General features: G+C 40.5%; 6 protein-coding genes and 1 long non-coding RNA gene across 10 annotated transcripts; 4 read left to right on the top strand and 3 right to left on the bottom strand.

Annotated features, from left to right (window-relative positions):
- Window positions 1-6,585: 6,585 nt before the first annotated feature.
- LOC135476202 (corrinoid adenosyltransferase MMAB-like) lies at window positions 6,586-33,764 on the bottom strand. The gene is made up of 9 exons (XM_064756148.1): window positions 33,613-33,764; window positions 32,339-32,394; window positions 31,780-31,873; window positions 30,447-30,504; window positions 29,649-29,721; window positions 29,013-29,110; window positions 23,360-23,424; window positions 22,906-22,965; window positions 6,586-8,405 (listed from the first exon to the last, which is right to left on the bottom strand). Exons 1-9 carry the CDS (start codon window positions 33,690-33,692, stop codon window positions 8,285-8,287), a joined length of 705 nt encoding a protein of 234 aa, XP_064612218.1. The 5' UTR covers window positions 33,693-33,764; the 3' UTR covers window positions 6,586-8,284.
- A 148-nt stretch (window positions 33,765-33,912) lies between these two features.
- On the top strand, window positions 33,913-43,219 carry LOC135476203 (mevalonate kinase-like). Its single transcript, XM_064756149.1, has 8 exons — window positions 33,913-34,053; window positions 35,438-35,585; window positions 37,232-37,379; window positions 38,332-38,597; window positions 39,507-39,643; window positions 40,387-40,503; window positions 41,327-41,480; window positions 42,114-43,219. The coding sequence occupies exons 1-8, from the start codon at window positions 33,982-33,984 to the stop codon at window positions 42,266-42,268; spliced, it is 1,197 nt and encodes a 398-aa protein (XP_064612219.1). The 5' UTR covers window positions 33,913-33,981; the 3' UTR covers window positions 42,269-43,219.
- Window positions 43,220-49,022: 5,803 nt separating this feature from the next.
- LOC135476160 (ribosome maturation protein SBDS-like) lies at window positions 49,023-56,543 on the bottom strand. Its single transcript, XM_064756085.1, has 6 exons — window positions 56,276-56,543; window positions 55,347-55,476; window positions 54,722-54,922; window positions 53,539-53,623; window positions 52,597-52,682; window positions 49,023-51,123 (listed from the first exon to the last, which is right to left on the bottom strand). Exons 1-6 carry the CDS (start codon window positions 56,404-56,406, stop codon window positions 50,995-50,997), a joined length of 762 nt encoding a protein of 253 aa, XP_064612155.1. The 5' UTR covers window positions 56,407-56,543; the 3' UTR covers window positions 49,023-50,994.
- A 94-nt stretch (window positions 56,544-56,637) lies between these two features.
- Window positions 56,638-82,594, top strand: LOC135476490 (clathrin heavy chain 2-like). The gene is made up of 9 exons (XM_064756522.1): window positions 56,638-56,887; window positions 71,188-71,310; window positions 71,830-71,932; window positions 72,485-72,637; window positions 73,095-73,213; window positions 75,071-75,235; window positions 77,129-77,245; window positions 78,159-78,332; window positions 79,709-82,594. The coding sequence occupies exons 1-9, from the start codon at window positions 56,762-56,764 to the stop codon at window positions 79,838-79,840; spliced, it is 1,212 nt and encodes a 403-aa protein (XP_064612592.1). The 5' UTR covers window positions 56,638-56,761; the 3' UTR covers window positions 79,841-82,594.
- A 5,111-nt stretch (window positions 82,595-87,705) lies between these two features.
- Window positions 87,706-96,482, bottom strand: LOC135476293 (mediator of RNA polymerase II transcription subunit 21-like). Its single transcript, XM_064756279.1, has 4 exons — window positions 96,409-96,482; window positions 93,263-93,374; window positions 89,909-90,009; window positions 87,706-89,009 (listed from the first exon to the last, which is right to left on the bottom strand). Exons 1-4 carry the CDS (start codon window positions 96,478-96,480, stop codon window positions 88,848-88,850), a joined length of 447 nt encoding a protein of 148 aa, XP_064612349.1. The 5' UTR covers window positions 96,481-96,482; the 3' UTR covers window positions 87,706-88,847.
- A 59-nt stretch (window positions 96,483-96,541) lies between these two features.
- On the top strand, window positions 96,542-100,750 carry LOC135476294 (large ribosomal subunit protein P2-like). The gene is made up of 4 exons (XM_064756280.1): window positions 96,542-96,637; window positions 99,273-99,445; window positions 100,033-100,128; window positions 100,610-100,750. Exons 2-4 carry the CDS (start codon window positions 99,274-99,276, stop codon window positions 100,681-100,683), a joined length of 342 nt encoding a protein of 113 aa, XP_064612350.1. The 5' UTR covers window positions 96,542-96,637; window position 99,273; the 3' UTR covers window positions 100,684-100,750.
- Window positions 100,751-102,378: 1,628 nt separating this feature from the next.
- Window positions 102,379-114,154, top strand: LOC135476769 (uncharacterized). 4 transcript variants are annotated; one of them, XR_010445131.1, is made up of 4 exons: window positions 102,379-102,669; window positions 109,476-109,647; window positions 112,373-112,465; window positions 113,236-114,154. It is a non-coding gene; the product is annotated as an uncharacterized LOC135476769 (long non-coding RNA). The 4 variants fall into 4 exon arrangements; XR_010445132.1 differs by lacking the exon at window positions 102,379-102,669 and adding an exon at window positions 102,699-102,938; XR_010445134.1 differs by lacking the exon at window positions 102,379-102,669 and adding an exon at window positions 106,590-106,717.
- Window positions 114,155-144,179: the final 30,025 nt, after the last annotated feature.

Consider the following 144,179-nt stretch of genomic DNA (forward strand, 5'->3'; position numbering starts at 1 on the left):
ATGCACCATATGTTTTATTATACCGAAAAAACAGTGTACCTTTTCAAGTTGTGTACTTTAAATCGCCGAAGTCGTACGTCGATAACGGAGCTATAATCACCGTCCGGACGTTTAGGAACAAACAGACGTCAGAGAGCTCCGAAAGGGAGAAACTGCTGTGGAATAAACTCACGTGATCGTTGGATATTAGCACGAGATCGTTGGAAATTGCCTTGTGAAGGTGGGATAATACTTCGTGAGCGTAACGTTGTAGGTCACGTCTTGCGGAATATCATGTGACCGTCTCTGGACCAGTGGAAACGGAGAATAACCCTGTGACGTATAATAAAGTGAGATGTTTTGCGAAAAGGGATTCACTGAGCCTCCAGCGGGGAGAATAGTTGAAAGCAGGAGTGCCAAGATCCACGCACGTCTTGTCATGATGGTACATTGTAACCATTTCAATTAACCTCCGTTGGTCCCTCGCTGGTTTGCTGCAATAATCAGGCTCTTGTGCCAATGAGGCCGCGTGTTCGAATCCAGCTCTCGCTGCTTTCAGTTTCTTCTGCGGCTTTAGGCCAGGAGGTTTATCAAGTACATAACAAAGGAGAGCGGCTTACTCGTTTTACAAAGGCTTAACCTAGCCTTTGTCGAATTTGAAACTTTGTGTTAACCGACATGAAATGTGTTGTTTAACATGGACATTGCCATTATACTAGTAGTACTTAAATTAACAACTGTTTCACAATCTTTGTGTATAGATTAAGATTTGTAACGCCAATTAAACCACGCGGAATGCGAGTGTCAACAGTCGGCTTCCATATTACATGCATATACTAGAAGCACCAAGATTGGCAATTAGAAAGTTTACATGCAGGTAATACAAATTCAAGTAAACGGAAAGTAGTGAGTTGTCTGCTTGACTGATATCAGGAAGAACTTGCCGCCAATCCCGGCGAAGAATGCAACTCATATATCACACACGTGGCCCCAAAATACAAATACAGGTCAAATAAAAACAGATATATGCAGGCCTATACCGGTATGTACAGTGTGTATCGCTGTGATATCAACTGTACGTGCAAATAAACACAGTGTAGGCGTGCATTACGCTGTGATGTTTCTCTACATTTCGTGCCATGACACGATTATGCTGACAAATACACATGTATATCTATACTCTAAAAAAGATATTCCGTTATAATTAACAGAAAGTCTGTTGTTTGAGTGATGCTAGAATGTTTGTGTTAATGTGGCAGATTATTCTGTTAAATGTATAACACACACATTCTAATAAATCAGCCCAAAGACTGTATTCGACTAACAGGATAATATGATTCCAGAGCGTATTCTGTTATGACATAATCCAGTAATACATCAATAAAAATGCAATTTTTATGTTGAAATAATAATAATAATAATAATAATATGTATATATGTACCTGTATCTCTCAGAATAATCTACAGCAATGACACAATACATTGTAGCATCACTTAAACGACAGGTTTTCTGTTAAATTTAACTCATTTTTTACTTCATTTATTTTTTTTTAAATTCATAATGACTGTTTTAAAGACCCACACAATCTGTAATTCTTACATCTCTGCATAAGGCCATTACAGAGTATAAGTGTTTAGCATTTACAGTCAGCGAAGGATTGATGGAGACTAGGGGTAGCCATGAAGCAAAGTCTATGTGATAATCAAGAAGTTATTTACGCCCTTTTTTTTTTTTTTTTTTTTTGATTGGTGTTTTACGCCGTGCTCAAGAATATTTCACTTATACGACGGCGACCAGCATTATGGTGGGTGGAAACCGGGCACAGCCCGGGGGAAACCCACGACCATCCGCAGGTTTCTGCAAGACCTTCCCACTTACGGCCGAGGAGGAAGCCAGCATGAGCTGGACTTGAACTCACAGCGACCGCATTGGTGAGAGGCTCCTGGGCCATTACGCTGCGCTAGCGGGCTAACCGACTGAGCCACGGAGGCCCCACGCCCTTTTTTGGAACTCTCCTAACTTACGTCTAACTTAAGAAAATTTAACTCATACGACGGCGGCTAGTATTATGGTGGGAGGAAACAGGGTAGAGCCCGGGGAAACCCATAGCCATCCAAAGGCCACTGGCAGACCTTCCCAACTGAAGAGGAAGCCAACACGAGCTAGACTTGAACTCACAGCGATCGCACTGGCGGGAGATTCCTGGGTCTTTCTGCGCCGCTAGCACAAAGGCCCCCTGTACGTCCTGTATCTATAAGGGTGATAATACTGAAAGCATGTAGCGCAGCATGTGTTAGTGCTTGGCCCAAAATTCACGGTAGTTAAGCCACAGTGTGATCCCTGAAGTATTGCAAATCCCCAGGATTTCGCTGTAAATTGTCATGGGAGAGAGGCATAGGCTTGACAGTATTGTATATGTAAACTGTTCGCTGCGAGTTAGATACGAAAGGATGCGCAAAGCATTTCATTTTCAACAGTTGCATATATTTAAGCCATTAACATTCGTGATTGCTATTCCAGTTACCACAACAACAAGACTTCAAGAAAATTAGAGATCAGTATTTAATGGGACCCGGTTCTCTGCAATTTGTTAGTCGGCATTTGTGGAATTATTTTCTTTGGGCAACTCGTAGATGGTTTAGACATTTCCCTCCAACCGTGAAGTAGTGATGACCCACTGTTAAGTCTCTGGAGTATACGGCGATAGCTTTAACAGCTGTTTGTACGAGTTGGCGCCTGAAACAGACAAACCCTGAATGTCAATCAAGTGACGTCTTCCAACAGCTGGGGTTGACAAGGTCACGTGATTCCACTAGTTAGTCGTCTGCTTTTAGCATGGTTCGGTAAGGTTCTTCGTCACGTTCTCACTCGGATAGGAAACATTTGGAGCCGTAAAGAAAACAACTTACTTCATTAAATACGCCGCGAAAGAACACTAACTGTTCAATTCTGTCTATGATAAAGAGCTCAACGAGGGAAAAGTTTCACAAAACGATTTCGGTCCATATTAAACCAAGTTTCGGCAACAAGCTTTTGTAAAGAAGCCCAAAATGAAACAGGCCCCCAAAGCATGAGTGCCATGTGTTGTAATCAAACTACCAGTTATCAGAAATCTTATTTAGGCATACTGTGACAATAACACGGAAAGTGGCATTTGTTGGTCTCTCATTTCGACCCGCCAAAACATTGCCCTAAATAAGAAATATACTGAATCGCCCGTTTTTCTCCGCTGTTTTACCAGGCAGTAGAAATTTGGTTAGCCTAAACTTGATATATTTCCTTGTACCATTTTGTCTTCTATAGTATCGTGATTAGGTTTTTACTTTTGTACTTACTTTTTTTCCTTAGTTTTTTTTTCGAAACTTTGAACAGTTACAGAGTAAAATAAACGCTACATAATCCATGACAAATCTGCTTTGCTTGTATCAAACTCAAATACTATGACTGACCGATTGATATATTGTAGGATTGACTGGCGTTAATGTGGCAATATTTCACTTATGAAAGGGAGGGTGTAGGAAACTGGAAGAAATGAGAGAGCATAGAGAGGACTGGAGCGCCTGGAGGGAACTGTAGAGGATTGAGAATACTGGAGGACACTGGGGACACTGGGGAGCCTGGAGGAAACCGGTGGACATTGGAGAACCTGGAGGAAACTGGCACAGAGGAGCCTGGAGGAAACTGGAAAGCCAGGAGAGCCTGGAGGAAACTGGTGAGACTGGGGAAAACTGGTGGACACTGGAGAGCCTAGAGGAAACTGGTGGACACTGGAGAGCCTAAAAGAAACTGGTGGACACTAGGGAGTCCGGAGGAAACTGGTGAGCCTGGGGGAAACTGGAGAGTCTGGAGGAAACTGATGGACACTGGAGAGCCTGGAGGAAACTGGTGAGCGTGGCGGGAACTGGAAAGCTTGAAGGACACTGGTGGACACTGGAGAGGCTGGAGGAAAATGGTGGACACTGGAGAGTCTGGAGGAAACTGGTGAGCCTGGGGGGAACTGGAGAGTCTGGAGGAAACTGATGAACATTGGAGAGCCTGAAGGAAACTGGTGGACATTGGAGAACCTGGAGGAAACTGGCAGACACAGAGGAGCCTGGAGGAAACTGGAAAGCCTGGAGGAAACTGGAAAGCCAGGAGAGCCTGGAGGAAACTGGTGAGCCAGGGGGAAACTGGTGGACACTGGAGAGCCTGGAGGAAACTGGTGGACACTGGAGAGCTTTTCAAAAGTTTTTCAAAAGTATGAACATTCCCACCTGCGACACAGATTTTCATCTGCTGAGGGAGCTCACTATGCATTCCAAGCTGCTGGAAGACTGAAAGACAAGCGATCTCTAATGAACTCCATGTAAGATGATACCAGGGCCCATTTGTTCAAAACTGTTTCAAGACCTAATACCAGATTTAAGTCTTCAATTTTGTACATAACCCAAAAATCATTGTGTAACAGTATATTAAATATGAACTGCTGCTGCTGATGTTATACTTTGACTTTGGACAACTGTATTACCTGCAGAATTGGGCTAAAATGTTAAATATAAAATATGATTTAGTACCAGCATTTGCTAATACACTTTCGAAAAATGGGACCCTGAGCCGTGCTGGTAAGAACCACTCTAATGACATGAATGAAGAGATATGGGTGGAAACTGGTAAATACCATGAGGTCAATGGGTTTTCCAAGTAATTACATGAATTTTAGGTTACAATTATATATATATATATACATGCTTATATATGCATATATACATATATATATTTATGCTTGGAAGAGATGGGGCAAACACACCGCTCTGTAGATCAAGCATTCAACCTCAACCTGGATGGTGCAGGATTCTGGGACACCCTGTATATTAAGAGGTTGTAATGCTGATTTTATTAATGTAACGTTATGAGCTCGCAACTACCATGGTGATGTTATGCCTACAGTACTGGTTTCCATAACTTTAGGAGTGCTTTGTGAAACCTGGCCTTGGTCTTTAGAAATTTGACTTTGAAATTTTTGTTTACAAGTTCATGGCCTGAACTGAATACTTCACTTAGTATTACATAAATTTAACTAATGCTGTGACTAGGAATGAGTGAATAATTGAAGACAGTCCTCATTATATACTACCAATGAGTTAATAATTGAAGACACAGTCCTCATTATATACTACCAGTGAGTGAATAATTGAAGACAGTCCTCATTATATACTACCAATGATTGAATAACTGAAGACACAGTCCTCATTATATACTACCGATGAGTGAATAACTGAAGACACAGTCCTCATTATATACTACCAATGAGAGAATAATTGAAGACAGTCCTCATTATATACTACCAATGAGTGAATAATTGAAGACACAGTCCTCATTATATACTACCAATGAGTGAATAACTGAAGACACAGTCCTCATTATATACTACCAGTGAGTGAATAATTGAAGACAGTCCTCATTATATACTACCAATGAGTGAATACTTGAAGACACAGTCCTCATTATATACTACCAATGAGAGAATACTTGAAGACACAGTCCTCATTATATACTACCAATGAGTGAATACTTGAAGACACAGTCCTCATTATATACTACCAATGAGTGAATACTTGAAGACACAGTCCTCATTATATACTACCAATGAGTGAATACTTGAAGACAGTCATCATTATATACTACCAATGAGTGAATAATTGAAGACACAGTCCTCATTATATACTACCAGTGAGTGAATAATTGAAGACAGTCCTCATTATATACTACCAATGATTGAATAACTGAAGACACAGTCCTCATTATATACTACCAATGAGAGAATAATTGAAGACAGTCCTCATTATATACTACCAATGAGTGAATAATTGAAGACACAGTCCTCATTATATACCACCGATGAGTGAATAACTGAAGACACAGTCCTCATTATATACTACCAATGAGAGAATAATTGAAGACAGTCCTCATTATATACTACCAATGAGTTAATAATTGAAGACAGTCCTCATTATATACTACCAGTGAGTGAATAACTGAAGACACAGTCCTCATTATATACTACCAATGATTGAATAACTGAAGACACAGTCCTCATTATATACTACCAATGAGTGAATAACTGAAGACAGAGTCCTCATTATATACTACCAATGAGAGAATAATTGAAGACAGTCCTCATTATATACTACCAATGAGTGAATAACTGAAGACACAGTCCTCATTATATACTACCAATGAGAGAATACTTGAAGACACAGTCCTCATTATATACTACCAATGAGTGAATACTTGAAGACACAGTCCTCATTATATACTACCTATGAGTGAATACTTGAAGACACAGTCCTCATTATATACTACCAATGAGTGAATAATTGAAGACAGTCCTCATTATATACTACCAATGAGTTAATAATTGAAGGCAGTCCTCATTATATACTACCGATGAGTTAATAATTGAAGACAGTCCTCATTATATACTACCAATGAGTGAATACTTGAAGACACAGTCCTCATTATATACTACCAATGAGTGAATAATTGAAAACACAGTCCTCATTATATTTTATTTAGTCTTTAATCTCGTATTGCATTTACCTGTATAGGTACATGCCCAATGCTGATGTTCTGAACTACACCAAGGATTGATTGACTCTAACTGCTGACTGAGAGAAACACTTTCTTACATTTCCGTTTCTATGAATCTGAACCTTAAAAGCTACGAACACTATTTATTAACACTAACTACAAGATCGCTATATTCCACCGTGATCTGTGATCTGTTAGAAGTTACATCACAAAATGCTTCTGGGAGTTGTGCTTTTGCAATACATGTACATCTCCGCCCCCAATCAGTTGGAGACATGAGGTTAATAGCAATGTCAAAAGTCTGCTACACAACAAAATGGCTAATAATTTTGCTACCATCAGTTCAAAGTTGAACTTGGTGTTTACGCTGTCTTTTGTGAACCTATGTGCAGAGTCTCATTTCTGAATATCTTTTTTTTTTAAAAAGTAAAAGTTTAAAATAAGTTTTTGTAAAAAAAAAATATAATAAAGGAAAAACAGGAAAATACAGGAATTTAACAGGAAAAAATTTAACAAAATGCTGCAAATCTTCAACTTGAACTGTAACTTGGAAGCTATGTCGTTTCTTTCAAAATTGATACTTGCAAATCTAAGTTAATTTTTGCTGTTATTTTAGAATTACATTTCACGAAATATCCGACAAATCTATATGGCCCAAATAATTACATTTTACAACATATCAGCCTTGTCTGGACATGTGTTACCATTCAAAATTGATAACAAAGTTTTTAAAGTTTTTAACTTTTCTAAATTTCTAAATTTTAAGACCATAAATAGTTTAAGTATGAATATGATATTTACCAAAACTTAATTATATGAGCTATTCTTCGTGAATAAACATACAGAAAATTTGATACCATTAGGAAATATGTATATTTTACCAAAAATCTTCAGTATAAACTCTTCATCTAATACATGTGGGTTTCAAATTTTGCAAACACCTATACCCGATTGCACATGGCTCAAAAAAAAAGTCAATATTTAAGCAATGCTTTCTGTTACAAGTACAAATTGTATAATACTTGTGTGTTGAAGACTTAGAACACCACCAACACCTCAGCTAAACTGATCAGCTGTATCAACACCGAGGGTCATTCCAGGATAACTTTATATCAAAATCTCCAGAATATAAGACCTATATACACAACTGAATAATATACACACACATTAAATGAAAACACTACAAGACTTAACGCATGTAAAACCTATCATGGCGATTTTTGGTAAACAATAATAGAATGCATGAGCCAATATAATGTTACAGCTCCATGACTCTTGAATTTCTACAACTTTTCACCTCCTACAGCTAAATCCACTATTATAATAAACAAAATGATCCTTTATTTCTCTCCAGAACTTTCAAGTAAATCACAGACCAAATTTAGGGGTTTTACCGTAGTTCTTCTCATTTTTAGGACATATTAGTAACGTTGAACGTTCTCCCACTTTCTTGTAAAGTGAAGATATGTATATGTTATTCATTAGATGGACTAACCACCTGAAAAAATAAAGAAACTATTCCTTCTACAATTACACGTATACTGATTAAAAAGGGCAGTGTTCCCAAAACTAGAAGGATTAGGTAATTGTCATGTTTACATTTTCATATACACCCCAGACAATGCAATCTGATCTCTGTACAACGTTTCTTTTTCCATCTCCAAAATCCATTTTTTACTTGTAGATTTGGTGTTTTTATCTCTTCAAAATTAAACTGAGGTAAAGCCTGTGATGTCATGTGTCCTCATCGCTGTCAGGATGGAGATCTTCCCGTGAGATCCGTTTGTAGATCTTCTCCTGTCTGCCTTCCATCATGGCCGCATACCTCGCTACTGTGAATAGGTAGTCGCTCAGCCTGCAACAAGCAAACACAAGACTGACTGATTATTGGGGAACTTGTTCAACTTCTTCCTGCCTGTATCAAGATGATCAAAAGCTGTAAGCCCATTTGTTGTTTCCTTTTTTACGTCGCAATTATCCATGTGCACGTAAATGTGTTCATAAAACATATATGAAGTACACAAGCACTGCAACGTCTGAAAAGAAAATGATGCAAATCAGCTATCACTTGGACAGTCTTTGTAGCTCGTACTTGAGTCTCTCATTGGTCTTTAATGCTGTGCTTAACAAGTTTTCACTGAGATGATGGCTGTCAGGTTTGTGGGTGGAGTACCCAGCGTAAAGTACTGACAGTCGCAATGAGCCACTGAGGCAGTGAGACCTTAGCAAGAGATTAAGGAACAAGTATGAAGTAATACATTACGGACGGCATCACATACAGACGGCATCACACACAGACCGCAGTCTGGACATAATGGCCTATCAAACAGTTCAAGTTTATATGTACCCTATTACAATGTATAGTACATGTACACTATAACAATGTAAATGTACACTATTACAACATATATGTACACTATTACAATGTATATGTACACTATTACAATGTATATGTACACTATTACAATGTAAATGTACACGATTAAAATGTATATGTACACTATTACAATGTAAATGTACACAATCAAAATGTATATGTACACTATTACAATGTAAATGTACATGATCAAAATGTAAATGTACACTATTACAATGTGTATTCAACAAAAATATAAATGCATGCACCAATTTTATATTGTTTTCTCTCTGTCCTCAATTTTCATAAGATTTTCACATTTTAGGGCAATAATCCAAGCATTAATTCAAGTGTAATTCAGTAATCACAGTTACTTGTAATCACAATACTTTGTTTTCATAATAGTGTCACTCGTATATTAAAAAGAATGCAGTTCTAAAATAGAATACCTATATCAAATACACTGAAGGTGAGGGGTCAAGTGTGGTGAAAGAAGGTGGGGTTAAGTGTGGTTGAAGAAGGTGGGGTCAAGTGTGATGGAAGAAGGTAAGGGGTCAAGTGTGATGGAAGAAGGTAAGGGGTCAAGTGGGGTGGAAAAAGGTGAAGGTCCAATGTTGTGGTTCAAGGTGTGGGAAGAAGGAGGGTGGTCAAAGTGAGGTGGAAGAAGGCGGGTGGTCAAGTATGGAGGAAAAAGGTGGGTGGTCAAGTGTAGTGGACGAAGGTGGGTAGTCAAGTGTGGTGGAAGAAGGTGGGTAGTCAAGTATGGTGGAAGAAGATGGGTAGTCAAGTGAGGTGGAAGAAGGTGGAGGTCCAATGTTGTGGAACAAGGTGGGGACCAAGCGTTATGGAGAGTGACAAGTTCGGTGCGAAAAGGTGGAGGCTAAATGTTTTAGACGTAGGAGGCCAAATGTTGTGAAGAAGTTAGGGGTCATGTGAGGCAGAAGGTGGGGGTCAAGCTATGTTGAAGAAGGTGGGGTCAATTGTTGTCAAAGAAGAAGTGAATCGACTGGTGTAGAAGGTGGTGGTCAAGTGTAGTGGAAGAAGATGGTGGTCAAGTGTAGTGGAAGAAGGTGGTGGTCAAGTATGTTGGAAGGTGGGTGGTCAAGTGTAGTGGAAGAAGGTGAGTGGTCAAGTGTAGTGGAAGAAGGTGAGTAGTTAAGTGTAGTGGAAGAAGGTGAGTGGTCAAGTGTAGTGGAAGAAGGTGAGTGGTCAAGTGTAGTGGAAGAAGGTTGGTGGTTAAGTGTGGTGGAAGAAGGTGAGTGGTCAAGTGTGGTGGAAGAAGGTGAGTGGTCAAGCGTAGTGGAAGAAGGTGAGTGGTCAAGTGTAGTGGAAGAAGGTTGGTGGTTAAGTGTGGTGGAAGAAGGTGAGTGGTCAAGTGTAGTGGAAGAAGGTGGTGGTTAAGTGTCGTGGAAGAAGGCAGGTTGTAAAGTGTAGTGGAAGAAGGTGGGTGGTCAAGCATGGACGAAAACAGTGGGGGGTAAAGTATGTCAGAAGAGGGTTGGAGGTTGTGCAGTTTAAAAAGGTGGGTGGTCAAGTGTGGTGGAAGAAGGTGAGTGGTCAAGTGTGGTGGAAGAAGGTGAGTGGTCAAGTGTGGTGGAAGAAGGTGGGTGGTCACGTATGGAGAAAAAAGGTGGGGGGTAAAGTGTGGCAGAAGACGGTGGGGGTCAAGTGGGGTGGAAGATGGTGGGTAGTCAAGTGTGGTGGAAGAACGTGAGATTGGTGAAAAAATGTGCGTGGTCAAGTGTGGCAGTAGATGGTGGTTGGTTAAGTGTGGAGGAAAAAGGTAAAGCGTGGCAGAAGATGGGAGTCAAGTGAAAAAGGTAAAAAGGTAAAAGAAGATGTGGAAGACTTGTATCAGTGAATCACACAACCTGTTCAACCTTACAGATATCGACTTTGTATTTATTTCACTCTACTGAAACTGGTTAGAGCCCAGTGTAAAATCATCACCCCTGTTACACAGCTCATCAACTCTGGTGAGAACATCAACTTTTGTAATTGCACATTAAATCAGCCTCGTGGGCCAATGTGGTTCAGTAATAAAATCTGCTCGTCTGTTTACATGGCATTTGGTGAAGCATTACAACAGTTGTGAATCACTCTAAAAAGGTTTTCTAGACAAGGCAGGCTGGAGAAATGTTTTAGGGCTAGAGGCAGAGGAAATGCCACACATCATCTGTCTGCCACCCTTCTCCTGGCACCCACCCTCCATGAGGGGTAAGGCATTTCCTGTTGGTTTCCCCTGTCTCTCTGATGTGGGTTGTTAACTATTAAGCATTAATGAAACTTTCACGGTTGAATTTCTGATTATTTGAAAAAAGCAGCTTTGAATATAAGTTTGCAATGCTATAATTCAAAATCAGGGAGAAAACTACATCGTTATGGTTGGCATGATGCCTCTAGTCTGTTTCAAGTGTGAAGTGTTATCCTCCTAGAAAATGGGGAAACAAAAACTCCGCAACAGTTACACAAATGCACGAAATGGCAGCAGTAAAATAATCCATGTTTGAGACCAAAGTTATATGTACCTAGAACCATGTATCAGCCTTATCACACGGACAATTCCTGGGGAGATGAGATATCAACACTGCCTTATTATCTTGGGTGTTTGATAGCTTTGATATACACCTATTTCTGTACATTAAAATCAAACACACTGACAGTCTTAGTGTATTTTTTTCACAAAAACAAACAACGTAGTATTCAAGAATATCTTCTACAGCGGAAATTGCTCACTCAATCATTCACCAATAATGAATCTGAGAGGAAATTCTGACAGGATTATCTGGACATTCCTTTACCTGTGGACATTCCTTACGGATTTCTTTACCTGTGGACATTCCTTACAAATTTCTTAGGTCCTTGAGGACTGAAATTTCTTCATTTTAACGAATAAACCCAATAAGCTGTGCACACTGTTTTCACACCTGCCCAGCTAAGAACTATAGACCTCCAAATATGTTTATCACCACACAGACTAATCCCCTTGGGAATTTTTGATACCCCGAAGAACTATAATTAAAACTCTTGTGGAGATAGCCACATACATTTATGGCCACTTGGAATAATGCAAATATTTATATGAAGAGGAAGATTCTGTTTACACCTGAAGAAGCTCAAAATCTACACCTGAAAAGCCACGGGTTCAGTAAGACACTTGATTAAATATTTCTCTCACCTGCATGGCATTTCCCCTGACCATACAGGTGCACTATAATAGTTTCAGGTAAACACTCACATTAAAAGGCGCTCTGCTGAGCAGGGGTGTAGCTCTTGGGGTGAGATAGGGCAATGTTTATTGTTTCTGGCACAAAGGCTACATCCTGTAGATACATGTACTGACTATAGACTGACCAGTAAGCAGTATGGTCACCATTAAACATACATGTACCTGAGCTTTAAGTCAACAACAAGCTCACATACTGGACATTGGTCAAGGTTATACAGTATCAGTGATTGACCGCTCTAAGAATTGGGCGTATCAGGTGAGGGGGGTGTATTCTTGGTAGACATTTACCTGTACTGGTCAGGTCACACTATAAACAATGTTACACAAGGCCATATTACCTGTACTGGTCAGGTCACACTATAAACAATGTTAAACAAGGCCATATTACCTGTACTGGTCAGGTCACACTATAAACAATGTTACACAAGGCCACATTACCTGTACTGGTCAGGTCACACTATAAACAATGTTAAACAAGGCCATATTACCTGTTCTGGTCAGGTCATACTATAAACAATGTTAAACAAGGCCATATTACCTGTACTGGTCAGGTCACACTATGAACAATGTTACACAAGGCCATATTACCTGTACTGGTCAGGTCACACTATAAACAATGTTAAACAAGGCCATATTACCTGTACTGGTCAGGTCACACTATAAACAATGTTAAACAAGGCCATATTACCTGTACTGGTCAGGTCACACTATAAACAATGTTACACAAGGCCATATTACCTGTACTGGTCAGTTCACACTATAAACAATGTTAAACAAGGCCATATTACCTGTACTGGTCAGGTCACACTATAAACAATGTTAAACAAGGCCATATTACCTGTACTGGTCAGGTCACACTATGAACAATGTTACACAAGGCCATATTACCTGTACTGGTCAGGTCACACTATAAACAATGTTACACAAGGCCACATTACCTGTACTGGTCAGGTCACACTATGAACAATGTTACACAAGGCCATATTACCTGTACTGGTCAGGTCACACTATGAACAATGTTACACAAGGCCATATTACCTGTACTGGTCAGGTCACACTATGAACAATGTTACACAAGGCCATATTACCTGTACTGGTCAGGTCACACTATAAACAATGTTACACAAGGCCATATTACCTGTACTGGTCAGGTCACACTATGAACAATGTTACACAAGGCCATATTACCTGTACTGGTCAGGTCACACTATGAACAATGTTACACAAGGCCATATTACCTGTACTGGTCAGGTCACACTATAAACAATGTTACACAAGGCCATATTACCTGTCCTGTCATGTCACATTATAAACAATGTTACACAAGGCCATATTACCTGTACTGGTCAGGTCACACTATAAACAATGTTAAACAAGGCCATACCAATTCAATTTCTTGTTTTCTGGGTAGAATGAATCCTTTTTTCAATGTCGTCAGAGGGTATAAAAATAAAATTGAAAAATCATCTTATTTGTGGCAAAGGATTGACTTGCGTCAGCAGTTAATCCTGATAAAAACACATTAATGAGATTGGAAAGAATTAAAAAATAGAAAAAGCTTTAAAAATATTAAGATATGAGATGATATAAAGGCGGATTTTCAACTTTATTTTTATTCCATTTTTGAATTTTTAGTAGTAACAAAATAAAACTGGTTTTACCTAAGCCTATAGCAGGTGAGCAGGAGACTAACTGAGTTGAAGCAGCAGTTGTGAGGGAATTCTAGCTAATGAAATCCACCTTTTATTCACATGTCTTTTCAAAAAGCAGCAAATAGGCGAAGCTATCGGTGTAATTATGCAAATGTATAGCACAGAGGGTACACATTTCTTGTATTAAAACAGTCAACAAAACGTCACAGCGGTCCTTAAATAATCTCATCCAACCAATGTAGTTTTGTCTCCAAAATCAACATAAACATGTCCATAAATTGCGCTGAAAGTTGTTTTTCATAAGGTTGCAAAACGGTTGAGAAATTAGGGTATATACTTTCCTTCACAAGTTTCACTAAAGAAAACATACTTATAATTATGCAAATAAGTAGTATTGAGGGTACACATCTCCCTCACGAAAACAGTCAAAAATGTCATACAAATTTTTGTCACACAATTGTTGTTGTGAACACATGTACATTCTTTCAGAAGTTTCATTGAAGGACAGATAAGATATATATGGGTCACAACTTCTGTTTATTTACACAGGATGCGATTCATATATATCTTATGTTACCCGAACGAGCTTCAAAATGCCGTTAGATGAAGTCAGTGAAGAAAACATTCCAATTTTCTGTTCACTCGCACATGTAGGTGCTTGGTTATAAGTAAAACAAAAGCCATCAATGCTGGATTAAATTACTTTAACATCCAGCAGAACAATGTGTCCTATCCCATGCATATATAGACTGCTGCGGTGCGTCTAATGGTTAGAGTGTCCGCGTTGATGCCGGCAGACTTGGGATCAAACCGGGTCAGGTCATACCAAAGATTTAAAAACGGTACCCATTGCTGCCTCACTTGGCACTCAGCACTGTTTCCTTGCTGAGAGGGTATAGCAAGGAAATAAGCTTGGTTGGCCTGTGTCAGTATAATGTGTCTGGGTGGGGTGTCATCTAATCTGGTGTCTTCGGCATGATACTTCAGTGGAGGTAGCACATTGGCGGCATGGACTTGCCCTGCCACAAGAAGACACAGTATATGTATACACACACACACTGACTTCTCGTCCTCACGTCTGAAAATTATTAAGTACGACATTAAACCCTGAGCATGCATTCATTCATTCATTCACTCATTTGCATGTTCATACAAGTCACACGCTATCATTGGCTAACAAACGTCATACAAACATACATGTACCAATATGCATATTTTGTAGGCACATTCCACTTCTCCCCCAACATCAGCATTTTACTGAGGTGAGGTGTTCTGAACTAAATGAAATGAAGTTAATATAGGCCCACTGGTACTTCAGGTTGATACAAGGAAACCCTTGATAATTATGTCAAACAATTCAGATGGTTAGCGTTGAAGTCTTGCCAAATACATTTAGCATGGCTAGAATTTGGAAAATCTGTAGATGTAGACCTGAACTACGCAGGCAGAAAACTTCTCATCTTCAGTCAGAACTAGAGAGTTATCTAAACACATGGCCCCCTTACAGTTTCTCAGGTGAGGCTGGTTACATAATGTTTACAAACGCATGCACACCTGGATTTGATCAGCCTGCAACCGAAGTGCTGTAGGAACTCAGTGCTTGATCCTCATGATCGTTTTGTGCTAGGATAGAGGAGGGTGCTGCAGACAGTCTGACATGTCCATCAGCTGAGCGGTAATCAATGTTACTGTGGCATTCAGGACGGCGGGAAACCAAACAACTGTCACTACATTCTCCTCACATTTTATAGGTTAAATGGAGCATTTTGATAGAAAGTTTGGCAAAAGGCCGGCGGGCAGGAGGGCAGGCGAGCTGCGCAATTTCTCTGCCCATGCATCCAGGCGGAATTCTGCATGTTGTACTAAGACAATAACCACCAAGAAGGAGGCTGGGATGCAGGTCTTGCAACGTCGAATTTTACTTGATTCCTCTGAATCAACAGTTTTAATCATCTAACGTCTCAATGATTCATGGTTTCTGTCTCCACTCAAATTGATCACAATGCCTCAAAACAGAAAACAAAGCATACAGTGATCACTGCATACTTGGTCAAGGCATACTAGATAAGAGAATACTTAATCAGTAAATACATGCACCTACATGTCCATAGCAAGGTACATGCCTGATCAAAGCTTACCTGATCAAAGCATACATGCACTTACCAGAATACATACTTGATCAAAGCATACTTGATTACTGCATACTTGTCCATATCAGTGTACACACCTGCTCAAAGAATACCAGTTCAGTGCTTACTTGATCAATGCATACCTGAATAGTCCATACATGTACTGAACAGATTACATATCTGATCAAAGCATACCAGATACATGAATACTTGATCAAAGCATACCAGTTAGGTGCACACTTGATCAAACCATACAAGATAAGTGCACAATTGATCAAAGCATACGAGATAAGTGTATACAAAATGTACTCAATAAAGGCATACTGGTACATGTATGTATGGTTGAACGTAGCTTAATTTCTGCAAAACACTAACCTGTCCCAGAAATATCCACACTAGAACACTAAAACACATAAATCTGTGTTTGTTTAATAAAATGCCTTGTTTCAGATAATGTTCAGCATTATGTGAAGTCAAAATATTTCTTATATGTACAAATGTATGTAGCTTAAGTATATATATATAGTAGGCCTATACAGTGTACATAGACAGCGTCCAGTGTATGTATTTTTAGTTGTTTTACGGTACCCAGTTTTAAGTTCCATGCCAACAGGCAGCCAGGTCAATGTCAGTGTCCAGTAGAAGATTTGACCATGGTGCCACAGACTTGACCGTAAGTGGACACTTGATGTGGAAACATGTCCATAGGACTTGACCACTGTGTATACCATCTCTCTGGGCAGGATAAACACAGCTTTTGGCCTAATCCACTCAAGGCAGGGGATTACAGGGGGCAGATTTTGGACTGACAAACAAGGATCCTGTCAGACTGGAGAGTGGGGGGTGAGGGTAGGGGTGGGGAGATGTGAAGATGGTAATAATCAGGGCTTATCTGTCCAGCATAGCTCTGACCACTTCCAGCTGACCAGTCATTATCAAACAGGTGTTTGGAGGAAATGAAGGGTAAACAAGGCCCTTGGTGGACTGCTGGGGGAAGAAGTGCAGAAGTTGTAAACATAACACTTGTGTTGGTTAAATACCTGAGGGAATATAAGTCGGGCATTTAAACAAGGTCTGACCCATCAACTGAGTTATCCAACATGTAGTAGACAACTATAGCCTTTCCTCAATGAAGCCATGAGTTCAAATCCAGATCCTAGGTTTGGCTGTGGCTTTATGTCAGGATGTTTGCCAGGCACTTGTAAAGGGGTGGTGGTTTCTTCCAAACATTTCCAGCTTTCTTCAATCCTTATGTTACGGGGCAATAAGTGATATACATGTATTTTTCAAAACAGCAAATACTAACTGTGTGAATTACTACTTTCCAACATGTGATATACAGCACCATACTACACTGGAAGATATTAAAGTGGTCAGTGCAAATGGCCATGTACATCGGTGCCTTTGACCGTTTATTGTCACCAAGGCCCCCAAAACAGTCCAAGGACATAAATCACAAAATCAAATAGTTACTCAATGTACATGCATGTTGTGGAAAACACAAACAAGAACCAATTTTTGAGAAGAATTTCAGAACTTGATATATTTTACATCAGCTGTATATCATTATGCTAGTGACCAATGCTACACAACTGTAAGTTTTAGTAGTTTGCTTCTGAGAAAGTGTGTATTCGAAATTTACTGTAATAAAAAAGGTTTAAGCATGTAAGCATTGACACACGGGCTGTGTTCAAGACGTTTTTCCTTGTCCCACATTTAAATATGAACATTATTGCAGTTGACCTTTAATGTTTCAAATTTGACACTGGTATTAAGAATTAAACAATGTAATATGTTAGCAGAGGAACAGAGAAAATGAGGGTTTCGTTTGTCCATCATCGTTTTAAGTCCACTGATGATCCAAACTGATTTGTATGAAATCAATTACTTGACAGACAGACAGACCAAATATGACCATAGGAGCCAGGTAACTGGTCCATGGGATGTTACTGTACATACATGCCCCATAAACCCCTTCTCTCACAGCACTCCCCACTTCTCCCCCTCTCTCAACCAAACATGACCTGCACTAAGGCCTGTCACTTATGCACACTAATTGGAGTTAACAGCTGCCAGGACGGAGAGGTGTGTCTCGATACCTGGTGGTGGCCAGTCATATGGCAGGTCCCTGACGTAGGTGAAATTTCGGGTGGAAATAATCTCCTTAGTTGGGCAGGGATCAGATAACTTTACCTGGGGGACACAGGTGAGGGATACAGGGGCTGGGGTAGACTCCTCCTATAATGTCAACATGCTATCAGCACACGTATTAGCACACATCCTGAAGGATAATGATACAGTGGACACCTTGCCATATGTCCAGGCTGATGAAACTTGAACTGATGAAACAGGGATCAGATAACTTTACCTGGGGACACAGGTGAGGGATACAGGGGCTAGGGTAGACTCCTCCTATAATGTCAACATGCTATCAGCACACGTATTAGCACACATCCTGAAGGATAATGATACAGTGGACACCTTGCCATATGTCCAGGCTGATGAAACTTGAACTGATGAAACAGGGATCAGATAACTTTACCTGGGGACACAGGTGAGGGATACAGGGGCTAGGGTAGACTCCTCCTATAATGTCAACATGCTATCAGCACACGTATCAGCACACATCCTGAAGGATAATGATACAGTGGACACCTTGCCATATGTCCAGACTGATGAAACTTGAACTGATGAAACAGGGATCAGATAACTTTACCTGGGGACACAGGTGAGGGATACAGGGGCTAGGGTAGACTCCTCCTATAATGTCAACACGCTAACAGCACAAGTATCAGCACACATCCTGAAGGATAATGATACAGTGGACACCTTGCCATATGTCCAGGCTGATGAAACTTGAACTGATGAAACAGGGATCAGATAACTTTACCTGGGGACACAGGTGAGGGATACAGGGGCTAGGGTAGACTCCTCCTATAATGTCAACATGCTATCAGCACACGTATCAGCACACATCCTGAAGGATAATGATACAGTGGACACCTTGCCATATGTCCAGGCTGATGAAACTTGAACTGTACTAAATTCATCAACAAGTGGTAGTACTGTATTTTACCTAAAGTTTTGCAGTTTTCAGTTCATAAATTTTGCTTGATTCCGACTGATTCTTCCACTTTTTGGGGCTACTTAAGGATTTGTTCGTGAAGTTTGATATATTTATTATCAAAAAAACTTGAGTGTTGGCATAACTGGTATGATTTTAAGGTCTTTCTGCGATTCTGAAAGTGCATTTCTACATACCAAACTTTACGTGAAATACAGTGTCTCTATAATTATAGATGTTAAGAGCTTACACATATAGCTGAAGTGTATGACAAAGTGTAGGACAATGTGTAGGACAATGTGCATGACAAATCGTAGGACAAAGGATAGGACAAACTGTAAGACAAACTGTACAACAGAGTACAACAAATGTACAACAAAGGGTACAACAAAGTGTATGACAAAGTGTATGACAAAGTGTATGACAAAGTGTAGGACAAAGTGTAGGACAATGTGCATGACAAAGGGTAGGACAAACTGTAAGACAAACTGTACAACAGTGTACGACAAAGTGTAGGACAAAGCAACATTACATTTCACAGTTTTGACTGCATAATAAAAAAAACTGTTTAAACACAATATTGTAACACAGTGTGGCTTACAAAGATAAACCACACTGTGTTACAATATTGTGTTTAAAGATAAACTAAAGATAAACCACAGTTATCATTAGTGACTGCTGAACAGCCAGATTTACATCAATATGTATGTAAGTATGTATGCTTTGGATTTCATGTCATACATTATAACAACTGTTCAATCATATGATGAGGAGTCATTAGGCATGGGTACATACATGTATACTGTGTCTTCTTGTAGTATTGCGAGTCCATGCCACCAAAGTGCTGCCTCCACTGAAGGATCATGCTAATGACACCAGACATTACACCCTCACCGTTTCACATTAAACTGACACTGGGCAAACCAGCCCTGTTTCCTTGTTCTAACCTCCCTGAGTGATGAGTGAAACAAATTATTACTGTAATTCTTCAACCATTTCATATGTTCGCAAGGTGTTCATTCAAGCATACTTTGCAAGAATTATTCTGTGTTGACTGATAAAATTATACTTTTTGTGAAGCCCTGAAACAGGCTAATCCAAACAATGTAGTTTTGTTTCCAAACATGAACCAAAAATGTCCATAAATTGCATTGAAAAGTGCACTTTCAAACATGAATCGGCTGAGGAATAAGGGTGCCATTTAATTTTGAAGTCTTTAGTATGACCCGACCTGGGTTTGATCCTAAATGGGAAATGTGGACATTTTGTGAAGTTTGGAGCTTGGAATTTTGTCTGCCTGCATGTGAATGAAGACTTCAACCTAAGTTACAAACTAAACAACACTTGAGTGCAAACCCACAACGCAGACAAAGTTAACCTGGTGAAGTATTCAGTAATTGGATTTTAATGGTAATTTACAGCAGGTTACCTTTGAAGTGGCTCAAGTTGGGAAGGCTCCAGTAAACACAGACAGACAAATGAGACAATGCTAGACTATAGCAGTTGGCATCAGATTATCAGTGGACTTTAAACTACAATGGACAAATTAAACACTGCCAGCTCCTCTGTTGCTAAGCTCTCACTTATACTCTGAAAGTTTGGTGTACAGTTGTATGTTTAACTGTTAACACTGTAGAATTTGAGAAATTAAAGGTGAACTGCAATAATGTTTATACTGCAAGGGGGGGGGGGGGGGGGGGGAGAATGTCTTGAATATACATGTTCTTCAATGCTTATATGTATACTAATTTATTTACTTATTTTTAATATTTAACCTATTTTATTATGGCAAATTTTGAATAATGTACACAGTAGTGAACAAAAACTCTCTAATTATCTGTTTTGATGGTAATTTGTAGAGTCACTGAGCTCTATTTACCCTAATGTACTTGTGTCTTCCCTAACTTCCACAATCTATTTACTCCCTTACCATAATGACTCCAAGTGAAATTTGAAAAAATATACTTGAAGCTTTCAAAACAATTTATGTTACCACAAAGTTTGTTATCAGAGCAGCAACGGAAAAATATGAGAGAAAAAAGTTGAAAGCAGTTAGACCCAGTTATCAAAGAAAAAAGTTGCAGGAGGGTATATTGAAGTAATTAACGAAAAAAGTTATTTGAGAAGGTATGTATGTAGATTATGATTCGCAATGTTGAAGGAGGGTAAATAACTGAAATAGACAGGCCTAAAGCCAGAGCTTCTATAAGAGAATGAGTGTGTTTCTGTAGGAAAATGCCAAACTGCACTCTATGTTTATAAAATGCTAAGCATTCAATGTCACTGATTTCTGTAGCTGATTAAAGAAAAATAACAAAGAAAGAGGTGGCAAAGAGAATACAAAACTAAAACAAGCAAACATTTCTTCTATACAACACAGATGTTCACTGGGTTTTTTTCCTAAGTGGACAATCTTCGCTTCCAGTGAACGTATCAGAACCATCTGCATCTAGCTCAACCTTAAAACAATATCAATTACGTAAAGGAATAGGCAGAATTCGCACCACAACAACGGTGTGTTTGGTCTGCTTTGTAAGAAAAACACGCTCCTTGCCACACAGCTGTACCTGTGACACACACACGTGCACATGTGCATTAAAAATCCATCACAGAGACACTACAATCCAACTGAGTTTTTCAGTTTGCAGGCATTTCTGTCTGTGAAAGAATTCAAGATTTAAAGGTCTGACATCTGGATTCTTTTTTTTCCCCATCAAGATGTTGCACCTATGTTTTGTAATGTATAGCAAAACTTGTAATTTAATTTAAACAAAAACAAAAAAAAAATGCGCAAAATGAACTTGTGAAAGCATGGAAGCACACAGAAAGATCACCATTTCATTTGGCCCAAGTTCTTTCCAATCACATAAAGATCACCATTTCATCTGGCCCAAGTTATTTCCCACCACAGAAAGATCACTATTTCATCTGGCCCAAGTTCTTTCCCACCACATAAAAATCACAATTTCATCTGGCCCAAGTTCTTTCCCACCACATAAAGACCACCATTTCATTTGGCCCAAGTTCTTTCCCACCACATAAAGACCACCATTTTATCTGGCCCAAGTTATTTCCCACTGATAAAGATCACCATTTCATCTGGCAGAATTCTTTCCCACCACATAAAGATCACCATTTCATCTGGCCCAAATTCTTTCCAACCACATACAGATCACCATTTCATTTGGTCCAAGTTCTTTCCCACTGCATAAAGATCACTATTTCATCTGGCCCAAGTTCTTTCCCACCGCATAAAGAGCACCATTTCATCTGGCCCAAGTTCTTTCCCACCACATAAAGATCACCATTTCAACTGGCTCAAGTTTTTTCCCACCACATAAAGATCACCATTTCATCTGGCTCAAATTCTTTCCAACCACATACAGATCACCATTTCATTTGGTCCAAGTTCTTTCCCACTGCATAAAGATCACCATTTCATCTGGCCCAAGTTCTTTCCCACCGCATAAAGATCACCATTTCATTTGGCCCAAGTTCTTTCCCACCACATAAAGATCACCATTTCAACTGGCTCAAGTTCTTTCCCACCACATAAAGATCACCATTTCATCTGGCTCAAGTTCTTTCCAACTACATAAAGATCACCATTTCATTTGGCCCAAGTTTGTTCCCACTGCATAAAGATCACCATTTCATCTGGCCCCAGTTCTTTCCCACTGCATAAAGATCACCATTCCATCTGGCCCAAGTTATTTCCCACTGATAAAGAGCACCATTCCATCTGGCCCAAGTTCTTTCCCACCACATAAAGATCACCATTTCATCTGGCCCAAATTCTTTCTTTCCCACTGCATAACTGAAGGCAAAATAACCATAGTTACTTCTGAATCCTGGGCCACAAAAAGTTTTGTTAAAATTAAATCCAATATATTTCTCTTTTAAAAATAAACAAATAATTGTTTACCTGTTTAAAAATTTGAGTACTTCTGCGTCTGTCTCTGCACCTCGGACCAATGGGGCCACACTGAAAGTAACAATGAAATAATATTAATAAAACGTCTTTTTTCTGCATGAAAACCCACACTGAAGAATATTCAGTGAAAGAAATAAAAAGGGTTGTAAAATATCAGATGCTAAATATCAGCTCAATTTTGTTTGATTCCTTCAGTTCTTTTAGACAAAATTTTCTAATTTTCTGCTTTAATTCTGATGGTGAAAGAATACAAAACGTTGTAATCAAATTTATCCAACGCAGATAAAATCTCCAGCCAGCTTACGCTTTGGATTGGCCTTGGTTCATGCATCTGACTGAGATGTGAGTGAGAAAATCCAGCAGTTCTATCATGTCACTACTAGAAAAAAAAACATGTTGTGCAAAGAAAAATAAAAAAATAGAAGTCTTATTTATATGTACTCACTTCCTCTCTGCTCTGCGACAGATGGATCTGGCTAAGTGCAGGGAGCAGGCAGCCTTTCCTCCTGACTGGTAAAATAAAAAATATAAAAAAAACTATCATTTTCAGATCACGATGACATTGGAGATTTCTTTTTCTTTTTTTTTTTTGTTTATTCTCTGTGTGAATTTGGGTTAGGAAGAAGGCAGAAATGTCACAGTAGCATGTAGACTTGGTGTACAGCTTGGTATGTAATATGGGACTGTGCTTCCATCAGTGTGTCAGTCCTGCTAGACTTGGTGTACAGATTGGTATGTAATATGGCACTGTGCTTCCATCAGTGTGTCAGTCCTGCTAGACTTGGTGTACAGCATGGTATGTAATATGGCACTGTGCTTCCATCAGTGTGTCTGTCCTGCTAGACTTGGTGTACAACATGGTATCTAATATGGCACTGTGCTTCCATCAGTGTGTCAGTCCTGCTGGACTTGGTGTACAGCATGGTATGTAATATGGGACTGTGCTTCCATCAGTGTGTCAGTCCTGCTAGACTTAGTGTACAGCATGGTATGTAATATGGCACTGTGCTTCCATCAGTGTGTCTGTCCTGCTAGACTTGGTGTACAGCATGGTGTACAGCATGGTATGTAATATGGGACTGTGCTTCCATCAATGTGTCAGTCCTGCTAGACTTGTTGTAAAGCATGGCATGTAATATGGGACTGTGCTTCCATCAGTGTGTCAGTCCTGCTAGACTTGGTGTACAGCATGGCATGTAATATGGGACTGTGCTTCCATCAGTGTGTCAGTCCTGCTAGACTTAGTGTATAGCATGGCATGTAATATGGGACTGTGCTTCCATCAGCGTGTCAGTCCCACTAGACTTGGTGTACAGCATGGCATGTAATATGGGACTGTGCTTCCATCAGTGTGTCAGTCCTGCTAGACTTGGTGTACAGCATGGCATGTAATATGGGACTGTGCTTCCATCAGTGTGTCAGTCCCGCTAGACTTGGTGTATAGCATGGCATGTAATATGGGACAGTGCTTCCATCAGTGTGTCAGTCCTGCTAAAATTGGTGTACAGCATGGTATGTAATATGGCACTGTGCTTCCATCAGTGCCTCAGTTCTGCTGGACTTGGTGTACTATCACCTAATCCAACTCTACAATGTGTATGTTTTATGTAAAATGTTAGCATGCGTTTTCCCAGCTTCAAACTTTTCAGCCATTCAGGTAATAAATCACAGGTTTGAAGCCAATTTAATAGACGTGCAGCTTCATTAGTTTGAGGACCCAAACAGTTTCAAGAAATAAAATTACTCAAGATATAGCACCATATAGCAAAGTTTAGCAGTGGCACACTCTGCTTGATTCTGATTGATTGATACACCTTATAGGGGCACTTATAAGTTAATATCAAGTTTGATTAATTTATGGTGAGAAAACCTGAAGTTTTGGAAACATAAGTACCTGTGTCATTTTAAGGACTCTATGTATGAGATGAACGTACCCTATGTATCGTTTTATGAAATGCCGACTTTCATTTTAAGTGTTTTTTTCAAGTGACACCCTTGTCTTGATTCCAACAGATTTAACTCTCACGTATCTTGTCACATACAAGCCAAATTTTTTTTCTAAATTTAAATTTTTTTATCAGAAAGACTTTAGTGTCATAATAAAGTATCAATTTCAGGCCTTTATGTGCTTGAATTATGTATTTAGGTGCATTTTAAAAGGCAAAACTTCAGGTGAAATACAATTACTGTCAATTTGTAAAAAGAGTTTTATGGTGAGAGGCTTGTGTTATAATTACAAGTAAGGCACATACATTTTTTCCAAAAAAAAAGTCTTGGTGAATATAATGTCAGATTTGACAACTTGTAATGTCAGATTAGACACCTTGTAATGTTACATAAGACACCTTGTATCATTAGACACCTTGTACTGTTTACATTACACACCTTGTAATGTCAGATTAGACACCTTGTAATGTCAGATTTGACACCTTGTAATGTCAGAATAGACACCGTGTAATGTCAGATTAGACACCTTGTATTGTTACATTAGACACCTTGTATCGTTAGATTAGACACCTTGTACTGTTTACATTACACACCTTGTAATGTCAGATTAGACACCATGTACTGTTAGATTAGACACCTTGTAATGTTAGATTAGACACCTTGTAATGTTACATCACACACCTTGTAATGTTAGATTAGACACCTTGTACTGTTTACATTACACACCTTGTACTGTTTACATTACACACCTTGTAACGTTAGATTACACACCTTGTAATGTTAGATTAGACACCTTGTACTGTTTACATTACACACCTTGTTATGTCAGATTAGACACCTTGTAATGTTAGATTAGACACCTTGTAATGTTACATTAGACACCGTGTACTGTTACATTAGACACCTTGTACTGTTACATTAGACACCTTGTAATGTTAGATTAGACAGCTTGTACTGTTTACATTACACACCTTGTACTGTTTACATTACACACCTTGTAATGTCAGATTAGACACCTTGTAATGTTAGATTAGACACCTTGTAATGTTAGATTAGACACCTTGTGATGTTTACATTACACACCTTGTAATGTCAGATTAGACCCCTTGTAATGTTAGATTAGGCACTTTGTACTGTTTACATTACACACCTTGTACTGTCAGATTAGACACCTTGTACTGTTAGATTAGACACCTTGTACTGTTACATTAGACACCTTGTACTGTTACATTAGACACCTTGTATTGTTACATTAGACACCTTGTATTGTTACATTAGGCACCTTGTCTTGTTAGATTAGACACCTTGTAATGTCAGATTAGACACCTTGTACTGTTACATTAGACACCTTGTAATGTCAGATTAGACACCTTGTAATGTTAGATTAGACACCTTGTACTGCTTACATTACACACCTTGTAATGTCAGATTAGACACCTTGAAATGTTACATTAGACACCTTGTAACGTTAGATTAGACACTTTGTAATGTTACATTAGACACCTTGTACTGTTACATTAGACACCTTGTATTGTTACATTAGACACCTTACAACGTAAAGTGTTGAAGTCAGATGTGGTACCTTAACATGTCAATGATCTCAAATATCGCATTTTACTTCACTTTTAGAGGCAGACAAATGTTATAAAGTGCTTATTTTGGTGCTGAAACTTACAATTTTCCTCTGGGACATCATTCTCAAATAAACTTAAAATCAAGTGTAAAATCAATAAAACTTTCAAAATCAGGCAAAATGAGCAGGTTTGTCTTGGCAGAATTTTATGTGATTTAGGGGATGTATAAATACTGTATGGTTTTAGCTGTCTTCATCTTTTTATCACATTTGCATCTTATGATGCTTTATAATTTACCTGTAAATCATACAAGTACATTCAAATGAAATTAGTTAAATAAGAAAATGAACTGTTTTTTTTTTATATTTCTAAAAGAAATATTTCCTTGTGTGAAGTGCATCTGATGTTAAATGAAATCATCCTACTGGTGTCTACATGTGCGTGTACCAATATAACTTTTCCACGCCGTGACGGCTATAATTGGAATGAAACGGGACTCTGACATTTACACTGCCTAGAATCAAGGATTGTTGATGACTGCTAACCTTCAGGAACAAAGTCCCAGACCGTTTGTAGAGTAAATACCGACCTCGTTAAGGAAGTTAATGAATCCCTACATTACAGACCTGCCCGAGTGTGGTATGTAGGACTTTCTGGGACATGGGCAGTGGCTGACAGGAAGTGATTTGTGACAACTACTGATTTGGAATACTGTACACTGCACAAATGTGCACATTTGCCAACTAAGTTCATGAAAATAAATGAAAACTGGAAAAATTCCCTTAAAACTTATAGTACTGTGTTTCACCTAAAGATTAGTGTGTAAAATGCACTTTCAGAAGTTTACAAAGGCCTTAAAATATGCCAACACTTGGGTTTTCTGATAAGAAATTGAACAAAAAAAATATACATAAAGTTGCCTTGTATGAAGGTGGACGAATAAAATAGAATAAATCAAAATGCGTTACTTTACAAATCCTAAACTTTAAGTAAAACACAGTAAATGCAACACTGAACAAAGATCATGACTAGAAAACAGATGGTGTAATAAGGTGAGAAAATGGTGTAGTCTGAAGATCTTGGGTTTGACAAAATGAGCAAGCAACGCCCTTAATTTTGAATCACCAAAACTGACATCTTCTCCATGAGCCCTATGTAAGCATGTACACTGTTTCAGAAATGTACACTGTTTCAGAAATCTACACTTACACATCTGAACTACCGAGCCCTACTATATTTAGATGTATTAACATTTCATTTATATAAAAAAAATCTTTCATAGCTATTTTCCTTGCTGTTATTTCATTCTGGTAAAATTCACAAAATTATGTATTTATTAATTGGACTGATATGTTTATTAAGCTGTGCTCAAGAATATTTTGCTTATACTCTAAATGACAGCTAGGGAGGAAACCCACGACCATCCGCATATCACCTTCGGCTCCTGAGCCACTAAACTGGGCATGCACTCTAATCACTTGGCCACTAAGGCTGCTGGGAGACTTAAGCCTAATGGATAATGAGCCTCTGTACGCAACAAACAAGACAGGGTTTTCACCATATGCTACACAGCAACTATCGGCTGATTACAAACAGAAAATTCTGACTGAAGTCAAAATTTAATAGCGTCACAATGCTTAGTATACGGTAATGGAAGTTGTGACACATGTCTTATGGCAATGCTGATGAGGTATTCAGAACTTTAAATTAAGCTCCAAAACCTTATTTCAGATTCTGGATTGAAGTCAAACTGACTGTGTGGAATTGACCCTTATTTACAGCCAGAGGATCACTTCCCTGTTTTCAGTCTGATGCTTCAGTGTATGGCCTGCCTGTTTTCTTCATCTAAAACTTGATATTAATGAAAATCTTGCGAGAGAAAAAGCGCGTCTTTTTAGTTGAATGACAAGACTCATCATGAATCCAATTAATGGCCCTGAATGAAATGACATCAAGACAAACATTGATCGATAAAATTACCACCGAAGAAGTCTGAATGCATTTCGTCCCTTGCGTCTACTGCCAGAAACCTTGGAGGTGCTTTCTAGAGCTTTTCTCCTTACTCTGCCGTTCAAATCTGTCATACTGCGATTCTATGTTAAGCACTAGACTTATATTCCAACCGCCTTTTTAATGCTTGCACATTTATTCAGAATTTATCAAGGATGTTGGATAAAAATGTGACATTATGATACATTATTTACCACAAATATCGTCAAAAACAAAACATGCCTCAAGGGAGATAGCCACACAAATTACTGGTACCTAAACATGCATGAAGAGTTATCTCCCATGAAACTACCTCATACTTTGTAATAACAGGAACTGGTCCTTGCATGTGACCCTTTTGTTATCTTGTCACTGTAACACACAATGTTAAGCTTTTATTCTTGAGCCTCTAAGTATTTTGTAACAATGTACCTTGACTAAAATTCAGTGACCGAGGTAACTCCGAGAAACAAATGCCTCAATTTTAGCTGATATCTGAGAACTCTATTTTGCTCTCGTCACGTGCCAGAACTACAGAGAAAATTTTGATTGACAGAATTTTAAGAAAAGAATTGAAAGATCACTCACGGGAAGAATAAACTCGGAAAGCTCAGGTAGTTCCTCTGTGTATTGGTCCACCCAGTTTTCTAGCTCTGACACATACATCTTGTCAAACACTGCACGGTCTGCAGAAAGAAATAAACAACACTTTTTGTAAACTTGTACATCACTTGGGTTACAGCCATGCTCAAACATAATCGTTAAGGTAGCTCAGCTTTGCCACAGTTACTCTAAACAGACGTGAGTGAATGTAGTTTCTGGTCTTTTCACTGCAGTTTTATGTTAGGATGTTTGACACCTATAGGTGTCTTCGGGGTCTCTGTGGCTCAGTTGGTGACGCAGGAGCCTCTCACCAATGCAGTCGCTGTGAGTTCAAGTCCAGCTCATGCTTGCTTCCTCTCCGGCCGTATGTGGGAAGGTCGGAGGGTTTCCCCCTGGCTCTGCCCGATTTCCACCCACCATAATGCTGGCCACCGTCGTATAAGTTAAATATTCTTGAGTACTGCGTAAAACACCAATCAAATAAATAAATAAATATATGTGTCTTCATCAGCTTAAGCAGGTTTGTGACATTCACTGTTGATTGCATGAAGTACTTCTCAGTGCTGCATACAGATATATAGACCCACATCACAAAAACTGAGTCAGAAATGTCTGGCTTACTGAGATGAGCTTCCCTGGCACTGCTGGCTGGAGTAGCTATACTGGAGCCTACGTCCTGTAAGATACACTGGATCTGAGAGAGAAAAAGATGACAAAGAGTTACAGTAAAGGGTAGCAAACATGTAGCAGAATACTGTATAAATCGCCAAACCTAGAGTTCTTGTAAAAAGGTCTGCCACCCCGCTCCCATGGGCCCTCTGTTTCCTCTCACTATAATGGGTGCTGCGGTTGTATAAATGAAATATTCTTGAGTACGGCGTAAACCACCAATCAAATAAATAAATTAACAAATGAAGTCCCTGTGACTTAATTCCACACATTTTTTCAAAGAGATATGAAAAGTTGCTATCCACCCCCCCCCACACCCCGACCCCCAAAGAAAACAAAATAAAACACCAAAAAACACCCCTACATTTATATTAACATTTGATATGTAAAAATGCTTTTTCAGACGTATGTTGGGAATCGTCATATGATTCTTTTTATCACAAAAACTTTGCCATATAAGGTGAACGGATAAATCAGAGTCAATCAATATGTGCGACTTGAAAAATGCTAAAGTAAATTTCAGGTGAAATATAGTGAAATTAACAAAAAAAGTAATAAAATAAAACTAAAACAATAACATTAACTACAAAAGAAGAATAGTTTTAGAGACTTTCTGCTGTCTTCAAAATGATAATGACTTCACTCACTTCTGTCATAAAGTTATATCTAGCTAAAAGATAATAATATTACAGTGGTTGAGCATTTCCATGAGAAGATTGAGATGAAAGTCTGCTGCGAGTCTGTACCTACTGTTTCCAGCTGATCCACAAACATGTGACCTGCCTCAGCCGAGAATTCCCGCGCCAAGCTGAAACAAACACAGGGCATTTAGAGGATACCGGCAGCACTTTGATACATGGAGAGAATCTGAATCAAATTTGGAATGTTAATTATACTGACAAACTTTTCCAAGTGTGGCATACATACTTGTATGCATAGGTTAAGCCAGGGGATTGTCTCAGTGTCTTTGGAAGAGAAAAAGGGAAAATTGGAATTAAGACGTCCTGGTTTCAAATTCTGGCTAAATCTATGTTTGCATATCATATTGTTGGAAGTCAATAAAACTGCCAGAATGACCTTAGGAGTGCTGTTGAGCCAGGCCCCACCTACAATAAGGCGGGAAGAATAAAACAAATTCCTGGCCCAAGGCTGGGGTTGAACCTGTACCTTGAGCACCTTGTTGTTCCTGAATCTTGAACTTTACCCCAGAACCATGTGTCACTCTCTCAACAAAGAAAACACAATGCTTGATGCCCTTTTTTGTGATGTTCTTTTTTTTTGTTTGTTTTGTTTTGTGATAAGACTTGTTTTGTGCATATCAAGAATAATAAGCACATCATCCCCATAAACAACAACAACAGCGCTGCCGTCCTCCAACACTGCTGCTAGACGCAGGAAACAAAGAAGATACCATGAATCCAGATAAGTCACAGATTCATGACTGATTAATAAAGTAATAAAAAAAAGACTTTCAAAATTGGCTGTCCTTCAAAACTTCAAAAATTGAGGGCAAAAAAAGATAAAACAAAGAAAAATAATCTATGAGCATTTTTTCATTTAAAGTCCACTAGACTGCATTTTAATAGAGATGCCTTAAAATGGTCAATTAGGTAACTCTTTTGAACAGAAACTACTGAAAATAAGTTTCAGCAAAGGTCGACAACATGTTGAAAGGAGCTAGAATTCATTTGGGTACATTCAGGGCAATGGTAAAATCAAGAATGCACCCAATCCGCATCTGCAGTAATGAATTGTCAAAAAGCACTCTTGGCTTTATTTACATAAATATATCTGCCAACTGTGACACAGTGAACTACCTTGAGTATGAAAAATAAAAGTATACAATCAAAATACTCTATTTCACCAAAGAATGGTATCCAGAAAACACTTTTTTAGAGCCACATAGAGGCCTTAAAATGACACCTTTGATGGCAACACTAAGTTTTTCTGTTAAGAAGTAAATCTAACTTCACTAGAAACCGTTAAGTGGCCATATAAAATGGATGGATCAGTCTAAATCAGGCAAATGTGTCACTTGAAACATGTTAAACTTTTGGTGAAATAAAGTCAGCAGCAATGTTACCTCAGAGCAGAAGTAAGCTCGTCTGTTGTACCAAGAGCCTCAAATACTTGGTCATCTTTGTGACGTCTCTCCCCAGTAAACAACGCCGATGTGCCTGTTTAATGAAAAACAACAACAACAAATCTTAATGCCACTAAAGATTTCAGGAGGTCAAAAAAAAAAGTAAATAACTAGAAGGCACGCTGACACTGCAAAACCATGGCCACACTAAAGGTACAAATTCCCACACTACAGCCAACTCACACTCTCTTTTTCTGTCCTAAAATATGTCAGTGGTGAAGGTAAAAATACAAAAGTGACCAGACATAAGCTAAGGGAAACATGCTAGCCAAAAGAATGAAATAATAACAATAGGTACATAAGCAAGATCATGGAATAAACTCCTTAAAATAAACATATGTACTGTACATTGTGAAATTCTATTTGTGAGACTCTACTCAAAGCCTTAAAAAAAAAAACTGAATCCAATTTTGAAGTCATTTTATTAGACTTGATTTAACTGCATGTTTTTATTATTATCCTTAAAATAAAGATGGCAAGATAAGAAATGTCCACTCACCTCTGTCACCTGTCTTTGTGTAGATTTTGGGTCCTGCTCTGACATTTGTCTTTTCCCTGGTATTTAGAATAAAGTGAGCATCACAAAAAAGTCATCAAAACAACAATATTTATGACTGACACCACAACACAGACCTGATGGACCCTCCAGTTGTTCCCTACTCTACTTTTTTTTATTTTGGGTTTTTGAACAGGAATTTTTAAAAAATATTTTTGGTACAGTATTAATTTATTTAAAATACTATGTTATCCAACAAGGAATTTTTCACAGAAGGCCTTACAGAATTCTTCTAAAATATCCCCTAAAGCAACTCTTGATACATACTCCTAGCTCTGTCATGCATCACTGAGCTATTTGCCACTGGCCATCATGCATGACTGAACTGTGACCTTTGTACATTTTATGTTTTACAGTAGTTCACAGGGACATGTTAACCTGAGATCAGCCAGCAAACTTTCAGCATGCAAGGTTTTCATTACAACTTATGCATAAAAAAAAATCGTCAGAAATGAAAAGTAGTTGATGGACTTGAATGCTATTTTATGTATATGGGTGGGAGGAAAGGCAAAGGGAGCGATCTCTTCAAAAAAATTCTCCCTGTTTTGACTATTAAATGTGCCAGTGACTCTGAACTGGCTCAATGTTCAATATTTCACATTCTGAGCTTTCACAATACCATGGTGACATTTGCCAATGCTGATACAACTTCCAGTTTCATTTATTTGATTAGAGTTTTACGCCATACTCAAGAATATTTCACTTAAATAGAGGTGGCCAGCATTATGGTGGGAGTAAACAGAACAGAGTCAGGAAGAACACCACGACCATCCCCAGGTTGCTGAAGGACCTTCCCATGTATGGCCAGGGAATTACAGCATTAGCAAAAGGAGATAAGACTTCCATTATAGTTCAATGCAATACTTCTTGGGGCCAAAAAGTAAAAACACAGAGGTAAGTAAATAAAACTATCTCATCTTTTAATTTACATTTAACTAGTTTCACTCGTGTATTCTTAACTGGTTCTAAACCATTACTGCCAGTAACAACCTTTCTGTTAAGAGCTGTCTGCCACGAACCAACTTAAAAATACACCATTGGCTTGTAAAGAACATCTTTCAACAAGTGATTGCAGTCAGACACAACCGCTGATCTTTCCTCAAAATCTGACAGATAAACTGATAAACCCCAGAGTATCGAAATCTGAGCCTAAAACAACTCCTCCGTCTGTGAAAATACTGGAATTAAATTATATATGCTTGCAAGTAAAAACTTACGCTTGACACCTTATGGCACTGCACGAATAGCATGCCGAAGTCTTTAAAAGTTGTGACCCTGTCCTACGTAGGACAAACATTTTTAACGGACAGGTTTGAGACGGCTATTTAGATGTCAATAAGTTTGTCCACAGAGCCAATCTATGGGCGCCGCCATGTTTAACCTCACACGCGCACTCCTTTACTTCCGAGAAGCTGTCAATGTTTTGATTGGCGCCCCGCCCACGTGCGAGGATCATGCGACAGATGCCGCGTGTTTTCACAAGCCGTACCCCCTTCGTTAGAAATGTTGAATTACATCGAGATAGATAGTTTTACCTGACGAGTGTGATGCGGTGAACGTGGTTGCTTTGGATCGTCACTTTTAAAATGAAGGAGATTATAGTTTCGGCGCCTGGCAAGGTCATACTTCACGGCGAACACTCTGTTGTGTATGGGAAAGTGAGTGACTATCAAAACAACTCCACGTGTGTGTTTGTGATGTTGAACTTAATAACAATAACAAAATATGACTATTTATCAATACATATTAGTCTCATCTCTGACAGAGTTATACTGTATGAAGAGGACCTGTTTTAGTCTCATTAGCTCAATTTCTTGACCACATACAAAATATGTACACGTGTCTTAATTTTCAACTTATACAAAGGCCGAGAGAGTTTCTGAAATTTTAATTGCAATAAAAACACATTTACTAATTGATATATGTGTATGGATGTATGTCCGTACATAGAAGACATGGGGCCAGACCTTGTCAAATGTTAATGTTAAGCCAGACCTAAATCTTAAGACTACTATAAATAATTCTTTAACCTTTTCGTATGTTTGCAAGGTGTTTATTCAAACATATTCTGAAGGCATTTTTCTGTGTTGACTGATAAAATTTTGGTGCTGCCCTGAAATTAGCCAGTCTAAGCCCTTGTTGTTTTGTCTCTAAGATTCAATTCAAAATGTGCATACATTGCACTGAAAGTTTCTCTGTCATATGTGAAAAGGTTGAGGAATTAGTTCAGTCTCATCTGATCTTATTTTAAATTTATAAATGGCACTTAATAGTCCAGGCCAAAGTTAATACGGAGATGAACTGCTTATACACTTCTGGACAACTGAAAGGGTCCGGGGCAGTTTCAGTGCTGTGAAACGTGTAGTATGTTAACATGGTATATACAACCCGAGACGAGTATTTTGTATCAGTGAGTTTACATCATGACATATACAACCTGGAGATGAGTCTAATACTTATAGGGTCACAAAAGTAATGAATTTTACCCAGTCTTATTGGAATGCTGTTGATATTAGTTTTCCAATATATTCAGTTCAATAAACCTAAGTCAGAGTCTATTATCGGGTACATGAATGAACTTTTAAGGTTTCATGTTAGTTTACTCCTTAATTCATGTTAATTTTGACCCCTGCTGTATATTCTACTGAGTGAGGAAAGGGAAGTAAAACAGTTGACCCTAGTTTCCTTAATAAGGGTGACACAGGCTCTGATCTGACTTATTGGACACATCCCAACCTCACAATCAAAAAAGAGAAAAGCCCCAAATACAGATGTGCAACCTGGGTGCAATTTTAGTAGATTTATTTGGGCTAAAATATTTCAGATATTATTAAGAAACCTGGGATTAATGCTGTATACAAAAATCTTAGTGTTAAACATATTAATTTTTTTAGATTTACAATTTTGACATTTTTTTTTTTATTTCTCCTTAAATTGCCTACAAAACTGTAAATTTTTCAAGTCCATAGCTCTGTGTAATCTTCCACACAAGATACATGTGCTTCTTCAGGATTGTATAAGATATGGTTGTTGATGTTTCAGTTGGCTGTGGCAGCAGGAGTTAACCTGAGAACTTTCCTGCGTCTCAGAGAAGACAGTTTAGGTGAAGTACGACTACACCTGCCTGATGTTGGTCTGGATCGCTCCTGGAAAACTGAAGATCTACAACATTTCTTCAGCGAAAGACTCTGTAAGCGTTTACGGTCTAGTAAACATGATTACTAGCCATGATAGCTGTAAAGATAACATTAAAGTAGAGAGAATGACTGGTATTTTATTTATTTACTTGTTTGATTGTTGTTTAATGCCATATTGAAGAATTTTTTTGTTTTATATAAGATGGGGCATTTTTTTACGGGTGGAGAAAACAGGAGTGCCTGGAGGTGAACCACCAGCCTTTGGCAAGTTAATAATAAACTTTCCCATGTGCGTACAGATATGAACACCACATTAGTGCACAACAGGTGGTCCTAAATGATGGGTGGACTGGGAAAAAGGGTCACACAAGCGTCGGCAGTAATAGCTTTGTTAGACTGGGAAAAGGGTCACACAAGCGTCGGCAGTAATAGCTTTGTTAGACTAGGAAAAGGGTCACACAAGCGTCAGCGGTAGTAGGTTTTTGACGCCAAGACCCCACAAGTAGTTCGATAAGGGGCGAGAACTAGTGGTAGCCATTGACCGTGGTTTATTGCAGTGAAGTGTCCAGATGGCATAACTAGCATCAACAGGTTTCATAAGATTTGCAGTGCTACAGGATTCTGTTGAGCATGTTTACATATCTGCTCTCTGCTTCAAATCCTTTGCTGTTTTACTTTTTGCTTTTTCTGTACACTTTGAGATGTGTTTTGCTTTAATATTTATTTTGAACTTAAAATATGCTTGGAAGTCAGCAGCGGAAGTAATATTTTATGACATTTGTTCGTGTCTGAAGATGCACCTTATAGGCCAAAATTTTAGGTAATCTACCATAGGGACAGTTTTACTCCAGACACTATTTATAAATTTAAGCTATCCTTCATAGAGATTCTATGTGGGACATGACTTTTCCCTCTTGGAAAAAAGGATAGGTCAGTAGACAGCTAGCCACAGGGTGTCAGCATGTTGTCTATAAAAAGATAGGTCAGTAGACAGCTAGCCACAGGGTGTCAACGTGTTTGCCTATAAAAGGATAGGTCAGTAGACAGCTAGCCACAGAGTGTCAACGTGTTGGCCTATAAAAGGATAGGTCAGTAGACAGCTAGCCACAGGGTGTCAACGTGTTGCCTATAAAAGGATAGGTCAGTAGACAGCTAGCCACAGGGTGTCAACGTGTTGCCTATAAAAGGATAGGTCAGTGGACAGCTAGCCACAGGGTGTCAGCATGTTGTCTATAAAAAGATAGGTCAGTAGACAGCTAGCCACAGGGTTGTCAACGTGTTGCCTATAAAAGGATAGGTCAGTAGACAGCTAGCCACAGCGTGTCAACGTGTTGTCTATAACAAGGTAGGTCAGTAGACAGCTAGCCACAGGGTGTCAACATGTTGTCTATGATGACCCTAGATAAGAAATCTAGTAGGTATCATTACTTTGTTTAAAAAATACATGTAATGATGTTAAACTGGCAGTTAGCATGCACAAAAGTATTAGCTTTCAATCCTCATATTGGGTATTTTGCTGAAATTTTTTGCACTCAAAGAAATATAAGTGCGATTTACAAAATAGTTTACGCTTATTTTTCCTACGCAGTAATCTACATAAGATGTCACAAACGATTATCAAATTTTGTTGAAATTCTAGTCAGTGATAACCTTGAACTTCAGTTAGGTCAAACACCACCATGTATCTTCCTGTCTTCAGGCAACCCTTTGAGTCCGAGCCAAATCAGCGATGACCTTATGGATCGTCTAAAGGAATTCTCAGGGATAAGTCTGGATTCCAGTAACACAGGACACTTGGCCATTATTGCTTTCCTGTACCTGTATGGTAGTCTGGCATGGAAAAATGGGTAAGATGATTGAACAACTGTGAGAAAGATTGATTTGGAAATTTTGGAGAAGTGCACTCAAGGGGAAGTAATTTATTAGACGTGAATGGGTCAAGGGAGATAATCCTGGCTTAGACAGTCGCTAGGGGTCGGAGAGTCCTTCAGTTGAGGAGTATATGTTCTGTTAATTAATTGTTGAAGTAAAACGAAACTTTTATTGTGATTCAGCATTCAGATGGTTACGAATAGCAGTTTTTACAATGACCAGGGCTATATTTTAATTTTACTGATTGCATTTCAAGAAACTCTGCACTCATGGCCCCCAGAACTTGGTGCTCCCAGCTGTCAAGGGAACACTCTGTGTTGAGTGCTTTGAGCTCAAACAGATTTGGATTTCTTTCTTTTCCTTTTTTTTTTTTTGTTTTTTTTTTAATAAGACCCCCATGGGCTGTCTTTCAGTCAGAATGTCAGAATGGGGTAGTTTAGGCTTCAAAGTCTTTTGTCACCAAAGGTAAAAAATAGTGCTTCTGTATTCTATGGCTTGTCAAAAGTGTTATTGAACTTTTTTGGCAACAATTTACCCATTACCTTCATTGCCATGTTCATCTACTCTAAAAAACACTTTCAGTAAATTTTTTTTCAGGTGCCAATGTTACATCATCGTAAATAGTTGCCTGAAAGGTCACATGGTACATGAGGATTTTTCTTTTTACCAGTGATGAAAGAGCTCTAGTTCAAAACTCACCTGTTAATGAGCAAGGAAAGAAATGTTATGTTTTTTGCACAGATGCGATTGGTTCTCAGGTTTGACTAGCTTTTGGCTTATGGCTCAAATTTGCTAGGACATTTAAGCTTTGCAGGTAGATGATACAATGTCAGAAGTTCTAATTCCTAGAAATTTGACAGGATTTTGCATCAGAATTGGTACTGGTCCAGTAGAGTCCAACAATTAATCGATTGTTATCTGTTGAAGGAAATGCATATCTATGGATGTCGCTGTCAGTTCCACTCAGCCGGTTGGAGCTGGTTTGGGGTCGTCTGCCAGCTTTTCTGTTTGTCTCGCAGCGGGTCTTCTCAGCTCAGTGGCACTGATCAGCCCAAAACAGCCTCTGAATGGAGAGAACACCATGGGGACGTGGTCTGAGAAAGACAAAGAGCTGATCAACTCATGGGCATTTGAAGGAGAGCGAGTCATCCATGGCAAACCATCTGGCATCGATAACTCCATGGCAACCTATGGTAGGGTAATTCAGGAAGAGTTATTGAAAACGAATTGGTGCAACTACAAGACTATAGCGTTGTGATATAACTATAATAATGATTGGAACATAACATTGAAATCTGAGAAGCAAACCAATGGTAATGATGTTGTCTTGTTTGTCAAAGGTTGCTGGTTTCCTCTATGCAATTGAGTTTCGCCCGCCCATACATGTAGATCTGACCAAAGTTGTTTCAGCCAAAAAATTGTTGAGTATTCACAATCAGGTAAAAATAAATAAATAAATCAGCCTTAATCGGTGAAGTTGAGCTTGATACCTATTGATTTTTATACGTAACATTGCTGTGTTTGAGATAAGTTTACCCAAGGCACCTGGGTTTCCTCTAACATGAAATTTACAACTATCGTAGAAGTGTGAAATTCTGGAATATATATTCATAATCAAATAAATAAATACCATATTTCACCTAAAGTTTAGCTTTTTTCAAGTGACGCATGTTGCTTAATTGTTATTGATTTATCTGCCTTATCAGGCCACTGAACATTTTTTGTGGAGTTTGATTAATTTCTTGTCATAAAAAGTATTGGCCTGAAACAGATCATTTTAAGCCCTATATTTGCTTCTAAAAGTGCATTTTTACAGCACAAACTTCAGGTGAAATACACTAAATATATTTCTCCTAGAAACAAGAAGTTTACTTTTGTGCTTTTTGCGTTTTTTCTACATACATGTCCGATCGTTGTGTTTCGGTTTGAAATGAATATACTGCAACTGTAACTTTGTTCACCAATTTGTAGCAAAGTGTGTTTTACCTGTCAGATGTTACTCTCTGCTTATATATGCAGATTTAACTGAGGCAACCAGTCAATCCTGTAATGTTAAACCCCTTCTTACCTGTCTAATATCATTTTATTTTTACCCCATACAGGTGGTGCTTTGACATTCCAAAGTGGTAAAATTGTTCAACTGAAGAAAATGCCACGACTGAAGATTTTATTGACCAACACCAAAGTCCCACGAAGCACAAAAGTCTTGGTGGCTGGAGTCCGAACTAACTATGAGAAAGTAAGCTGAGATTTTATAGTGGAAAACTTGTACATTAGCAGAGCTTAATGACTGGTTGTGTGAAGTTAGTGTTTCAGTAGTACTTTCAATAGAGATTTTAAGCCTGAGTTGACAGATTCATGAAACTTGTTCATCAAGCTGAGAGTACTTCTTGTCATAATAATAATTAGGCGAGCGTAATCCTTGACTTGATGTTAAATACATCGAGTCAAGGATTTGACTGCACATTTGATGGGGCACATTTGTCAGGTATCAGTATACTGCACTGTGTCATATGGTGTCCTCAGCATGGCATTTTACTGAGGCAGCACTAGATATATATGATACACAGCAGACACACTACCGTTTGAAAAGTGGCGAATATCCAGAAACACATCCATTGGATAGGTTAGACCTGACACTACCAGTGGTTTATATGATTATACTGTAATATTTGAGTGGTCTGGCCAGAATATTTTTCCTGTGGATAGCCCACACACTAGTTGGGTACAATGTACATGTAAAGCAAGTGTTATTTGTCTGAACTTCCCATAACACGGTGTGTTTCTTGATATATCCCATTTTCAAAGGTAAGTGCACTCAGGGGAGATAATCTCCTAGAGGTTAACGGCTTAAGGGAGATAATTCCATGTTAAATAACGCATTAATTGGACCAGTGAATATTATGATATCGTGATATGACTGAAATCTTGTTGAAAATAATGTTAAATGCCAAACAACCAAAATCTCTGGTCACATTTCAGTTCCCTGGAGTGTTTGGTCCGGTGTTTGAAGCCATGCACGGTTTATCTGTCAGGAGTGTAGAGACCTACAATCAAATGGCTGACAAAGCTGACCTGGAGCATTACTCTACATTACAGGTACAGATTACCTATCACCTACCTAAAACATTATCATACGTTACAGTTAAGCTAAGGCCTTCTCTGTCTGCCAGGTCCTTGACCAAGGAGGTTGCATGTTCAATTCCAGCTCTGGCTGCTTTGGCTGTGAAGAGCAGGGTTTTACTTTGGTTTTCTCTGGTAACCAACAAACCTGATCACCATCATAAAAGTTTGAAATTGTTCAGTATGACATAAAACACCAATTAATTAAACAAGTGAAATACAGGTAAAATACAGGTAAGGTACATCTTTTTTTACACCTGCTCCAGGGTTGTCATGCACTACAGGTAACTGTAAGCTCATGTTTAAAAATGCCATGTTTAAAAATGCCATTTTAAAAATATATTTAAAAATACTAGAAATTATGTTAGGCTTCTTGTAAAATAGCTAAGGTTTTGGAGCGGAAATTTGGTGCATGCGAATGTCGTATTTTGAAACATTGCCAAACTTACCTATTCATTTACCATTCATCTTAGTAGAAGTTGTAACTTCCTCTCTTGGCGTTTAGCATGAAGGGGATGGTGCAACGACTGGTTGACCCCTATCAGTATAATGGCTTGGGCGGGGCGGCTTACTTGGCTTCGGTAATTTGTCTCGGTAGAGCAGCACTAGATATAAGAGCAGTGGAAATCCGTCCTGCAACAAGGAGGCACATTAAACACACCCTAAGGATTCCTTCGTCATCTTATGACTGAAAAATTGTTGAGTACGACGTTAAACCCCAAGCACTCACTCACTCACTCACACAGCTTTACCCACCACCCCATCACTGAAAAACCGTTCATCTTTCTGACATTTTCAGGATCTGATTGACATCAATCATCAGCTATTAAGGCTGATTGGTGTGAGTCACCCAGTGCTGGAGACCCTTGTACAGGAGTCGTCTGCTCTTGGCGTACACACCAAGTTGACAGGTGCAGGAGGCGGGGGATGTGCCTTGTCACTTATATCACCAGGTAAGCATTACACAGTTAAGATTTAATACCGAAAAATTTTGCCGAAAAAATTGATCGGTGCAAATCCAACTGAATTGTTAACATTTTTATGAGAATGGCACAAGTGATTACTTTTCTCATCATGCCTAATATGAATGTGATATTCTGGTGCTGAGCTAACCAAGTTATAAGTCTGCAGGTGTGCAGTGTACATCTATCGAAGGGCAGTTGTGTGCTGTAGTTTCCTCTTTATACTGTGGTTTCCTCTTTACACTGTGGTTTCCTCTTTATACTGTGGTTTCCTTGTTGGGTATTCAGATCAATCCCGGCTTTTTATTGGGAATTTCTGGACTCCCCTTCTGTCAGTCTCCCTGGGGCCTTCATTACAAGCTTGTGTTTATTGGAAACCAAGGGTTTTACGCCAAATATAGTGCGCAGGTCTTTGCATTCTTGAGTATGGCGTACACATATACCGTAATTCTTCTAATTTGCGGGACACTTGATCTGCACTTTTTATAGCCAATGTGAATGTAACTGTAGCAGGAATATTTAGTTTCTTTTTTCTCGCATGGTTAGAACATCTCATGATACTTGTATCGTGTAAAACCTTGAAATGTTGCATTGATGTGTAATGAAATGTGTGTTATATTGCAGATGTTAAGGATGATGTGATAGAGAAGCTGAAGACTGTGTTCAGGGAGAAAGGTTTCGACTGCTGGGAGACATCAGTCGGTGGAGACGGAGTTCTGTTACATTCCAACTTCAACACTATATTTACAGTCCCTAAAACCTTCCGAGAATCTCTCTGATTATATAGAGTATCCCAAAAACCTTCAAATTTGAGAAAACAGACATTGGTGAGAATTTATCAAGAAGACTTTTTATGCTTGAAAAGACCCATTGTGGTTAGAGTGAAGAAATACCTCCCTATTTGAGAACTGGGATAATCTTCACATTTGAGAACATGACATTCATATTTCAGAATGCCAACATTTAGTGAGAATGTATGCTGAAGACATTTCACATGTGAAAACACTGACATGGGCTAAACTGCTCAAAGCCTTCTTTTATCCTGAGAACACCATCATTGGTCAAACGGTTCAAAATCTTCATTTTTGAGAAATCTGAAAACTTTCTTATTTGAAAACACTAGCATTGATAAAAAGCTCAAAACCTTCTTATTTGAGAACACTAGCATTGATTAAATGCTCAAAACCTTCACACTGTATTGTTGCATTGAAAACGATTTATATGCAGAGGGGAAAGAAACAAACTGATACAAGCCACTCTTGTCAGAAGAGTTACATACCAAGGGCCGATTTAGTGAAGGGATTTTTTGACTGAAGTCAAAATTTTGAACTTTTGATCACCCAGATTATAATGTTTTTGGGTCAGAGGCAGCTAAAATTACATGTACATGTACCTTACGTGTACCTCAGGTGTACTTTACATGTACCTTACATGTAGTTTGAGTCGAACTGCCAAGTTTTCAATGTTTAGAAAAATTATGGACAGCAGGCTCCTTCTGTTATTATGTAAGACTGAAGATTTCTTGAGAGAATAGTTTAGTAAGCATTTTTAATATAAATCTTTACAGGAGCCCAATGTAATGTTGTATGGAAAATACCCATCCCTTCTCTCCCTTTGTTGTAAGAATGTGGCCATATCATTGGTGGTGCCTATCATTCAATGTTTATGTGACGTTGTTGACAGCAATGTGAATGAACCAGGGTCATTTTGATGTCTCATTCATGTTTATGTGATGTTGTTGACAGCGATGTGAATGAACCAGGGCCATTTTGACGTCTCATTCATGTTTATGTGATGTTGTTGACAGCAATGTGAATGAACCAGGGCCACTATGATGTCTCATTCATGTTTATGTGACATTGTTGACAGCAATGTGAATGAACCAGGGCCACTTTGATGTCTCATTCATGTTTATGTGACGTTGTTGACAGCGATGTGAATGAACCAGGGTCATTTTGATGTCTCATTCATGTTTATGTGATGTTGTTGACAGCGATGTGAATGAACCAGGGCCATTTTGATGTCTCATTCGTGTTTATGTGATGTTGTTGACAGCGATGTGAATGAACCAGGGCCATTTTGAAGTCTCATTCATGTTTATGTGATGTTGTTGACAGCAATGTGAATGAACCAGGGCCACTATGATGTCTCATTCATGTTTATGTGACGTTGTTGACAGCGATGTGCATGAACCAGGGCCATTTTGATGTCTCATTCATGTTTATGTGACGTTGTTGACAGCGATGTGAATGAACCAGGGCCACTATGATGTCTCATTCATGTTTATGTGATGTTGTTGACAGCAATGTGAATGAACCAGGACCATTTTGATGTCTCATTCATGTTTAAGTGATGTTGACAGCGATGTGAATGAACCAGGGCCACTTTGATGTCTCATTCATGTTTATGTGATGTTGACAGCGATGTGAATGAACTAGGGCCACTTTGATGTCTCATTCATGTTTATGTGACATTGTTGACAGCAATGTGAATGAACCAGGGCCATTTTGATGTCTCATTCATGTTTATGTGACGTTGTTGACAGCAATGTGAATGAACCAGGGCCACTATGATGTCTCATTCATGTTTATGTGACGTTGTTGACAGCGATGTGAATGTACCAGAGCCACTATGATGTCTCATTCATGTTTATGTGACGTTGACAGCAATGTGAATGAACCAGGGCCATTTTGATGTCTCATTCATGTTTATGTGACGTTGTTGACAGCGATGTGAATGAACCAGGGCCATTTTGATGTCTCATTCATGTTTATGTGACGTTGTTGACAGCAATGTGAATGAACCAGGGCCATTTTGATGTCTCATTCATGTTTATGTGACGTTGTTGACAGCGATGTGAATGAACCAGGGCCACTATGATGTCTCATTCATGTTTATGTGATGTTGACAGTGATGTGAATGAACCAGGGCCACTATGATGTCTCATTCATGTTTATGTGACGTTGTTGACAGCGATGTGCATGAACCAGGGCCATTTTGATGTCTCATTCATGTTTATGTGACGTCGTTGACAGCGATGTGAATGAACCAGGGCCATTTTGATGTCTCATTCATGTTTATGTGATGTTGTTGACAGCAATGTGAATGAACCAGGACCATTTTGATGTCTCATTCATGTTTAAGTGATGTTGACAGCGATGTGAATGAACCAGGGCCACTTTGATGTCTCATTCATGTTTATGTGATGTTGACAGCGATGTGAATGAACTAGGGCCACTTTGATGTCTCATTCATGTTTATGTGACATTGTTGACAGCAGTGTGAATGAACCAGGGCCATTTGATGTCTCATTCATGTTTATGTGATGTTGTTGACAGCAATGTGAATGAACCAGGGCCACTATGATGTCTCATTCATGTTTATGTGACGTTGTTGACAGCGATGTGAATGAACCAGGGCCACTATGATGTCTCATTCATGTTTATGTGACATTTTTACAGCAATGTGAATGAACCAGGGCCACTATGATGTCTCATTCATGTTTATGTGACGTTGTTGACAGCAATGTGAATGAACCAGGACCATTTTGATGTCTCATTCATGTTTATGTGATGTTGTTGACAGCAATGTGAATGAACCAGGGGCCACTTCGATGTCTCATTCATGTTTATTTGATGTTGTTGACAGCAATGTGAATGAACCAGGACCATTTTGATGTCTCATTCATGTTTAAGTGATGTTGACAGTGATGTGAATGAACCAGGGCCACTTTGATGTCTCATTCATGTTTATGTGATGTTGACAGCGATGTGAATGAACTAGGGCCACTTTGATGTCTCATTCATGTTTATGTGACATTGTTGACAGCAGTGTGAATGAACCAGGGCCATTTTGATGTCTCATTCATGTTTATGTGACATTGTTGACAGCGATGTGAATGAACCAGGGCCACTATGATGTCTCATTCATGTTTATGTGACATTTTTAACAGCAATGTGAATGAACCAGGGCCGCTATGATGTCTCATTCATGTTTATGTGACATTGTTGACGGCGATGTGAATGAACCAGGGTCATTTTGATGTCTCATTCATGTTTATGTGACATTGTTGACAGCAATGTGAATGAACCAGGGCCGCTATGATGTCTCATTCATGTTTATGTGACATTGTTGACGGCGATGTGAATGAACCAGGGTCATTTTGATGTCTCATTCATGTTTATGTGAGGTTGTTGACAGCAATGTGAATGAACCAGGGCCACTTTGATGTCACTACGTTCCACAATCCAAGGGGAACAAGCCTTTTGAGCAAATTATAGACTTTTGCAGTTCACTTTTAATAGAGTTTCAGATATATAGGCTTCATCATGGCCAGTTCATCAGCTGTTTCACTGTATATTGACAAATAGAAGCATTTTGTGTAGTTTGCACTTAATATGCAAGCACATGACTTAGAGATGTTCAGAGTCTAAATCTACATGTATATGGTAATTTTATAATCATTCTCTATACATTTATAAAGTACATTTTTGCTACCTTTGTATATTTGAAAAACAGAGGTATTGTTAAAGAATGTCTTGTCTGATTTTCCCACTATCACCTACCGATACAGCATGGTCAGTTAATTTACTTGTTTATTGGTGATGGTATGGATTTTAATCAGTAAAACGTTTGAAAGTTTTCAATAGAGATAACATGTATGTGCTACAGTGTTGTATGAATTCATGCAAGAGGCGTTATTTTTGTGTAGTAATGAAATTATTTATTGTTGTAAAAGTAAATGTATGTGTAGTTTTTTTTAAAATTTTTTTAAAATAGACAGTAAATCTATTACAGGCAATAAACAGTTACTGCGTCAAATTTTCAACTATTGCTTGTACACAGTGTATGAATCTTTGTATAAATTGCATGTACAAGTTATAAATGTTTATTTTGTAATACAAGGGCACACACCATGCACACAACCCTAATTCCTCAACATTTTCAAACACAAAAGAGCAACTTTCAGGTCATTATATCCACATTTATAATTTGATTTTGGTTTTGGGAGCCTAAGTGGCTGAGGGGGTTAGCTTGCCAGCACAACTCAATGACCCTGGAGCTTCTCACCAATGCTGGCTTCCTCTAAGTGTTCTGCGAACAACCTTCGGATGTTCGCGGATTTCCCCTGGGATCTGCCTGGTTCCCTCACCTCATAATGCTGGCCCCCGTTGTATAAGTGAAGTATTCTCTAAGTACATGTAAGTGAAATATTCTTGATTTATTTATTTATTTCATTGGTGTTTTATGCCGTACTCAAGAATATTTCACTTATAATATTCCAGCATTATGGTGGAAGGAAACCGGGCAGAGCCCGGGGGAAACAACCATCCGCAGGATGCTGACAGACCTTCCCATATAAAGGCGGACAGGAAGCCAACATGAACTGGACTTGAATTCACAGCGACTGCATTGGTGAGGGGCTTCTGGGTCATTATGCTGCGCTAGCGCGCTAACCAACAAAATATTCTTGAGTACGGCATAAGTATAATTTTATCAGTCTACACAGAATAATAACTCCAGAATATGTCTGAATAAACACCTTGTAAACATGTGAAAAGGTTGAAGAATTACAGCATATCTTTTTATGGCATCCTTTCTCTTTAATCTTTCAAACAATTTTTTTTTACACACAAAAGTAAAAGACAACATAGTATGTAAATTTTTTAGAAATTTATGACAATAATGTTGGGCAAGAAAAAGGAACAAATTGAACAATATGAAAAAGTATACACTGAAGAAAAAAAAAATACAGCAACAAAACTATAAAGAACATGTGGGTAATGGTGACTATGAAAAACCTAACAGTGATATCAGTCTACACTTGTCCATTGTGAGACTCCTTGCTGTAGAAGTTTCATGTTAAAATGTCTTCCGACTCTTTCCGAGTACAGCAGATTTTGAGACTTTAATCAAACCACTACATGTTTTAATCTGAGCAAAATACTGGCATTTGTGTAACCAAAGACATGAAGTCTTCATATATCATGTACCACAGCTTGTTAGAAAATCTATTCATAACATCATCAATGACACACAAATCAGTGCTACTATAGCATTATCTTAACTAACAAAAGCTGGAGCTCACAAATATACTGATCCATTATTACCAAAACCATGAAGACTTTATAGTATACAGTTTTCCATGATAAGTTTTATGCCCTAAAATAGTGCAAGCCATATACAGTAGGCGTTTTGCTGACCTTCAGTAAGAATCACGAAAGGAAGATTACGAAATTAGGAGGTAGAAAAGCAGCTTTCAGAAAACCACAGAACCATAATGTGGTTACAGTGGTTTGATACATGGATTTGGCGTAAAAAAATTTGACAGATTGTGAAGCATTGCTCATTAGAAAATCTGATAACTTTCTCAGTTGTGCATAAATCATAGCTACCCGAATTCCCCCACCTTTCTGCACATGAAAGAGCAACATTCAGTGCAATTTGTCAATTTTGAATTGATTTTGTTTACAAACCTACATTGGTTGAGTTTTTAGGGTTTCAGAAAAGTAATTTTATCGTTCAACACAGAGAAATGCTTCCAGAATATGCTGGAATAAATGACACCTTGCAAACATGCGAAAAGATTGAAGAATTCCAGTATAGGATTATCTTAGCTAATTGAAGCTCATGGATGATGGACGTGCCAATCCATTACTACCAGAACCGTGAAGACTTAAGATATGAAGTTTTGTGTAAAAAGCTTTTGTATCGGAAAATATTGGAAAAAACATATCAACTATAGTAGATGATTTTTGCTGGCATTCACTGAAAATAAAGGTAGGAAAATGGCAATCAAAAATGCGGTTTCAAGAAATTCATAGAGACAATGCTCAGTACAAATAGAGCCATAAAGCTCAGTACAACAGGTAGATACACGGATTTCTTAGGAAGCCCTCAATGGGCAAATATCTTCCAGGAGTTCGACTACTTAGCAGATATATTACACTGTACATGTAAGTACCTTCATCGTGAAGATAGTTGAGTATTACAGGCTGTTGAGTGCACAGGGATTTGCTCAAGTACTGTAATCCACCTAATCTTAGGTCTGCAAAAATGCCCTTTCAGAAACTGATAAAAGGTCATAAAATGATACTTCTGATGCCAAAACTTTTGATAAAACATTTGTCAAACTTATTGAATTAATCAAAATCAAAATTGTCACCTAACAGAGGCAAAACCATAGGTAAAATACACTGGAGCAAGGATAACTGACTTTTTTGGCTTGTGTTTACTTTTTCAAACATGGCCAGTTCAAAATAACTACGATCTTCAGTCTTATTAGTCACTGAAGTTATAGATGATTTACATCAGCAATATTCTACACTGATTTAATATTGCCATGTCTTTTTGTAAAACTCATTTTACAATACTGTTACATGGAGATATCCATCCACAATTCTGTTACACGGACCACTTTTAACCACTCTCATTTGCTGAGAGGCAACACCCCCAGCATAAATTACAGGATGTTAAAGATAGAGGATGCGATGGACTCAGTGACTTAAGCCAGCTTTTCCGTTTTCAGGCTTGTGTATGGCGAGGAAAAATGGCAAAATTATGCAGCAGGCACCACCAGGTAGAAAAAAAAAAATGTTCTCTTTTCAGCCTATAATGTTATGATTTTAAGTTCTCTTCTCCTTTAATGTTCCTGTTAAATAGCGGCTAATAAGTACAAGAGAACTAATGTAATTCAAGGACATCCATTAAATCTTCACAAAAAAAAAAAAAAAAATTAAAATGTGCTCTTGATGTATTCATAAAATATCACCATATTAGCGAAATATGTCAATTGTAAATTAAATATTATTAAAATGGCCACATGTTGTATAGCACCAGTTTGAAAACAGTAAAAACAGTGAAGCATGTAACAGCCCTTTGTGTACAGATCTATGTGATGCTTAAAATGACTTGTGTTGCATTGTCTTTTCCACTCTGACAAGCAATACAATACATGTACATACTGTGAAATACAGTAATGAACCTTAGCAAAAAGACCCCATTCTACAAGACAACCCACTTACCAAGTCAGAGGTCACTGACACAGAGCTCACGCCAGGGCGTTTTGTCCTGAAGTGCCAGCATACTCTGCCAATCAATTAAGTGCAGACAATACTGAGAAAGTTTCCCTGATTGGTCAAGATAGGTTGGTACTAGCATATTTCACCAATCAATCAAGCGCAGACAAAAATGAGAAAGTTGAACTCCTCGGTTAGGGTAGGTTAGTACCAACATGCTCCACCTATCAGTCAAGCTCAGACGAAAGTGAGAAAGTTCACCTGACTAGTCAAGGTATGCCAGTGACGCCAACAGTGCAAATCTTGTACCAAAACCTTCACGTTTTCTTACCACAAACAGATACATGGAACTAAGCCTAGACTTTAGTTCAAGGCATACCATTTCAATACAAAGAAGTGACACATTAAAAAAGACAGAGTGGCAGCACCTCCACCATTTCAAGTCGGCAGGATTATAATGTCTGGTTATATTACTGCAAGTACGGCAGTGGATATACAATGTGACTGGCACACTGGAGAAAAACACCACAGAGAAGAAGTGCTAAATACTACTGGATTGTGTCAAGGGCTAAGTTTCTCATTTTGCTTGATTCTGAGATTCTGACGATCCTATGACACAAGTTTTGAGATTTGCTTGGAAGGTATATTTATTTGATTTTTTTTATTCATGTTTTACGCCGTACTCAAGAATTTTTCACTCATACGACGGCGACCAGCATTATGGTGGGTGGAAACCCCATGACTATCCGCAGGTTGCTGGGAGACCTTTTCACGTACAACTGGAGAGGAAGCCAGCATGAGCTGGACTTGAACTCACAGCGGCCGAATTGGTGAGAGACTCCTGCTTGGACGGTATATGTACGTCCTAGTTTACAACCTTTATTTGTCCTACAATTGCCTGATTAGATTACCAAATAAAGCACCCTGGATATAGGGCACTGACCAAATAAAACACTAAAATGCCATGGCTGTTCAGCAAGGTCAGCAAAATATCTATTTGAAACTGGATAGATGCTGTCTGTAATCTGGTTGGATTGGAGGAAAAAAAGGTCTGTCGTCTGATTGCAGTAGAGGAAGAAAAAATCTAAAAAACACCTCTGTCCAGAATTGAATTAATCATTTTGCGAGAAAAGTGATCTTCAAAGTTCGGGGAGGGAAGTCATTTACAATGTAATTACAATGGGAAGCAGTACCCTGTTATGGCCTATGACCAAGATTAATGTAGACACAGTGCCTTCTGGATGTTGTCCAAGGGGATATAACACAGTGATGCAGTCCACTGCTTAGTGAAAAGCTCCTCGGGGTTATATACCACTGAGTTACCCTCCTGCAGAAAACATCCAGATGGTGCTATGTATGTCTTCGTCATGGGTCCCAATGGATTTAAATGTTCCAACATTCCACAAAAAAATAGCCATTGGAAATGAATCCACTGATCTTAATAATACTCTGTGATGTATTTCCCCATGTGTGTCTTTCTTGTCTCCTTATTCTAGTCTCTCATCCCCTTCTTCCATATGTTTTAAGTTAATGACCTCCAAATGACCTTTGCCCTTTGTCTCTGATCTCACGAGATCATCCAATTCTCTGTAGCAGCCAGGGTCAACTAAAATTACCTAAAAGTCGTGAAACAAACGAAAGAAAAGAAATATCAGATCTGGAGAGTATTTAACACATGAGTGAGCACCAGCTAAGATTGGCTCTCACTTCGTTCATTTGATTACAATGTTGCTCTCCCTATACATGTAGCTGATTGGACCAAGACAAATGAGGTTCTCACTACAAATCCAGCTGTTGCTGGCTTGTCTGTGGCGTTTAAGTCAATCCAGCTGTTGCTGGTTTGGCTGTGGCGTTTAAGTCAATCCAGCTGTTGCTGGTTTGGCTGTGGCTTTTAAGTCAATCCAGCTGTTGCTGGTTTGTCTGTGGCGTTTGAGTCAATCCAGCGGTTGCTGGTTTAGCTGTGGCATTTAAGTCAATCCAGCTGTTGCTGGTTTGGCTGTGGCTTTTAAATCAATCCAGCTGTTGCTGGTTTGGCTGTGGCGTTTAAGTCATTCCAGCTGTTGCTGGTTTGGCTGTGGCTTTTAAGTCAATCCAGCTGTTGCTGGTTTGGCTGTGGGTTTTAGGCCAATCCAGCTGTTGCTGGTTTGGCTGTGGCTTTTATGTCAATCCAATTGTTGCTGGTTTGGCTGTGACTTTTAAGTCAATCCAGCTGTTGCTGGTTTGGATGTGGCTTTAAGTCAGGAGGTTTATCAGACATCTGCTGAAGTGCACTGGTTTATTCCTGCTCTGTCCGGTTTCCCCTACCCATAAAGCTGACTGCCATCATGTATGTGTAAAATACAACATACCTGGTATTAAACTTCAATCAAATAAATACACAGGAGTGTACAGGTTTGTAAAGTAGGACGTAAGTATACTTAGTTGCACACTTTTTTTTTTTTCTTCTTAAAATTCCTCAGATTTATTTGATTGTTGTTCAATGTCACACTCCTGAAATCTTCACTTGTACGCGTACATGTAGGCAGTAGGTTTTATGGGTAAAGCAAACAAAACTGCTTAAGGTATACCACTAAAAGTTTAGAATGTGAATATCAAACTTTGTTGAAAAGCCTCCAGTGTTATGCCAGATTCATGTTGCGACAAAGTCAAAACACCAAGTCTCAAACTGCCTTCTATGGCAATGCCCTGGGTTCCGTTGTTCAAAAGTGTATTACCTCATATCAGTATCAAGATTTTACAGTCAAAATTTTAGCGAAACCCAACTGTCCCAATGCCAATCATAACACCAGCATATTTAGTTCACATTTAACATACCATTACACTATCGTTTTGATATCATATTAAAGTTAAATCAGTTAAATCTGATGTCATAAAGCCTTTTGGCAGTACCAAACAACCTGGTCCTGTTAGACAACATTGTTCTGTTACTCATGCCACAAAGAAGGAGTTTCAGTTCTTCATCTGCAGTACCTTAGGCATACTGCTCATGGGAAGATGAAGGGAAATGCAACAAATAATTCTGCTGTTAAACAACAATCAGTCACTGACAGTATGAGGCATCACACGTGTGATTAATCAATTAAACTCACCACTTCATAATCATCATCAAAGTCCTCGCTCTCTACTTTGGAAGCCAGTTTCTTGATCTTTTCTTTCAGTTTCTTAGCATCTTTTGCTAGAAAGTAAACGAAATTTCAATTCAGACAAAATGTCCATGCAATAAGCAGGAAATTGATAGCACGGTGGTTACATGTATGGTCATCAACTTAGTACGAGCCAAAACAGGAAACAGGAAACCTTCAACAGTGTTTACTTGCATTGCTCATATTTAAATAACTATTAAACAAGGTCTGTCAGTATGGGATTTTCTCATCATAAAATATGAAATTTGTACCTTACAATAATTTTCTTTTTTTGAAAACACCAAGAGAAAATAGTTTTAAGGGTGATTCACTCATTTACACCTCTGTCAAGGTGGTTGACTTTGACAACCGTTATTTTCCTGGGTGTCTGCAACTTCACAGAAGAAAAATGATCAGATTTGAATGAAATTTTGTGCCTAGCTTGGTCATAGGCTTTACATGGGATGTAGGACTGATACATTCAAATTTTGGGGGTTATTTGCGTTTGGCTGCAAGACGTGTTAACAAGATTCTTCACAACTGCTACAAACCATAACTGCTTCATAACCAAATGAAAGATAGACTTTGATGAAACTTATTAATTATAAATTATTGCTATTGATGTGGATGTGTATATGGATCAGGGAATTTTATAAACAATTCTGAGTATTGTCTCTGTGTCTTTAGTGGGGGATTTGTACATTTAGCTGTTTATGGCAGACGTCTGAAGTCTCGGAGTAGTTTTGAGTACACCGTAGTTTACACATCAGGCAAACGTGTATTTATAGATGGCTAGAGACAAAGTTTCTTGACAGACGCCCTCACTTCTAGCTAGCTTTTACAAGGGATGCCCTAGTTCTGGCTATAAAACAAACATCTCTGTCTGAATAATAGTAGCTGTGAACAGACCTGGTAAGGCAATCCTTAACCTCATCTGGGCTCTCTGGATTTTGATTGTCTCCGTCTCTGTCAGCTGCTTTATCACTTCCAATGCCTGCAACATTCAAAACGAGTTACGTCAGTTTCTCAGGAGAAGATTGCAGATCAAAATCAGGAAAACAAATGGTCACTAATCACTAATAAAAACTTAATAAAACTTTCACTTGGAATAAAACTTCATGCTCTTTTCCAGAAGCACATGGAAACCTTACAATGACACTTTTTCTGATAAGAGTTTAATCGTACTGCACTAAATTCTGAGGTGGCCCCATACGGTTGGTTAATCATTCAAAAGCAAGCAAAATATGTCACTTGAAAAATGCTAACCTTTAAGTGAAATAAAAATATCTCACTATGTTTAACCCCACATTATGATCAACATAGTCACAAGGAAAAGTCACCCAGAAAAGCAGTAATGTTCTGTCACAAAAATCCCACTCAGCTCAGGAAAATGGATTAAAATGTGGACTCATACATGTATATGATAAACCAGTTAAATTCATGATGTTTATACTATTTTATACCTTTATACATCACCATTTACACCATTTTACACCTTGATACACCACTGTTTGTCCTATTTTACACCTTAATACACCACTGTTTATCCCATTTTACACCTTTATACATCACTGTTTATACCATTTTACACCTTGATACACCACATTTTATGCCATTTTACACCACGATACACCACTGTTTATGCTATTTTACACCTTGATACACCACAGCTTATGCCATTTTACACTATGATACACCACTGTTTATGCCATTTTATCCCTTGATACACCACTGTTTATGCTATTTTACTCCTTGATAAACATGCAATAAAAAATGTAACCTATATTTATTTATTTGCATGTATTTATTTCTGTGGAGTTTTATGTCTCATTCATGAATATTTCACTTATACAATGGCGATCACCATTATGGTGGGAAGAAAACAACTGCCCAGGGAAAACCCACAACCATCCGCATTTTGCTGGGTAGGCCTTCCCAGGCTGGAGAGGAAGCCAGCATGGGTTGGATTTAAACACACAGGTGAGAAGCTCCTTGGTCATTTTGCTGCACTTGCAGGCTAACCACTTGGCGGCGCCCACTCGGCCCCCCAATGTTACCAATAAGAACTACATGTTCATGCATAAGGATTTACCTGTTGTTTTGTGCTTTTTGTTGGCTTTACAGATACATGTAGGTCTTTCATAGCTTTCTCTATCAACGTGACTGTGTAAGGTCTGTTTGTTTCCGGATTCACACACTTGTCAGCTACCGTTGTAGCAATGTCTCTAAACATGGACTCCAGCTGTGTGTGTCTCTCCTTCTCGGACACCTGCAATTCTCCCTTTGATAGAATCTAGACAGAAATTTAACATCAGTCAATGAGGCATACAACCAATTTCAAAGGCCAAACAATTCACGTTCAATCGTTTTGACACTCGAAATTACATTACCTTGCAAATATGAACTGTAATTCGGTTGCCTTTTCATATAAAATCTCACCAACTTCTTATCCTTTAACACTAGGGTCAGGCATGAAATCAGATATAAAAGAACTGCTGCAAAATATTACATAACACAGGCGTACATTACATACATATACATGAAGTAAAAGTGACAGCTGAGAGTAATTCTATGTATTGTCATTTCACAAATGCTGATCCCGGACAGCCTTGAGTCCTGATATTGCTTTCTTAATTATCACATTTGCTGACATGGCCTTTCTTCTGGAGCATGAAACTGGGGATAATTAAGTGTATACATTTACACAGGCTATATACCTGAAGACAAATCTCTTCCTGGTTTTCAGATCCAAAAGCTCGCTTCAGGTCATCACTCTTTGCAACCTGGCCTTTCGAAACATTCATGAAAACAGTGTGCGTTTGCAAGACCTCATCAATGTCTGTTTCACTGCAATGAAAATTTTACAGATTAATGTTCTTAATAAGTTGTTGCATCTCAGAAATATAATATTATTACACTGATACTTTTTTCTTAGACTCAATAAAATGGCTGTTCATTTATTTGATTGGTGTTTTACACTGTACTCAAGAACATACAACGGTGGGCAGCATTATGGCAGGAGGACACCAGGCAAAGCCTGGCAGAAACCCACAACCAATTGCAGGTTAAAAATGGTTATAAAATAAAATAACAGTTCTATAGTAAGCTGAAGAAGTTCTTGAAAAGCGAGCTTTGGAATAACGTTAGGCCTGCAAATGTATCGAAAACTGACATAAATTTTTAAAACATCTATAGAAATGGTTCAATGGTTAACCGACAGTAGGACTTTAACACCATTTTACTTAGGCGTCAACCCTTCGTTTCTTAATGAAGCGCTGGGTATTTGTAGAGCTAAGCACTTTATTGTCAATATAGCGTAAAATAGTACTCAGTGCATGTCACCCTCATGTTACCGTGTGCCTGTGATTTCGCATTTCTCAATTTAACAGTGGCTTGATCGAGGTCCTGTTTCCCACTAGCGCCACCTCACAGATAGAAAAAAATATGCTGCCTCCCCATTAAAGTAACATCAATTGTGGCCGTATTTGACAATCTGTTAGTTGACGTTTAATATAACTGAACTACTTTAGACAGAAAGCATGTTTTCAAAATGTAATGTTAAAAATTCCATTTCTACTGCATTTTCACTCATGCATCAACAAGACATGGCTGCAAAATAGAAGAATAACAAGATTGTAACACTCACACTTTATTCCTCCACGATGTCACCTTATTTGGGTAGCAGGCGATCTCGAAACGTTTTCCACCTTTTTTCAACCTAACGATCGCAACATTCGTCAAGCGTTTCTGATTCGTAGGAGTAAATATGTTCGACATTTTGAAATCATATATGTAAAACAAACACTTATGAACAACACCAAACAATTGTCATATCAGTGCCACCAGCTTTGTGACAATCAAACAACGGAATATCCAACTTCACACAACTTTTCTCCCAAAGTTTTCAGCAAATGTTGAAATGTCGGAAGTTATTGGTCGATGACCTTTTCTACCTCTTATCAAAGAAGAGTTCTTCCGGTTCATGAAAATCTGGCTTCATGTCAAATGACTGCCGAAGGAGGGCTTAGGGATTGAGAAAAGGAAGAACACTGGAAAATGCTAGCCGGCGTTGGTGTCAGTCGTTTTAAAACTTAGCATTTAAAATGTTGAAGAGTCTAATGTGCTGAACACGATGAATTTCGAGTCGCCGTTCCCTGTGGAGTTCGGAGATGGAGGGATGGAGAAGTTACGATTGGGCGATCCTGTGGAGGGGAACAGGGAGAAGACATCACCTGTCACAATTTCAGAGCTTATACAGGTGGGCTCATTTCTCTGTATTGTTTAGAATCTACAGGTAACTTAGTTTAAGACGAAATTACTACGATTTCAGCGTTATTTTAATTTGCTATTTGAAAGGAAGAGATACCAGAGTTTTCTGGTATAAGATTAGAAATGAAAACTACAGGTAACAGGTTGTTTACCAAGCCAACTGTCTTTATTTGAGAGTGGAAAATTATCCATTTTCGTGTAATTTAACAGCTTGTTAATTATTTTAAATGCAGTTTGTCAAAATAAGGCAAAATACCGGTAGCCAACTTTTCATGTGAGTGGAATTATCATATTTTACCTTGAGCCATTAAGTTAATCATTAAATAAAAAGTCAGTATTTCAAGGGAATTTCAGCAATCCAAAAACATCATTAACCAGGATGAGTACAGTATCTTTTATTGAAAACTATGTTCCGTTTACCATCTCTTACGTCTATATAATTAGAGTATAATACTGATCTCTGTCATGGGCTGTATGTGAAAATATTTTTGATTACAATTACATGTTCAAGGAGTTGTGGCATCCCTAGTTCCTAGTGTTTATGGTTTTGACTTGACACAGAGTCATATCTTCATAGGCGTATTTGTGTCGTGAAATGACGAGATTTGTGCATATTTTGAGAACACAACATGTATATGTATATTACTTCATTTTGTACATGTATGTACATACAGTATATTCATGTCCCGTGTGTTCTCTGCCATTAATGCTGACAACTCTGGATCATTGTTTTTGTGACAAGTGTGTCACGCATAGCATGCAGATTGCAGCCCTTGATGTAAAAATCATTGCATACTTTTAAGCAGTAATGCAGGATTGAGCAAGTGACTTAGGAATGTAGGGAGATATTTTTGTGAGCACATGTGCATGTATATATACAACCACTACACAGGTTATTCTGGCCGACAAACAAGCCTTTTGTTCAGTCATCAGTGAAGTTACAACATTTGGTGTTGACCTTGGCATGACATCTGCTCAGTTTATAGCTGCGACTGTTTATGTGTAAGTCTGTGTCTGTTTTCCTGTCTATCCAGACTCCAGGGGTTTAGAGAATGTTCATTTGGGAGCATTCTGTATTGTAAAATTTGATCTTAATTTGGGCACATTCAAAAATATTTTTAATAATTTTGATCAGTCATTCACTGAATCATCTGAGTTGATCTTGTCATTATCTCACCAAGTTTGGGCATTGAAATGAATATCTTGGTTTATACATTCAGTGACGTGGAAAATATCTTTAGATGGCTATTTTGGGGGCATGCCCTTTACTGTCATGGACGTCAGGGCTGGCTGGTCACATTTCTGACATCAGTGTGGGCTGGTCACATATCTGACATCAGGGCTGGCTGGTCACATTTCTGACATCAGGGCTGGCTGGTCACATTTCTGACACCAGGGCTGGCTGGTCACATTTCTAACATCAGGGCGGGCTGGTCACATTTCTGACATCGGGGTGGGGGGTGGGGGGGGCTGGTCACATTTCTGACATCAGGGCCGGCTGGTCGCATTTCTGACATCAGGGCTGGTTGGTCACATTCTGACATCAGAGCTGGCTGGTCATATTTTTGACATCAGGGCTGTTTGGTCACATTTCTGACATCAGGTCTGGTTGGTCACATTTCTGACATCAGGGCCGGCTGGTCACATTTCTGACATCAGGGCTGGCTGGTCACATTTCTGACATCAGGCTAAGCTGGTCACATTTCTGACATCAGGGTCAACTGGCCACATTTCTGACATCAGGGCTGGCTGGTCACATTTCTGACATCAGGGCTGGTTGGTCACATTCTGACATCAGAGCTGGCTGGTCATATTTTTGACATCAGGGCTGTTTGGTCACATTTCTGACATCAGGTCTGGTTGGTCACATTTCTGACATCAGGGCCGGCTGGTCACATTTCTGACATCAGGGCTGGTTGGTCACATTCTGACATCAGAGCTGGCTGGTCATATTTTTGACATCAGGGCTGTTTGGTCACATTTCTGACATCAGGTCTGGTTGGTCACATTTCTGACATCAGGGCCGGCTGGTCACATTTCTGACATCAGGGCTGGCTGGTCACATTTCTGACATCAGGCTAAGCTGGTCACATTTCTGACATCAGGGTCAACTGGCCACATTTCTGACATCAGGGCTGGCTGGTCACATTTTTGACATCAGGGCTGGCTGGTCACATTTCTTACACCAGGTTCGGCTTGTCACATTTCTGACATCTTATGTTTTTAACATCATGGGCCATTGAGTTATGGAGGGGCCTGAGTACAAGATGGTATGAATTTTGTTTCACAATCAGCTTGCTGAGAAACGGGAAACTTTCAGAGCCAGATCAGTTTGGCGGTCTTATTCATTGTCTGGTTTATAAAGTATTATTGTGTTTTCATTTTTCTCTTATCTTTGGTTGTTGTTTGAGATGGCTACATGTCTAAGTGAAGCCTTTGGCTTGTATTTATGAAGTTATACTTACACTTAAGTCATAAATTGCAAGTGCCAAACTCAGAACAGAAAAAACGAAAAGGCTCAAATTGTGGGTGGTACATTGTTCTGCAATATAGAATCAGTGTTCAAATTGTAATCTTATATAAATATTTTAATTGTACATGTAGCTGTGTTTGAATTTTTTTGACTTATAATATTTGACTTACAATATTTGAAGTCTTAAAGATGTTTAATAAATGTGGGCCCTGCTCTATGAATTGATTGTTGACATGTCATATCAAAGATGCCACCAGTGAGTTGTCACCTCACTCTAGCCTCACTCTGAAAATAAGTACAAATCATACTGATGTGAGGGGCACACTTACTTGTCAGAGGAACTTCATTTTCATTTAAAGTACATCTACATATACATGTAATTCTTAAAAATTTCTTCTTTCCTGATTTGAGTTTGTGAATTTTTTTTTCTGGGCTGTAGATTTGGTAGTTTTGATATAGTCATGGTGCCCTGGTTATTTTTTTTTTTTTATAATCCAAAGTACATGTATGTGCATATCCCTTTCTAGATGGTACATATAACAGTCTCAGGTTTAGGAAATTTGGGGTATTTACATATATATACAGTATGTGAGGTATGGCTTGTTTATCATTAAATCTTTCATTTTATCCACCTGAACATGTTAACTCCTGACACATGTTATCAAAGGGAGTTTTCTTTTTCTTTCTTTTTTTTTTTTGTTTTTTCCTTTAAAACAAGCTAGCCCATCTTAGGCGAGATTAATCACTGTTTTCCCCGAAGGTTGACTGACCCAGTTAACACAGTAAACACAGATGTCAGGCAGCTGAAAAGCCAAGGTCATGCTGGGAAGTGTGGGTTTTAGGAGTGTGATGTCATTCCTGGCATTTTTACCCAAGTATGATTATTTCTATGCTGCAAGAAACACAGCTTCTCCTCAATAACCAAGCCCTAACTTTCATGGGCATATGTATTTTTAAACATTAAAAATACTGGTGTTTAATTGATATTTCATACATGGGAGTTCTCTTTTTTGGCCACACCAATTTAAATCCATCTTTCTTTCTTTAATGTCGGAGGAGAGTATAAGAATAAAAACAAAACTTGAAAATGATCTAATTTGTGGAAAATTTTGACTGTTCCAGCAATTTCTCCTGTTGAAGACATGTACATTTATGTGGTTGGTGAGATTGAAAAACTGGGTAATCCATTAACATCAAGATCAATCAAAATGAAATGCTGCAATTTCAGTTTTATATTTGTTCCATTTTATATAAACTAAAATTATCGTCACTTTACTGAAAGCTGTGTGCATCTAATCTGAAGAGTCCGGTTTGTTTTATGGATGAAAGCTTCCAGACATATGTCATTAGGAAAGTGGCACTTCATACTGACCTGTACTTCAGCAGGTAGATATCTAACACTCCAACCTACCTGTACCTGTCAAGCTCAAGTCAATTCAGTTCAAGGTTGTGTTTGCCACATAGCATTGTTGTATGTGTCATATTTTATTTTAACTTAGAATGTTGGACATTTTAATTAGTTAGTAATTTGATATGTAAATGTACATACATGTCTGCTACACACAGTGGAAACTTTAACAAGTTTGAGACCATGTTCACTAGTACATATAGACTTGCCACTGAAAACAGTTTTCACAATGCAGAATTTTGGGATAAAATTATGTATTAGGGAATTAAAAATAATGTACTGAACTCATCTAGAGGCCAAAAGATTTGAAAAAAAAAAAAACCGGATGTTTTATTTATATATTCCAGGAGACAATATGTTTTGAGGAGTGAAACAGTAAAGAAATATTGCCGAAAAACCTGTACATAAGCAGCCTGACAAGGACATAGTCTGGCCTCAAATCCGAGCTTGTCATGTACAAACTAAGGGGTGCCTGACGAATTTAACATTCAAATGACATAGGGCTTGGTGGTTAACAAGCAATTGCAGCACTGAGCAAGGAGCCTCTCAGCAATGCCAAATCTAGAACATGCTGGCTTTCTTTCTTGTCGTACAGCAACCTGCGAATTGGCGTGGGTTTCACTTGAGGTATAATGCCTGGATTCCGCCCTGTAACACTACAAGGGCAACCATCTTACAAGTGAAATATTCTTGAGTATGGCATAAAATTGCAATCGAATAAATAAACAACATAAGGAATCTACAAAGCACTAGTTGTATTGAATGGGTTTTGAAATTTGACATCCATGCCTCAGTTATTTACAGCCCTGGGCAAACATGGCAGATATGCTATGTATAATTCAGGAACAATTGAAGGTGTTGTTCTTAGGAACGTAACTACATGTACGTGTTTGTTTCACCTTCCTGTTGACTTTCCTTAACACAGAATAAAACCACATTGCTGGCCACAATCACTGTGTGCAGGCATGTGTCGGTGACAGCCATATAAAGCTCACACATGTAGCCTTGAGAGTGTACATGTCTACTCTGATTTAAACACTAAATTCTTGACATTTATCTACACAGTTTGTGGTTTACAGAAGAGGAATTATATGTGCAGGGCTAGAAGATAAGGTTAAGAGATGTGAAACAGCACAGTTACGAAGTTGCAGATGGTCACTATGCGGTATTTTAAAGGAGATGACTTGTTTTTTTTCTTAAAGTGATTGTAAAGTCTGCCACTATATATACATGGAAAAAAGAATATAGGACACAGTTATCACAGAAGAAGTATGTAAAAAATTCAATAAAATTTTTAAAACCAAGAAGATGAAGTTTAGCATTGGGGTTATGGCTCTGACAGACAATTCACTTTGAGTAGCCATGTTGTAGAAGCCTTTATGAACTTGGCCAATCACTAGCGCTGAAAGCGTCACATGATAATTGGCTGTCACGTCAAAAAACCTATTAGCTCTTGCTTGTCAGTGTGGTTTCTTATAGTGGATAAACAGATATCTATGGAATAAATTGGATTTTGTGGTTAGTTTAAAGGTTAAACTGATGTGTTGTGAACCACACATGTAAGAGCAGGGAACTGAGAAGGGCTGCCAATGTTGGGCAGGATGCTGCAGTAACTTGTCAGAGTAAGCTGGCAAGAAAACCGTTTCAGGAGAGTCATTGCTTGGAGAAAAATATTGTGACTTTGCATTATTTTAAAGTCAGATTTATTACTGAAAGAGTCTGTTGTAAATCAGAAGGCCCTGCTATGCTCGATAAATTCCCTGATGTTCTTACACGGTACAGCCAAGTAGGCCTAATGCTTACATCGGCCCTTTGAGCAAGGAACAGAGCTGACACTCTTTGGCTGTGTACTAGGCATTTTTGTTTGTATTTTCTCATTGTCACATTGTTTAATACTGATGGTACAGGAGAGCTCCTAGGTTTTGTGACACAATTCCAGATTGTAACATAGTTGGTAAATATCCATGTATTTATGTTCTTGGCCAATCGGCTTGACCAGCCAGGTGTCAGTATATCGTGGCTGGATGGGGTTTTATTTTGCTGTGGATATGACTGAAATAATGTTTACAAACAAAACAGCCAAACATAAACAAACTAACATAAACAAACCGGCTGTTGAATGGCTTCTTGAAGCATTATTGTATTTTTGTATAGGGAGATTGTAACTACATACACATATATACATGTATATATATCTGCACATATATGTGTACAAGGGTAATTGCATTTTTTTTATCCTTTAATGCCTTTGATGTTCACATGATTGACATAGTTGCACATGAGATTTATTTATTTGTTTATGTGTTTAGTTGTTTGTTTGACTGGTGTTTCACACAGCATTCAACAATATTTCACTTATACAACGGCAACCAGCATTATGGTGGGAAGAAAGTGGGCAGCCAATGTGAACATCCCTGCCTGCATAACTTTAGCTGTCAAGTTTCACATGCACTGACTTCGTGACCTTTGGATGATTTTGATTTTAGAAAATGAGTTACATTGTACTATACATGTATTACACACACAGGCGATTCTGACAGAACACTCACAGTTAACCTTTTAAGACATTAATAATGTGAACCTGTACATCTGAAGCATAGCTAAATATCAAATATAAGTTACATGAATAATATATATGGTAGTGACACACACACTACCCTGAATTGTACAGTGGTCGTGGGTTTCCCTCGGGCTCTGCCTGGTTTCCTCCCACCATAATGCTGGCCACCGTTGTATAAGTGAAATATTCTTGAGTACAGCGTAAAACACCAATTAAGTAAATAAATAAATGAATTGTACAGGCTGGGTGTGCAGTTGACCGTACAGACATGTACGCTGAATTCAGTTCATTCTTATAACAGTATGAGTATCTCGTGTGCAACCCCAGTATCTCATGTGCAACCCTGATGCAAACCCTGTCTCTCGTGCAGTCTTTCATATTTATACTCTTTGTCCGGTTTGTCGAAGGTGAAGCACTCACCTGTAGCAGTACAGGTTGTTCATGTCCGAGTAGTGTACACTAAACTACATGTACGGTGTGTGGAAGGTGAAGCACTCACCTGTAGCATTACAGGTTGTTCATGTCCGAGGAGTGTACACTAAGCTACATGTACGGTGTGTGGAATGTGAAGCACTCACCTGTAGCATTACAGGCTGTTCATGTCCGAGGAGTGTACAGTAAGCTACATGTACGGTGTGTGGAAGGTGAAGTATGCACCTGTAGTATTACAGGCTGTTCATGTCCGAGTAGAGTACACTAAGCTACATGTACGGTGTGTGGAAGGTGAAGCACACACCTGTAGTATTACAGGCTGTTCATGTCCGAGTAGTGTACACTAAGCTACATGTACGGTGTGTGGAAGGTGAAGCACACACCTGTAGTATTACAGGCTGTTCATGTCCGAGTAGTGTACACTAAGCTACATGTACGGTGTGTGGAAGGTGAAGCACTCACCTGTAGTATTACAGCCTGTTCATGTCCGAGTAGTGTACACTAAGCTACATGTACTGTGTGTGGAAGGTGAAGCACACACCTGTAGTATTACAGGCTGTTCATGTCCGAGGAGTGTACACTAAGCTACATGTATGGTGTGTGGAAGGTGAAGCACGCACCTGTAGCATTACAGGCTGTTCATGTCCGAGGAGTGTACAGTAAGCTACATGTACGGTGTGTGGAAGGTGAAGTATGCACCTGTAGTATTACAGGCTGTTCATGTCCGAGTAGAGTACACTAAGCTACATGTACGGTGTGTGGAAGGTGAAGCACTCACCTGTAGCATTACAGGCTGTTCATGTCCGAGTAGTGTACACTAAGCTACATGTACTGTGTGTGGAAGGTGAAGCACTCACCTGCAGCCTTACAGGCTGTTCATGTCCGAGTAGTGTACACTAAGCTACATGTACGGTGTGTGGAAGGTGAAGCACACACCTGTAGTATTACAGGCTGTTCTTGTCCGAGTATCGTACACTAAGCTACATGTACGGTGTGTGGAAGGTGAAGCACTCACCTGCAGCCTTACAGGCTGTTCTTGTCCGAGTATCGTACACTAAGCTACATGTATGGTGTGTGGAAGGTGAAGCCCGCACCTGCAGCCTTACAGGCTGTTCATGTCCGAGTAGAGTGCACTAAACTACATGTACTGTGTGTGGAAGGTGAAGCACTCACCTGCAGCCTTACAGGCTGTTCTTGTCCGAGTATCGTACACTAAGCTACATGTATGGTGTGTGGAAGGTGAAGCCCGCACCTGCAGCCTTACAGGCTGTTCATGTCCGAGTAGAGTGCACTAAACTACATGTACGGTGTGTGGAAGGTGAAGCACTCACCTGCAGCCTTACAGGCTGTTCATGTCCGAGTAGTGTACACTAAGCTACATGTACGGTGTGTGGAAGGTGAAGCACTCACCTGCAGCCTTACAGGCTGTTCATGTCCGAGTAGTGTACACTAAGCTACATGTATGGTGTGTGGAAGGTGAAGCACACACCTGTAGTATTACCGCCTGTTCATGTCCGAGTAGTGTACACTAAGCTACATGTACTGTGTGTGGAAGGTGAAGCACACACCTGTAGTATTACAGGCTGTTCATGTCCAAGTAGTGTACACTAAGCTACATGTATGGTGTGTGGAAGGTGAAGCACGCACCTGTAGCATTACAGGCTGTTCATGTCCGAGGAGTGTACACTAAGCTACATGTATGGTGTGTGGAAGGTGAAGCACTCACCTGCAGCCTTACAGGCTGTTCATGTCCGAGTAGTGTACACTAAGCTACATGTATGGTGTGTGGAAGGTGAAGCACACACCTGTAGTATTACAGCCTGTTCATGTCCGAGTAGTGTACACTAAGCTACATGTACTGTGTGTGGAAGGTGAAGCACACACCTGTAGTATTACAGGCTGTTCATGTCCGAGTAGTGTACACTAAGCTACATGTATGGTGTGTGGAAGGTGAAGCACTCACCTATAGCCTTACAGGTTGTTCATGTCCGAGTAGTGTACACTAAGCTACATGTACGGTGTGTGGAAGGTGAAGCATGCACCTGTAGTATTACAGCCTGTTCATGTCCGAGTAGTGTACACTAAGCTGCATGTACGGTGTGTGGAAGGTGAAGCATGCACCTGTAGTATTACAGCCTGTTCATGTCCGAGTAGTGTACACTAAGCTACATGTACTGTGTGTGGAAGGTGAAGGATGCACCTGTAGTATTACAGCCTGTTCATGTCCGAGTAGTGTACACTAAGCTACATGTACGGTGTGTGGAAGGTGAAGCACTCACCTGTAGTATTACAGGCTGTTCATGTCTGAGGAGTGTACACTAAGCTACATGTACTGTGTGTGGAAGGTGAAGCACTCACCTGTAGTATTACAGGCTGTTCATGTACGAGTAGAGTACACTAAGCTACATGTACTGTGTGTGGAAGGTGAAGGATGCACCTGTAGTATTACAGCCTGTTCATGTCCGAGTAGTGTACACTAAGCTACATGTACTGTGTGTGGAAGGTGAAGCACTCACCTGTAGTATTACAGGCTGTTCATGTCTGAGGAGTGTACACTAAACTACATGTACTGTGTGTGGAAGGTGAAGCACTCACCTGCAGCCTTACAGCCTGTTCATGTCCGAGTAGTGTACACTAAGCTACATGTACGGTGTGTGGAAGGTGAAGCACTCACCTGTAGTATTACAGGCTGTTCATGTCTGAGGAGTGTACACTAAGCTACATGTACTGTGTGTGGAAGGTGAAGCACTCACCTGTAGTATTACAGGCTGTTCATGTACGAGTAGAGTACACTAAGCTACATGTACGGTGTGTGGAAGGTGAAGCACTCACCTGTAGTATTACAGGCTGTTCATGTCTGAGGAGTGTACACTAAACTACATGTACTGTGTGTGGAAGGTGAAGCACTCACCTGCAGCCTTACAGCCTGTTCATGTCCGAGTAGTGTACACTAAGCTACATGTACGGTGTGTGGAAGGTGAAGCACTCACCTGTAGTATTACAGCCTGTTCATGTCTGAGGAGTGTACACTAAGCTACATGTACTGTGTGTGGAAGGTGAAGCACTCACCTGTAGTATTACAGGCTGTTCATGTACGAGTAGTGTACACTAAGCTACATGTATGGTGTGTGGAAGGTGAAGCACACACCTGTAGTATTACAGCCTGTTCATGTCCGAGTAGTGTACACTTAGCTACATGTATGGTGTGTGGAAGGTGAAGCACTCACCTGTAGCCTTACAGGCTGTTCATGTCCGAGTAGTGTACACTAAGCTACATGTACTATGTGTGGAAGGTGAAGCACACACCTGTAGTATTACAGCCTGTTCATGTCCGAGTAGTGTACACTAAGCTACATGTACTGTGTGTGGAAGGTGAAGCACACACCTGTAGTATTACAGCCTGTTCATGTCCGAGTAGTGTACACTAAGCTACATGTACGGTGTGTGGAAGGTGAAGCATGCACCTGTAGTATTACAGGCTGTTCATGTCCGAGTAGTGTACACTAAGCTACATGTACTGTGTGTGGAAGGTGAAGCACACACCTGTAGTATTACAGGCTGTTCATGTCCGAGGAGTGTACAGTAAGCTACATGTACTGTGTGTGGAAGGTGAAGTATGCACCTGCAGCCTTACAGGCTGTTCATGTCCGAGTAGTGTACACTAAGCTACATGTACGGTGTGTGGAAGGTGAAGCACACACCTGTAGTATTACAGCCTGTTCATGTCCGAGTAGTGTACACTAAGCTACATGTACGGTGTGTGGAAGGTGAAGCACACACCTGTAGTATTACAGCCTGTTCATGTCCGAGTAGTGTACACTAAGCTACATGTACTGTGTGTGGAAGGTGAAGCATGCACCTGTAGTATTACAGGCTGTTCATGTCCGAGTAGTGTACACTAAGCTACATGTACGGTGTGTGGAAGGTGAAGTATGCACCTGCAGCCTTACAGGCTGTTCATGTCCGAGTAGTGTACACTAAGCTACATGTACTGTGTGTGGAAGGTGAAGCACTCACCTGTAGCCTTACAGGCTGTTCATGTACGAGTAGAGTACACTAAGCTACATGTACGGTGTGTGGAAGGTGAAGCACTCACCTGTAGTATTACAGGCTGTTCATGTCTGAGGAGTGTACACTAAACTACATGTACTGTGTGTGGAAGGTGAAGCACTCACCTGCAGCCTTACAGCCTGTTCATGTCCGAGTAGTGTACACTAAGCTACATGTACGGTGTGTGGAAGGTGAAGCACTCACCTGTAGTATTACAGCCTGTTCATGTCTGAGGAGTGTACACTAAGCTACATGTACTGTGTGTGGAAGGTGAAGCACTCACCTGTAGTATTACAGGCTGTTCATGTACGAGTAGTGTACACTAAGCTACATGTACGGTGTGTGGAAGGTGAAGCACACACCTGTAGTATTACAGCCTGTTCATGTCCGAGTAGTGTACACTTAGCTACATGTATGGTGTGTGGAAGGTGAAGCACTCACCTGTAGCCTTACAGGCTGTTCATGTCCGAGTAGTGTACACTAAGCTACATGTACTGTGTGTGGAAGGTGAAGCACACACCTGTAGTATTACAGGCTGTTCATGTCCGAGGAGTGTACAGTAAGCTACATGTACTGTGTGTGGAAGGTGAAGTATGCACCTGCAGCCTTACAGGCTGTTCATGTCCGAGTAGTGTACACTAAGCTACATGTACGGTGTGTGGAAGGTGAAGCACACACCTGTAGTATTACAGCCTGTTCATGTCCGAGTAGTGTACACTAAGCTACATGTACGGTGTGTGGAAGGTGAAGCACACACCTGTAGTATTACAGCCTGTTCATGTCCGAGTAGTGTACACTAAGCTACATGTACTGTGTGTGGAAGGTGAAGCATGCACCTGTAGTATTACAGGCTGTTCATGTCCGAGTAGTGTACACTAAGCTACATGTACTGTGTGTGGAAGGTGAAGTATGCACCTGCAGCCTTACAGGCTGTTCATGTCCGAGTAGTGTACACTAAGCTACATGTATGGTGTGTGGAAGGTGAAGCACACACCTGTAGTATTACAGCCTGTTCATGTCCGAGTAGTGTACACTAAGCTACATGTACGATGTGTGGAAGGTGAAGCACACACCTGTAGTATTACAGCCTGTTCATGTCCGAGTAGTGTACACTAAGCTACATGTACGGTGTGTGGAAGGTGAAGCATGCACCTGTAGTATTACAGGCTGTTCATGTCCGAGTAGTGTACACTAAGCTACATGTACGGTGTGTGGAAGGTGAAGTATGCACCTGCAGCCTTACAGGCTGTTCATGTCCGAGTAGTGTACACTAAACTACATGTACTGTGTGTGGAAGGTGAAGCACTCACCTGCAGCCTTACAGCCTGTTCATGTCCGAGTAGTGTACACTAAGCTACATGTATGGTGTGTGGAAGGTGAAGCACACACCTGTAGTATTACAGCCTGTTCATGTCCGAGTAGTGTACACTAAGCTACATGTACGGTGTGTGGAAGGTGAAGCACTCACCTGTAGCATTACAGGCTGTTCATGTCCGAGGAGTGTACAGTAAGCTACATGTACTGTGTGTGGAAGGTGAAGCACTCACCTGTAGTATTACAGCCTGTTCATGTCTGAGTAGTGTACACTAAGCTACATGTTCTGTGTGTGGAAGGTGAAGGATGCACCTGTAGTATTACAGGCTGTTCATGTCCGAGTAGAGTTCACTAAACTACATGTACGGTGTGTGGAAGGTGAAGCACACACCTGTAGTATTACAGCCTGTTCATGTCTGAGTAGTGTACACTAAACTACATGTACTGTGTGTGGAAGGTGAAGTATGCACCTGTAGTATTACAGGCTGTTCATGTCCGAGTAGTGTACACTAAGCTACATGTTCTGTGTGTGGAAGGTGAAGGATGCACCTGTAGTATTACAGGCTGTTCATGTCCGAGTAGAGTTCACTAAACTACATGTACGGTGTGTGGAAGGTGAAGCACTCACCTGTAGTATTACAGCCTGTTCATGTCCGAGTAGTGTACACTAAGCTACATGTACTGTGTGTGGAAGGTGAAGGATGCACCTGTAGTGTTACAGCCTGTTCATGTCCGAGAAGTGTACATTAAGCTACATGTACGGTGTGTGGAAGGTGAAGCACTCACCTGTAGCATTACAGCCTGTTCATGTCCGAGTAGAGTACACTAAGCTACATGTACGGTGTGTGGAAGGTGAAGGATGCACCTGTAGTGTTACAGCCTGTTCATGTCCGAGTAGAGTACACTAAGCTACATGTATGGTGTGTGGAAGGTGAAGCACACACCTGCAGCCTTACAGCCTGTTCATGTCCGAGTAGTGTACATTAAGCTACATGTACTGTGTGTGGATGGTGAAGCACACACCTGTAGCCTTACAGGCTGTTCATGTCCGAGTAGAGTACACTAAGCTACATGTACGGTGTGTGGAAGGTGAAGCACACACCTGTAGTATTACAGCCTGTTCATGTCCAAGTAGAGTACACTAAGCTACATGCAACAGAAAACTGGGCACCTTCAGCATGCTGTTTATATTTCTGTGGTGTAAGGTCTTGTCTAGTCAGCTTCTTCCAGCTATTTATACCCATATCTCATAACTTGGGTATATTCCATATAATGAGGTTAGTGAGGGTCTTGCACTCCCTGACATAACACGGCTTCGTTTGCCATCATTTTCAATCTAGAGGAGTCTGACACATGTTTACAAGTCATATTCTTGGGATGTACAAATATCATGATAGTATTTGGTCTGTTTTAATTGACTTATGTATACATCTACATTTGATATAAAACAATTAAGCTACAAGGCGCCTTTATATAGTGCGAAATGGTATACAACGATACCTAAATCTTGTCCCCGAAAAATGTGTGATGTATTTTCATGTCAGAAGGCTTATATTTCGAATGACAAAAGCTAAAACAGCAAATGAACAAGGATTTTCACCAAGAAATACACGCAAATAACACTGCTTCATTTCCTACTGTCGGTATGTGATCCATGAGTTATTTCTGTATTTTGGGTTTAAGATTTTGAATATCACATCAGTATAAGCAAAAAGAAAAGGATTTTTCTGTGAATAGATGTATTAATAATTGTAATAAAGTGAGGTCTAAACTGAAGAACTGTCTTCAGTTTGTTGATTGGGTGATATGTGTACACTGCCACAAGAAACACACCCCTGATGACTCCTTGTCATCACATGATGGAAAAATTGTTAAGTTTAACCATGGCCAGAATTGTATAAATATATTTAATACTAAAAATATTTAATATATGTGTATTTCTGGCGTGCGGTAAAACCTCCAGCATACAAACCCCAGGTACATACAAACTACAGGTGTGTATATAAATGTACCAGTGTCTTCTATTTATGTAATGATGTTGTCTACTTTTAGCTTAGCCACATCGGGGTGTCACCTGATCAGGTCACATGGTCCAGGGTTACCATGACGTCAGACAGGTGGATATGTATTCGCCATGACAACAAGGAAGATGCCTGTAATAACAAAAAAGCTACTGTAAGTACATCTGTTTTTCCTGTTAAGATATAGGAAACTGTGTCGATTACCAATAACATGAAAAAACTTTCTGTTGACATTTTCTGACTGATTTTGTCAATTTTTGCCTGTTTTATATAACAGAAAAATCCCATAACGCTTGTTCATTTCATTTTTTATTTCATGTTTTTGTATTAGTAAAATATTGAATTTCTGTGTAAAACAAACATGTCAATGTCGATTAAATTCTGTTTTATTTTTTTTTTGGAACTTAAATGTGAACATTATTGAATTTTGTGTGAAAGTCCCAAAAATGTAAAGATATTAAATGTTGCATCTTATGTAAATATACATGTATACTTTAATACGGATGGAAATTCAAACTTCAGATACCTGACAAACACCTTGTATTTTTTGGGGTTCACCTGTTTTCTACCCATAAGTTTAATCTATATCTGTACAAACTATGTTAGGCATAGTACTCAGGTCAAGTAAATAACAGAAAAAGTTTGATAGGGTGCGTTATGTCCTGTTTTACAGGTGACAGTTTTGAACCCCCGAGATGGTGTGATATCATTCGCTGGCACCACAACAGCCGACTCGGTGCAGATGAACCCATATCAGCCAATTATTGCTCTCAAAGGTACATCATTTAAATGTATTTATTTGATCGATGTTTTACGCCATACTCAAGAATATTTCACTTACACTGTATATGACGGCTGCCAGCATTATGGTGGGACAAAGCCAGACAGAGCCTGGGGGAACTCACGACCATCCGCAGGTTTGTTGGAAGACCTTCCCATATACACCTGGAGGCTACAAAGGCCCCTTGAATGAATAGGCCAAGGAGGCCCCTGAATAGGCCTCTGGGGGCCCCCTGAGAGGACATGAGAGGCCCCTGAAGAGACCACGGAGGCCCCCTGATGAGGCCACAGAAGGTCCCTGAATAGGCCTTGGATGCCCCCTGAATAGGCCGAGGAGGCCCCCTGAATACACCATGGAGGCCACCTGACTTGAATGACTCATTTGGCACCTGTTTAGTAATAATGAAGCTTTTTCAAGTGTCTGATAAAGGGTTGAAATTTGCTCTGGACACTCTGCTGTCCACCAGCCATGAACAGTAAAACCTGACAGTCACCATATAAGTGAGAAAAATGTGCATGTGGATAAATTTCTGATATGTGTGTTTCAGCTGGCCTGAGATTTGAAGTGTTTAACCTGGAAACCAAAGTTCTCATCAGCCAGACGAAAATGGTGGATTCAGTGATCTACTGGACCTGGCTCAACTCTGATGTCGTCTCTATGGTTACAGAAACAGCTGTATATCACTGGGATTTGTGGCAGGGTATGCTTCCCTCTGTGAAAACTTTCTTTAAGAAAAAAAAAAAAGGTTTCTCACTGGTGTGGATCATTTGAAAGAGGTTTTGTTGAATTTAGTTTTAAATGTATGTTGTTTTACAGTAAGTCATTCATGTGAAAATGAAGGTATGTCCAGTTGCTCTGGCTTTTGTACTGCTTTTGTTGAGATAGCAAACCAAATATTTCATGTACTGATTTTGTTTTCCCTGTTTAGTATGGGGTTAGAGTTGATCAAGAGTGCATTGATGTTTAAATTACATGAAATTAATCATTTAGTCTCAAACTAAAGACTGAGTATTTATGACAACGGGCGAAAAAAGTTTCCCCGTGAATGTTTGGTTGTTGAAACCAATGAGACTTCCTTACATAGGTTTGTAATCTCTCCTCAGTTCTTAGTGCGGGAAAGGAGTGGCAAATTACTAAGTTTATTTTTCTTTTTTCAGGTGACTCTCCTCCGGATCGTGTTTTCACACGACACTCGAGATTAGCATTCAGCGAGATCGTCAGTTATAAATCAGATCCTTCGTTGAAGTGGCTAGCTCTGACAGGGCTGATACCTGAGGTAAGGCTAATTATCTCCCCTGCCCAGGTAGGATGACAGAAAACAGTAATATGTTCATGATCATTCAACCACAGTCTGCAATTAATACTCCATTTAATTCCATATCTTAGTCCCGAACCTTCCGGGCCTGATTACCCTTGTCCCCCGAGACAACTCAAGATAAATTTCTGCTAGGTGCTGACTGATGAAATTTTTTACAAACCATCCCAGCCAGATGCCGGCGAAATAGGACTTACATTTGCTCAATGTTCATCCTAGTGTTTGTACCTAGACTGAAACTTTGAAACCTCAGCTAAAAAATGATACCACTTAACAAGCAGAAAAAAAGGCAGCTTAAAGATACAAAAGAATATATATTGAAAAACAGCAGGAAATAACATTTGTCCCTCCTCCCCTGGAAGTATTGATTGTGGTGAACCATTTCTCATATTGCCCTCTGCTTTCAGCATGACCGTATATCAGGGCTGACTCTGTTGTATAATATAGCAGAGTACACCACACGATCTATCAGCTCTCACTGTGTCAGCTTGTGTGAGAACCACTTGTCATATTGCCCTCTGCTTTCAGCATGACCGTATCTCAGGGCTGACTCTCTCACTGTGTCAGCTTGTGTGAGAACCACTTGTCATATTGCCTTCTGCTTTCAGCATGACCGTATCTCAGGGCTGACTCAGCTGTATAATGTAGAAAAGTACACCACACGGTGTATCAGCTCTCACTGTGTCAACTTGTGTGAGAACCACTTGTCATATTGCCCTCTGCTTTCAGCATGACCATATCTCAGGGCTGACTCAGCTGTATAATATAGCAGAGTACACCACACGGTGTATCAGCTCTCACTGTGTCAACGTGTGTGAGAACCACTTCTCACATTGCCTTTTGCTTTCAGCATGACCATATCTCAGGGCTGACTCAGTTGTATAATGTAGAAAAGTACACCACACGGTGTATCAGCTCTCACTGTGTCAGCTTGTGTGAAAACCACTTCTCACATTGCCCTCTGCTTGCAGCATGACCATATCTCAGGGCTGACTCAGTTGTATAATGTAGAAAAGTACACCACACAGTGTATCAGCTCTCACTGTGTCAGCTTGTGTGAGAACCACTTCTCACATTGCCCTCTGCTTGCAGCATGACCATATCTCAGGGCTGACTCAGTTGTATAATGTAGAAAAGTACACCACACGGTGTATCAGCTCTCACTGTGTCAACTTGTGTGAGAACCACTTCTCACATTGCCCTCTGCTTTCAGCATGACCATATCTCAGGGCTGACTCAGCTGTATAATATAGCAGAGTACACCACACGGTGTATCAGCTCTCACTGTGTCAACTTGTGTGAGAACCACTTCTCACATTGCCCTCTGCTTTCAGCATGACCGTATCTCAGGGCTGACTCAGCTCTATAATATAGCAGAGTACACCACACGGTGTATCAGCTCTCACTGTGTCAACTTGTGTGAGAACCACTTCTCACATTCCCCTCTGCTTTCAGCATGACCATATCTCAGGGCTGACTCAGTTGTATAATGTAGAAAAGTACACCACACGGTGTATCAGCTCTCACTGTGTCAGCTTGTGTGAGAACCACTTCTCACATTGCCCTCTGCTTTCAGCATGACCGTATCTCAGGGCTGACTCAGTTGTATAATGTAGAAAAGTACACCACACGGTGTATCAGCTCTCACTGTGTCAGCTTGTGTGAGAACCACTTCTCACATTGCCCTCTGCTTTCAGCATGACCGTATCTCAGGGCTGACTCAGTTGTATAATGTAGAAAAGTACACCACACGGTGTATCAGCTCTCACTGTATCAGCTTGTGTGAGAACCACTTCTCACATTGCCTTTTGCTTTCAGCATGACCGTATCTCAGGGCTGACTCAGCTGTATAATGTAGAAGAGGACATCACACAGTGTATCAGTTCTCACTCCGTAACTTTCTCACAGTACCACTTCATGGAGAATGTCCTGTCGTCCACAGTCATGTGTGTGGCCTCCAGAGATCTGCAGGACCATGGCAAGGTGAGCCCAGATAAATCTCTCCCTCATTACAGTGCTGTTGTTGGGGAACAAATCTGCCTACAGTGTTTAAAGTGAAGCCCTTTAATAAATAATAAGCATGATTCTGGGTGTCAAAAATATAGAAAATCAGGGTTCGTTCATATTCACTGAAACTTAGAGATTGTGTCATAGGGTTATATTGAAGTGCATGTTGTGGTGGATCATGTTGTATTGAGGGAGAGGTGTATGCAATAAGTTTGAAAAAAGTGGTAGCAGTTTTAATTGTTGTATTTTGGAAATGTCTCATGGAGCCTTAGATTTAAAGTTGGTGGTTTGGGAAAGTTTGTTGCTTAAACTCCCCTTTAAAGGATCTAAGAAGTATTTGTATTGATGTTAGAGGGTGTGAAGTGGTGTCTAGCATAGTAGTCAGACAGCATCCATGATGTGTAAGGAAATACCATTGTCATGTACATAACTAAAATAATGCTCAAGAGTAACAAACCATGCTAATACTCCTGATTAAGTCTCAGTCTCTTATGCCTAGGATTTAATCCCCCATGGGGTAGTGCTTATAATATTTAAACCCCACTACATTAATACCCAAGATTTAATCAGCATAGGCATATAATGCCTAAGATTTATTCACTATTGGGGTAATGCTTAAGATTTAATCTCCGTTGGGGTAATGCTAAAGATTTATTCACTATTGGGGTAATACCTAAGATTTAATCACTATTGGAATAATGCCTAAGATTTATTCACTGTTGGGGTAATACCTAAGATTTATTCACTATTGGAATAATGCCTAAGATTTATTCACTATTGGGGTAATGCCTAAATTTAATCACTATTGGAATAATGCCAAAGATTTATTCACTATTGGAATAATGCCTAAGATTTAATCACTATTGGAATAACACCTAAGATTTATTCACTATTGGAATAATGCCTAAGATTTAGTCACCATTGGGGTAATGCCTGTGATTTTATTGCTATTGTGGTAATACTATTGGAGTAATGCCTGAGATTTAATCACTATTGGGGTAATTCTTAAGATTTAATCACTATCGAGGTAATACCTAAGATTTAGTCCCTGAAGGAATAATGACAAAGGTTTACTCCTTATTGGCGTAATGCCTAAGATTTAAACCCCAGTGAGGTTATGCCTAAGATTTATTAAATCCCCAGTGAGGTAATACCTAAGATTTATTTCCCAATGAGGTAATGTCTTTCAGCATTTAACCTGCATAGGCATATAATGCCTAGGATTTAATCCGCTAAGGGATAATGCCTAAGATTTAATCTTCAATGTTGTAATGCCTGTTATTTAACCTGCAGTGAGCTATTGCCTAAGATATTACCCAATTAGTGTACTGTAATTCTTCAGCCTTTTGGCATGTTTACAAGGTGTTTATTCAGACATATTCTGGAGGTATTATTTTGTGTAGACCAATAAAATTATACTTTTTGTGAAGCCCCAAAATTGGCCAATCGGACTAATGTAGTTCTGTCTACAAAATCAAATTATGAATGTGCATAAATTGCACTAAAAGTTGCTCTTTCATATGCAAACAGGTTGAGGAATTAATGTAGTGCTAAAGAATTACTCTGCAATTGGGTAATGGCGAAGGTTTAATCCCCAGTGGGAATGTTTCAGGCTCATGCCCCATTGGGTAATGTGTAAGATTCAATCCTCCAGTGGGATAGTGTTTAAGATTTAATCCCCTGTGATGGAAAGCCCAGAATTTGACAACTAGTGGTGTAATGTGTAAGATTTACTCCCCAGTGATGGAATGTCTAAAGTTTTCTCCTCAGTGCATGCTGTGTTGATAATTGTACAAATTCGTAAAGGATAAGAGGACAGCACCCTGTTATAAATAATGATACATGCACAATTTTTTGCCTCTATTTCAGACTTATGTGATAGAGCTTGGTCCGTACAAGCAGGGAAACTTTGCCCCACGTAGCAGTTACGATCACATTCAGTATTACGATGACACGGACAGATATGACTTCCCAGTCTCTATACAGGTTAGTACATGTATGCTAGCTCACTTTATGTATTGTTTTATTTATTTGATTGGTGTTTTACGTCGGAGTCAAGAATATTTGACTTATACGATGGCGTACAGCATTATTGTGGGAGGATACTCAGGATTAAATCTCAGTGAGGTTATGCCTAACATTTAATCCCCCACGGGGCAGTGCTTTTCAGATTTAATCCCCATGGGGGTAATGCCTAAGATTTAATCAGCATAGGCATATAATGCCTAAGATTTAATCCCCATTGGGGTAATGCCTAAGATTTAAACAGCATAGGCATATAATGCCTAAGATTTAATCCCCATTTGGGTAATGCCTAAGATTTAATGAGCATAGGCATATAATGCCCAAGATTTAATCCCCATTTGGGTAATGCCTAAGATTTAATGAGCATAGGCATATAATGCCTAAGATTTAATCACTATTGGGGTAATGCCTAAGATTTAATCACTATTGGGGTAATGCCTAAGATTTAATCACTATTGGGGTAATGCCTAAGATTTAATCACTATTGAGTTAAGAATGGTAACACCAGCAGACAGCTAATGTGGCACTGGCTCTCTGTAACTGTCAGGCCCTTGACCAGTGATGTTGGGAGTTCATATCCAGCTCTTGCTGTTTGACAGTGGCTTGTAGCCTGAAGATTGTCATGTACCTGCTGAACTGCCAAGTTCTCCACAGTTAAGCCTGACCTCTGTATGAACTGTCTTTTAATATAAGAGAATCATTTATGAAATGTTGTCAATTCTTAGTGAAAAGTAAAGATGGATTTTTCTTGAGACTTACTGTAGCGCTTTTTGCGATGAGTGTCTGTGAAAGGAAAGCTTTGTGATCTTGATGCCCATGAAGATATGAGTTATATGTTCGAGGTTTCATAACATCTGGTTATCTCCCTTTTTAGGTGAGCACAGAGTACGGACTGTTTTATGTGGTGACAAAGTACGGCTACATGTACGTGTGTGACATGGAGACAGCTGCATGTCTGTGCATCTCCCGGGTGTCGCACTGCGTCGTCTTCTGTCTGGCTCTCAACTCCAAGACCCAGGGCATTATAGGGGTGAACCGAGATGGACAGGTGAGTCGGTGGACGACATGGCAGTATTTTTTTTATGTATCTATTCATTTCATTGGTGTTTTACGCCATAGTCGAGAATATTTCACTTACACGACGGCAACCAGCATTATTGTGGGAGGAAACAGGGCAGAGCGTAGTGGAAACCCACGACCATCTGCAGGTTTTCTGTCAGACCAGAGAGGAAGCCAGCATGAACTGGATATTAGAACATCCACATTGTTGAGAGGCTTGAGGGTCATTGTACTGTACCAGCACACTAACCCCCTAGCCACACATGCCCTGACGTGGAACTGTCCCTCGAAACTTTACAGCTTGTTGAGTGGATATATTCTAACTGAGGAGTGAGGTTGATACCTCATATCTAGGTCCTCTACCCTTTTACGCCGATCCTGGACTTTTTGTGGGTGAGGTCCCTTGTGGCTCAGATGGTTAAGGCACTGGCATTGTGCATTTATAAGACTCTTGACAAATGTGTTTAAATAAAACTCTAGCTGTTTTGGCTACATTTTGTTTGGCCCGCTTTTCCTTATTCTGAGAGTTCTATTGATTTTAGAAAGGTGTTCTGAGGTTTGCTTGGAACATGGGATAATATTCTACTGGAGAATTGTGAGTTTCGGCACTGAAAATTATATTTTGTGGTATTTTCTGATAATGCACTTCTACGGGCAAAGTTATAGGTCATTTAGGGTACTTGGGGCCCTCCTGTTTCTCCCGCCTACACGTATAAACTGGACCATTGTCATTTAAATGAAAAATTTAAATTCATGAGTCAGTGTATCAAATAAGCAATTAATCTTTTCTGGTCACATTTCTTCAAAAATAACGTAATGGTAAAGATAAAGTAAAGTCGTAAGCACCAGACAAACTTCTGACCCACATTGGTCAAACGACTGAAGTCATAAAGTGCAAATCCTTAAAAAGCCAAGCTCAGAACAAGACAGGACTCAAATTGTGGGCAGTACATTGTTCTGTGGTAAGCAATCTGTGCACAAACTCTACATGTAAACTGTTCAGACTGAAACATTTTTGTTGTAGCTGTGTTTGAATGTTTGACTTAAGTCTTAACACGTTTGATAAATACAAGCCCAGGTTTTTATTTTTTTTTTTTTTACTTTTCTTGAATAGAATTAAGTGTACATGTATGATATGTGCATGTGTTATATTTACAGGTATGATATGTACATATGTTATGTTTACAGGTGTGATATGTACACATGATATTTACAGGTATGATATGCACATGTGCTATATTTACAGGTATGATATGTACATGTTTGATATTTACATGTTTGATTCATGATAAAGAAAGTAGAGAAGTTGTTGTATGACTGTAATTATCACAATTAACACAGTGCATCTGTATTCTTTGGCTCCAGGTCCTTACTGTGAACATCAAGAAAGACGGATTTCTGACTTGTGTTCGCGAGACCGGCAGAAAGAAAAGTCAGGCAAAGCGGTTGGAGAAAGCAATGACCAACCACAGCAAAGACCGCGAAGGGCCATCTTAAAGGTCATGATCACACACTGACCTCTGAAGGTTGTGTGCCGTGGGTCATGACAGAGGCCAAGGTCACAATACCAGTGGTCATGAAATGTGTGACTGACAGGCTTTGCAGGTCATGTCCTTATATTCTCAATTAATCTAAGTCACAACTATAACCCCATTGCCTCTTACATGTAAAACTTACTGTTAAAAACAAAGGTTTGGGAAAATGTTGCCTCTTTTGCACGTATGCAGTATGCACACCTTTTCCATTTAACTGGCTGCTATATGCGTTACATGTATAATCAGGCTCATCAAGTTTTTCTGAGGCCGTTTGGAAAGCAATATATGTGTGTTTTGTTAAGTTGTCTGTGTACAGTAAGCATCAAGTGGCCATGCATTAGTTACATGTACTTGTTATTATATATTTTCAACATGTTTATATCTTGTTTCCTGGTTGTGTTAAGACTGGTCATTTATGGCCTATGTTAATTGTTTATATGTCCAGTATTTCTTCTTTTGAGTCACAGAATTCCTGTGATGTTAAGTTGTTTTCTCACAGTTCTACTCTATTGACCAGTACCAGTTAGTTTCTAGTCTTTGTCATTTAAAGATTGATGAAAATGCTGAAATACTAAGACATAGAAATACTATGTCTGTGATAAGACATAGCTTCGGTCTCCATAGCACACTTCTAGACAGACAGACAGACACAAAGGCTTTAAAATGACACACTGCCGAAAGAAAATTCAGAATTTTTGACCTGGTTCAGCTAAATACAAAAATAAGTAGCATTTGAATCCTAACTAAACCTCCCAGGCCTATATTTTCCAAAAAATGTCAGTTAAGAGTTACATGTATAAGGGGAAATCCGTCACTGGTCTAAACTGTCTACCCGATGAGATAACATGCAAATGAGGCAGCGCAAAGATACCCACAATGCAAAGTTCGCTTGTGGATCGCACATGTAAACAGTGCAATAGATTGAAATTATAGAATTATAAGTCTGGTAGACAATATACGATCTTCCTTTCCTATCGATAATGTTTTATAAAGTATTCATAATTTCCAACGGTCTCTGCAGCAGAACTGGAGTTAAATGGTAGACCACATAATTACAACACAAAACCCTGTCTGGCATTCAAGTTGGCTGAACATCTCCCATCGTCTAGACAACAAGGGGAGGTAACTGACTCCAACAAGCAGGCTTTCCAAATACATTAACTTCAGTGAGTTGATGGTCGAAGTGAAACTCCAGGTAAAACTAAACATTCGATTGTTCGCTCATGCATGTCAGCAGACATCTGGAAGTGTCAACTTCATGTACATGAAGTCTAAAATAACAGCATAATTTTTTTTTCGATGGGAGTAAGTCCCGTTACAATGATACTTTTGATGACAACACTTCATGTTTTTCTACTTAAAAGCGAATCAAACTTCACAAGAAAACTCTGAATTAGACATACAAAGTGTATCAATCAATCAATCCGAATCAAACAAAATGTGTCTCTTGAAAAATGGTTAACTTTCAGTGAAATATAGTAATCGCTCTGCTGCTCAAACTTGTAGCACTGAAGGGTAATTAGTTGGTGAAAATTCTTGTAAATAAATACTGGGTATGTGATTTAATTAATGTAAGTCACAAGTTCCTTCCATGTAAGTTAATGTCAACAAATTCAACAAATGAGCAATAGTTTGAGATGAAAATTAAAGGCATACTTTATAACGCTTTGAAGATTAAATCCCTTGATCACATGGGGATTCTTGAAGTTCTGTCAAAAATCATAAAATAACTTTAAGCCGAATACCAGAACTGTCCTCCAGCGTGTCATAATGGGCACTACATTGGTGGTTAAATGTTGTTGAGGATGCAGGGTAATTTCCACACATTGTAGAGCACAGTTATTGCTTGGTGAAAAATTCAGTGAAGCTACAGGGGATTTTTTTTTTTTTGTAACGGCATATTTGTGATTACATTTTTGTAACACAGTTTCTAGCCTGTCAGGGATACTGCATGGTATGCTTTAAATGGAATGGTGTTTGTTTTAGGCTGCTTCTATGTAGGTGCAGTGGCCTGTAGTGTTTTTGACTACTTCTATGTAGGTGCAGTAGCCTATAGTGTTTTTTAGAACATGTTTGTTTTACTGATTTTAGCTGATGAAGTTAGGAGATAACTGAGGATCAGGGGAATTTAGAGTGTCGGTCATGGTGGTTTTTTACAGACTCATCTTTGATGAATTTAGTCACTCTGTTCTTTGTCTTTGGGTATTGGCATTAAGAATTTTGACAGGCTTTACAGGCTGATGTTGATATCCACCCTGAGTCACCCTCTGAAGGAAAATAATTGGTCAGGGCACACTTCAGCAGATGTTTGAATATTTATTTTACAACATTACCTTTTATGCCACTGTCTATCTATAGACTGAATTAGGACACATTATTGAATGTTGGATTTAATTTTAATTGTTGTATGCAGGATTTATTTTGATGAGTAGATTTTTACTCCTCTACTCTCAGCAGACCTGTTGATGACAAATTCTTTGAAGTGAACAAAACCTGACTGTACAGGTATGCCAAAGGAGTATTATTATGTATATTGCCTTTGCATTATTTTACAGAAACATCTTTTTCTATCTCCATATTCCAGAGAGCCACATACTCCTCTCCAACTCTTTTACAGAGCTTAAAAATCTTTTCACTTCTTTTGTGGAGAAAAATGTGAATCATTTCATGATTCTCAAATTAGAGGGGGGTCATTTACCTTACAGGGCAAGGGTATTTGATTTTGAAGTCGATTTGAATACTTACATTTTTTGAAGGTACAATATGGTTCAGTCAAGATTGTCGTAATGTTATCTCCAAAGCCAAAGTAAAGTTGTAATAGAATTTGATGTACATGTAGAGGTTTAACATATAAAAATATAAATGTCTTATTGTCATCAGCTTGAACTGTCATCTAACCTAGCATTAATTTCTCTTTGTTGCCTGGTTAATGCATGAAATTTTTGCTCCCCAGGATTTTATGTATTTTGATGGTTTCCATGCCAACAAACCTTGGCTGCAGGGTTTCTTCAGCATCCGTGTTGGCATGGTTATCAGTTTATACTACCACTGTGATGAGTTTTCTGTACGTAATCTGTACTGCTGACTCGTTTGTTGTAGATTGTGTTTGTTAGATGGGCAGGTTGACAGAACCTGGGCTTTATACAGTGTACATTTGGTTATTTATGAAAAGCTTGTTATCTCCCTTTGTTGTTGTTGTTTTGTTTTTTTTTTGTCGTGTCTATATATGTATTTTTGTCAGTATATATATGCAGTACATAAAGCAAACTGTACATTTATTGTAAGCATTCTTTTTAAATGTATTTTCAACTCTTTTTCTGCTCTTTGTAGAATTTTATGAAGTATTTTAGTGCTTTGTACATGCCTCGGCTCATTCTAGCTACACAGTCACAGTCAGTGATCTCTCTTTGTATGGTATGTACCATGTTAAGCTCTATGTTGCATTATTAAGGGCCCCTATCTGACATTATTGTTACGCATTGCAAACCTTGCACATGGCATACTCTTTTGTATGCACATAGCAACACATTTTATAATTTTGTTTTTTATTTTTTGTCTTTCTTTTTTTTGGGGGGGGGGGAGTGCTGCCAGCATTCAAGTGAAATAGAACATATGCATATTGCAAACCCTGTGGAAACAGATGAAATGAAAAGCAACCTTGAATTGTGGCCACATATATATTTTTGGGGGTGGGGGTGGTGGGGGGTGGGGGTTTATATAGCAAATAGCAAACTATTGTAAAAGCAATGTTTTCAGTTTCACATTTTTACTTATTTCTCAGTAAATTTTCAGAAGCCACATATCTGATTGTAAAAGTTCAATTCCCACGGCCTTCCTTTTGGCAGCCATACTGGAGCAAAACTGTCATCCAAGCCCATGTTAATATTGCTCCCTGTTACAAATGGCTGATAAGTTCTTGCTCAGTTAAGATGATGATGATGTCAACAGTCAGCAGCAGTGAGGTCAAATTCTAAAGTTCAGTTCTGCTTTGCTTATCTGGTTGTGAATGAACTGTATGCAGGAGCTCATATTTATCTGCCAAATGTTTTTGGTATATTTCGTCAGAACGTTCACATTTTCTGTGTCATTCTGGTCAACCGATCCCTGTAAAACGGGGGACACCCTAGACAGATTTCTTTGAACAGGCATATTTTTTGAATTTCTAAAAATTTGGTTATTGTGTCCAGGCCTGGAATGGCATATTTTGCAGGCAATCTGGTCCGCTGCGAAATTTGCTGTTATCAAACATGTCAGATACCACTGGAAGCATAGGCTGGTCATTCCACTCTGCCCTTGTCATGCGTCCACTCCAGTGAATTTGGATGATCGAGACAACTGAGCTGAGCAATCGGACAAGAAACTGTGTTAACCTGATATTTTGTCCGTGTCACATGATTTACTAGATGATGTGACTTATATTTACTGACTATAACCGATGGAAACAATTTGCCTTGTGTACCTGTAAACTTTGTCCCTACAAACGAATATACCTGCCAAGCTTATCAAACTGCGACTCCCTCTTTGGCAGTTAGCTAGCTTTATGAGTTTCTCCATTCAGTACAATGCCTTGAATAAAACGCTCTACATGTATTGTGTAGTAGATGTAGTACAATTTCAGTATATTTGTTCTGTTCATGTACACCAAAGATCCGTGAAGAATGTAGCTGTGTGTATTCAGCCTTATACTTACTTCCAGTGTTAGAAACTGCGAGTTATGAGTAAATATCAATGTTACTTGTATTTATGTATTGTCAGATTGCTAACAACATATATAGCCTTCATCCGATTGTCACCTTGCGCAGTAGTTGGTGATGGATTTATGAAGTAATATACTATGGTGTTATTTGTTATGTACCAGGGTATTTGTGATTACTACGGTACTCGAAGCTTAACCATTCTGTATGCCCTACTACATGTGTCTGGGATGAAGACGGATGCGAGTCTTAATGCCAGGTACTCTTAGATTGAACTACTGTGGTAATATTTGAAGGCAATATTCACTACTGGTACTATTTTAGTTAGTTATTCACGATAAAGGATAGCTTTTTGATACTTTTATTTTAATAGTTGAATACCTGAGGATAATACTGAGTTTAGCCCCTGATATGCTTATACTGAATATAGATTTTAGATTTTATTCTATTTTATTGCAATACATGATGGTACAGTGTATTATAAATGTTGCCTGATGCTAATTGCTAATTGAGTATAACTTGATGGGAATTTGTATTTAAGTTTGATGATCATAGGAAAATATGTACAAGAACAAACAAGAGTGATGTCCCTTTGTTGCATCACGATTCATGAAATGTAACCGTTAAATGGTGATTGAAGATGTTTAGTGTTTAAGCTGCTAGCTGATTGAAGTTCAAAACTCTTATCACTGAAAGTAAGAAAAGATCTATTACATCCTGTGACTTGTCAAAAATGATAGGCTACTTTTGAGGACATCAGTTTAGTAATCACTTGTCTGGCAGTGTTCTGGAAGCAAAAATGACAACTCTTTCCAATCAAGAATTTCTAAACTTCATACACAACTCAACTACTCCATTTTCTCCATCGTCCCTAATTTTTGGAATAAGTTTTGCTGCAAGTTTTTTCACATCTTCGAACTTCACACTCCCCCATTGTAATGGCCATGTTTTATGGATATTTTCTGTCAGTTGTTTAATTTGAATCAACTTCATTGGCTTAGTAACTCCTTTAATCTAGCCAATGCGCAGTCAAGAGCTATGAAAGCCAGACCTTTAAATCCATTAGTAAATGTGTGTACCCTCAAAGCTGAAGACTGAGAAGCTTATTTGTACTAGAATGTGTTACATGTCATGATCTCCTATAGAGTGTAAAGCCAACCATTGTACAGGGTATGGTAATGTTACTACTTGTACTAAAGACTATGACGTAGATCATATATATTTACATTAATGTAGAGCCTACGTAATATAGCTTTTGGGTAAGAATTTCTTTTCGGGAAAGTAACCAGAATGTGCCTAAGCTTCAAATATGATATTGTCCTGTGTTAAAACTCAGTGTTACGCCCATTTAGCTCTGTGTTATTTTATCCCCTCCTGGTCCTTTCGACGAACCTGGATGATCAAAGCTATGAATAGTCAACTTGAGTGTACATCACAGTACCAAATATACAGGTACACCAGGCGTTCACAATTCAGAAGTGTTTCTCTTACATATATATATATATAAACCTGCATTTACACTCACAATTTACCTCACCCCCTCCTATTCTCCACAAGGATCGACACAGAAATACAAGTATTTGCACATAGTTACTCCACAGTCACTGTGTAGTCTTAATAGGCCTGTACTTGTTGGAATTTTAATGGCATATATATGTGTAAGATCTTTTATACATACTGTATAGATAATGTATCTATGTATAGTGTGCTTTTTGCTAGCATATGTAGGTTTTGCCATTTGCTAATTGGTTATTATATATATTATGTACAATACATATGTTTTTGCTTGGTATGCCTTGCTCTTGGTGTGTATTTTCTTCAGTTCATTCACAGTTAATTTAAACATTCTATGACTTGCATCCAGCCACTCTTCATACATGTATGTGTAGGCCTACTGTAAATCGTCACCCTTTTCAATCTCTAAACCACTTTTTTTTAAGTGAAATTTATGCATGCAATGACTTGCAATTAAAAATGACACTAAAAATGAATCATTGGTGTCACTAAAGATGCAAGATTCATAAAATTGTGCCAATGATTTCTCCTACACTCCAAGTTATTTCAGAATGTTTCAAAACATTGGTTGCAGAGGTGGTTGAAAAGGTAGAAGAGTTGGGGTACTCCAAAAGGGCACTGGCTTAACGTGTTTGATTATGGAAATGTGTACCTACAACAGACTCATCAATGCAATGGTTCAATTTCAAGACCAGTCAAGTTTTAAAATTGGCAACCTTGGAAGATGTCCTTCCCTCTCCTGATGTTCATCATCATACTCCTTACAGCGCATGTCTCACTCCCTACCCTTGCTACTAGGAAGTTCTTTTCGGTACTGGGCATTTCTTTTTGGCTACTGGGAAGTTCTTTTTGGTTACTGCTGTTGTCAGTTCCAGAAAGCTGCTCTGTTCCTCCTTTTCTCCCTCAATATGCCCAAGACACACTCACACTCTCAGACTCAGACCCAAGCTTACATGTGTAACTCTTGGAACCCATTTTGCCACCTTGGCAAATGGATAACAAAATTCAAAATAACAGTCTGGAGCAGTGTTTACTTAGTATATAGATGAACCTGGGTTTCATTTATTCTTTTGCAGTATTATGCAGTATTCCAGAATATAAATCTAGGTTTCATTCTGAGTGATTGATTGACTGATGTTTATAAACCCCAATGTCAAGAAACAAAGTGCCTGGTGTAAATCGTTGCGAAGTGCCTGGGAAATCTCCCAAATTAAAGCTGCAACCAGAACATCAAGAACGGGATTCAAACACGCAAACTCTCTGAAAATTAAACTAGACTGGGCGTTCAGCATACAGGGGATAAGACAATTAAAAGACTTGCCAGTATACAAATGCGTGGTGGGTGGAGAGAGTTTATATGTAAGATACAGTGATATTGATATCTGGCACACCTCTACATGTTTCGGGAGGCCTAAAGGTTAGAGCATCTGGCACGGGTCGGGTCATACCAAAGAATTTAAAAACAGACTCGCCCTGCCACAAGAAGACACAGCATATGTACACCCACCGAACGACTCTTCGGCACATGATTGAAAAACTTAAACATGACATTAAACCACAAGCATTCATTCATTCTACATGTTTCTTTGGTCAATGAAAACTCATTTTCTTCATGGAATATTTTTTTAGATACTTGATATTTATTAACTTAATAGATGACTATCAGCAGCTTGTGCATAAACACCTCTGTGGAAAAACTGAATAGTGAGACGTTGTATATGGGAATGGATTCCCATTCGAGATATTTATCCCATACATGTGGATTCTTGTCTGTTGGAGATACAGTTATACATGTACAATAATCACCTTCAGACAAAGCTAACATGTGACAACACACACGTGCTTAGCATTTTTCACTTCTGGCTTAGTTCAGGCAGATTTCACTGTTTGTGCCTGGATTAATGCACCGATACCACCATGACCACTGTCCATCTTCCAGGGTACTGTGACTAGGCTGTTTTACGCTGTGCTGAAGAATATTTCACATATACAAAGGCAGCCAGCATAATGGTGGGAGACCTACATGTATGACATTCGCCATCTGCAGTGTCAGCGTGTCAAGTTCTGTCACTTTTCCCGTGCGATGGCTCTTCAAGCCCAGGACCTGTAATATCATCCTTCAGGAACAGCCTGATAAGAACTGTTTGTGTAGTGTCTCACTCGTCATTTCCTTGTGTTGTGGAGTATACACCCGGAGCATGGATGTCTCACTCAACAGCCTTGACCACAGCTCTGATGTGGCTGTCCCAATTTCCAGGTCCCTTGTACATCAGATTGGATGAGTGAAATGGAAAACCCTAACTAGTAGATACAAATGTGAATATTTCCACCAAAAGTTGATCTACAGAAGGATCCATTTACTCATGTCAGTGTCCATTTCCCATGGCTGGGCTATAGAGCAACATTTCCATCAACAGTAAATCTGGATGATCATGCCTGTGTCACTGTCCATTTTCCAGGGAACGGACATGCCACTATGGTTTTACTACCAGGATCTGTAACATGGATATTTCCATGAACAGTAAACCTGGATGATCACGCCTGTGTCACTGTCCATTTTCCAGGGCCTAGATATGTCACTATGGTTTTACTACCAGGATCTGTAACATGGATATGTCCATTAGGAGTAAATCTGTATGATCACGCCAGTGTCACTGTCCATTTTCCAGGGCCTGGATATGCCAATATGGTTTTACTACCAGGATCTGTAAGTAACATGGCTATTTCCATCAGCAGTAAACCTGGATGATAACACCTGTGTCACTGTCCATTTTCCAGGGCCTGACTTTGGAGCTGTGCCTGGGCAATGGCATGAAGGGCCTGTTCTATCTGCTGCAGTAATGCCTCTCCCTTCTCCACCACGTTCTCTAGCTTCTTAGCAGCTTCCTGGTTCTCAATTTCTAACTGCCGCAAACTGGCCATCTAAAAACAAAATGGAAAAGACTAGAGACTCAATGCTGGAATAAGCCTGTTCTCAGAGATCCAGTGACCAAAGGCAAAGATTTATCCCCTGGGGTCCACCAGAATTGTTCCTGATTACAGAGTGTATAGTGGGACCACAGGGGAGTTTGGAGTTTAAACTCTTTTGTCCCTAAAGGTAAAAACACGTATAGTCCTTCTGTATCATGTGACCTGTCACAAAGAATATGCAACTATTTTCGATACCAAAACAAGGGCCCCTGAAACCTAGACAAACGATGGAGAAGATTGAAGAGCTGAGCATTCGTCAACTTGAGAATTTTTTGAAGGAAAATGGAGTCATTTTTCCGTTTGTGTATCCAGAAAACAACAAGACAGGTGATCGGTATATCAATGTCAACAAAAGTTGCCTAACAATTCTGACAGGTCATATGATGCAAGTCAATTTTTACCCTTACTGAGAAAAGAGTTTGCTCTGGAAACTTCCCTGCTGGATCCATCTTTATCCCTGTTTTGTGGATAATCTAAAGCACAGGCTGTGTACATATGAAAACATTTAGGGGTGAGTTACATGTACACACACACCATTAGGCTTTACGAAAATCAACACTGGTGTTTACATACAATGTACCAAATACATGGGCAATATAAACACAGCCACCATTCCATCGCATTCACATTAAAAATTAAATCGAATCAAGAGGAAATATTTACTGAGAACTGAAAAATTTTCCACTGTTATACTTTATATTTTATTTTGTTGAAGCAGCTAGTGTGATGGAAGCATGATGCAAATGGCATACATGTAGTTATACCAACTTTCAGAAGAGTGGAGGTCATAAGAGTTTTTTGTTTTACCATCACACTGCCCTTGCACAGGCCCCTGTGGGACACCACCTCACCTGTAATTCTGGAGAAGACTCCTCACTGGGCAGGGAATCGATCAACACATCAACATCTTTGGCACACCGTGCTATCAACTTGGCAAACAATGCAGCATAATCTAGAAAAAAATTTACAGCTATTTTCAATACCAAGATGTCTATGTTATTGTGACGACTCCATAATCTTCCATAAAAATCCCCATTACTTTTACTGACATAAAAGTTCGTCCAGAAAAGTTATGTTTTACAGGCAAATAAAAGTCACAGAATATTACTTTTGGTGTTGAAATAAATTTTTTCCAGTAGGGTATTATTCTACCTTTGAAACAAACCTACAAATGCATTTTCAAGTTCAACACATGTGTAACTCTCAGAATCAGGAAAAATGAGCAACTACCATCAACAGTGAAGTTTCAACCCTGAAATAACTATTACGAGACCAGAGAAAATATTAGCTACCAAACCAGATGCTGATGGGATTGGCTCTTTTGATGAGAGTCCACCAGACTCCACTTACATGCAGTGAATAACTTATTCATGGCAGATCTTAATGCAAGACCAAACTGCTACAAGGCACATTTTTTTTTCTTTATTTTTACATTTTTTTTCTAGTCAGTGTCAAAATTATAGGTCATCCACAGTATATCAAAATTTGGTGAACTCTGAAAAAAAAAAAGCAAAGGTTCCTCAGTGATAGTTCAATGAAATAAATCACATCATCGATTCTCAAAAACAGCTGCATCAGTGTTCCTTTGAACTTTATAATTTGGCAAAAAAAGGGTTCAGGTGACCTTGAAAGAAACGGCTGTCTTCTAGGGTTATAGAAATAACTTATTCTTGAACAGCTAAAATCACATTATATCATAAGATGACATGATGACATGGTGAATTTCCTCAGTGTACATGATTTGCTAACCTTGCACTGCAATATCTCAGTTACGCAACGAAAACAAAAACAGACAGTTAATTATGCCTTTCTACACTATGTGCAATATGCATACCATAACGCCTCTATAACCTCAGATGCATTTTCAGAAATCATATTCCATAGCGCCTTGCGAGGGCTGTTGTCTTAAAGTCACACACTCTCTGTGGCGACTAAAGGATTACCGGTATTCGATCAGTGACAGCTGTCCACACCCCCGTCACGCTTCAGTGAGCCTCACCAGCCTGGCAAAGTTGGGAGAGAGGAGACAGATTGCCAGGGTTTTTAAGGGTTCACTTTTTGTGCCATTAAACGGTTGTATGAGGCAGAGATGGATTTGATGTTGTGATGAATGTCAAGATGTAAAAGAAGAAAAACAATGATGTCGATGGAGCTGGACTAAGCATATGTTTGTAACGACCGGCATTTCGGCCCACATCAATGCTATATGCCTACAAGTCCTGCATTTGGCACAATCAACATTTGCACCCTTTGATGAGTATGTGAAGTGGCCAGCGAATAACCAGTTCCTTCACTTTTGAGTCCATTATTATCACAACATGTGGTGTGGGTCAGCTGAGAGTTGGGGGTTAGAGCCAAAAGTAGATGTTGTCTCATGAAAATCACTTTACACGGGACATGTCTATTTTTCAAATTACTTCAAGGAAAATACTAAAATACTTCGCAAACGTCAAATGCAGTAAGAGGGAGATATTTTGGACAGAAATCCGTAAATAACACAGAGTAGAAGCGTTGCTAACCCGTGGTGACTTTACTTGATGGACACAACTGATACTGTGAGCCAGGGGCCGGTATCATAAAGCTTACTTAGCTAAATGAACTTTATATCTCTACACCATAAGTTGTCATGGTAGTTAAGGGCTTACTTAGCCAAGTGAGCTTTATGAAACCGGCCCCGTCCCATGTCAGGTGTTGGACACTCCTGCTGATCAAGCCCTGCTTCCCGTCCCAAGTCAGGCATTGGACACTCCTGCTGATCAAGTCCTGCTGATCAATCCCTGCTGATCATTCCCTGATTCCCGTGAAGGTAAGGGTTTTATTGTTACGTTAAAAATAAAACCTTCATGTAGTTCTAAAGTTTTATCAAAGTAAGTAATCTTTCATTCACCAATATATGTACCTGTAGACCTGTTGATAATTTGGTAAAACTGTTTAAAAATATATTATCAGCGGGTTACATACAAGCTGTGAATTTGCCATAATATTTTAATCAGGCTTTTCATTGTGAGTCTGTTATCTGGTAAAAATTTCAGAAGCCTGTACCTGTAAAGTTTGTTCTGGTCAAGATGCTTTAGTTTAATTGCAGTCGGAATGAACTGAGTGAGGTTTCCATGGGACGGGTGTTGAAGTACCTGTTGATGTATTTACTGATACCTTGTCATACCCTGCATCATTCGTAACTTTTGAGCATACCTTTAGAGTGATTAGTACATAAATGCCTATGGGAAGTTGGCAATTCTTCTCTTTACTACAGACATTTATTCAGACACAGAACATGTATGTTTAGGTGTTGCATCTGGAAATGACTCCAGTGCCTCGCATATCCCAGATCTACAGGTGCCAGATGAAATCCACATGGTTTGCATTCTCGTCCAGGAACGGGGAAATCAGGCCTTTCATCTTTTCAGTTGGATCTAACCAACTGAACTTTATCTACTTTCTGTCAAATTAGCGATGCATTTCACAGCAATACATAGTCTTCAGTTATCGATATTCTCTCATAGTCGTCTAGTATGTAACCAGTGAGCTTTGAATTAAGGCTTTTAAAAGTGTTACAAAGTTCTGTTTATCTAATTTAATGGCATATATACCTGAATGTAAATACACTACTATCTTTCTCTTGAAATACCTGTGGTAGTTTGTACAAACTATCTTTGTTAAAGTAATCTAAAAAGGTTGTGGCCTCCTTCTGACTGAGATTAGCTGTCAGATGTATGTCATATTCCCGCCAATAGACACGTGGTCAGTAATCAATGGAAAATCTGCCTACAAGTCAGGCCCTCAAGCTTTACTGCCACGGGTGTTTTATTCACATATGTAAGGCAACATTGTTAGTTCAATGATAAAATGACACTCATACATGTTCCATTCCTACATGGGCCCCATCAACGAGTGGCAAGGAAGACAAGTGGTCGGTAGATTCAAGACAATCCTGCAGATATAATGCCTGATGCGGTTGGGTGTTTAATGCTTCCCTGTAAATTAATGCCACACAACCATCGGCAATAAATATTCGATAGCATACATGTAGTTTGTAGAACACAGCCAGAAAAACGACACGGTGAGTATGTAATTCTCTGTGTGTCTCAATTAGTGAGTGTCTGTAATTATTGAGAAGGTATGGTATACATTTGGCACAGTGGAGTCTTTTCTTTTAAGAAAGGCCTTACAGGAATCTCACAGAGATCTGCATGTATGACGCTCACCTTCCTGCTGTATTGCTGGTGATTTGGGCCCAGATTTCTCAAATCCCGGGAATGAACTTGGTGGTGCACACTGCTGTAAGACTCCAGTACTGTTACAGAAATGGTCTGCCATCTGAAATTACAGCGTTCAGGCACTAGTATTATTTATGTCCAAATGACACATGGATTGGCTGCTTGCACAGCAATGAAATGGTTGGTTATTTATTTATGTATTTATCTGATTGGTGTTTTACACCGTACTCAAGAATATTTCTCTTATACGACAGTGGCCAGCATTACGGTGGGAAGAAACCGGGCAGAGCACGGGGGAACCCACGATCATCAGCAGGTTGCTGGCAGGCCTTCCCACTTACAGCCGGAGAGCAATGGTTGCTTACTGGTTTTTCCTTAATATTATTTTCATCCCACAGGAGCTCTCATCTACTCAAACTCCACTCATGTTTCTCAACATATACAATACATGTACGTCAAGGACTGAATGTAGACATGCCTGTGGACATCCACACTTTCAAATTCTGAACGATTTTATTGATCAATGTCGCTTTCTGCTTTGTCACTGGTCAAAATTATTTCACCAGCTCCCGTCAAAACACAAATAGAAAATAACCAATCAAATCCTCTAGAATTTGAAAGCATGGGATGTAGAACTGTGCTGTGTATCAGACAAATGAAGAAAATGTGGCCATATCTAACATGGATTGTGTCCAGAGGATATATTAGTTTGTGACAAACAACACAGCAAGATCATCAACGAACGGTGAGGTTGCTTTATTTGTTGTAATCTAATGTTACTTTGTGACTGAGATGGCAGTGTAAATTCAACAGAAATTCAAAAACTTTGGATCACTCCTTGTCACATAGTAGGCTAGTCCAGCTAGATGTGCTATATTAAAATTCTGACATTCATCGTAACACTGAGTCCTTCCTTGCCTCTCAAAAGACTTGCCACCCATTTCCGAACGCTAACTCGATGAAACAGATCTCAATGAGTCCAGCACTGATGGCACCTGACCTTACCTGCACTAAAAATACAAGATCTTTTTCATGTTATGGGTTGGATAAAGAAGACTCAAGTTGTGCTTATGCAGACAGCAATAGAAAACAAGTATAACAGTATTTCGTGTCTAAACAAAATGGCCACCCAATGTTAAAAGGCCACCTTTTACCACTTCCATAGTGATTAGTAAGGCCTAGTTGTACAACATTACGTCATGAAAGCTCTGCCGAAAAATACTTAGACTACAAATCCACTGGATACAAGATCGCCGAAAGCGACTCAAAAATTGACATTTTCTCATGCAATAACGTTGGGAGAACCGTTTTCTTCACCCACACCATTTGTTACTGCGGAAATCATGTGGGCTCTACCTTCTGATCCATCTTACAGAATCAGGGTGAGGGTATATATACTGAATTCCAAAAGAAATGCGAATTGGAGAAATAGTATAAACTACAATAGACTATAGACTTCATTAAACATATTTCTCTTACACAACCAGACAATAACTCAATTAAAAGCTCATCTACCCATGCTGTTGAAGAGACTTTGGATGAACCTCCGAGGAATGTTATTGTAAGTGTCAACGACAATGTTGCAGAAGTTGCAAGGTAACTGGCTACACAAGCTCATGGTGAATGCAGCATTCAATTTCATCCCAGAGGTGCTCAATAGGACTTAAACCCGGACCTAAAGCTGGCCAATCAATCGTCTGGATGCCGTTGTTCAGCAGAAATGTCCGTGTCAATCTCGCAGTATGTGCTCTTATATTATCTTGCTGTAGAACAAGATTGTGTCTTCAAGCAAAAAATGAAACGACTACAGGCCTCAACACTTCATCGACGTAGCACTGCACCATGACACCTCTATCGCCTCCCTGTCCATTGTTTTCGAACATCACAGATGGAACGTGAAGTCCCCAGCTGATTGCCCCCCAAAGCATGATGGAAGGCCCTCCCTAACGGTCATTCTCCAATACTCATGAAAACTGAACATTTCACCTCTATGTCACCATAACCTCCCTCAGCCGTTCACTGCGCCGATGCAAAATCAACTTTCATCTGAAAAGATGATACTCTCCCATTGCCCGCTGTGTCAGTTCCGATGACCTGCGACCCCCGTTAAGTTGAGTGCGTCGGTGACATGGAGTCAAATGTGAACCAACATAAGGTCATCGGCAACACAAACCCATGTCAAGTCGACTATGTACAGTATTGGTGTTGTTGGATCTGTTCGTTGTTCCAACTGTGTTTTGAGCTGTAATGTCTGCTTTCAAGAACCGATTCCAACGAAAGGGAAATGACAACAAAGCGGTCTTGATGGTTTGATGTTACATGAGGTTGTTTGCTCCGAGCATAGTCATTAACGGTGTTTGTCTGCTGGTAGCCGTCAAGTGGGCTGAGGAGTACCATAATGCCTGGTGACACGTGAGACGTTCCAACCTGCCTCAGTGTTGCTGATGGCTCTTTGAGGTTCATCAGCACTCAGATGTGGCATGGTCAATGTTGCATGAAAATACGAATGCAACAGTTCTGCAACTTATTTTGCTTAAGAAGCGTTCTCTGACAAAGAATCTCGTGAAAAGGAAGCACATTCAACTCAACTAGCGAACACTTCACAAGAAATATGAAAATTAAAATCAGTACAATTTGGTGCTGCCCGACACCACGGTTGCTGCGTTTGCGACAGATACTCATCTTTAAAATTGAAAAACACTCTCTGGAACATCCATTACATATCTACACACTTTTGATTACTCAGAATGTACTTCCGATTTGACATTGGAAAAATTCGCGTTTCTTTCGGAATTCAATATATGCAGTGGATCTTTGGGAATGCCAAGGGCTATCTTATTAGGCAAGAAAGAGGTATCAATGAAAAGATCTAGCTCTTGAAAATTATACACATACAGAGTTAATCAGAGTAATCTATAGAATAAGTAATACATTGTACACACTGACAATGTCTTCAATTCATTGGGCTAAGTAATGCACTGCGTGTGCACCCAGGCTTTGCCTATTTCATATTAACTTTTTTCCTCTTACTAGCCTTTCGGTCTTTCCCATTACTACTGCTTTACGGATATAGCACTGAATTTACAACACGATTTATGGCCGGTTGAAGCGAGCAGAACAAAAGAGAGCCTCACTTGATTAACTGCATCTTGCAACTGCGTTAGTCGGTCCGCCATTCTCGATTTTCGGCCTTGACCTTTCTGCATAACTCGTCCATTTCCCAGTCGTATTATCTTGTAACATATTGAGAAATGAACGAGTCTCAATATTTAAACCGGTGTAAGCGGATGTGTTGGGCCTTTTCCGCCATTATTACACATTACCCTGCGTGCACTACGTTTCGCGTCTCAAAGAAGGCTTAAAGTAAGCAAATTAACTTAAAGAAAATACACAGCCATATGGTAAATTAGTCCATAACAAACCAATACAGCATACGGCATATATCAAGATAGGCAATCTTTGAAAATGATGTGAATTTGCGCTCTACAAAAGTGTCCACAGCTAAGTGCGTAACTGTGACCACGTGGTTGTTGACGACATCATACAGGGTCAAGTTCTCGTTCACTGGTTGGTAAAATGTTTTTAGTTTCGTGTCTCACGTAGCACACCTTGAACTCTACTCTGAGTAGAAGGGCAGTGAATAGCTCGAGACCTCGGTCTAAGGGTGGCTTGCATAAATAGTAGCTCTGGATGACATTTTGCACGGATTTTTGTGCCGCAGAATTTCTACACGCTAAGCTTAAAATCGTGGTATTTTAAAACATCTTAGCGTGTAGAAACTCTGCTCCACAAAAATCCGTGCAAAATGAACCAATTCATGCATTAACCGGGCAAAACGCCAATTAAACATGTTCTCCAAGACATTCTCTGTTCCCCTGTATTCTGTTTTCACATTCTGTAGCCTTTAAGGGCGGTAAATCCAAGAGAATTCACAGGTGTGATTTACGCTCATGCTACGTCAACATTGTGACCTAATAAATCGAGTTGTTGCTTGACACGTAAGTGTGGTTGACCTTTAAGTTTTGACAAACTGAAAGCCATGTTACTGCAGAGGAGCAAATTTGCAATTATCTGAAGGCTACAGAGCAGAATGATGGACCCCACAATTTATGGAGTGAAAAAGGGGGTTTATCTTTAAGGGGGGCAACCGTTCCATTCTAAATTTCACAGGAAGGTCAACTGCTGCTGGGCATGCGTGCCTCACTGACCCAGAATTTAAAAACATGCAAGCCCGCGACGACCTGCTAAATATCAGCCTATTTTCGACTTCGGCTAAGATTTACAAGAGAATGGTGATGTAAAGGCAAGTAGCGATTGTGGCAAAATGTGCGTAAATATCTTAGCTTCCAGAATTGCCATACTATATGTGTATTTAGGACAAATCTAATGTGCATACATCGGAATTGAACGAGGAGGTATTTCTGTGTAAGCATTATACCAGAATTGGATCCTCATGACTCTTGGGCTGAGTGTGATATGTTTCAGTATATATAAGCCATCCTTAGAACGAGGTCTTGGGCTATGCACTGAAGTGGCAGTCCGGAATCTGGTGGTTCCTTAGCCCATCTAGAGGGACTCCATGTGCTATTTTAAAATTCTGACATTCATGTCAATAAAATGGCCCCATATTTCCAAACTGGATTGAACTGATTTAGATGAGGTCCACCCACGCGTCGCCCAAACTTGCTTGCTTTAAAATAACTCCTTTTTCAGATATAATAAAGACTAGGGTGCTGTGTTTACATGTAACATTCTTATGTCACTTTTACATCAATTCAGCTAAATATGGAGGAGACCCTTTTCAGATGTAGTCCATTTGACACTTGCGAATCCGCATTCATCTCTCACCATGTTCATCTGTCTTAAACAAGTCTAAGAAACTCTGTCACAGCAACTCGAGTGGTCTAGTGGTATAAGCATCTGACTATGGACCCAACACACTGTCTGATGGAAGTTGAAATCCAGAGCTTTTCACAACAAACAAGGAAATAACTTTCTGGAATATGAGTGAATCGCGAACAGTTCAGTGCAGATCACTTGTTGATGACCGGGACTAGAGTGAAGATCTTCCCACTTTCTTTACTGCTGTTTGTTTTTTTATGTTCATTGAACGTCTCCCCATTCCTTTTTAACCAATGAAAAATCAATAAAAGCATGTGACGGTGGGAAAAATGACGTCAGAATATCGCTCTGGTCCTCACATTTCCTCTCACAATTCAAAATGGCTGTTGACAACGATGGAAGTTTTCCCTGTAAATGTAACCACGAGACAGCGACTTAATTAGTTCTATAAGTCCGGGTACTGGGATAGCAATGTACTATTCAGGGTTCAGCCGGAGAATGTCATAATAATGAACAAATTGAGTGGACTCTGTCAGCATGAATGGGAAGGAGGTTGGGGTTTGAAAACCGTGTTTAAGAGAAAATTATGGACAATGAATATCACAATGTTAAAATGAAAAACAAAAGTCCCTGCAGGTGGATTTGTGGTGCCTATATTGATCGTTCACCAGCTTTTGCGAATTTAATTGTTTTATTTTTGCTGTGAACAGTGATGGAGATAGGGTCTTGTGTCAAGAACTCTTCAAAAATGAAATGAACAAAAAATTTTTAAAAAATTAATTTTTTGTCTAAAAATAAAGTGCTTGTATTATTAAATTCGTTGTAGGACTCGCTCCCTGCTAGACCTCAGCGACATACATTTTATGATATGCACAGACATAGTTGAATATTGCTGAGAGTGCAGCATTCTAAAGCATGCACAAAATCTGTGATCACCAGACCCTTTCTGTATCGGTCCGTTTTACCTCATTGCCATGGGTGAAAATTTTCCAAAAGTTCTAAGGATGACCGTACCAAAATTCCTGGATTGAATACTGTGTAATTGAAGTAATATTGAAAGTGATATTAAACCAAAAGAAAAAGATAGGAAAGAAGTCAAAATACACATAGCTTGCTTTGTTGCTTTTCTGAAAGGATTTGTTATTATATTTCCCAGAATGCGTTACGTGGCCGCATATTTGCTTGCGACCCTCGGGGGTAATGCCAGTCCATCTAACAAAGACATCGAGAAGATTCTAGGGAGCGTGGGAATTGATGTGGAAGCTGACAAGGTTAAGAAGGTGATCGACGAGTTGAAGGGAAAGTCCATTGAACAAGTCATTGCTGAAGGTAACTAGCTCAATAAATGTGAGACACAATATAAACTAATTTTAACCGGTGTACATGTACTTAAGTTTTCAGAGTTGGGAAGTATTTCTGGTTAGAAATTTCTTTGTTGGAATTAGATTTCATTTTCTTTTCACCCCTATGTCTAGAAATTCCTTGTTGAAAGACACTTTCTTGGTCATTTTAAATGGTGTAGTTTTCAGAGTTAGGAAGTACTTTGATGAGAAATTTCCCTTTAGGTTTGTGATTTCATTTTTAGTCCACCCGTATATTTACAAATTAGTGATATTTCAGCTGTTATACTGTTCAGTTAGGAAGATAAATTCTGCATATTGTCATTTGAATGATTGAATGAATGATTATGGTTTAAAGCCACATCGGCAATATTTCAGCCATATGGTGGCGACCATTTGAATTCGGTGGTTTCAGCTGTGAAATTATTTTTTGTTTTTTTGTGTTAAGCCGAAGTCAGAACAAACATACATGTATACATAGGAACATAAAGGTTGTATGGTAAGGTTTTGTACTAAAACTTTCTGTACAAATTCTGACCGTGTTTACTATATTGACCTTTGCCTCACTCCTTGCAGGCGAGAAAAAGTTGGCTTCTGTGCCATCAGGAGGTGCTGTAGCTGCAGGAGGTGCCGCCCCAGCTGCAGGTGGTGGTGGAGGTGCCGCACCAGAAGGTGAGGCTCAAAAATGTCAAGCAGATTGGAATTTGCAGCAGAATTATCTTGTGATCGTGCAATTAAGTTTAGTTCAAGCTCTGTGTCATCCACTCGTAAACCTTGCCACCGTAATGGAAGTGGAAAATTTTAAGGGTGGCCAGACCCAAGAGCCTCTCACAAATGCAGTCGCTGTGAGTTCAGATCTAGCTCATGCTGGCTTGCATTTCGCTCAGAAGTGGGAAGGTTTTCCAGCTACCTGCGGCTGGTCCTGTTTCCTCCCACTATAATACAGCCTGTCGTATAAGTAGAATATTCTAGAACAGTGTTAAACTCCAGTCAGATAAATTAATCAAGAACAGTGTTTTATGACCTTAATATGACTTCAAATGCCTTCAAAAATGGACTGTATCAGACTGATGCAGCCATCTCTGACTTATAAGGGACGTATAGAAATGAAAGGTGTTAAGCAATCAACATTAATTGCCTTATGTTTTTACAGCCAAGAAAGAAGAGAAGAAGGAAGAGCCTGAAGAGGAGTCTGATGACGACATGGGATTCGGGCTGTTTGACTAACCTCTCTCAGCTCCTCTTTTGTTAAACAGGATGATTAAACAAGTCAAATTCTGAACTCTGCTGAAAATGGCTGCCTTTTGTTGAGTTTCTGTAATATCACATTTGAAAAATGGAGCACATTTGACACGATGAATGTAGCCTGTCCACCAGCAATATAATGGTTGTCTCTCAGGGCCACTTATGGTTTCCTTTTCGGTCATAATGGGAAGGTCTGCCAGCAACCTGCGGAGGGTCATGCCCGGTTTTCTCCAACCATAATGCTGGACGCCATAGTTTCAGTGAAATATTCTTGACCAATCAAATAAATCCCAGGGCCACTTTGGCCAAACTTTACGATTGGGTTTACGAAGCCGGTTGTGACTGAGGGGTTAGGGTGCTTCCCCTCTCATTTGGAGAGAGGGGAGGAGCACGGCCTGGTTGCAAGAAGAGGTAGATGGTGTTAACTCCAGTGTGGTGATGCCTGGAACTTCCTGGAGACCACTTGGTTCTTGCTATGATATGAAAGTTAGGCGCAAATTTCTTCAGAACTTCGCCAAAAGGCAGGTAAACTTTAAGCTTTGAAAATTGTGTCAATGCTGCTAAGTTGTTTTCGTCAAGTTGTTGAAAGGCTGTTGAAAAATGATGCCTGTTTGCTACTGAGCACTGAAAGGATAGAGCAAGGACACAGGACTGTTTGGCCTGGTGTCAGTATAGTGTGGGGTGTCGTGTTTGGTGTCTGCGTCATTATACCTCAGTGGCGACAGCATGGAGGTGAATACAATATACATGTACACAGATAATGACTCCCATGTCTGAAAAATTACCACAAACAATACCCAAAGCATACATTGGAACAACAAATTGCAAGCATGTAAAGGCGAGCTTACACGTACAATACAGATGTGTTGAGGCTGAACATCTGGCTCACGTTGAGAAACACCGATGCAGACAACAGCGGAAGGCATATTTATACATCAGAAATGAATAAATTATTCTGAAAAAAAGTAAAGGTGTTACAATATTGGATGTAATAGTATACCTAATTCCTAAATTAACGTCAGAACAAAGATTACTGATCTAGGTATAGGCTTCTTCGAATTGGTAGATTTCAGATTTTTTTTGTTTTAAGATTTGAAAAACAATCTAATGATTTCAGTGATCCTAATGTCATTTCAAGGTTAGGTAAGATATTTTCAGACTATCTTGAGAAAATATCCTGTAATGATCGTAATTATGCTTCTTTAAGCACCTTAATGAAACATTCACATTGTCATGTTAATCAATAAAGATCATAATTAACACCTAGAGTGCCACAGTAAATGATTTACATGTAGGCGTACGTGTAGGGCCTAGATTCAAATATCTGCTGCAGAATGTATCTGTAATGCCACTTGAGAATTTCGTTGAAAAAGTTAGATTTGTTAAACTGAAGTCGTCCACTTCATACATTACATGCAGCTGTTCGATCTCACTTCAAATATAAGCCTATAACATGCAACATGACCAAGTTAAAACTTGAAGTTCAAATCTCGCCCGTACATGAGAAGGTCTGCAGCAACCTACACTTTCTTCCCACCATAATGCTGGCGGCTGTCGTAAAAGTGAAATATTCTTGAATACGGCGTAAAACACCAATTAAATAAAGTCTCGCGTTAATTCTGTGATACTAAAACACTGATTTGATTTTCTATCATCCTCTGATGGAGTTATTTCCCCTTGACCCCAGTACGCGTTGCACAGCGTTGAGTAAGGCCACATTTCATGCCCACTGAAGCCCATCTCTATACCCTGCCATGTATTAATGACAACAGCGATAAGACTATAAGCTTGCTGGGACTTGTGCAAGAGAGGGATATAGCTCACTATAAATGCAGTTGTCCTGGACTGGCGTTCAGTTAGAACAGACCAGTTGGTACCCGGCTGTATTACTAGACTGTATATAGCGCAGACTGACCTTGGCCTGGTGGATATCGATTTATATTTTGGGATCCATTAATCCCTGATCAGGTAAGATATAGACCTATGAGGTGTCATCTAGCAATTTTCATTGGTGAGGATCCTGTGAACAAAAGTCTGGAAACGAGACTGGCTACAGGGACTATATTTTTCTGTTGTATTGGCCTGTAGACGAGCAGATGCCGGCATTGCAAGACGTGTGGAACACTGGCCTGTAGTAGTCTACATGCTCTGTACCGTTATCGATTGGCGGCCATAACACCAGCGTGTTCTGTCAGACCGGCACAGTGTGGCATCTTCAATACCGTACCTTGCTTAAGGTGAGGACCGTATATACTACGGTACTACCGCAAAGACAACCGGCAACGATTTGTATATCATGCATCCAGCACTAATGCGCATATATGCCAACATAAGATGAACAGTTTGAATCACACCCATATTATGTACGTGCATGCCAAGATAAGATGTACAATTTGAATCCAACCCACGTATTAATGACTACACTACAGTAGCCTGAAGTAGCTACATATATATGGATTATGTACGTGCATGCCAAGATAAGATGTACAGTTTGAATCCAACCCACGTATTCATGACTACACTACAGTAGCCTGAAGTAGCTACATATATATGGATTATGTACGTGCATGCCAAGATAAGATGTACAGTTTGAATCCAACCCACGTATTAATGACTATACTACAGCACTTTGAAGTAGCTACATATATATGGATTATGTACGTGCATGCCAAGATAAGATGTACAGTTTGAATCCAACCCACATATTCATGACTACACTACAGTAGCCTGAAGTAGCTACATATATATGGATTATGTATGTGCATGCCAAGATAAGATGTACAGTTTGAATCCAACCCACGTATTAATGACTATACTACAGCACTTTGAAGTAGCTACATATATATGGATTATGTACGTGCATGCCAAGATAAGATGTACAGTTTGAATCCAACCCACATATTCATGACTACACTACAGTAGCCTGAAGTAGCTACATATATATGGATTATGTATGTGCATGCCAAGATAAGATGTACAGTTTGAATCCAACCCACGTATTCATGACTACACTACAGTAGCCTGAAGTAGCTACATATATATGGATTATGTACGTGCATGCCAAGATAATATGTACAGTTTGAATCCAACCCACGTATTCATGACTACACTACAGTAGCCTGAAGTAGCTACATATATATGGATTATGTACGTGCATGCCAAGATAAGATGTACAGTTTGAATCCAACCCACGTATTAATGACTATACTACAGCACTGTGAAGTAGCTACATATATATGGATTATGTACGTGCATGCCAAGATAAGATGTACAGTTTGAATCCAACCCACGTATTCATGACTACACTACAGTAGCCTGAAGTAGCTACATATATATGGATTATGTATGTGCATGCCAAGATAAGATGTACAGTTTGAATCCAACCCACGTATTCATGACTATACTACAGCAGCCTGAAGTAGCTACATATATATGGATTATGTACGTGCATGCCAAGATAAGATGTACAATTTGAATCCAACCCACGTATTCATGACTATACTACAGCAGTCTGAACTAGCTACATATATATGGATTATGTACGTGCATGCCAAGATAAGATGTACAGTTTGAATCCAACCCACGTATTCATGACTATACTACAGCAGTCTGAAGTAGCTACATATATATGGATTATGTACGTGCATGCCAAGATAAGATGTACAGTTTGAATCCAACCCACGTATTCATGACTATACTACAGCAGTCTGAAGTAGCTACATATATATGGATTATGTACGTGCATGCCAAGATAAGATGTACAGTTTGAATCCAACCCACGTATTCATGACTATACTACAGCAGTCTGAAGTAGCTACATATATATGGATTATGTACGTGCATGCCAAGATAAGATGTACAATTTGAATCCAACCCACGTATTCATGACTATACTACAGCAGTCTGAACTAGCTACATATATATGGATTATGTACGTGCATGCCAAGATAAGATGTACAGTTTGAATCCAACCCACGTATTCATGACTATACTACAGCAGTCTGAAGTAGCTACATATATATGGATTATGTACGTGCATGCCAAGATAATATGTACAGTTTGAATCCAACCCACGTATTAATGACTATACTACAGCAGTCTGAAGTAGCTACATATATATGGATTATGTACGTGCATGCCAAGATAAGATGTACAGTTTGAATCCAACCCACGTATTCATGACTATACTACAGCAGTCTGAAGCAGCTACATATATATGGATTATGTACGTGCATGCCAAGATAAGATGTACAGTTTGAATCCAACCCGCGTATTCATAACTATACTACAGTAGCCTGCAAGGCATGCAAACTCCCATTGATGCATGTAGGCTACGTGTATATATAGGCCTAAGACTGCAAGACATCAATATTTTGCAAGTAAGCTTATTGGCCTGGAAATCAATGACCCCCTAAGTTTCAGTGTTATTTTGGACGAAATTCGATAATAGGCGTAATTAATTATTGATAATATCGCTCTAATAGAACTCTGGCCAAACGATCACAAATGTGTCTTAGACACAACGCAGACCTAATCTTGTGATATTTTTACTGAACTTAGATTTTAACTTAAACTCAAGTTTTCGCCACGGAAAACCCTAAGTATTTAAACTCTTCAGGTGATTCGCAGTTTTATAGCGCAGTACACTTTTGAAGTTACGACCAAGTCTGACATCAGCCAGTTGTCTTGTAAATAAAGTCCAAAATGGCCAAGATTACCTGCTGAATTTACACATTTAAGTTTCTAATGTGCCCTCTGCGTCTCAAATGAACAATTTCCAGATGGACCCATATAACAACAGCCTATACCTTTGTCTAGAATCTGTGTGCTCAAATGACATCCCGTGACACCCCACCAATCACATTATAGTGACACCGGGCCAATCAGTTCTGTTTCCTTGCTCTAACCTCTCAGTGCTGAGCACCAATTATGATCGGAAGCTGTCACATTTTGATAGGAATGTTAAGCCCCATGCATGTAACATACACCAACATATACCTACATGTACATTGCCAATGGCTCTATAGACTTTTATCTTCATGTATATACCTAGCTTTTATAACTTCAGTATTGACGGTAAAATTGGTTGATTTTTTTATTTACTTTTTGTTTTGCGCTTTACACAAAAAAGTTATACACCCAGGGTCACATGCAGCCAATTTTTCAAACCCCCACAACCACAATGCCTCTCCACCTTGGTATCTAAAGCTACAGTCTGGTTGACATAAACTTTTACTGAAAGGCGCGATATGGATTCGAACGAGCGACTCAGGGCTTGTTCCTGGTATCTCAATCTAATAAGAGTGGTGCAAAATCTGGCGTGGTATGAGCAGATGACGTTATATACTAATACATTGGAACAAGGAACTATAAAAAGATTTTAAAAACTATACATTCGCGGATATAGAAGTGGAGTTATAGTATCGTGGCTCACATGCAGATATTATGTATTATGTCCAGTCTGTATAATATACCAGCTAAATGCCACGTATATACCATATGCCGCATTGCCGCACTGAAACACGTAGAAAAATGCGTAGAAAGCATGCCATCTTCTGCTTTGTTATTGCGGGAGAAAGCACTACGGAGAACACTCCAATGAGTTCTGCAGATCATTCTATCTTCAGGAGCACTTTATTTACCCAGGTGGGTGTAAACCTAGATGCACGTGCCATCACCTGGAGGTACACCCGCACCGGCTCTGAGGTATATACCAGAGGTATCGGATACCGGGACAGCTGACTGCATGTTTTGGAACACACATGGATGGAATGGTGTGCTGTAGAGTAGCATGCGGATAACACTGTATAAGTGTTACCCCACTTTTTATAACCTCACCTTCCTTCTCATACATACCTATGCGTGAAATATACATGTATACGACTATAGGCAAAACTGGTGGTTCATCTAGTAAGCTACCATTTCTGGTTACACATCTTGTAAAGCTTGACCGTAGTTGCCTCGCAAAATCATCGCCCCACGCATCATGCCTGCAAGACGATAGCCTTCACTATGTGTATGTATCATTGTGTAATTTTACGACGTACTTGGTCATATGATGACAAGAAGTCATTAAGGGTGTGTAGGCCTATAAATGTTGTGCCTGCTTGTGGCAGGTGGAGTCCATGTCCCCAAAGTGCTGCCGCCATTGAAGTATCATGACGAAGACACTCCAACACTCCAGTCACACTGTACTGACATCGAGCCAAACATTCTTGTTTCTTTGTTCTATGACCTCTCGGTGCTGATCGCCAAGCCAAGTAGCAGAAAGTGCCTGCCTTAAAATCTTTGGTATGACCCGACTCGAGTTTGATCCAAGATCTCCCGACTTCGTAAATTATTGTAGTGAGTGAGTGCTTTGGGTTTAACGCCGTACTTAACACTCATATGACGACGAAAGAATCCTTAGAGTACATGTAGTGTGCCTGCTTGTTGCAGGACAGATTTCCACCGCTCTTTAGCTAGTTTGTGGTATCGAGTGCTGCTTCACTGTGACGCTTTACCGAAGGCAAGTAAGGCGCCCCGCCTGAGACATTATGCCTAAACGGATCGTTGCACTTTCTCCTTCATGCTGAACGCCAAACTTTCAAGGTCTTAGGTGTGACTCGACCCAGGATTGACTCTGGATCTACCGCTCCCAAAGCGGACGCTCTACCAACTGTGCTTTCGGAGCCGGTCAAATTAATATGCCTTTCAGTGGTATGTAAATGGAGTAAATGGAGGTATATGTAAATGGAGTGAAACACTTCACTAAATGTGATGAAGTCATGAAAGATTTTCTCACCTGTTTTGTTACATGCAAAACATCTAAAACAAGATTAACTGTTCTGTGTCTTCATATGTCCATGATATAGAAGTGTATATATAACAAAGCAAGGTCACATGCAGATACAGTGACCTGCATCTTTCCCATTTTCTGTGACTCGCATCTGATGTGTATCAGTATGCTGTACATTGCTTCGCGTCTTTCCTATAAGGGTATAGTTTTTCTGTGACTCATCGCACCTGATGTGTATCAGTATGCTGTACATTGCTTCGCGTCTTTCCCATAAGGGTATAGTTTGTCTGTGACCCATGGCTCCTGATGTGTATCAGTATGCTGTACATTGCTTTGCGTCTTTCCCATAAGGGTATAGTTTGTCTGTGACCCATGGCTCCTGATGTGTATCAGTATGCTGTACATTGCTTTGCGTCTTTCCCATAAGGGTATAGTTTTTTCTATGACTCATCGCACCTGATGTGTATCAGTATGCTGTACATTGCTTCGCATCTTTTCCATAACGGTATAGTTTTTCTGTGACCCGTCGCACCTGATGTGTGTCAGTATGCTGTACATTGCTTCACGTCTTTCCCATAAGGGTATAGTTTTTCTGTGACCCATTGCACCTGATGTGTATCAGTAAGCTGTACATTGCTTCGCGTCTTTTCCATAAGGGTATAGTTTTTTCTGTGACCCATCGCACCTGATGTGTATCAGTATGCTGTACATTGCTTCGCGTCTTTCCCATAAGGGTATAGTTTTTCTGTGACCCATGGCTCCTGATGTGTATCAGTATGCTGTACATTGCTTCACGTCTTTCCCATAAGGGTATAGTTTTTCTTTGACCCATCGCACCTGATGTGTATCAGTATGCCGTACATTGCTTTGCGTCTTTCCCCATAAGGGTATAGTTTTTCTGTGACCCATCGCACCTGATGTGTATCAGTATGCTGTACATTGCTTTGCGTCTTTCCCCATAAGGGTATAGTTTTTCTGTGACCCATTGCACCTGATGTGTATCAGTAAGCTGTACATTGCTTCGCGTCTTTTCCATAAGGGTATAGTTTTTCTGTGACTCATGGCTCCTGATGTGTATCAGTAAGCTGTACATTGCTTTGCGTCTTTCCCCATAAGGGTATAGTTTTTCTGTGACCCATTGCACCTGATGTGTATCAGTAAGCTGTACATTGCTTCGCGTCTTTTCCATAAGGGTATAGTTTTTCTGTGACTCATGGCTCCTGATGTGTATCAGTATGCTGTACATTGCTTTGCGTCTTTCCCCATAAGGGTATAGTTTTTCTTTGACCCATTGCACCTGATGTGCATCAGTAAGCTGTACATTGCTTCGCGTCTTTTCCATAAGGGTATAGTTTTTCTGTGACCCATTGCACCTGATGTGTATCAGTAAGCTGTACATTGCTTTGCGTCTTTCCCCATAAGGGTATAGTTTTTCTGTGACCCATCGCACCTGATGTGTGTCAGTATGCTGTACATTGCTTCGCGTCTTTCCCATAAGGGTATAGTTTTTCCATGACCCATTGCTCCTGATGTGTATCAGTATGCTGTACATTGCTTCGCGTCTTTCCCATAAGGGTATAGTTTTTCTGTGACCCATGGCTTATGCTGTGTATCAGTATGCTGTACATTGCTTCGCGTCTTTCCAGGTAACGGTATAGTTTTTCTATGACCCATTGCTCCTGATGTGTATCAGTATGTGGTACATTGCTTCGCGTCTTTCCCATAAGGGTATAGTTTTTCCACGACATACACCGTTTTTCAGTATTATGTACATTGCTTCACGTCTTTCACATAAGGGTACGATACTTTATGACTCACGGTGATTGGTGTTTTTCGGTATGCGGTACATTGCTTCACGTCTTTCCTATAAGGGTACGGTACATTACTTTATGCCTCACTGTGACGTGTTTTTCAGTATGCGGGTTCATTACTTCACGTCTTTCCCATAAGGGTACGGGATTTTACTTTATGACTTACTGTGACTGGTGTTTTTCAGTATGCGGTACATTGCTGCCTACGTTTTGGCCGTCATGGGAGGTAACCCATCTCCGACAGCTGAAGACATCCGAACCATTGTCAGCAGTGTTGGAATAGACATCGACGAATCTAGACTGAACAAAGTCATCAGTGAGCTCGGGGAAAAGATCTGGAAGAGTTGATAGCGCAAGGTAAGTTACGGCCTTTTATTGTTTTGTTTATGTTTAAAAATGCACATCTATGCATTCCACAATGCAACTCCTGAAACCAGGCTTGTTAACAATGCCGGTCGCGGTCGCAAGTCCAGCTCATGTTGGCTTCCTCTCCGGCTGAAAGTGGGAAGGTCTGCCAGCCACCTGTGGATGGTCGTTGGTTTCCCCCAGGCTCTGCCCGGTTAATAAATGTTAACAATGCAACGGGCAGCTCATGTGCTCTTAAATGCCATGAGAATGCCTGTAACACATACATCGTTGTGTGGGAATTCTTTGAATTCAGATAAGCCCTTATTTTATTGTAGTGGAACGACAGATGTTTTGAATAAAGGTAATGTGAATGAATAAATAAATGAAGGAATAAATAATTTGGAAATGAAGGCCAGATTAGTTATAAGTTAACCATATCGTGGGATATTACTAAAATATATAACAACCATTTTACACGGCATTTAAACGTCCTTGCGTGGCAAGTTTTTCTTTACTTGAATTGCCTCACTGGGCACGTTTTCTGTTCAACATACCTGTTGAACAACAGATAATTGATCGCACCAATTGATCACGCCAATTAATGGCTTTGTGGTTTACCAGCAAAGATGGTTCGCGAAGGAATTACTCTGAATCTTGGACAGAGAAAAATTTCAATCACCACATTGAATTCAAGTCGGTTGCATGGGCATATAAATATCCTCTAAACCAGCATTTTTTTTTATACATGTTGCTGAGTCATCGTCTAAACCAGCATTTATACATGTTGATGAGTCATCGTCTAAACCAGCATTTATAGTTCAGTTAGCCTCTAAATCAGAATTTATAGTTCAGTTATCCTCTAAACCAGTGTTTGTAGTTCAGTTATCCTGTAAACCAGTGTTTGTAGTTCAATTATCCTTTAAACCAGCATTTGTAGTTCAGTTATGCTCTAAACAGCATTTATACTTTAGTTATCGTCTGGTCCAACATTTATATTCATCTATCCCTTAAACTTGTTTGCAAATATGACCTTTAATATTTGTGGGATTTTTTTTTCAAGAGAAAACGGTATTTGAAAATATGTTTGTATGGTGGGTATTTGGGACAAACTTTTGGTATTTATCGTTGTTGCATAATAATGTTCTAAATAAGGATGTTTGTTTGTCTAATAAATTTATTTGAATGTAAATTTGTTCTTTACATCGAAACATATGCATTTAACCTAAATTATGATAATATTTATGAACATATTAAAATTATAAATATGATCCAAATTGAGGTTTAATACATTTGTTGGCTGAAAAGAACAAATTCTAATGCAAAAATATTTATTAAACTTGTGTTACATTCTCATTTATGACATTATTAAACAAAGACTATAAATAACAAAAGGTTGTCCCAAATATCCACCATACAAAAATACTGAAGACCACATTCAGGAATAACTTTTCGCACTCTTTCATCTGAACATTATGTTATTTTTCTCCACCTTTAAACAAGGATTTATAGTTCAGTTATTCTCTAAATCAGTCATCCTCTGAGGCAGCATTTATTTTTCAGTAATCCGCTAAATCAGAAATTTATAGCTTAATTATCCTCTAAACCAGCAGTTATAGTTCAGTCATTCTCTAAAACAGCATTTATATAGTTCCGTTGTCCTCCAAACCAACATTTATAGTTCATTTACCATTTTATAATGCCTGAAATGTCTTGTCGTAGCTTAGTCTCTAACATTTGTCTTCAGGAACTGTGTTCACGGGCTTTTTGGTAATTGGCCTGGATATTTTCTGTTTGAGTCTACCTTTTGTTAACGGCACGAAGTACACTGAAAAAAAAAACAGTTGCTTATCATTTAAACATCTCTCAGCATCAGATACTAAATGTGCTTAACACATTATTGCCTTTCAGTAAATATCAGACTCTTACCTGTGTTATAAACACCGTTAAAATGATTCAAAAGATTTGAAAAGCTATAGTTTGATCCGCTTTATAAATTTTGGCACTTTATTAACGATTTTGAACAGTGACATGTGTACACATTGTAATAACTGCTAACGTTTAATATATTTAAGATGTGTTTATCATGAAATACACGCGTTTGTTTTTGTTTTTTTGTTTTGTTTTTGTTATAAATACATGGATTTATTACATAAATACATGCAGCATTTTATAAATACTTATATTTATTGTATAAATGTAATCATTTATGAAAGGGTTTATTGCTTAATCGGAGTGACTTAAGTATTTGTGATTAACATTACAAAGCGACCTTATTATCAGTTGTTGGATAAACAATTGAACACTAAACGCATTTATTATTTGTTGCAATGAGATGTATAAATGTTAAACATTTGCTGTTTTTTCAGTGTGCATGTACATGGGAATATCTTAACTGACTCTTTGGATTTTACTCACGTCATATTCTTAAAAATAAAATAATGTTGTCTTTAGCAGGACGTCTGTTACCTGAGTGATGCTAGAATTTATTCTGCTATTACAGCAAATTAGCTGGTAAATAAACCACACCTATTCGATGAATTCAAAATGAAGATTCTATTAGACTAACAGGATACTATGTAGGATATGCCACAGTATTGTTTCATAAGGATAGAATAAATTATAGCGCCACACATACAACAAAGAATATTAAAATTAATCATATATATTAATTTTTGAGTAGTGGAAGCTTTACAGCCTAAAACGATAAGTTTTTCTCCCGTTCTCTTTCTTGCAGGTACTGAGCGACTGGCCACGGCCTTCGTCGGTGGGGGTGGGGGTGTTAAGACAGCGCCTGGTCCAGTCGAGGAGGGTGATAAGCCCACTGAGGGTACGTTACTGTACGGTTTTAAGTGGGGATGGGCAAAAATAATTGTAGACATGATCACAATGCGAAGGTCAGACAGCAACCTGTGGATGGTCATGAGTTTTCCCATGCTCTGCTCGGTGTTTTCCCACCGTAATTATTGCTAACCGCCGTCGTATAAAATATTCTCGAGGAAGGCCCCAATCAAATAAATTAATAAATAAATAAATTGAGGAGAAGTGTACAGGATATGGTTCCCACAGATCACTTTCCTGGACCGCCTTCAGAGAAAGCATAAACTCATTTTGACTTAGAACGTTTTAAAATTAGTACATGACGTAGATAACTTTCATCTACGCCGAACATTGTACATTGTGCATAGGCCTTGCTGCGTTCTGTCAACGACAGAATATGCAGCATGCAAATTGTGATCCCGAAGAAAACACCATTTAAAAGTTGAAAAGTTGAATGTTATGTGTTATCCGTTGTCCAACATTCTAAACCGAACCAATAAGCTGTCGACAGCAACAATGCAGTCCTTTTGTTTATGCTTACAATCATTGATGACCTCTTCTACCAATATTTCTACATATTCTACATATTTATCTGTAAGTTCGTCAGTAACTTGTCAAAGGTCGGTAGTTTTTACCCCGGCACTCCGGTTTCCTTCACTCATCTAACTGACCGCCATTGTACGAGTGGGTAATTCTTGAGTATAAAGCGTTGAAGAAAAATAAAACAAATACATGGCGTGCATCGTCTGCTGATGTGTTGTTGTCACTTTCTTTTCCCAGACAAACCAGCTGAAGCCGCCGGAGACGATGATGGAGAGTCTGAGGAAGAAGATTTCGGCATGGGGCTGTTTGACATGTGATCATTGGCGGGAACTGGAACTCTTCAGTCATTTCTCTATAGAGTGCTTTACCGTTATATTATCCATACACACTGATATGCACCACGTGTGTGTGTGTGCGCGCTCACTAAATAGAGGTCACCGTCATAAGAAATGGGTCAAATAATTCGTGTGCTTTCAAAACAACATACATGTCAGGTTGTTGTTGCACCGTTTTAGTGAGAAAAATAATTGTGTTGGTCCTGTCCCTACTGAATGTGGCTCTACTAAAACATGGAACATATCATCAAATATTGTTGTCAGTAAATTGTGGGTATACACACACACACAAATATATATGCAGCCAATGCAAGTCCGTTTATGACACCGGCGATCACATGGAGTAAGACATGCATTCGAATAGCATTCCCAATAGAACTATACATATACATAAATTTTTGAAATTAGAAGATTAATATTTGTGTAATACCCATGGTTTGTTTTTATGCATATGGTTATTTATTTTACATTTTTATGTCTTTTTAAGGATAGAATTCTTCCTTTTGCTTAATCATGGAACAACGTTTCAGGAGCCAACGCCGCAAGAAAGGGCTTGGCACGCATCAAATTGCTGTTTTGCTTAACTGGGGTGCAACATTAGTGTGAAATTTTCAGTGTGCAGTTTATATAGTGTACGTTTTTAGTGAGCAGTTTTAGTGTGCAGTTTTAGTATGCAGTTTTAGTGTGTTTTTTCTGGACTGCAACAATTCTGGATTGAGAAAATTAAAGGGTGAAGATTTAAAGCTAACAACTCTTTAGACACTTATAAAAATAAGTTTTATACGTTCTGGAGCTGAAAAGTAGGTGTAGTGCCGTTTTTATGGTGAGGGTGGGGAGGGGGGGGGGGGTGTTTTTCACACCATATATATATAGATTATATAATCGTACGGATGTTTCTCCCAAGTTGTAGAAGGGAATATGCCTATGCATGTAGAACAACCCATTCTTCAATCATATTATGTCTAATTTGCATCAAGTGTAGATATTCATACGCTGGATCTCTTTTTGTTTTTATTTTTTAGCTGAAGAATCATTATATTTATATAACAAGCATTTGGCTGTTTTTGTACTAGCGCTTATTCACTTTTTGATATTACAAACCACGGTTAGCAATAAGCACACTGCATGACTACTAATCATTTATAGATCTTTTGTTTAATATTTTCATATGCTAATAAATTACACTGATCAAACTTTCTAATGTCGTTTGTTGATATTTTGAGAGAGACATGCTTTAAAATACCCGTTTTAAGAATATATATATATATATATATATATATATATATATATATATATATATATATATATATATATATATATATATATATATGCTTGGGATTCTACGGCGTACATGTCGTATTTTTCAATACGACGCCAAGAAGTTGTGTGTTCACATGTATGGTGTCTTCTTGTGGCTGGACGAGTCTGAAATGCTACCGCCAATAAAGCATTATGCCAAAGAGACCACACTTGACACCTCACCCAGTCACATTATACTGATACCGGGTCAACAGTCCGGTTTCCTTGCTCTGATCTCTCAATGCTGAATGCCAGCAGAGGTAGCAACAAGGACGCTTAAGCAGCTGAGGTTATTTCCGTAGGCCGTAACCAGTAATTGTTAGTTGATTTCGTGGACACGAACACAAGATTGAGAGATCAACATTACTTTTTTGTCATGTTACATGTCATTCACAATGAGCATACACAATGAGCTGCATTTCGTGATCCCCTACAAGGTAGTGGCCGAGAGGTGAGAACATCCGCGTCGCTTAGTAGAGCCAGGCAATCTGAAGCATGATTCAGATCATCATTAAAAAACAACACTGTTCCAAATGTATATATGCACAAATAAAATACCCCACAGGAATTTAAAAAGCACAACTCTTTATTTTTGCGATGTCAAACAAAGAAGCAAAATCGAGCATATTGAGACAATCGAAAGCGTCGATCAGTCGAGAGTAAAACTTGTGTAACCTGAGTACGCTGCTGTTTTCGTTTACGTCACCCGAACCCTGGTTTATCTTTTAACCGTATGACTGTTGGGTACAATTAATTTCCTGTAAGAACTTACAATTAAAAGCTGATTTAACAAGCATGTCAGAAAAAAATGTTTGCGGCCGTAGAGGTTTGTATCCACCTATCTTCCAAAATACATCTTCATATTATTAATTTATTAATACATTAACCATAAATTTTCTCATAAATTTTATACCACAAGCACAGGTCCACCCAGAAAACTGGACAATGGCCGTCAGAAACCATTACTGACCCTATTCTAACCTAGCCGCAAACTGCGACAGAACATTACAGCGACGTCGGGATTCGAACATATGAACTGTTCAAGGACCATCCCTTTTGGTGAAGACGTTACTTTGCATTCCTTATCTCGGTGACAACATTTGTGACGGCATGACACCACACTTATTTATTGATTTGCATGGTGTTTTACGTCATATTCAAGAATATTTCACTTATACGACGGCGGCCAGTATTGTGGTTGGAGGAAACCAGGCAGAGCTCGGGGGAAACCCTCGACGGCAACCACCATTACGGAGGGAGGAAATCGAGTCCTTGGGAATCACCACAGAAACACTGAACATTTGTAGCAACGTGTGGGTCATTCGGTTGATCTATTTGCAGCAATATTAATCACGATGGGTTAAATGCGTGTTCTGGACTGACGGTTCGGAAAGGTCCATAAAGATGATGCTTACAATTCAAAATCACAATCACATATCACAAGTGAGCTTTTTCAAGTCTGAGAAAGGCGTGAAACTGAGAGCAGCTACAACTCTATGGTCCAGAACTCTTCAATGCTCTGGGTGATAACTTAGGAGGACTGATGAGAGGTCTGCTGTACTCAAAGCTGAAAACTGTTGACTTGACATATCTTCCACAGGATGATTGAGCATTAAAACAACATGATAAACCAAACAATAAGTCATTAACTTAGGCATCATCCACTGTGTGTGACTCTAGGGTGAAAAACACGATTCGGACACTGATTTCATCCTTATGCCTATACAACTTTCCAACACAAATGAAAATCCTTGATTGTTTCTCTTTCCATCTCGCCTGTATATGGTTGAAATATTGCTGATGTGACGTTAATTCATGGTCATTCATTCTCTTTCCATCTTAATGTTTTACTTTATACAGACTACTTTCTCAGTTCTTTGATGGTTTGTGTTGAATGTTGTTTTGAGAATTGGCCTTGTGATTACTCATCTGGAACGTTCGTTTTGATTACAGGCTATTATACAAATGTCTGTTTTAACGCCCAGATGCATGTATAAGGTTGCCAAAAGCGACTGTGACTTTATCTCTAGTCATGCAAAGGCGTAGATAAACCATGAGTTTTATTTTTAACATAGACGAATCACTTTATTTGTCATTTTCTTCAGGGATAAGACGATTGTTGGTAAGAACGCGTTAGAATATATAAGACAGCAGGACTGCATAAGCTCTAAACATAAGACTACTATGTGATAATTGGCAAATGGTCACACGTGACCGGTGAAACACGGTCTTATTCTAACTGCTCATGTAAATGCTGAAAGAGTAACAAATTACATGCCCCCCCCCCCCCGATAACGAAACCAGACTTTGTAAAAATAAAAAACTGTAAAAATCATTTTGTACAACTGAACAGTGTTAGGAAAAACGAACGGAAGATAAGGAGAATTCCTTTCATTCTGATCAAGACGTTAAAGTTGAGGAATTATACGAACAATTACTTCAATGTTTTAGACAGTTAACATCTGAAAATAGGAAACTAATGTCATAGCATGTTATCGTAGTTCACGAATTGTTTGACGCTGTATACCATTTTTGTTCTTGCCAACTCATAAACACTCCATTTGATCTCTTCAGTGATTTTCTAATTTTGTCAGATTCGCGATAGTATCAAATGTGTATCTCATATGAACTGTTCCTTTCCAATACTAGAAATGTCGTGGTTGTTGACATCTTCGGGGAAAACGACCAGCGGAATTGAAGTTTCGCTATTGCTCACTTGAAGACTTTCATTTTTATTTACGACTGCACAGTAATCAACTCTATAAGGGAGCAGGGAGTGGAAACATCTGGTCTTCTGGTAACGTTTGTTTTTGTGTAGGTTTCTTGTCCTGTGGTATCGCTTGGACTTGTGGTGGTGTCCCTTTCTCTAACAATGTTTAATTCTGTTGCGTCGTCCCTGGTGTGACAATGTCTGGCTCTGTTGCAATTGCTCTTCCTGTAAGATCTCTTCTTGGTACACCGTCTGATCTTCTTGCAACGTCTCTTCTTGTGACAACGTCTGGTCGTCAGTTAAAGCCTCTTCCTCAGGAGGCATCTTAATCTGTGCCTCTTAATCTGTTGCGACGTCCCTTCCTGTAAAAACGTTTGATGCTGTGACGGCGTCTGTTCTTGCAAACGCGTCTGATCGTCTGGCAAGTCCTTTTCGTAAAGGGACCTCCGGACGTGTACTGGCGCCCCTTCCTTTTTGATGCTGTAGCAGCGCATCTTCATGTGGAAGACTAAGCTCCTGATCCTATGGCAAGGTTTGATGCTGGGATAGCGTTTGATCATGTGACAAGGTTTGATCCTATGACAAAGTTTGATGCTGGGATAGCCTTTAATCCTGTGATAAGGTTTGATCCTATAACAAAGTTTGATGCTGGGATAGCGTGTGATCTTGTGACAAGGTTTGATCCTATGACAAAGTTTGATGCTGGGATAGCCTTTGATCATGTAACAGCGTTTGATCCTGTAACAACGTTTGATCCTGTAACAACGTTTGATGCTGTAAAAACGTTTGATGCTATGATAATGTCTGGACCTGGGGTTCAGTTCGCCTTAATTACCCAACGTCTTCATTGCAAGTCATTATATGAGAGGTGCTGGACCGCAGTTTGAGATCAGGTGGAGACGGCTCCTGATCGTTACATCTGCCAGTAATGTACCCTCTCCCGATCCGATCCTGACACTGTTCAAAATAAGCGTCTCCAGGTAGGTCATTACGGTGTTCCTCTACCTTGACATCGCTTTGGTCGGATGGGATAGCACGTTGTGCATGTCACTCTTTTCTGATAGGTCCATATTTAAATCTTGCTGTTTTACGGGCGTCAAGCAATGAACATCTGTTTTCCGGCGTAATATTTTGTCCAGAATGGTGGCTTTATTGCCGTGTAATTTAACCAAGTCCTCAGGAAAGATAACATTTGGCGGCAGCGATGTGTGGGGCCCAGTTGGTTCATAGGCGGAGGTGTAATAATCCACGTTCCACGCTTCTCGCAAAGCGGTTTTCGGCTTCTCCTTATCTACTTTTTGGTTCGACGTACGCTGGCTTTGCACCACGCCCTTGACGTCCGCCACTAAATTTTTTGCTTTTTTTCTGGCTACTTGCGACATCAGGAAAATCAGAATAGGGATTAGGGACAGGAAAATAACGATAAAAGAAACGCCAACAGCAATCCAGGTAGACCGACTGGATAATTCGGACTCTGTGGATGAAAACAATGATATAATAAACAAAAATCACTGTAAGGATATGTAACTCACAAATCTATAATATCAGATTAGCTGGTTAACAGGTTGAGTTTGGTAAACATTTACTTATTACTATACATTAAAATATTTCACAAATATGCTATATCTTGAATAAAAATGACCCTAAGTGTCCTTGGTTCCACATCAAGGTTGATTTTTTGCAGCACAAAATGGATTATTCCAAGACAAGTGCAATTCCTAATACCATGACCAACAAAACTTACTAACCATACTGCTAAGGCTTTTTGCAGAAAAAAATCTGTTTGTATGCATGCCTCTTATTAGTATAATAAAAGACTTAGAGGTTAGGGAATAAAACCAGACTAGTGACGACTGTGTGAAATACGGCCTCTTGTTAAATCACCTCAGTTAGGGTTTTATGTTAACTGTTCATGTAAATGCTTAAACAGTAGCAAATTACACAATGCTATGATTCACTTTCCGTCGTGAGGAACTGTGTTGGGACATTGATGATATAACACAATGGATAATGTTTCTGAGTGAATTTTCTAACTCACCTGACGGAAAGTGAAACGTCAGTTCAGCCCACTGGCTGCGATATGACCGGGTCAAGGCACTCACACGCAGAAGACACACTGGCCCACATTGAATCACGCCCACGGTCACGTTACTCACGCGAGAGCTCGTGTTAAACACCCCAATGACGTCACCGCCGTTGTTTCGTATTTCCACTCCATATCCTGTAGCAATTAAGGATACATAAGATTTGTGATTAAGTAGGCTCGGTGAATGGAGTGGTAGCAGTAAAATCAAGATTATGGTGTACATAACTTTGAGATTAATACGTACGCTTTAAAGGTCATCACATAATCCACAAATTATGGTTTTAAACATCGGAATCAATGGACAGAATATTGTTGTTATTAACACCTCACTCAAGCATGTATTACTTAAGCTACAGCGGTTAGTGTAGCGGAAATTACCAAATGTTCTGACCAAGCTACGGCAGTTGGATAGGCGCGCCAAGAATGAAATCCATTAAGTCATCGAAAGGGCAACAGCCTTTCAACGGCCTCTCTTATGGTGGGTGGAGACCAGACACAGCCCGAGGGAAACCCACGACCATCCGCAGGTTGCTGGCAGACCTTCCCACGTACGGCCGGAGAGAAAGCATAGGTTTGTGGTCAAGTTCGCAAAGTATACAGGTGTTCGAATTTCGACTGAAAGCTGAACGAATCTCTGAGTTCCTGGGAGGAAAATGTTACACACGGGTCTGATTAAAGGACCGAACACATTTTGGCAATCTTAAAATCAATTAACGTGGAAAAACAAACTGACCGCTCCTAGACACGATTAATTTAGTTGTAAGTGCTTACCTTTCACAAAGTGTTTGGCGTACGAAGGCTGTTCCCAGATCAGTTGAATTGTATCATCCACAATGTGGGTAGCCTGTAGCTGGGAAGGAGCGGGAAGCCAAAATTGGGGAAGTTCCTCAACTAAAACGGAATCATAGTGGAGTCAGAACCTGGGTAAATACCGAAATTCTTCTGTTTTTCCGGACATGGTTTAAGGCTTTCAACCAGTTGGTTGTATTAATTAGAATGTCCGAAATTTACGGTAATACGGTAAAATTTCTACACTCTTAAAACACGTGGTTATTTCAATGTCAACATTTGCTGAATTTTAAAATGATACAACTAATGTGTTAAAATGTTACACCACGTATAATTATTGTCCGCAAGTTAGTTTAGTTAGTTAGTGATTTTAAGTTTATCATGAAAATGCTGAGCAAAATACCTAAAAATATCAATTTGACAATAAAATATTGTTACGTTACAACATTTTCTTGGAATTTTGTGAAGAGTTAAATTTCTAAAAATTTTGAAAATTTAACATTATGTGCTATGCTGTTCATCCCTCCATTACTGTTAAAATGTTGAAATTAACATTATTAATTTTTATATGACATTTTGGTTTTGAGAGTGTAAAACACAATGCCTCAGTCAGAAATGGAAAAGTCGTTTCCTTCGACGAAGATCACGCTGCACCAGTGTAAAATCTTGTCTGAATATGTTGTCTTTCAAGGCAACGGATCCGTTTGACTAAAGAACGGAAGGCTATACTCACCACAATACTTCGATTCCAAATTATGGGCGGATTCGGGGCAATCGTTTGAAGCTAGTGTTAGTAAAGGTTCACTGGTGTTTAAAGCGTAGGTTACACTATGTTGACTGAACAAAATTTCTTGCCGCCAACTGGCGCGTAGAAGTATTGTTGTGGCGTTCAGTAACGTCTTCCGGTAATTGTCCATTGTATTGCTAGCTTCGAAAAGATTCTCTGCCTTGGAAAAGTGGCATTTTGGTTTTAAATGAATTGTTACAGACCGCTCAGTATTGTTCAGTAACAAAATGTCCATAACGTTCTTGTCGTCGCCTCCTAAGAGAAGTTTGCGGAAAGCTGAACCAAATCTATCTGCCGTTGAGACATTCTTAGTTGCGGTATGTTGAAATCTTTCATCCGTATAGTTCACATAGGTGTGCATTCCACACACAGCAGTAACACCCGGACATGCCGCAATTGGAGCGCGAACCCGCAGAATCGCCTCTGTGGACTCTGCCATGCCGTAGTCGTTTTCGGCCACGTACCTGTACAAAATCTGTCCTTCGTGGTGGCAGGTGAAGCTTACAGATGAGTTCGCTATGTGCTGGTCGGCCCAGGGTTCCGAGCTGTACCAGGCCACGGACGGCTGGGGACGACCCGATACCTGTGCCTCAAGCACTCCTCGCTCACCGACAAACACATCAATGGTGTTAGGCGGATGTGTCACAATAGAAGGCGGAATCGCTGTTTTTAGCTCGGCTGGAAAAGAGGTCACATTCTTCACATGATTTCCAGCACCACAGAAGTACAAGCCCTCATGCTTCCTGGACACATTTCTCAACGTTAGCTCTGTGACGTTTTCGCCGTACATCAGCAAACGTTTTCCTTTGTACCAGTAATACACCACGGACACTTGGCTGTCGGCAAAGCAGTGCAGTCGAACGAATGTCCCCACTGCAGCCGTGACGTTCGAAGGGTTCTCAATTATCACCGGTGGCGTCGTGCACATCAATCTGCTTAAGTCTGAAAATACCACGCTGTCAAGTTCGACATTCAGAAGGTCTTGAGTTGATTCCATTGGTTCAGATAATAGACGACGGAAAAGCCTCCTCGTCTGGTTCATCCGGTCTGCCACTGTTCCTAATAATTCATCGTCGATTGACAACATCGCGGTCTCTAGTTGTCCTAAGCTCCAAATGACGCAGTCCGAAAATGTGACGCATTTGTCCAGTAACGTTTGTTTGTCCATGAGCAGGAGCCAGTCTTCCACCAGGGTGCCCCTCAGAAACTCTTCCTGTTGTTCCCTCATCTGTTGTGCCCTGGAAAGTATCAGATCTTTCGCGGTATTCAGTTTAGCGCTCCTTTTTGCTATCTGGACTATTTCCTCCAACTTTTGTGTGGTAATATTGAACTCTTTCAAGGCCAATTCCTTGTCTACTTCTAAGTCAGCCAAACTTAGGTTCTCATGAGAGCTAACGTCCTCTTCCAGCTGGACCAGTTCTTCCTGGTTTTGTACTACCCTTGATTTGGCCCGTGAAACCAAACTGTTCCATGACGAGGCGCTTGATCTCAGAAAGTCGGCAGGTGGCCTGAAAGTCTGACACCTCAGTGGCCATGTCAGTGGTGGTACATGTATCTCTGTGGAAGAATTAACACCAGTCTCCCAATGTTCGCTTAATGCCTCACGTCGCTTCCTGCTCTGTGGGAAAAGCATTGCTTTCAATTTCACCACAATGCTTTTAGCTGCCTTCCAAATAGAACCAATTGCGTCTTTCACGTTTAGTTCAAAAGAAAATGTCTTCCAGCCTTGCTCGAGAAAATTAATGTCACAGGAGACTTTCAAATCAAAGATAACCTCTGTGCTTAGTTCAGAGATAAATCCGCAGTTTTCCAGGGCAACAAATTTTTCAAGCGTTTGAAGAAACAGTACTTGTGCAAATTTTAGAATTACTGAAACAAAAGACTCTATGATTTTAATAGCTTTTTCCGTTGAGGATACTGCCAAATACCAAAACTGTTTCAGTGTCGCAATTTTCAACTCAGTTACTTGAGCACTGTCCAATAATTCTTTATTCAGACCAACTTCCATTTTCACCACCGACAAGGCTTCCTCGGCAATCAACAATGCGTACAGTGGAACAGCCACTGCTAACTTAGCGCTGTATACAGAAGCCGCTGCTTTCACTTTCACTGCTGTACATGCGACCTTTTCTAAACAACAACGAAACGTAGAACATTCCCGAACTTTACAAAGGCTATTGACTTTCTTCAGCACTTCATCTAATTGTTTCTGTGCCTTTTGGAAAGTTACCTTTGTACGTCTCACTTCTGACTCCGCCTTCTCTAGATTCTTTAGGGATTTCGTGTACCATGATGTCTTCACAATAACGTCTTGGTTTACTGTAGAATGAACCACTTGCACATTTTTATGTCTTCTTTTACTCAACTCGTAGTTCTGTTTTGCGCTGTTAATCCTTTCTAAGGCATACTCTTTCTCAGATTGAGCTTGTTTTCTAACGCTATTCAGTATTCGATCTTTGATGGTGTCCTCTTCATGGACTGCGAACTTGCCGGCGATGACTAAGCCAATGTCTGTCAGATTTCGTGGTATAATTGCTTTCAGGCTTAAGGAGGCGTGAACCAACTTGAAAAGAGACACTGTATGTTCGAAGGCTATTTCTTCGTTCGTAATGTATAACGTTACTTCAATCGAAAGTCCAATGAAAACGGCTAAAACTTGTATTTTGACCGCAAACAGGGGTCGATTTTTGGCAAAAGCAATGTCCAATTTTGTTCCTGTGCTAGGAGTGAATATTTTCCAAATATTTTCGATCCCTGAGGCAGTGAATGGGGAGAAAACTTTAACATCTCCACTAATTTTAATCGCACCTTTTCCTATATGATCATAATATTCAAAATCATCAGCGCATTTGGAGAGACTGTAATCGGCCATGATGAATACGCCCTCCACGGTAACAGACATGCCTAGAATAACGAAGGATATGGAACCTTGAATGCCCCATGTAAACTGATTTGGGTAAAATGGAATGGAGCCTTCGTACAGATCCCAAACTAAAGAATAGATCTGACCGTTTAATATGTCCATGTATCGCTTTACAGTTGGCATTTTGTTTTTTATAGTGGAATCAAAATGCAGGTATTGAACCTCCTCTAACGACAACAGTTTGTCTTCAACACGACGAGAGTGGATGGACATGTTTCTTGTGAAGTTGGCAAAGTAAAGACTGGTAACGTTCATGTACTGGAACTTGCTGGCATCTGTTTCCATTTCAAAAAGTGCTTTCCTCACGGAAGCTATGGCATTCAAGGTGTTGGGATTCATCTTTTGCCTCGCAGTTTTCATTACCTGCTGCAAGTACTTCCGGAACATACTGATCCGTCGCAAAAGCACGCTTTTGGAACTCCTCAATTTCTGCCAAGACCACAGAGCGCTCTCATCCGCAGTTTGATCGAAGACCTTGAAGAAATAAAATCCGTCCGTAGATGAAAGAATTAGGTTGGAGATAATAGGCCAGTTTTTGAACAAGTGGATGTGAAAGAACCCTTTGGCAAAGATTCCGGAGGATTGGACGAAGGTCCACAGTCTTTTCGATCGCCGTCCTTTCCTGTTTTGACCAAAAAAAAGCAGAAGTGTAAAAAATCTGCATAATTCAAAAGTTCATAGGTTAAACCTCACTTTTCAGGATGGATTAGTTACGAATGTCCGTTTAGAGGTCCGACAAGAATGCTACTCAGTGACGCCCTTTGTATCAGTTCAGATGTTGTCACTTAAAGTCATTCCCTTATGGATTTAATCATTCCTAAAAAAGGGAATGAAATAATTTTATAAAAAAAATAATAAAACCTTTTCACTTTTTACCCCTTTTATATCCTTTATGTATTATTGTTCTTTAATGGATAATGTGACTTGATTTCTGTCGTTCTAATGAGAAAAACAAATGTAGAATGCATTAGATCAATGTCACACTGAAAACATTGGGAGATACTTTCAGCATAACCAAATGACTAATTAATATAGACACAGTTTGTGCATTTTCTGTCTAGGGAACCTAAAGAGAATTATACTGAAAGGCCTTACACTATGGATTAGTAATTTGTGTCAGAATATTATTAGCAAGAACCATATCACTAAAGCGCTTTTTCAGGAAATATTAATAATAATAATAATAATATATTTAGAATCATACCGTTACGTTGTGTCCTCATTCCCGACCATTATTTTGCGCTTAACTGGGCCACAAAAAACAGCAGCTTCATCTCCACATAGTTTGAAAGACGCAGTATAACTTACAAATATTACGGTAGACTAAGAAAGGCCCTTTGTTCCAGTTTTTCGATGAACCAATAAATCACATAAGGAAGGATGCGTAGCGGATTACAACGTTGCAGAGACGAATCCGTAGAATCTTAAGATCTTAAAGAGATGGATCTATAGTGCCATACAATCCTGCAGAGAAAATCCATAGCCTCTTACAATTATAGAGAGAGGGATCCGTAGCGTCATGCAGTCCTATATAGAGGGATCCGTAGAGTCATATAGTCCTATAGAGAGGGATCCGTAGAGTCATATAGTCCTATAGAGAGGGATCCGTAGGGTTTAAAATTATACAGAAAGGGTTTTGCAGTTATACAGAGGGATCCGAAGCGTGATATTTATAATCCTTCAAAGAGGGATCCGGACGATCTTTCAGTTATACAAAGATGGACCCGTACGGTGTTACAATCTTACAGAGAGGGATTTGTAGTTTTACAGAAAAGTATTCATGGAATCTTACATAGGATGATCTGTACAGTCTTACGAAGACGGATCGGTAAAATAGGTCATTATATTGTAGACAAATACCCGTAGAGCTTTACAACGGTGCAGAGAGAGATCCGAACACTCTGACAATCTTACATAGATAGATCCGTAAAGTCTGTGTGACAAAGGCGCATACTTATCAGTAAAGTGATGTCACACTTATCACTAAAGCTGTGATACACTTACCACCAAAAGCCGTGACAGATTTACACTACACAGTTGTGCCACACTAACCACCCAAAGCTGACACACTAACCACCCAAAGCTGTGCCATATTTACCAGCCAAATCTGTGCCACACTGACCAGCCAAAGATATGCCACACTGATCACCCAAAGCTGTGCCACACTAAACACCCAAAGTTGTGCCAAACTAACCATCCAAAGCTGTGCCACATATACCACCAAAAGCCGTGACACGCTTACCACCCATAGCTGTGCCACACTAACCACCAAAAGCTGTGCCACATTTACCATCCAAAGCTGCGCTACTCTAACCACCAAAAGCTATGCCACATTTACCAGCCAAAGCTGTGCCACACTGACAACCCACAGCTGTGCAACACTAACCACCCAAAGCTGTGCCACACTAAACACCCAAAGTTGTGCCAAACTAACCATCCAAAGCTGTGCCACATATACCACCCAAAGCTGTGCCACGCTTACCACCCAAAGCTGTGCCACACTAACCACCCATAGCTGTGCCATATTTACCACCGAAGCTGTGCCACATTTACCACCCGAAGCTGTGCCACACTAACCACCAAAAGCTGTGCCACGCTTACCACCCGAAGCTGTGCCACACTAACCCACCCATAGCTGTGCCACATATACCACCCAAAGCTGTGTCACGCTTACCACCCAAAGCTGTGCCACATTTACCACCCGAAGCTGTGCCACGCTTACCACCCGAAGCATGTGCCACATTTACCACCCGAAGCTGTGCCACACTAACCACCAAAAGCTGTGCCACGCTTGCCACCCAAAGCTGTGCCACACTAACCACCCATAGCTGCGCCACACTAACCACCCAAAGCTATGCCACATTTACCACCCAAAGCTGTGCCACACTAACCACCAAAAGCTGTGCCACACTTACCACCCGATACTGTGTCACATTTACCACCCAAAGCTGTGCCACACTTACCACACAAAGTTGTGCCACGCTTACCACCCAAAGCTGTGCCACACTTACCACCAAAAGCTGTGCCACACTAACCACCAAAAGATGTGCCACACTTACCACCCGATACTGTGTCACATTTACCACAAAAAGCTGTGCCACACTTACCACCCAAAGTTGTGCCACGCTTACCACCCAAAAGCTGTGCCACACTTACCACCAAAAGCTGTGCCACATTTACCACCCAAAGCTGTGCCACATTTACCGTCCAATGCTGTGTCACACTAACAAGCCAAGCTGTGACACACTAACAACCCAAAGCTGCGCCACACTAGCCACCCAAAGCTGCCATATTTACCGCCCGAAGCTGTGCCACGCGTACCACCCAAAGCTGTGCCAATACTGATCACCCATAGCTGCGCCACACTAACCACCCAAAGCTGTGCCATATTTACCAGCCAAAGCTGTGCCACACTAGCCACCCAAAGCTGTGCCACACTGACCACCCATAGCTGCGCCACACTAACCACCCAAAGCTGTGCCATATTTACCAGCCAAAGACGTGCTACACTTACCCCCATAGTTGTGCCACACTTTCCACCCGAAGCTGTGCCACACCTTACCACCCAAAGCTGTTCCACATTTACCACCCGAAGCTGTGCCACACTTTCCACCCAAAGCTATACCACATTTACCATCCAAAGCTGTTCCACATTTACCACCCAAAGCTGTGCCATATTTACCAGCCAAAGCTGTGGCAACACTAACCACCCATAGGTGTAGCACAGTTACCACCCAAAGTTATGTCACACTAACAACCCAAAGCTGTGACACACTTACCACCCAAAGCTGTGCACATTTACCATCCAAAGCTGCGCCAAACTAACCACCCAAGGTTGTGCCACACTTACCATCCACAGCCGTGACACACTTACCACCCAAAGTTGTGGCACACTAACCACCCAAAGCTGCACCACACTAACCACCCAAAGCTGTGCCACACACCAAAGCTTCCTATGCACAGTCGTAACATACTAACCACCCGAGCAGCGGGAGTGGGGGGGAGGTCAAATCGGGCCACCGAGGCTCCCAGCACTTACACGATAGGGTGCATACACAATTGCCCCACACACCAACGCCACTAACCTGGAGAGCCCAAGGGACGGTCTAACACCCTCGCCGGCCTGGGTCTCCATTTAGAAACCCAGGCTATTGCTGACATACCAGTACAATCAGCATGCCTAAAGGGCACAATATATGCAAGTGGTTGAAGTGTGGCTCTTTTCATCTCTGCGGGTCAGAGCTGCATAAAGGACTACTGCAAGGTGCACCTCGCCAGGTTAAGGAAAAGCCCTGGTACACAGCCATTTAAAGTGTGTGGAATAGGCATTAGACACGAGTATCAACTCTGCCAAACATGTGGCCAGAAAATCTGACTTTCCGTGAAGTAGTACAAAACACCCTGAATGAGCCCATTCCTGAGGCAGTCAAGGAGCGCCTGCCAAAAGGCCGTACAGCCTGGGAAATATCGACCTTTCCTCAACCACGCAAGAAGAGGGGTAAGAAAGGAAGGTCACTGAGGAAGAATTTGACACAAGCCCTCGCTCCAAAACATGGAGAACGACTGTCGACTACCACACGGAGGTTCTAGAGCTGTTTGAGGTTAGGCCGCTTCGACCGAAGAGGCCATTTATCGACCTGGATGATCAGATCCCTCCACCGGTTCTGCCCCTTCTGCAGAGTGAGTTGAAACTCTGAACGACGCTAAAGACGAGTTTGAAGTTGATGGCGGTCGTCGTTAATTGTCTCGTCGGTATTTACTAAAACAGGTCACCGTTACATTAACGTCAGATAAGGCTTTCTTTAGTTCTACTCTTTATAAAGGTTACACTCATGGGATGTTACATTATTTGTTGAATTCCTTGAATTTCTCATTAATAACATTTATGTGAAATTCGGAGATACCATTTACCAACAGTGCATAGGTATTCCAATAGGTACCAGTTGTGCGCCCCTTCTGGCAGACCTATACCTGTTTTCATATGAATACGACTATATGCAGAAATTATTTTTAAAGCTCGGTCCTTTTCAATTAACAAGCGGTATATTGATGATCTACTGGCGTTAAATAATCCCCATATTGCTGAAGCGGTGAAGGAAATCTATCCACCTTCATTGGATTTAAAGGAGACAGATAGTCCTGGTGGTACATCTTATTTGGATCTATATTTGTACAAAGACGAACAAGGTCTCCTTTCACGCCGCCATTACGACAAAAGGGATAATTTCAATTTTGATATTGTAAATTATCCTTATTTAGATAGCAATATACCAAAGGGTCCTGCATATGGCGTATACATATCTCACCTTGTAGCATTTATCAGATCTTGCGTTAATTGTGATGACTTTAATCTGCGTCACAAGTTGCCAGTTCAAGAACTAGTTTGTGAAGGATACTCCATCAAACGCCTTCATTTTAAGTTTCTCAAATTTTACAATGAATATAACACTCTCGTTGGCAGGTATGGACAGAGCGTTCAGAATCTCTGGCGATCTGCATTGTGATCAACCACATAGACGGCGCTGTTATCCCTATGTACATATCTATCACGTACATGGTATTTAACAACATAGATGCTGCTGGTTGCTTAGTGTAACCGTCTATCTTGTATGTCATGTGTAACATCATAGATGGCGCCTCTTGTAGCATGAGATCTTTACATATTAACGGGAAAGACGTAATCGTCCGTTACTTTTGAATCACAATCTGATCGGTTAGGGTCTGTAACACTCGTCATTTTCAAACTGTATCTTATACCGCTTAACCTGGGGCTAGGGGCCGTAAAGGTAGCCATGCTCATTACATCAGCATGACTCCTTTATGAACAGTTGCAATGAAGCGCGATTGAGATACTTGTTTAATTGTTATTTGACCTGGAACTTATTAACGGACTACGAATTTGAACTTTGATATGCAATTCATGCCTCGAATATTCATTGTCTGCTCGGCATCATTGAAAACTGATGACCGCTTCTCTCTTGTGTGTTACCGGCTTTATTTCTTATTTGTATAATTTCTGACATACCTCTGTCTTTGGGAGTTAGTGTTAACGTTGTTTTAAAAATGGATCTTGCGATTATCCGCTTGGAACGCCTTTTACGGACTACGAATGTTATATGAATGCCGGACTTGATGCTTATATTCTCCCCATGGCCGGTGGAACCAGAGGCGGCTAAATGCTAGAGCCGGCCGACTGACCCAGGACGACCGCATGTCGGATGAAAGAGCTGCCCAGATACTTGCCGCTCTTCCGGAGGGTGATGAAGACCTCCTGAGAATAAATTTCCTGCGTCAGAGGGACGAAGGTGAAGATAAGTTGTTGAAGATAAGTTTGACCCAGTCCGGGCTGAGGGAAAGGGCCACGTAGTCGTTGATGTGTCTGGGAGGTGTACTCACTGGGATCGACACCGCAATTGTATACGGCCTTTATACCATCAGAGGCCCAGATCCGCCAACCTTGCCCCTCTCGGGGACGGCGACCTCAACTACGTGATTCAGGGGGTCATGGAGCACTACGAAGGTGCCCTGAGGGGCCAGGGGCTGACCCCCGCCCGACGCCTAAAAATCCAAGATTGGAAGGAGAGGGTGCTTGAGGCGGAAGCCACGGTTAATGATATCGCCGACTTAGAGACTATCCTCAAAAGGGCAACCATCCTGCGGGACGTCGCAGACGAGGACATATACAACAGCGGCAAGTACAAGATCAGTAAAGGTTAAGTAGAGCTCATATGCCACAACTGTCCCGCATGGTCCAAAGACCTCTACTTCCCCAACAGCAGAGAGGTCCACATTTACGAGTGTGAATCCCTAGGCCACGAGATGTTACCAGACAGAAGCTTCGTGATGAACCACGCGGCCAGCATTATGGCCAAGGAACGCAATAGCTGGAAACCAAGGCCAGCCAGCCTCATCGACGATATCCAGAAGGCCTTGTTGAGCATGGGCATGGCGGACTCTGGAACTCCAGGGACTATGACACGAGAGATGTGGTCAGCATCGACATGAAGGCCTGCTTTCCACCGACCTTTCAAGAATAAGGTGAGACAAAGCTGCATTTCGAATGTTTCAGGGATCCAACCCACTGGATGACTGGTGTAGCCATCAACGGTCCTCTCCCCAAAGACATTGGCACTGGCTTTGCAAAGGTCGTCGGGTGGGAGTTCGTAGATAACCGCCATCCTGGCATCCCCGTGTGGCATGGAAGGCTTTTCGCGGAGAAGGGCTGGGCACCATGACCGCTACTGGCATACCTCGTAGAGTCGGGGCTCCTGTAAACCCTCAAAGTTTGCGAAGCCATCCTCGCCTTTGGGGAACAGGCCATCGTCTGGATGCCCGAAAATCGAGACAAGGCCTGCGCAGTCATAGGCAAATTCACCCAGGTCAGTTAGGCCGATGGAAAAAGAATGACGGGAAGGCTTATCACCGACCAGGGAGAGCTAGATTTCCTTGTGCGCGACATCCGACACATCGGCACGCTGGTTGGTGCCCCTCAAAGGTGCCCTCCTGGCCCCATCCTCACGTACTACGACGGCTCACAGCCTCAGTATGTTCACCTGAGAGCTTCCATGCTGGCCTACTCTCACATCAACCCCCTCACAATGCTTTCAAAATTTCGCCCTGAGGAGGCCGTCCGGGTGGCCACTGACAGTTTTTACGTTCAGAAAACGGGGCCCCAAAAGCTGGACGGGGTGGTCGCATATGTGGCTCCTAGGTTACGTGGCTGTGGAGAAGACTTGAGTGCCAATTGCCCGACAGGGGAACCATGTCTTCTCTCGGTTGGACCGGCCCATTGGCGCGATAAGGCCAAGCAGCTGTACATGCCGCAGGAACACGCAGACTACCTACCCAAACCGGAGAACGTGAGCCTATGTTGTGGAGACATGCCTGAGTCAACTGCGCCGCGCTACGACGATCCGCTAACCAGCCACCTGTTGAGTTACCTGACCGGTGGTGGCGGCAGTGGCCAAAACCACACGCAGGCGAAATGCCGCATAACTGGCTGCTGCAGAGAGCAAACTATTATGAAGAGGTCGATGTCGACTATCGAGCCAAAGACGATACGCTGAAGGCTCTTAAGAGAGCAATCTGTCTTCAGTCGGACAAGACGCAGTGTCGACAGATGCAAAATATAAGCGTCAAGTCCGACATTCCTATACCATTCGTAGTCCGTAAAGGGCGTTCCAAGCCGATAATCGCAAGATCCATTTCCACAACAACGTTTAACACTAACTCCCAAAGACGTATGAGGAATGTCAGAAATTATACAAATAAGAAATAAAGCCGGTAACACACAAGAGAGAAGCGGTCATCAGTTTTCAATGATGCCGAGCAGACCATGAATATTCCAGGCATGAATTCCATATCAAAGTTCAAATTCGTAGTCCGTGAATGAGTTCCATGTCAAATAACAATTAAACAAGTATCTCAGTCGCGCTTTCATTGCAACTATTCATAAAGGAGTCATGCTGATGTAATGAGCATGGCTACCTTTACGGCCCCTAGCCCCAGGTTAAGCGGTATGAGATACAGTTTGAAAATGACGAGCGTTACAGACCTTAACCGATCAGATTGTGATTCAAAAGTAACGGACGATTACGTCTTTCCCGTTAATATGTAAAGATCTCATGCTACAAGAGGCGCCATCTATGATGTTACACATGACATACAAGATAGACGGTTACACTAAGCAACCAGCAGCATCTATGTTGTTAAATACCATGTACGTGATAGATATGTACATAGGGATAACAGCGCCGTCTATGTGGTTGATCACAATGCAGATCGCCAGAGATTCTGAACGCTCTGTCCATACCTGCCAACGAGAGTGTTATATTCATTGTAAAATTTGAGAAACTTAAAATGAAGGCGTTTGATGGAGTATCCTTCACAAACTAGTTTTTGAACTGGCAACTTGTGACGCAGATTAAAGTCATCACAATTAACGCAAGATCTGATAAATGCTACAAGGTGAGATATGTATACGCCATATGCAGGACCCTTTGGTATATTGCTATCTAAATAAGGATAATTTACAATATCAAATTGAAATTATCCCTTTTGTCGTAAAGGCGGCGTGAAAGTAGACCTTGTTCGTCTTTATACAGATATAGATCCAAATAAGATGTACAATCAGGACTATCTGTTGTCTCCTTTAAATCCAATGAAGGTGGATAGATTTCCTTCACCGCTTCAGCAATATGGGGATTATTTAACGCCAGTAGATCATCAATATACCGCTTGGTAAATGAAAAGGATCGAGCTTTAAAGATATTACTTTTAAGTAATTTCTGCATATAGTCGTATTCATATGAAAACAGGTATAGGTCTGCCAAAAGAGGCGCACAATTGGTACCCATTGGAATACCTATGCACTGTTGGTAAATGGTATCTCCGAATTTCCCATAGATGTTATCAATGAGAAATTCAAGGAATTCAATAAATAATGTAACATCCCATGAGTAGTAACCTTTATAAAGAGTAGAACTAAAGAAAGCCTTATTGCTTCTGACGTTAATGTAACGGTGACCAGTTTTAGTAAATACCGAGACAATTAACGACGATATTCTTTTAATAAGATCTTTGTGAGGAATCGTAGTATAGAGAGTAGAGAAATCCCATGTGGATACGTCTTTGTACGGTATATGCATATGAGCATCGAGTTCTTCTGTAAGACGTTTGGAGTTGTTAAGAATCCACATGCAGTTGACACCTGAATTTTTTGTTATGGCACAACAATACTTATTCCAAAATGACTTTACTTCTTGTAACGCTCTCGTAAGTAGGGTTGACAAGACTTTGGTGGTACAGCTTTTTGAACCTGCAATAAATTGAGCCTTGTATGGCTCTCCCTGGCTGCCTTGGATGGGACAGGTTTGTCGAGGCTTGGGAGCCAAGCAACCTTATATTGACCTCCCGGCAGAAGGTACGCGACGGAACGCAGGGGTTCCAACTCCAACGACACAAGGATCACTTTCCGGACACCCCGGTTCCTTTACTGTACCATCACAAAGACAGCCGGAAGCAGAACATAGAAGTCACCATCCCTGCCACTGGCCGCAGGGAAGAACTATTCCTGAACGACGTCGTAGATCGACGCAGCAGAAACGGCGATCCACACTGACTGGCTCCTATGCCCTAACTGTCCACAGTTCAAGGAGTCTGACTATCCAGGAACCAAAAAAAAAAACTCTGGATCATCGATGATTACCTCCAATGGTCAAGCCTCGCCTACCTCGCTATTTCACGCGTACAACACATGCACCAGCTTCAGAGGGTGGCCTGTTCATCAGATGAGAGTTCTGAAGTCAGGCAACGAACCGAGCAAGAAGTCCGGAAGTGCGTACAGAGGAAGCTAGAAGCGTACAAGCAGCAGGACCAGGCTTAAGCCATCCAGGGATTCATCCTGAAGGTCGACTTCATATTGCAGCTTAGGGAGGCCCAAAACAACCTTTGTGCGGCCTGCAACATCAAGATGCTGTGGTTTTATGTCCAGTTCAGGGTCGATCGGATTGACACCGCCAAAGGGCACTGCAGAGACAATGTTCGGCTAACGTATCTGGAGTGCAACCGAAAAAGAGGAACGGTGGCACTCAGGCGTTGTAGAACACCTTCTGGTGGCAACTGCGTGCCAGGGGGCACCACTAGAATTTCCTCCCGAATAACCCCACGTGGCGGAGCATCCTACAGATAGTACACCACCGGTTCTATAGGTTTGGTGACACAGCGCTCAAGCCGGTACACATCCAGGGGTCACACAGGATCAGTCGCGCGGCAGCGGCCACGGCCACCCTCCAGCTCGCCAGACTGGTACAGATAGCGAACACCAGCCTCTGAATGGGGCTTCAGTTCACAAAGTCCAACTGGGCTACCAGGAATCACTGAAGAGGGCTTATGTGCCACAGATTGTCCCCTTATAACATCTCTGGGCTTCTTCCGGTGAGTGGGGTCAATTCTCCATTCAAGGCAGCAACGACTGCGTGCAGGCCAGCTACCCACTAGGAAGACCACCCAGAAAGCAACACATCTGGGCGTATTGGTAACCGAAAAGCCTCTCAGCCAGGGTCCGGATGAAGCTCTCCACAACACCTTGGTCTCGATGGACTTCCACCCGGCTACGCCTGACTTAAACCCTATGTCTAACCAAGAGCTGGCTCCACACACCGCTGATGTCACGCCCATGATCAACCTGGAGGAGATTGGGCCACTTCAACGGGCCTCGCCTGTCAATGCGAGATAATTCGTCGGCAATTTCTTTGGCTTCTTTTGTGGCCAGGGGCTCAGCGGCCTTGAACCGGCTGGCGACATCGACCACTGCAAGGGCATACTTGTAGTTGCGCTTGCCCACCTTTTCATGCGTTAGAAAGAAGAAGTCGGCCTGATCGACTGAATTTAGTGCAATAATGTCAAATTTTGGCCTGGGATACGCCGCGGGGCTTGAAGATATATCTGTCAGATAGTCTGTTTCTTGAGTCTCTTGATGGCTGCAAGCCTCTTGTAGTGGCCCTTGGGGCTATAAAAGATGTTCCACAGCTTCCGATCCATCAAGACTTGTGAGACGTTCGAGCAAGTCCAACCAAACTCCAACAGGCGGAAGCCGTCCGGTGGTTGGTCGGGCCCGTTAACATCTTTGCCACGAAATGTATGGAGACCTTTTCATCCTGCCGCTAGAGGTCTAGCCACTTTTGCGCGCAACTTATCATCATTCGGGCATCGCACGTTCCTATCCGTTGCTTTGCATATATATATGCGATGAAACACGGTCTGTTCGGATTACTTGGCGAGGTAACTAGCTGTCCTATATCAGAGAAGGCCAACCCCGCACATTCCCAGGATGACGAAGGTAATTTCGCGGTGCTTTTGGTCTTCTGACGACACATAGAAATCAGAGAGCTGTGGCCCGGTGCCCAGCATCACATCGTGTGAAAGTGGTTTGGCCGTAGCTTACTCGTGTATTGTATCGTAAACATCCCGGAAAGTTTGCACGGCATGGCTCTGCCGCCGGAGCTCTTCGTTGATCCAGTCTAAGCGCTCAGCATGTTTTCGGGCCCATGCTGCCTGGGCGGCTTGGGGCTGTTCTACTGCCTTGTCGTGGCGCTTCCGCTCCTCGTCCACACCGGAAGCCCTTATCATCGAGAAGAGATAGTTTGACCCTGAGAAGGCCAGAGCGTTGACGAACGCGCCCCTCCCCCTCCCACCATCTCGATAACTGTTACTTCATAATATCAGGAGGAAGGATCCCCTGTTTAATTACCAGGTCTTACATCCACATAGCCAGGTCAACATGGACCATTCCCATGTCTTGGACTGTGGTGTCTAGCTTTGGGATGGGTGCTTTCAAGACTATCTTGCCTAGACGAGCGCACCCAGAAGCCAGTAGAGTGACTACTGCTGCGTGATAGGCCGCGTTGGCCAGCACCTTTCCATCACTGATGGGAGAAGACATCGTTACTGCATATAGAGAAGGTCGCGATGAATCTTTAACTGATGCACCTGCTGGGTCTGCGGATCGGACGAAGCCAATGGCTTTATCACGCTACTTCCTTCGTTACGCCCTTGGCGCAGGGACAATAGCACTCCAAGGCCACCGACGATAAACAGCGGCGTCCAGTACAGCACCCTACGCGTCTTTGGCGCGTTCGCAGCTGTCATCCTCCTGCTGTTTCGCACTGACATCATGCACTACGGCAAACTATTTGGGGGGATCAGCCGTTCGGCTGCGTAGCAAAGAAGCTTTAGCTTCGTGCAGTTCATCCCTAGAGCTTTTCCGCCTTGGTCTTTCTCGCTGCAGCACCAGCCCGTCCCGCAGCCAAACTTCTGGGATCTTTTGCACGTTTGTCACTGCATGTGTTCGCCGCTGTCACCTTTCCCTCCTCCTGTTTCTCCATAATAGTTTCTGTACTCATCTTGTTGATAATCAGACGACATATTTCGAAGGCACCTGTGTCCAAATGAACAATGCTTTGTAGTGGTCAGCGCCACTATCAGGACAGTCCGATGGAGATAGATGCCCGGAGACAGCCATGTACTTGGAGCGCTCGCACTCTTGATACACTCCTGATTGCACCCCTACTAACCCATTTTCGCGCTGCTCTTCAGCGCCACTCCGGCAAACTCTGTGTGTGTGTGTGTGTGTGTGTGTGTGTGTGTGTGTGTGTGTGTGTGTGTGTGTGTGTGTGTGTGTGTGTGTGTGTGTGTGTGTGTAAAGAAGCTAAAGCTTCGCACAGTTTCTCCATAATATTCTCAGTACTCAACTTGTTGATCATCAGACGACTTACTTCTATTGCACCTGTGTCCAAATGAGCAATGCTTAAACAGTGGTCAGCGACATGGTTAACTAGATGCGGTACACAGGCATGTCAAAGGTGACCGACGCGTGTCAGGAGCCATCAAGGAACTTGTACGGCATAATACAGAAGCGCTCGCCCACTCGATGCACTTGCAGAATCGTCAAACATCCATTTTTGCGCTGCTCTTCAGCGCTTGCACAGGCACTAGCCCCGTCCGCCGCTCCGGCGAACTCCTTGCGGTCGGCCATTCCGCTGCGTAGCAAAGAAGCTGCAGCTCCGCAGCAAACAGCGTGCACCCCTTCCGCAAACTCTTTGGGGAGATCATCGCCCGTTCCGCAGCATAGGCAAGAAGCTACATCTTCTCGAGGTTTATCTGTGACCTTTACTACCTTGGCCTCTCTCTCTGCAGCGACTCTTTTGGGATCTTTGGGACCATGTTTGGCATATTTGCCACTTCTACTGTTCGCCGCTGTCACCCTCTCCTCCTCGTGTTGTTTCTCCATAATAGCCTTCTCTGTACTCATCTTGTTGATCATCAGGCGACATATTCCGATGGCACTTGTGTCTAAATGAACACTGCTTAGCTGTGGCCAGCGCCATAGTTAACGCGGCTAAGTACATGCCATAGCGGTGTTATAGCCCACAAGTAGCAATGTTAAGCCCATGTTCGACAAATGGGTCATTCTCGAGCTCTGCTACGAGCTTGGGATAGGTAGAAACATGCTGGCCACCCATGAATACAATCGCAGTGCGGCTCCTCCGAAAGCCTGCGTCATTTGAGCCCCAAGACGACCTTTATATCGGGAGTACAGCCACTTGATGTCCTCATCGCTCATTTTTTGTTTTCCTCGGCCGTTACGTGTTTTCCCTGATATCGCTTGGCCTGCCCACCTGACGCAAGTGCGGCTATCCTATCACTTTGCTGTCCCGATTCTACGAATCTGTCGGACGACGCATCCGTCGTTTGAAGCACTCTCGTGGCCGGCCTTGGAAGAGCCCTCGTGGCCGGCCTTGGCATCTTCGGCAAGCAGCTCGTTGATGATCTCATTACACTCCATATGTATATAACCATATAAGCGAATAGGAATAGGTGCCTAAGTCTAAAAGTCCAATCAAAAAGGGACTATTTAGAGCCAAGAGCTGAGCCAAGAGTTGGAGCCAAGAGCTGGATGTCAGGTAAGGAAGCAATATGCAGCTGGCTGATCGGTCTGCTTCTCTGTGATCACCCGTCGAACTGCTGCCTTTTCTTCTCGGGTCGGGATGACATCGCTCTCTCGTAGACTCTTCAAATGAATCCCGATCTTTGCATTGAAAGAGGGGAACTCAACGCATCTGCTCGCGCAGGTCTTTGGGGACAGAGTTATACTTATGAATGAGGACCCACACGCTTTGGTCCGCATGTCGGCCGGAGAAAGCCAGGGAACTAAACATGTCCTTTTTCTTAGTCAACGCCCACGTGGAACTACAGTCGTCAACGATGTACAGCGTGGGTTGCCCTTGGAAAAGCCCTCAGGTTGTCGTGAAGCCGCTCACCCGGGTTGAGAGAATAGACCTCGGTGTCATTTTGTATAATTTCTTACATACCTTTGTCTTTGGGAGCTAGTGTTAAACATTGTTTTGGAAATGGATCTTGCGATTATCGAATTGGAACGCCCTTTACGGACTACGAATGGTATATGAATGTCGGACATAACGCTTACAAATATCAGACCATATCCATCGAACCTGGCTACCTCTGGGCCCGCTTCTTAATGGGTGAGCTGGCGAAGAATTTGCGGGCCTCTTCCTATTGCTGGTATTCCCTCATCCCCTGGCTGTACAACTGATTGGGCACTTCGGTGTGTAGAAGGATTCCGACCTCATGTCCCACCATGCTCCTGTTGCTGGAGTCTCAAACAGCATCAAGACACCCTTCAGCGATCAGGCTGACACATTTAAGTTTAAGTTTCAGAGCCCGTCGGACTTATTTTTCACCACCTTACTTTGTCGGAGAACGCGATCATATAGTTTGAAGACGCGCCCGCCAAACTGGTTGCGGATCTGTCTAGCCAGCTCCGGTTCGGTGACCGTATCGAATTCCAGACTGATATTATCGACGATGCCAGTGGGGGCTCCACCATCTGTCTTCAGGACGCGGCCGTAATCGTACTCGAGTCGGTCGGTCAAGGCAATCTGATAGAAGGGCATATGGCTTTCGAGGAAGTCGAAATCCTGGGGGATATAGAACCGGTTACCATATGCCCGAAAGATGGCTTTGTCTCCAGCTTTATCCTCCGCGTCTGCCGCTATAACGCGACGCTTGAACATGGTTTTACTACCAATGCCATGATAAGCCACATTTTGCCGCCCGTTTCTGATCAGCCAGAGATCGCTGTAGCAATGGAACACATCGGAGTCGTCGATGGACATGGCCTCATTTCCGCTGATTCTGATCGTGGTCTTCACTGTTGCGCGTCCTAGGTTATCGACCAAGGTGACGTTCGGGTCTTCTGAAGTTGGCCTGATTGTGAAGGCCAGACGCGCGGTGCCGGGGACAATGACGTCATGTTGGCCGAGGTTGGGGAAGCTGACACGATGTGCTCGGGTTTGCCGTACACCTTTTACAGCTAAAGGCTCGCGGAGTCTTCTAAAGGGATTGATCCTGCGACCGTATGCACCTGAAGCCATCGTTGCTATATTAGACTTCCAGGTCTATGTCTAATAGAAAATGGCTGATTTGACGATTCAACAATCGGACTGAGGACGTTGATCCTGATGACGCACCGCCTGAAACAGTAGATACCTTACCTGGTGTCGATACAGCCGCTCCGCGGGACACAACGCGAAATACGTAGAGTAATTAACGAGAGCTGACTCACGCATTGGCGGAGGTGGGACTCACCCTGATTTTGGAGCGGGATCAGAAAATCGGTCATCATAGTCTTTCCAAGCCTAAACATCGTCAACAGCCGCATTGGCAAGCCTTTGGCACTCTCCACAATAGCCAGCCAGCGCGGTGGGAAGAATGATATTAGGGGTGATCTTGGCTTTGTTGACTTAAAACGTGGACGCACATACTTGTCGAAGGCAGCAGTCACAACCCTGCATACAACGGCCGATGAGGTGGGTGCCGCGGCCGCCACGGTAGATACCCTTTAGCTGAAGGATTTGAGCCAAACAGCCAAATACGCTTCTGATGCTGTCCACGAAATGTAGACAAGCCTCACCGATAGCGAAATTAAGCAGGTCCTTGAAACGATGCACGACACACCGCTGAAACTCACATTAACCACCCAAAGCTGTGCCACACTTACCACCCAAACTTGTGCCACATTTACCATCCACAGCCGTGCCACACCAACCACCCCCCTCCCCCAACCCAACTTGCAACACACTCCCCCGCCCAAAACAAGCTGCGTACACTAGCCCTTAAAGCTGCAACACACTGAACCCTTTCCCCCCAACAAAACTGCGACCCCCAAAGCCGAGACAGACTTATCCCCCCTACCCTCCTAGGCGTGGACACACTTACCCCCAAAGCTGGAACACACTCCTCCGCCCCCTCTCCGCTTCCCCACTCTTCGTCACCTCACAAAGCAGTGATACACTTACCCCCCAAAGCGGCGACACATCCTTGATGCGCCAACATTTCACCAAATTCCATATCAAAGCTTTGGCCCATGATGGTCATCCGAATTACCACCACTGGGTTACTCAACATGATGTAAGAGTCGCGAGCCTCAGTGTAGAAGTGTGTGAAAAACTGAGAGAGAAAAAAAAACAAAAACAATACAAGGTTAGTCAAAGCTCTCGTGATTTTCTGTTTAGAAGCGTAATCATAATCAAATGGATCTTGCGATAATCGACTTGGAACTCCCTTTCATGGTCTACGAGTGGTGTATGAATGGTTAGCAAGCTAGCGCATCACAATGACCAAGGAACCTCTCACCAATACAGTAACAGTGAGTTTAAGTAACGGAAGTTTTATATGCTGCCTTTCTCTCGTGTCGTACCTTGGAAGGTCTACCAGCAACCTGTCAATGGCCGTGTACTTCTCACGAATAATAAAATATTATTCAGCACGTTGTAAATACAGTGCAAAAATTAAAATAAATTAATACTGCCTAATTTAGATTCGGATTTGTGTCAACAACCGCACAAGATCGTGCCTGATAAGGGACTTGGTATCGACACCGAAACCCTCTTTCTCACAGCCATCATCTTACTTCCGCACGACCAACCAAGCATCATCTTACATCCCCATGCCGAACCAAGCATTATCTTATTTCCCGACGACCTACAAAACATCATCTTACTTCCGCACGACGAACCAAACATTATCTTACTTCCTGATGACAAACCAAACATCAATATTACTTCCCGACGGCCTACCAAACATCATCTTACTTTCCAACGACCAACCAACATCATCTTCCTTCCCGACGGCCTACTTAACATCATCTTACTTCCCAGCGCCCAACCAAACATTAGCTTACTTCCCGAACGACAAACTAAGCATCATCTTACTTTCCAACAGCCTAACAAACATCATCTTACTTCCCAACGGCGTACCAAACATCATCTTACTTCCGGAGGGCCGACGAAACATCATCTTACTTCGCAGCGCCCAACCAAACAATATATTACCTCCCGAATGATAAACCAAGCATCATCTTACTTTCCAACAGCCTACGAAACATCATCTTTTCTCCCAACGGCTTACCAAACATCTTACTTCCCGACAGCTTACCAAACATCATCCTACTTCCCGACGGCCTACCAAACATCATTTTACCTCCCAACGGCTTACCAAACATCATCCTATTTTCCAACGGCGACCGAAACAGGTTATTTCAGAGATTTATGACCCCATGCAAATTATGCATGAGATATGCATGACGCACTCTGGTTTGGTCTTGTACTTAAATGGAACACAATTACCCGATTCAGCTCCGTAACTTTACCATTAAAATCGGCTCGCTTACTCTTTTTTTTGGGGGGGTGCTAATGAAACGTATCCCTTATGTGACCATTGTCCGAATTATGACTGGAAAAAAACACATGTTGGGAAAAAATACCCATCGCAGTTCGTCAGGCACCTCGTCAGGTACCTCGTCAGGTACCTCGTCCGGCACCTTTTCACCTCGTCAGGCACCTCATCAGGCACCCTTTTCACCTCGTCAGGCACCTCGTCACCTCGTCATGCACCTCGTCGGCCACCTCGTCACCTCGTCAGCCACCTCGTCACATCATCAGGCACCTCGCCAGGCACCTTGCCTGGCACCTCGTCACCTCGCCAAGCACCTTGTCAGGTATTAATAAATTCATTATGGTAGAAATGAACAGCTTTGTTGTCACATCAGTCTTTGCCCCTCTTTAGTTTTAGTCTTACCGAGTTCGGATTGACGTCTACGAAGCAGCCTATCTCGGCATATAGTTTGTAGTCAAAGAATGATGGTTCAGCATCAAAATCCTTCTCCGCTCTCAAGATGCTGTACATCTGAATATTTTCTGGCCATCTGAGGAAAAGTGACAAGATTGCCAGTTCATAGTTGTTTGCCTTTAAGTTTTACATTCCATAATGTCATTGTTGTTTCAAGAGGGTGGAAAGAACTACGGTTTGGAAACGGGCCTTGAACTTTTGAGAAATTCCTGACCAGTGACGTGAAATATATTGCAATTAACATCACAGCATTTTTTTACCTAATTCGGCTTAAACCATAGTGCTAGGGGACGTGTAATTTGCTACTGCTTAAGCATTTATACGAACAGTTAGAACAAAACCCTAACTGAGGCAAATTGACAAGAAGCCGTTTTACAACGGTTAGGTGTGACCATTTGCCTACTGTCACTTTGCCGTCGCTGATCTGGTTTTACTTTCTATGTTATAGTCTTTTATATTGTAACTAAACCGCTAACAAAGTTACCAAGCTACACTGCTAAATGGAATATATTCCAGTCCCTTGCGAATCAAGCCTGAAAACTGGCGGGAATTGAGGAAAGATTTAGGGCAAAGAATTCGTTAAACCTTCTGAAGGTATTTCGCAATTATCATCAGAAAACCCGGGACACAAGTAAACTTCTGAGCTACATATTCCATCTGCTTACGACTAGAAGTCTGTATTCAAGATATTTATTTGTGGATTTACGCTGATGTTTAACTCAAACAACACATACCAAAAAAGCCCAGGATAACATTAAAAACTAAAAAGACGACGTGGACCGCATTTTACGCAGCACTCCAAAATATTTTGCTAATGGTTCGGTTGTGCATAAAGAGCACCAGACAGATACGGGAGTAAACCACGGCCCTTCGTTATTGGTACGAGAAACAATCCTGTCAAACCAGGCCACTGATCACACTGTCCATGTGGTGGTCGGGGTTTCAGTTGTACCCACCGGAAGCCCATAAGCCATGAGAAATTAGTTTTGCGTGACAACTTGACGCCAATATTAAACCTGAGTCGGGAGACCCGGGATCAAACCCGGGTCGAGTCATACCAAAGATTTTTAAAATGGTACTTGTTTCTGCCTCGTTTGGCGCTCTGCATTGAGAGGTAAGGGTTAGTAAACGATACTGGTTGGTCCAGTGTCAGTATAATATGACTTGGTGGGGTGTCATGTCTGGTGTTTTCGGCATGATACTTCAGTGGCGGCAGCAATTTGGCGACATGGACTCACGTTGCTACAAGAAAACACTTGCATCTACACACAACTAATGACTCCTCGTGGTCATATGACTGAAAAATCGTTAAGTACGACGTGAAACCAAAAGCATTCATTCAATACGAAACCAACGTTTGTGGACGTCAATTCACTCAATATCAAGTCACTTACGGGTAAGTAAACAGGTTCGCTCCATTGTAAAAGACAGTCTGGTGGTTGTTTTTAAATAGTTCTCCAAACTTCAAGTTGTCTGATATTCCAAACCCTCTAAGGGAAATCTGGATCTGAGACTCTTGCATGAAGGTTTTGACGAATCCAACG

This window comes from Liolophura sinensis, chromosome 10, assembly GCF_032854445.1.
Source record: "Liolophura sinensis isolate JHLJ2023 chromosome 10, CUHK_Ljap_v2, whole genome shotgun sequence".
NCBI classification, from domain to species: Eukaryota; Metazoa; Mollusca; class Polyplacophora; order Chitonida; family Chitonidae; genus Liolophura; species Liolophura sinensis.

Bases quoted from the DNA above. Each gene is read 5' to 3' on its own strand.
- LOC135476202 (XM_064756148.1), bottom strand. From the start codon at position 33,692: ATGTTTGTCCTACGTAGGACAGGGTCACAACTTTTAAAGACTTCGGCA. The intron at 32,395-33,612 runs GTAAGTTTTTAC...TCTAAATACCAG, and splicing joins AGTGCCATAAGGTGTCAAGC to GGAAAAGACAAATGTCAGAG. The intron at 8,406-22,905 runs GTAAACAATTAT...TGCTTGTTGCAG, and splicing joins GTACTCAAATTTTTAAACAG to GCTGAGCGACTACCTATTCA.
- LOC135476203 (XM_064756149.1), top strand. From the start codon at position 33,982: ATGAAGGAGATTATAGTTTCGGCGCCTGGCAAGGTCATACTTCACGGC. The intron at 37,380-38,331 runs GTAAGATGATTG...TATCTGTTGAAG, and splicing joins AGTCTGGCATGGAAAAATGG to GAAATGCATATCTATGGATG. The intron at 41,481-42,113 runs GTAAGCATTACA...GTTATATTGCAG, and splicing joins CTTGTCACTTATATCACCAG to ATGTTAAGGATGATGTGATA.
- LOC135476160 (XM_064756085.1), bottom strand. From the start codon at position 56,406: ATGTCGAACATATTTACTCCTACGAATCAGAAACGCTTGACGAATGTT. The intron at 55,477-56,275 runs GTGAGTGTTACA...TTTTCATTGCAG, and splicing joins ACATCGTGGAGGAATAAAGT to TGAAACAGACATTGATGAGG. The intron at 54,923-55,346 runs GTATATAGCCTG...ATTTCTGTCTAG, and splicing joins AGGAAGAGATTTGTCTTCAG to ATTCTATCAAAGGGAGAATT.
- LOC135476490 (XM_064756522.1), top strand. From the start codon at position 56,762: ATGAATTTCGAGTCGCCGTTCCCTGTGGAGTTCGGAGATGGAGGGATG. The intron at 56,888-71,187 runs GTGGGCTCATTT...GTCTACTTTTAG, and splicing joins CAATTTCAGAGCTTATACAG to CTTAGCCACATCGGGGTGTC. The intron at 71,933-72,484 runs GTACATCATTTA...TGTGTGTTTCAG, and splicing joins GCCAATTATTGCTCTCAAAG to CTGGCCTGAGATTTGAAGTG.
- LOC135476293 (XM_064756279.1), bottom strand. From the start codon at position 96,480: ATGCAGAAAGGTCAAGGCCGAAAATCGAGAATGGCGGACCGACTAACG. The intron at 93,375-96,408 runs GTGAGGCTCTCT...CTGTAATTTCAG, and splicing joins TGCAAGATGCAGTTAATCAA to ATGGCAGACCATTTCTGTAA. The intron at 90,010-93,262 runs GTGAGCGTCATA...ATTTTTTTCTAG, and splicing joins ACCAGCAATACAGCAGGAAG to ATTATGCTGCATTGTTTGCC.
- LOC135476294 (XM_064756280.1), top strand. From the start codon at position 99,274: ATGCGTTACGTGGCCGCATATTTGCTTGCGACCCTCGGGGGTAATGCC. The intron at 99,446-100,032 runs GTAACTAGCTCA...CACTCCTTGCAG, and splicing joins TGAACAAGTCATTGCTGAAG to GCGAGAAAAAGTTGGCTTCT. The intron at 100,129-100,609 runs GTGAGGCTCAAA...ATGTTTTTACAG, and splicing joins TGGAGGTGCCGCACCAGAAG to CCAAGAAAGAAGAGAAGAAG.